The 144,179-nt window shown below is 45.4% G+C and overlaps 4 protein-coding genes across 8 annotated transcripts in view; 2 read left to right on the top strand and 2 right to left on the bottom strand.

Annotated features, from left to right (window-relative positions):
- Positions 1-7,651, top strand: part of LOC106601989 (monocarboxylate transporter 4) — an 8,769-nt gene extending 1,118 nt beyond the window's left edge. The window contains 6 exon segments of the mRNA XM_045715854.1: positions 180-323; positions 1,841-1,977; positions 2,535-2,792; positions 3,122-3,349; positions 3,811-3,991; positions 4,213-7,651. Coding sequence (XP_045571810.1) covers positions 180-323; positions 1,841-1,977; positions 2,535-2,792; positions 3,122-3,349; positions 3,811-3,991; positions 4,213-4,715 — 1,451 coding nt within the window. The 3' untranslated portion in view covers positions 4,716-7,651.
- An 8,066-nt stretch (positions 7,652-15,717) lies between these two features.
- Positions 15,718-101,835, bottom strand: LOC106596082 (casein kinase I). 2 transcript variants are annotated; one of them, XM_045715859.1, is made up of 10 exons: positions 101,337-101,835; positions 70,376-70,486; positions 52,749-52,897; positions 46,464-46,692; positions 45,095-45,265; positions 44,593-44,741; positions 43,982-44,159; positions 32,674-32,783; positions 27,674-27,753; positions 15,718-16,026 (listed from the first exon to the last, which is right to left on the bottom strand). In XM_045715859.1, exons 1-9 carry the CDS (start codon positions 101,410-101,412, stop codon positions 27,718-27,720), a joined length of 1,209 nt encoding a protein of 402 aa, XP_045571815.1. In that variant the 5' UTR covers positions 101,413-101,835; the 3' UTR covers positions 15,718-16,026; positions 27,674-27,717. The 2 variants fall into 2 exon arrangements, with proteins under 2 accessions (XP_045571815.1, XP_045571814.1); XM_045715858.1 differs by lacking the exon at positions 27,674-27,753 and having other exon boundaries at positions 101,337-101,834.
- Positions 101,836-121,572: 19,737 nt separating this feature from the next.
- Positions 121,573-144,179, top strand: part of engase (endo-beta-N-acetylglucosaminidase) — a 23,402-nt gene continuing 795 nt past the window's right edge. The window contains exons 1-15 of one of the 4 annotated variants that reach the window (XR_006769307.1): positions 121,573-121,811; positions 122,718-122,797; positions 129,031-129,232; positions 129,477-129,625; positions 131,448-131,602; positions 132,553-132,701; positions 132,921-133,092; positions 133,287-133,393; positions 133,788-133,899; positions 136,153-136,337; positions 136,623-136,765; positions 137,626-137,725; positions 138,095-138,206; positions 141,535-143,180; positions 143,252-144,179. The exon at positions 143,252-144,179 is cut by the window's right edge and continues 795 nt beyond it. Coding sequence is in view for 3 of the 4 variants with exons in the window: in XM_045715860.1 (XP_045571816.1) it covers positions 121,696-121,811; positions 122,718-122,797; positions 129,031-129,232; positions 129,477-129,625; positions 131,448-131,602; positions 132,553-132,701; positions 132,921-133,092; positions 133,287-133,393; positions 133,788-133,899; positions 136,153-136,337; positions 136,623-136,765; positions 137,626-137,725; positions 138,095-138,206; positions 141,535-141,918 (2,166 nt within the window). In the remaining variant the exon portion in view is untranslated. The other 3 variants (XM_045715860.1, XM_045715861.1, XM_045715862.1) reach the window with 3 other exon arrangements.
- Positions 143,065-144,179, bottom strand: part of LOC106602055 (retinoid-inducible serine carboxypeptidase-like) — a 19,603-nt gene continuing 18,488 nt past the window's right edge. The window contains 1 exon segment of the mRNA XM_014194503.2: positions 143,065-144,179. This exon segment is cut by the window's right edge and continues 956 nt beyond it. The gene's annotated coding sequence lies outside the window, so the exon portion shown is untranslated.

A 144,179-nucleotide genomic window follows, 5' to 3' on the forward strand; every position in this document is an offset into this window, starting at 1 on the left:
ACACACTGATACTGTCTAACACACACACACACACACACACTGATACTGTCTAACACACACACACACACTGATACTGTCTCACACACACACACACACACACACACACACACACACACACACAGATACTGTCTAACACACTGACACATAGATTCAATATGTGTGTGTTCCTCTCACTGCAGGTCCTCTGTGCAGTGTGTTGGTGAATCGTTACGGGTGTCGTCCGGTGATGATGGTGGGGGGACTTTTTGCCTCTCTGGGGATGATTCTGTCTTCCTTCTCCACCAGCATCATCCACATCTACCTGTCTACTGGAGTCATTACAGGTTGGTCCACATCTACCTCTCTACTGGAGTCATTACAGGTTGGTCCACATCTACCTGTCTACTGGAGTCATTACAGGTTGGTCCACATCTACCTCTCTACTGGAGTCATTACAGGTTGGTCCACATCTACCTCTCTACTGGAGGTTGGTCCACATCTACCTGTCTACTGGAGTCATTACAGGTTGGTCCACATCTACCTCTCTACTGGAGTCATTACAGGTTGGTCCACATCTACCTGTCTACTGGAGTCATTACAGGTTGGTCCACATCTACCTCTCTACTGGAGTCATTACAGGTTGGTCCACATCTACCTCTCTACTGGAGTCATTACAGGTTGGTCCACATCTACCTCTCTACTGGAGTCATTACAGGTTGGTCCACATCTACCTGTCTACTGGAGTCATTACAGGTTGGTCCACATCTACCTCTCTACTGGAGTCATTACAGGTTGGTCCACATCTACCTCTCTACTGGAGTCATTACAGGTTGGTCCACATCTACCTCTCTACTGGAGTCATTACAGGTTGGTCCACATCTACCTGTCTACTGGAGTCATTACAGGTTGGTCCACATCTACCTCTCTACTGGAGTCATTACAGGTTGGTCCACATCTACCTGTCTACTGGAGTCATTACAGGTTGGTCCACATCTACCTCTCTACTGGAGTCATTACAGGTTGGTCCACATCTACCGCTCTACTGGAGTCATTACAGGTTGGTCCACATCTACCTGTCTACTGGAGTCATTACAGGTTGGTCCACATCTACCTCTCTACTGGAGTCATTACAGGTTGGTCCACATCTACCTGTCTACTGGAGTCATTACAGGTTGGTCCACATCTACCTCTCTACTGGAGTCATTACAGGTTGGTCCACATCTACCTGTCTACTGGAGTCATTACAGGTTGGTCCACATCTACCTCTCTACTGGAGTCATTACAGGTTGGTCCACATCTACCTCTCTACTGGAGTCATTACAGGTTGGTCCACATCTACCTGTCTACTGGAGTCATTACAGGTTGGTCCACATCTACCTCTCTACTGCAGTCATTACAGGTTGGTCCACATCTACCTCTCTACTGGAGTCATTACAGGTTGGTCCACATCTACCTCTCTACTGGAGTCATTACAGGTTGGTCCACATCTACCTCTCTACTGGAGTCATTACAGGTTGGTCCACATCTACCTCTCTACTGGAGTCATTACAGGTTGGTCCACATCTACCTGTCTACTGGAGTCATTACAGGTTGGTCCACATCTACCTCTCTACTGGAGTCATTACAGGTTGGTCCACATCTACCTGTCTACTGGAGTCATTACAGGTTGGTCCACATCTACCTCTCTACTGGAGTCATTACAGGTTGGTCCACATCTACCTGTCTACTGGAGTCATTACAGGTTGGTCTACATCTACCTGTCTACTGGAGTCATTACAGGTTGGTCCACATCTACCTCTCTACTGGAGTCATTACAGGTTGGTCTACATTGACAGTCCTCTCCTGTCCCCCTGTCCTCCAGGTCTGGGCCTGGCGTTGAACTTCCAGCCATCTCTGATCATGCTGAATCGCTACTTCAGTGAGAAGAGGCCCCTGGCTAACGGCCTGGCTGCTGCTGGGAGCCCTGTGGCCCTCTGCTGCTTATCACCTCTGGGACAGGTATTACACTACACCCCTAACGTCTGACCCCTAGCCATAACCCTGCTGCTGGGAGCCCCATCACCCTCTAACGTCTGACCCCTAGCCATAACCCTGCTGCTGGGAGCCCCATCACCCTCTAACGTCTGACCCCTAGCCATAACCCTGCTGCTGGGAGCCCCATCACCCTCTAACGTCTGACCCCTACCCATAACCCTGCTGCTGGGAGCCCCATCACCCTCTAACGTCTGACCCCTAGCCATAACCCTGCTGCTGGGAGCCCCATCACCCTCTAACGTCTGACCCCTAGCCATAACCCTGCTGCTGGGAGCCCCATCACCCTCTACCGTCTGACCCCTAGCCATAACCCTGCTGCTGGGAGCCCCATCACCCTCTAACGTCTGACCCCTAGCCATAACCCTGCTGCTGGGAGCCCCATCACCCTCTAACGTCTGACCCCTAGCCATAACCTTGCTGCTGGGAGCCCCATCACCCTTTGCTGCCTCTCCCCTCTACATTACACCTATAACCTTTGACCCTAACCCTGACCTTAATTCTAACCCTGCTGTCTCTTCCAGCTGTTGCAGTACCAGTACGGTTGGAGAGGAGGCTTCCTCATCCTGGGGGGTCTACTGCTCAACTGCTGCGCTTGCGCAGCCCTCATGAGGCCCCTAGTGGCCCCTCCTAAAAGCACCCAGCTGGAACTGGAAGATGTAGAGAAGGAGGGAAAAGAGTTGGAGGTAGAGAAGACCCCGTCCAAACGCAAACCGCTCCTGGACTTCAGTGTGTTTAAGGATAGGGGTTTCCTGATCTACACCATAGCTGCGTCTATTATGGTGAGTCAGAACAGGAACAATACTGTGTTATGTCCCAAATGGCATCCTATTCCCTTTTATAGTGCACTACTCCTGACCAGAGCTCTATGCACCCTATTCCCTATATAGTGCACTACTTTTGACCTAAGAAGTCCTAAGAAAACTGAAATTACAATTCAATAATTGAAAAAAAGGGTCTTTATTTTAAATTACTTCTCAATAAACTGCAAAGTAGAAGCTATAGTTCTATTTTTTAAATTTATTTTTGTATTCATGTCACTTGACTGCAATTAAATTGTCTGCCTTCATTTCAAATTGACATTGTTAAAGTTCATCTGATCCTATCCTAGGTTCTGGGTCTGTTTGTGCCGCCGGTGTTCGTGGTGAGCTATGCCAAAGAGCTGGGCAACGAAGACACTAAGTCGGCCCTCCTCCTAACCATCCTAGGCTTCATAGATATCTTCGCCCGGCCCACCTGTGGCATCATCGCTGGGCTGAAGTGGGTCAGGCCCAGAGTTGTTTACCTGTTCAGCTTCGCCATGATCTTCAACGGATGCACTGACCTGGTGGGATCTCAGGTAGGGCTGGACATGGAATTACAGTAATGTGTTGGCTTGTTGAGGCTGGACATGGAATTACAGTAATGTGTTGGCTTGTTGAGGCTGTGTGTTGGCTTTTGAGGCTGGACATGGAATTACAGTAATGTGTTGGCTTGTTGAGGCTGGACATGGAATTACAGTAATGTGTTGGCTTGTTGAGGCTGGACATGGAATTACAGTAATGTGTTGGCTTGTTGAGGCTGGACATGGAATTACAGTAATGTGTTGGCTTGTTGAGGTTGATTTGGTTGTCATGTGTACATTTATGTTTGCTGTATTGACTAATGATACATACAGCATCTAAACTATACATATGTGTTGTTAACATCCCTGTTGTTACTGTATTTTGTATCCTGAGTATCAATACCGTTACTGTTGGTATCCTGTAAATACTGTAAAATGTTACTGTAAATACTATCTGGTTTCCATGTCCCCTGCAGGCGAAGGACTACCCGTCTCTGGTGGTGTTCTGTGTGTTCTTCGGGATCTCCTACGGCATGGTCGGGGCGCTACAGTTTGAGGTTCTCATGGCGATCGTTGGCACGGAGAAATTCTCCAGCGCTATAGGACTGGTGTTGCTCATGGAAGCTATTGCTGTGCTGGTGGGACCACCTGGAGCAGGTTAGTACACACAGGATTAACAGGTGGAGGTTGGGTTAGGGTTTGGTTAGGGTTTGGTTAGGGTTAAGGTTAGGTAAATATAATGTAGAATTTATCCAGTTCCCTCTCGTCTCTGATCTCTCTCCCCTCTCCCTTTCTCCACGTCTCTCTCTCCTTCCCTCGCTCCACCTGTTTCTCCTTAATCTCTCATCGCCCTCCTCCCTCTCTCCATCCCTCCTCAGGTCGACTGCTGGACGCCACTAAGAACTACATGTACGTGTTCCTGCTGGCAGGAATTGAGGTGGTTCTCGCTGCCGTGGTCCTAGCCACGTGTAACTTCCTGTTCATCAGGAAGAAGCCCGCGGAACCCGCCGCGGAACTGGAGAACGGAACGGTTTCTGCGGAAATGGAGCTTCTCAACAAGCCTGTTGCCGCTGAGGAAGAGGAGGAAGTAGAGAAGGGGGAGAAAGAGGTGAAGGAGATGGAGGAGGAGAAGGAGAAAGAGGAGGTGAAGGAGATGAAGGAGAAAGAGGAGAAGGAGAAAGAGGAGGTGAAGGAGATGGAGGAAGCGGTTGAGAAAGCGAAGGAGGACGAGGAGGACAGTGAGAAAAAGAAGGAGGAAGAGAAAGAGAAGGAGATCAGGCCTGAGAGTGTAATGGGGGTCTCAGAAGAAGTGGAGCGCTTCCTTAAAGAACCAGAAGAACAAAATGGCGCCGTGCTCTCCAGTTCTGAGACACGTCTGTAGGAGGAAGAGAACCTGGTACAGGACAAACTACAGACTTTACACTTAAACACTGACAAGGGCACTTTAAAGGGCACTAAGAAATGTACTCCACAGTGTACTTTGAAGGGCACTAAAACGTGTACTTAGAAGTGGGCCAAGAAAGTGCTTAGAGAAGCATACTGGGGAAGACAGAGCTAGTCCTAGCAGTATCCTCCTGTATGTAGTTGAGGTGTTGTGTTGTGTAGCTGTTCTCTGTGGGGCTGTGTGCCATATCAACAACAATAACACACACAATCATAAAGTGAAAGTGATAAATGTCAAGTGAATAACCGTGTTAATAGTGTTGTACACTGCCATGTGAATTGTGAAGCTACCAGTGTGTAGTGCTGCAGGGCGATATGGTATACACCATGTTGTTGTCTGTAATAATATGGAATAAATACCATCCTTCCTACCACTGTTACTCTGGAGCACAACATTAGAAGTGTTCCGGAACTTTAACCAAACCCAGTGTGGAACATTCCGCTGTCATTCAACATTCCGTTGAGTGGCAGAATGAGGAATGAATGGATACCTGGGTATTGTCAGATGCATATCATTTCACTCAGAGCTTTGACACAGACGTTTAAAGGTATCGTGATGTTGAACGGTTGAATTTCACTCTGTAACCTTTATTAGACTAGGACACACAGAGAGGGAGGCCAATGAGAACACCAGACTAGTATCCCATGTTACATTCCTAATGGCACCCAGAGAGAGATAGCCTGCTTCTGTTTGTTTCAGTGTCATAACATTAACTATGATGGCAGAAATAGGTCACACTGTTTCTAGAGTTCACAGTTTAATCTGTAGATGCAGCGTTTGAGTCCCAAATGGAACTCTTCTCCCTATATAGTGCACTGCATTTTACCAGGGCCCATAGGGCTCTGGTCAAAACTAGGGCACTATATAGGGAATAGGGTTCCATTTGGAACAGACATTATTAGGTCTGGCAGAACTAGCTGACAGAAACCAGTCCAGAGAAACCAATGACCTCCCATGCAGATCTAAAACACAGAACTTAAAAAATGTAATGATACTTTTATTATGTCAGTATTTGTTAAGGAAGGCTAATAGCCTCTCCATTTCATGATAAGTTGTATTTATGTACTTCCTTGTTCACTGCGTGTGTTCTGTTTTCTAAAGATAACTTGCAGTGAGACTCTGTGCTACATGTTAACTGATAAAGACCATGTTACGTAGCGGTGTGGCTATTATTTTACCTTAGTGCATCCCACACGGCACCATATTCCCTATATAGTGCACTATTGGCCCTGGGCAAAACTTTTTTAAATGTATTTAATCTTTATTTAACTAGGCTAGTCAGTTAAGAACAAATTCTTATTTACAATGATGGCCCAAACCCGGATGATGCTGGGCCAATTGTGCACCGCTTTATGGGACTCCCAATCACGGCCGGTTGTGATACAGCCTGGAACCGAACCAGGGTCTGTAGTGACGCCTCTTGCACTGTGATGCAGTGCCTTAGACCGCTGCGCCACTCAGGAGCCCCCGAAAGTAATAGGGACTAGGGTCCCACTAGGGTGCATAGTCACTTTAACTCTACCTACATGTACATATTACCTCAATTACCTCGACTAACCTGTGCCCCCGCACATTGACTCTGTACCGGTACCCCCTGTATACAGCCTCCACATTGACTCTGTACCGATACCCTCTGTATATAGCCTCGCTACTGTTATTTATTATTGCTCTTTAATTATTTGTTATTTTTCTATTTTCTTCAATTTTTTATTTATGAATTTTTTACTTCAGTTTATTTTAGTAAATACTTTCTTCACACTTATTTTTCTTAAAACTGTATTATTGGTTAAGGGCTTGTAAGTAAGCATTTCACTGTAAGATCTACTACACCTGTTGTGTTTGAAGTATGTGACAAATAAAATTTGATTTGATTTGGGATGCATCCCTTGTTTATCTGTTGGGAGCTATACAATGAAACTAAACACCTCAAAGAGTTGATGGATCTAACACCTCAACGAGTTGATGGATCTAACACCTCAACGAGTTGATGGAACTAAACACCTCAAAGAGTTGATGGACCTAAACACCTCAACGAGTTGATGGAACTAAACACCTCAACGAGTTGATGGAACTAAACACCTCAACGAGTTGATGGAACTAAAAACCTCAACGAGTTGATGGAACTAAACACCTCAACGAGTTGATGGAACTAAACACCTCAACGAGTTGATGGAGATAAACACCTCAACGAGTTGATGGAACTAAACACCTCAACGAGTTGATGGAACTAAACACCTCAACGAGTTGATGGAACTAAACACCTCAACGAGTTGATGGAACTAAACACCTCAACGAGTTGATGGAACTAAACACCTCAACGAGTTGATGGAACTAAACACCTCAACGAGTTGATGGACCTAAACACCTCAACGAGTTGGAACTGAAAATACCACATAAACAACAAGGCAGAATTTAAAGTCCAGGTTTATTGTTCTTGTCAGTGGCTCAGTATAGATGATATGTTTATAATCTTATTCAAGTTTAGATCCTGACTATTTAATTGGAGTCAGTTCTGATTATTTTGTTATTTGGCACTTCGGTCACGTCAGATAGTAGATGAGACATGAAGACTTACAGTACCTTAGAATATTTCCCAAACTCATTTTGGTTATCAGAGCACTTCCAAGCACGACTCTGTGGAACCATGTGTTATTTATGTCATACTTGTTCTGAGGATACACCTTGACTGTGTGGAACCATGTGTTATTTATGTCATACTTGTTCTGAGTATACACCTTGACTGTGTGGAACCATGTGTTATTTATGTCATACTTGTTCTGAGGATACACCTTGACTGTGTGGAACCATGTGTGTTTCTGTCATACTTGTTCTGAGTGATGAATAATGACTGAATAAACGGCCATGTTCTAGTTCTGGGGTTTTGTTGACGTCCCTCCTGTTGATGTTAAATAAGGAGAGAGCTGCTCTCGCTACCCTGCCTTCCCCCGTGTGTCCTCTTTTTAGCGTCTGCTGCTTCCATTGAACACGTCACCTCTTGCCTCCGGTTCTGTGGTAAAATCGTTACACAAACCACATGCACGTACACACACACAATCACAATGTTCCGTGCTGAGGTCATTTCCTGTGTATGTTGCTTGTTGACATGTTGATTCAGGTTGGGTTCAATTGTCAGTTGAGCAATTTCATTTCTGTTTAAACTTCCTAAAGAATGCAAACAGATTAGTCATTTTATTAATTGCACAACTACTGATAACACACTCCACAAATATGTCCCTTGTAAAATATTGTTCTCTAGTTTCAAACCGCTCTCACGACCTCAAAACAGACGTCTCTTAGGGAGTATTAGTGTTTCTATGCTGTGGTACTATGCAATGTATCACTAAGGTCTATAGTCCTAACCTCTATGATCTACGTGTGTATTGTGCTCAAAGTGTGTGTACTGTTTGTCAATGTCTTTGAAGACTAACAATATACTTCCTGTATTAAATGCATTGATGTACTTACACAGGCCTCTATGAGCCTGTATTATATGTGAACTTCTGGGTGAACCTGGGGTTTACTCATCAGGAACCAATCGGAAACAAACGGGTCGAAACAGGGAGGGACCTTCATGAACTTGTCCAATAAGAAAGTCTTGTTTTGACTAGCTTCATTCTGCACTGATCTGTAAGCGGTTGAGCTGTGGAAGTAAATTGTTCATAAGCATCAACCATAATTATTTCTACCACCTATCCTATAGTTTCAGATCTGTGTGTAGATGAAGCAGAGGAGGCGTCTTTAGACTATTGGGACGCAGCCATGTGGCCTTAATGCTTGCTATGACCTCACCTGGCCTCACCTGTGTGAAGATTATGTTTGCAAAATTCCAGGAACTTTCAATAAAATTCCCTGTTTTCCCAGAAATCCTGGTTGGAGGATTCTGAATTTCCAGCTTATTCCCTCTAGATAAAAAAAAATCCTCCAACCCAGATTTCGGGAAATCCAAGGAATTTATTGAACATTTTGCAACCCTAGTTAAGATGGCGTACTGTATGGCTGTCGTCGTGCGAGCTCGAACCAAACTTTGCTATTCTGTGATTCTTTTGGCATTTCTCTTTAAAACAAATAGTATCTACTATCATGTCTTATGATCGACAATAACTTCTGAACATCATATCAACAGTTACTAACCTCAATTCTGGCTTCAACCAGAGACTCATCTACCCTGTTTAATTCCCACCCAATTGTCAAGCTACCCCAGAGGAAACGCCAGCATTACAGAGCCAGGAGAGGGGGGGTCCTGGCGAGATTAAGGCGAAGGGAAAACCGGTCATCTCTTCATTCTATTGTTTTGACCAGTCACTTGGTAATAATAAAATGCATGACCTCCAATCACGGATTTGCTATCAACGGGACTCTCATAACTGCTATGTTTTCTGCTTTTCTCAAAAATGACTTTTGGACAAGATCCCCCACATGGCTATCCAACTTGATAGATTTCTCCATTCACCAAGCAGACAGGACATCGGATTCAGGAAAATCGATAGGGGGAGGAGTATGCCTCTTCATCAACAGCAAATGGTGTGTTGACTCTAGCGCAGTGGAAATCTCTACCCGAAGTTCATCCGTGTTGGAATACCTGATGGTTAAATGCCGACCCTTCCACCATTTGAGTAACAGCCAGCAAGATGAACACAGAGGAGCGAGAAAGAGAGACGAATGATGTGGTGCGCATACTGGACCTGCACATACAGTATGTGCCGTAGTACGCACTTTCCGGGGACCACTTTTGGCTCGTGAGCGCTACTTTCAGAACTACTGGCTAAAAAGTATACAAAAGTACTGGGGAATCTCTAAGACAGGTAATGCCCAACTTCAATCAACATGTCTCCTTCACCACTAGAGTGGATACAGTCCTAGACCACTGTCACTCTAACCACAAGCAAGCATACAAGGCCCTCCCTTGTCCCCCCTTCGGCAAATCAGATCATGACTCTATACTACTGCTTCCTGTCTACAAGCAGAAGCTCAAACAGGAAGTACCCGTGACGTGTCCCGTTGAGAAATTGTCCTTCGTATCGGAGGCAATGGGTTATCACTACTTTTTGGTATTCATTTAAGGTTAGGCAAAAGGTTAGCAGTGTGGTTAAGCAGTTAGGTTAGGTTTAAAATCACTTTTTAAGAAGATAAATTGTAGAAATAGGCGGGGTTTATGACTTTGTGGCTGTGGTAACTAGTGACTAACGAGACTATGTTACAAGACTGCTTCGCTAGCGCTGACTGGACTGGCCTCAGTCACCGGCTTCATTAGGAAATGCATCGCCGACGTTGTCCCCACAGTGAAGGTTCGCTGCGTCCCACAATCAAAAGCCCAGGATTAACACAGAGGTTGGTGCTAACTAAAGGACAGGGCTACTACACAGAGCTATCGCAGCCAACCCAGAGGCTACGGCTGAGTCCCGCTACGACCTCAGAGCCATCCAACAAGCTGGACTCATATTACACAGGCTCCGCATGTGGCAGGGCTCTCAGTCCATTACAGATTCTAAAAGGAAGACCCAGCTGTGGTCTGCCCAACGATGCCCCTCTACCAGATCAACTCAATGAATTTTATGCTTCACGCTACGACCAAAAATAACAGAGCCATGCATGAGGGCCCCCGCTGACACGGGACTCGGCGATCTCGCTCTCTGATGCCGACATGATTAATATAGACTTGTTTAACTGTCCTGTTACAGCAGTGGGTAGATGGGAAAGGGGCATGTTGTCCCACAGCGCCACTTAGTGGGGGACTACAGTGGTACAGATTGTCCATACTATGTTCACGCCAACTTCTGTTCAGCTTGAAGTCTACACTAGCTTCTAACAACGCTACAAAACAGAGTCCAACAACGCTACAAAACAGAGTCCAACAACGCTACAAAACAGAGTCCAACAACGCTACAAAACAGAGTCCAACAACGCTACAAAACAGAGTCCAACAACGCTACAAAACAGAGTCCAACAACGCTACAAAACAGAGTCCAACAACGCTACAAAACAGAGTCCAACAACGCTACAAAAGAGTCTAACAACGCTACAAAACAGAGTCCAACAACGCTACAAAACAGAGTCCAACAACGCTACAAAACAGAGTCCAACAACGCTACAAAACAGAGTCTAACAACGCTACAAAACAGAGTCCAACAACGCTACAAAACAGAGTCTAACAACGCTACAAAACAGAGTCTAACAACGCTACAAAACAGAGTCTAACAACGCTACAAAACAGAGTCCAACAACGCTACAAAACAGAGTCCAACAACGCTACAAAACAGAGTCTAACAACGCTACAAAACAGAGTCCAACAACGCTACAAAACAGAGTCCAACAACGCTACAAAACAGAGTCCAACAACGCTACAAAACAGAGTCCAACAACGCTACAAAACAGAGTCCAACAACGCTACAAAACAGAGTCCAACAACGCTACAAAACAGAGTCTAACAACGCTACAAAACAGAGTCCAACAACGCTACAAAACAGAGTCCAACAACGCTACAAAACAGAGTCCAACAACGCTACAAAACAGAGTCTAACAACGCTACAAAACAGAGTCCAACAACGCTACAAAAAGAGTCTAACAACGCTACAAAACAGAGTCCAACAACGCTACAAAAAAGAGGTCTAACAACGCTACAAAACAGAGTCTAACAACGCTACAAAACAGAGTCCAACAACGCTACAAAACAGAGTCTAACAACGCTACAAAACAGAGTCCAACAACGCTACAAAACAGAGTCCAACAACGCTACAAAACAGAGTCCAACAACGCTACAAAACAGAGTCCAACAACGCTACAAAACAGAGTCCAACAACGCTACAAAACAGAGTCTAACAACGCTACAAAACAGAGTCTAACAACGCTACAAAACAGAGTCTAACAACGCTACAAAACAGAGTCTAACAACGCTACAAAACAGAGTCTAACAACGCTACAAAACAGAGTCTAACAACGCTACAAAACAGAGTCTGACTGCTGAAGCCACATGCTCATCAATGAAAACTGTAGTGACACAAGTGTACAAGGACTTATTCATTTATTTACACAATTTTAAAATACACAAATACAGTGGCATTACAAATGATGAGCAAAACTGACGACAAGACTTCCCATGACTCAGTGAGTGATGCATTGTGGGAACCAACGCAAGGTTCCGGAGTCCGTCCCCACGTAGAAATGCAAACACAAAACAAGAAGGAAATAAAAAAAGACATGACATACCCAGATAGAAACAAGAGATCCCACATAAAGAACTGTACTTAACACAAGTGTACCTTTATCGTCATTACCCACAATCCCACACTGAAGAGAATGAGGTGGGAGTTTCTTTTTTTGAGACCATCAGCCGGTCGGTTTGAGGGTTTAAAACTAACTTACCCAAAACTACAATGGAGTAACGCATTCAACCCCCCCCCCCCCCATACACTACCTTCATCATCATACTACACACACAGTGGCTAATACAGAGCTGGAGGTAGAACCTAACCCTAACCACAGATCTAGGATCAGGTTATACAACTAACTCCTAACCTTAACCATTAGGAGGAAAACAATACATCTGATCCTGGAACTGCTACCAGCTCCTAATGCAGACATGATATTTCACCGTGAGTACTAGGTACATCCTATATACATGACAACAGAAGACAGACCCACCACTAAACTAGTCTGGTCCCAGATCTGGTTGTACTCCCTTGCCAACTCCTTGTCACTCATTATAATGCATTGAGGGATAAAGTTGACAAGACAGCACAAACTGATCTAGGAACAGGCTACCACTAAACCCCCTTTAACCCAGACTACAGAAAAGGCCTACAGCACCCTGAGGCGGTACTACACTGAATGATATGACCAGTGGGTTGGCCCTCTTCCTGAACTAACCAATAGGACAACCAGAAGAGAGAGAACCGTAGCATTGGTCGATAGTCTACTGTACATCCACCAAACCCGACTTTGCCCTCTGGCACCAAACCAGACTTTGCCCTCTGGCACCAAACCCGACTTTGCCCTCTGGCACCAAACCAGACTTTGCCCTCTGGCACCAAACCAGACTTTGCCCTCTGGCACCAAACCAGACTTTGCCCTCTGGCACCAAACCAGACTTTGCCCTCTGGCACCAAACCAGACTTTGCCCTCTGGCACCAAACCAGACTTTGCCCTCTGGCACCAAACCAGACTTTGCCCTCTGGCACCAAACCAGACTTTGCCCTCTGGCACCAAACCAGACTTTGCCCTCTGGCACCAAACCAGACTTTGCCCTCTGGCACCAAACCAGACTTTGCCCTCTGGCACCAAACCAGACTTTGCCCTCTGGCACCAAACCAGACTTTGCCCTCTGGCAATTATCAGATCACTTTTTCTTAGAAACGTAGTTTCACTACATTAAAAACATTTTCAAATATTGATTGATAAAAAATAAAAAGAAGTTAGAGATTGTGGTGGATTGAAAGCATAGGTTGAAATAGGTGTTTTAAAGCAGACCCCCCCAACACACATTTAACTGACCAACATGTTCAACAACAAACAAAAATAACTGCTACATGAAAGTGGTTCACAGCTGTCAGCCCCAGAACAGCAACAGCAGAAGGGGAGGCTGAAGAGAGACGAGGTGATGGAGAAACAGACTGACTAGCAGAGAAGACCCCCCCCATCCCATCACCCCCCCATCCCATCCCAATGGACAAACAACCAGTCCTTATTTAAAACTGTCACACACACAGTCAGCTTAAGAACAGTAGAGAGTTTGCTTTCTCACAGTCCCCTTTAAAAACAACAGAGAAGGCCACGTCTCAAACAGTACCCTATTCAGCCCACAAGCATTTAGCTACACACACATCGGCTAAACACGTGTATGTGACCAATACAATGGGATTTGAACCACCCTCGGCCAGAGCCCATAGGGAGTAGGGTGGTGTTTGGGACGCGTCTTCCCTCTGGAAATTGTTACGTTTCTACAAACCCACTGTCCAGTTGGAGAATAGTACTCTCTTTCTAGGCATTGCATTGTGGGGATTAAGAGAGTCTTTGAGGACACAAAATGGAACCCAGGCCATCTCCTGCTGCACAAACATACCTCTCATATGACCTTCAGAATAGCAATTAGGGGTCATTCATTCAATATTACCTCCATCATCTCTCTTTAAAACGGAAAACACACACCACTTTTCACTTAGACACAATTTATGATTGGCATGAGTCAGTTGATTGACATGATTCAGCTGATATTCGCAACCGTATAAAAACAGCAACACACCAGTCAGTGTAGTCAGAACAGAACACACCAGTCAGTGTAGTCAGAACAGAACACACCAGTCAGTGTAGTCAGGACAGAACACACCAGTCAGTGTAGTCAGGACAGAACACACCAGTCAGTGTAGTCAGGACAGAACACTGCCAGTACAAACAACTTTTAATCAACTTCACCTAAACACAAACAGAGGAAAAGTCAACTAGTAAATCAAGTAAAAGACAACAGGGAGGGAAAGAGAAAGAAGCTGATGGCTTTATCAGTACAGCAGCAGCTCTGGAGGATACCTGGCTGGGAGGAGCATCTGCTTCAGCTGATGGACTGATGGAGGAGGAGAGAGGGAGATAAGTGATGGAGGAGAGGAGAGAAGTGATGGAGGAGGAGAGGAGAGAAGTGATGGAGGAGGAGAGGAGACAAGTGATGGAGGAGAGGAGACAAGTGATGGAGGAGGTGAGGAGAGAAGTGATGGAGGAGGAGAGGAGAGAAGTGATGGAGGAGGTGAGGAGAGAAGTGATGGAGAAGGAGAGGGAGAGAAGTGATGGAGGAGGAGAGAAGTGATGGAGGAGGAGAGAAGTGATGGAGGAGGAGAGAAGTGATGGAGGAGGAGAGAAGTGATGGAGGAGGAGAGAAGTGATGGAGGAGGAGAGAAGTGATGGAGGAGGAGAGAAGTGATGGAGGAGGAGAGGAGAGAAGTGATGGAGGAGGAGAGGAGACAAGTGATGGAGGAGAGGAGACAAGTGATGGAGGAGAGGAGACAAGTGATGGAGGAGGAGAGGAGAGAAGTGATGGAGGAGGTGAGGAGAGAAGTGATGGAGAAGGAGAGGAGAGAAGTGATGGAGGAGGTGAGGAGAGAAGTGATGGAGGAGGAGAGGAGAGAAGTGATGGAGGAGGTGAGGAGAGAAGTGATGGAGGAGGTGAGGAGAGAAGTGATGGAGAAGGAGAGGAGAGAAGTGATGGAGGAGGAGAGGAGAGAAGTGATGGAGGAGGAGAGGAGAGAAGTGATGGAGGAGAGGAGAGAAGTGATGAGGAGGAGAGGAGCGAAGTGATGGAGTAGGTGAGGAGCGAAGTGATGGAGGAGGAGAGGAGCGAAGTGATGGAGGAGGAGAGGAGCGATGGAGGATGAGAGAAGTGATGGAGGAGGAGGCCATGTAAGGGGTGTTAAGCAGGTCTGTGTGCCCCATGTCAGTGTCCTTGCTGGGGTTCACGACAGCAGAGGGGTGGGGGGGCAGTGACTGTTCTGGGTGTGCCAGGGGCAACAAAATCCCTCCTTCCTCTCTCTCTCGTTTCTCCTCCTCCTCCTCCATCACGTCTCATCTCCTCCGTGTCCAAAGCCAGACGTCCTCTGACAGAAAGTGATCAAGAGCACGGCTGAACGCTCTCCGAGTCGTGTGTGTGTGTGTGTGTGTGTGTGTGTGTGTGTGTGTGTGTGTGTGTGTGTGTGTGTGTGGTCCACCATGTTACAACAGCATGAGCTTGTTACTTAGCAGAGATCAGTTGATGTCAAAGAGGCAGAGCATCAGTCTGTGTTTTGATTGGCTGGTTGGATGGATGGAGTTAATAGTGGATGTAGAGGTCCTTGTCCTGCCTTTTGATTGGTTGATTCTGTAAGAGTCCTCCAGGTATTGAAGTGTGTGTTGGTGTGTGTGTTGGGAGGTGGTATGGTTAGGGTCGTCATGGTTTAACCCTCCAGGTATTGAAGTGTGTGTGTTGGGAGGTGGTATGGTCAGGGTCCTGCATGGTTTAACCCTCCAGGTATTGAAGTGTGTGTGTTGGGAGGTGGTATGGTTAGGGTCGTCATGGTTTAACCCTCCAGGTATTGAAGTGTGTGTGTTGGGAGGTGGTATGGTTAGGGTCATCATGGTTTAACCCTCCAGGTATTGAAGTGTGTGTGTTGGGAGGTGGTATGGTCAGGGTCGTCATGGTTTAACCCTCCAGGGTGATGGTGGTGGTGATGGGGGACAGAGGGACTCATCGAGGGGCTGCTGACTGGAGGCCACTGGGGGTGACACGAGAGAGAGCCTGGAGAGGAGAGAGAGAGAGAGAGAGAGAGAAAGGGGGGACAGAGAGGGCAGAGAGAGAGAGAAGGGGGGACAGAGAGGGCAGAGAGAGAGAGAGAAGGGGGGACAGAGAGGGCAGAGAGAGAGTAGTTAGTACAGTAGCCATAGATATAACAGTGATATTACACATTAGAAAAGGGAACTTGGAGTGATTTAAGAGGTTGAACACAACACAAGGAGGGAAGGAGGGAAGGAGGGAGGGAAGGAGGGACAGCCCTCATATTACAGTCTGTAGTCTACAAACATCCAGGTTATAGAGCCAGACAGACAGACAGCACCAACAGGGATCAATAACATCCACATTACCAGACAGCACCACTCATTGTCTCACCACTGTGCTGGTTAACTACTCAAATGATGAGGACATTCATATTTTATAGACTGGAATATTAATGAGATGGAGCTCATTATTTGGCAAGGTGTAACATTCCAGAATGTTCAGATAGAATGTTCAGATAGAAATTCTCTGTAGTCTGATATGAGCGCCAGCCTGTTTGTACTATAATGGCAACTCCTTGTCACACCTTGTAATGGTGGCTTGACAATAGAGCAACGGAGTTGACAAGAGCACAAACTGATCTGGGACCAGGCTATAGAAGGAGACGACAGACCTGGGACCAGGCTATAGGAGACAACAGATCTGGGACCAGGCTATAGAAGAAGACAGCAGATCTGGGACCAGGCTATAGAAGGAGACGACAGATCTGGGACCAGGCTATAGAAGGAGACAACAGATCTGGGACCAGGCTATAGAAGGAGACAACAGATCTGGGACCAGGCTATAGAAGGAGACAACAGATCTGGGAGCAGGCTATAGAAGGAGACAACAGATCTGGGAGCAGGCTATAGAAGAAGACAGCAGATCTGGGACCAGGCTATAGAAGGAGACGACAGATCTGGGACCAGGCTATAGAAGGAGACAACAGATCTGGGACCAGGCTATAGAAGGAGACAACAGACCTGGGACCAAGCTATAGAAGGAGACAACAGATCTGGGACCAGGCTATAGAAGGAGACGACAGATCTGGGACCAGGCTATAGAAGGAGACAACAGATCTAGGACCAGGCTAGGTTTTCAGTAATGTAGAACAGTGATCCATGTCAGTTCTATACGTCACGTTTCCAACAGAATAAGCTACTTTTCACTACACTAATCAAATGTTATTGGTCACATACACATGTTTAGCAGATGTTAATGCAGGTGTAGTGAAATGGTGCAGTAATATCTAACAAATAATATCTAATAATTTCACAACAATTCACACAAATCTAAGTAAAGGAATGGAATTATAAAGAATATATAAATATTTGGACGAGCAATGTCAAAGCGGCATAAACTAAGATACAGTAGAATAAAATACAGTATGTACATATGAGATGGGTAAAGCAGTATGTAAACATTATTAGAGTGAATAGTGTTCCATTATTAGAGTGGCCAGTGATTCCATGTCTATGTATATGGGGCAGCAGCCTCTAATGTGCAGGGTTACATAACCAGGTGGAAGCTGGCTAGTGATGGCTATTTCACAGTCTGATGACCTTGAGATAAAAATGCCCTACAGCAGCTTCTAACAAATAATTTAACCAAATTCTTATTTACAATGACTGCTTACACTGGCCAAATCCAGACGACGCTGGGCCAATTGTGCGCCGCCCTATGGGACTCCCAATCACAGCCAGTTACGATAAAGCCTGGAATCGAACCAGAGTGTCTGTAGTGAGGCCTCAAGCACTGAGAAGCAGTGCCTTAGACCTCTGCGCCACTCGGGAGACCACTAGGACAGACGTGAGTCTATCTCCTAAGCAGCAATAACATCTGTTAAATATGTGTACAGTCGTGGCCAAAAGTTTTGAGAATGACACAAATATTAATTTCCACAAAGTTTGCTGCTTCAGTGTCTTTAGATATTTTTGTCAGATGTTACTATGGAATACTGAAGTATAATTACAAGCATTTCATAAGTGTCAAAGGCTTTTATTGACAATTACATGAAGTTGATGCAAAGAGTCAATATTTGCAGTGTTGACCCTTCTTTTTCAAGACCTCTGCAATCCGCCCTGGCATGCTGTCAATTAACTTCTGGGCCACATCCTGACTGATGGCAGCCCATTCTTGCATAATCAATGCTTGGAGCTTGTCAGAATTTGTGGGTTTCTGTTTGTCCACCCGCCTCTTGAGGATTGACCACAAATTCTCAATGGGATTAAGGTCTGGGGAGTTTCCTGGCCATGGACCCAAAATATCGATGTCTTGTTTCCCGAGCCACTTAGTTATCACTTTTGCCTTATGGCAAGGTGCTCCATCATGCTGGAAAAAGGCATTGTTCGTCACCAAACTGTTCCTGGATGGTTGGGAGAAGTTGCTCTCGGAGGATGTGTTGGTACCATTCTTTATTCATGGGTGTGTTCTTAGGCAAAATTGTGAGTGAGCCCACTCCCTTGGCTGAGAAGCAACCCCACACATGAATGGTCTCAGGATGCTTTACTGTTGGCATGACACAGGACTGATGGTAGCGCTCACCTTGTCTTCTCCGGACAAGCTTTTTTCCGGATGTCCCAAACAATCGGAAAGGGGATTCATCAGAGAAAATGACTTTACCCCAGTCCTCAGCAATCCAATCCCTGTACCTTTTGCAGAATATCAGTCTGTCCCTGATGTTCTTCCTGGAGAGAAGTGGCTTCTTTGCTGCCCTTCTTGACACCAGGCCATCCTCCAAAAGTCTTCGCCTCACTGTGCGTGCAGATGCACTCACACCTGCCTGCTGCCATTCCTGAGCAAGCTCTGTACTGGTGGTGCTCCGATCCCGCAACTGAATCAACTTTAGGAGACTGTCCTGGCTCTTGCTGGACTTTCTTGGGCACCCTGAAGCCTTCTTCACAACAATTGAACCGCTCTCCTTGAAGTTATTGATGATCCGATAAATGGTTGATTTAGGTGCAATCTTACTGGCAGCAATATCCTTGCCTGTGAAGCCCTTTTTGTGCAAAGCAATGATGACGGCACGTGTTTCCTTGCAGGTAACCATGGTTGACAGAGGAAGAACAATGATTCCAAGCACCACCCTCCTTTTGAAGCTTCCAGTCTGTTATTCGAACTCAATCAGCATGACAGAGTGATCACCAGCCTTGTCCTCGTCAACACTCACACCTGTGTTAACGAGATAATCACTGACATGATGTCAGCTGGTCCTTTTGTGGCAGGGCTGAAATGCAATGGAAATGTTTTTGGGGGATTCAGTTCCTTTGCATGGCAAAGAGGGACTTTGAAATTAATTGCACTTCATCTCATCACTCTTCATAACATTCTGGAGTATATGCAAATTGCCATCATACAAACTGAGGCAGCAGACTTTGTGAAAATTAATATTTGTGTCATTCTCAAAACTTTTGGCCACGACTGTATGTGACCAATAACATTTGTTAAATACGTGTCCAATAACATCTGCTAAATGTGTGTATGGACCAATAACATCTGCTAAATGTGTGTATGGACCAATAACATCTGCTAAATGTGTGTATGGACCAATAACATCTGCTAAATGTGTGTATGGACCAATAACATCTGCTAAATGTGTGTATGGACCAATAACATCTGCTAAATGTGTGTATGGACCAATAACATCTGCTAAATGTGTGTATGAACCAATAACATCTGCCAAATGTGTGTATGGACCAATAACATCTGCCAAATGTGTGTATGGACCAATAACATCTGCCAAATGTGTGTATGAACCAATAACATCTGCCAAATGTGTGTATGGACCAATAACATCTGTTAAATGTGTGTATGGACCAATAACATCTGCTAAATGTGTGTATGAGTCCAATAACATCTGCTAAATATGTGTATGAGTCCAATAACATCTGCTAAATGTGTGTATGAACCAATAACATCTGCTAAATGTGTGTATGAACCAATAACATCTGCTAAATGTGTGTATGGACCAATAACATCTGCTAAATGTGTGTATGAGTCCAATAACATCTGTTAAATGTGTGTATGGACCAATAACATCTGCTAAATATGTGTATGAGTCCAATAACATCTGCTAAATATGTGTATGGACCAATAACATCTGCTAAATATGTGTCCAATATCATCTGCTAAATATGTCTATGAGTCCAATAACATCTGCTAAATATGTCTATGAGTCCAATAACATCTGCTAAATGTGGGACCAATAACATCTGCTAAATGTGTGTATGGACCAATAACATCTGCTAAATGTGTGTATGGACCAATAACATCTGCTAAATGTGTGTATGGACCAATAACATCTGCTAAATGTGTGTCCAATAACATCTGCTAAATATGTGTCCAATAACATCTGCTAAATATGTGTCCAATAACATATGCTAAATATGTGGCCAATAACATCTGCTAAATATGTGTCCAATAACATCTGCTAAATATGTGTCCAATAACATCTGCTAAATATGTGTCCAATAACATCTGCTAAATATGTGTCCAATAACATCTGCTAAATATGTTGAGTCCAATAACATCTGCTAAATGTGTGTCCAATAACATCTGCTAAATGTGTGACCAATAACATCTGCTAAAAGTGTGACCAATAACATCTGCTAAATGTGTGTATGAGTCCAATAACATGTGATTTGATAAGCAACAGGATTGTGGAGAGGACTGGGGCTGGGCTGTAATGTGGCCTCCCTCCACTAGAGGGCGAGAAGGGGCCATGAGTGAGAGACGGAACAAAAGAACAGAACAGACACTTCTGTCACGTACATCATGGTCTTTCTAGAAGCTGATTGAAGGATGTATTAATGTGACTAGAGGACAGTGATTATGCCTCTAGACAGGAAGAGAGTCGAACTGAACATCCAGTGGGGTGGCAGGGTAGCCTAGTGGTTCGAGCATTGGGCCAATAACCGAAAGGTTGCTAGATCGAATCCCCGAGCTGACAAAGTAAAGATCTGTCGTTCTGCCCCTGAACAAGGCAGTTAACCCGCTGTTCCTAGGCCATCATTGAAAATAAGAATTTGTTCTTAAATGACTTGCCTAGTTAAATAAAGGTTAAATCATTATATATATATATATATATATATATATATATATATATATATATATATATATATATATATATATATATATATATATATATATTTAAATAACAGTTTATATATTAACAGTCTAATAGTAATATAACAGTATATATATTAACAGTCTAATAGTAATATAACAATATACACTGCTCCAAAAAATAAAGGGAACACTTAGCCTGTTAGGGCTAGGGGGCAGTATTGACACGGCTGGATAAAAAACATACCCGATTTAATCTGGTTACCACTCCTACCCAGTAACTAGAATATGCATATACTTATTACATATGGATAGAAAACACCCTAAAGTTTCTAAAACTGTTTGAATGGTGTCTGTGAGTATAACAGAACTCAAATGGCAGGTCAAAACCTGAGAGATTCCTTTACAGGAAGTGGCCTGTCTGACCATTTCTTGAACTTCTTTTCCATCTCTATCTTTTACTAAGGATCTCTGCTCTAACGTGACACTTCCTACGTCGTCCATAGGCGCTCAGAGCCCGGGAAAAAACAGAATGTCGTCATCCCAGCCCCAGGCTGAAACACATTATCGCCTTTCTCAAGTGGCCGATCAAGGGACTCTGGGCTTAGGCGCGTGACCTGACCGCCCCCGCCTTTGTGATTTTTTCCTCTGTTTGCCGAAAAGGAGATTCCCTGTCGGAATATTATCGCTTTTCTACGAGAAAAATGGCGTAAAAATTTATTTTAAACAGCGGTTGACATGCTTCGAAATACGGTAATGGAATATTTAGAATTTTTTTGTCACGAATTGCGCCATGCGCGCGACCCTTCTTTACCATTTCGGATAGTGTCTGGAACACAACGAACAAAACGCCGCTATTCGGATATAACGATGGATTATTTTGGACCAAACCAACATTTGTTATTGAAGTAGCAGTCCTGGGAGTGCATTCTGACGAAGACAACAAAAGGTAATCAAACTTTTATAATAGTAAATATGATTATGGTGAGTGCTAAACTTGCCGGGTGTCTAAATAGCGAGCCCGTGATGCCTGGGCTATGTACTTAGAATATTGCAAAATGTGCTTTCACCAAAAAGCTATTTTAAAATCGGACATATCGAGTGCATAGAGGAGGTCTGTATCTATAATTCTTAAAATAATTGTTATGCTTTTTGTGAACGTTTATCGTGAGTAATTTAGTAAAATGTTAGCGAATTCCCGGAAGTTTGCGGGGGTATGCTAGTTCTGAACGTCACATGCTAATGTAAAAAGCTGTTTTTTGATATAAATATGAACTTGATTGAACAAAACATGCATGTATTGTATAACATAATGTCCTAGGGTTGTCATCTGATGAAGATCATCAAAGGTGAGTGCTGCATTTAGCTGTCTTCTGGGTTTTGGTGACATTATATGCTAGCTTGAAAAATGGGTGTCTGATTATTTCTGGCTTGGTACTCTGCTGACATAATCTAATGTTTTGCTTTCGTTGTAAAGCCTTTTTGAAATCGGACAGTGTGGTTAGATTAACGAGAGTCTTGTCTTTAAATAGCTGTAAAATAGTCATATGTTTGAGAAATTGAAGTAATAGGATTTTTAAGGTTTTGAAAATCGCGCCACAGGCTTCAAGTGGCTGTTACGTAGGTGGGACGAATTCGTCCCGCCTAGCCCATAGAGGTTAAACAACACAATGTAACTCCAAGTCAATCACACTTCTGTGAAATCAAAAACTGTCCACTTAGGCAGCAACACTGATTGACAATAAATGTCACATGCTGTTGTGCAAATGGAATAGACAACAGGTGGAAATTATAGGCAATTAGCAAGACACCCCCAATAAAGGAGTGGTTCTGCAGGTGGGGACCACAGACCACTTCTCAGTTCCTATGCTTCCTGGCTGATGTTTTGGTCACTTTTGAATGCTGGCGGTGCTTTCACTCTAGTGGTAGCATGAGACGGAGTCTACAACCCACACAAGTGGCTCAGATAGTGCAGCTCATCCAGGATGGCACATCAATGCGAGCTGTGGCAAGAAGGTTTGCTGTGTCTGTCAGCGTAGTGTCCAGAGCATGGAGGCGCTACCAGGAGACAGGCCTGTACATCTGGAGACGTGGAGGAGGCCGTAGGAGGGCAACAACCCAGCAGCAGGACCGCTACCTCCGCCTTTGTGCAAGGAGGAGAAGGAGGAACACTGCCAGAGCCCTGCAAAATGACCTCCAGCAGCCCACAAATGTGCATGTGTCTGCTCAAACGGTCAGAAACAGACTCCATGAGGGTGGTATGAGGGCCCGACGTCCATAGGTGGGGGTTGTGCTTACAGCCCAACACCGTGCAGGACGTTTGGCATTTGCCAGAGAACACCAAGATTGGCAAATTTGCCACTGGCGCCCTGTGCTCTTCACAGATGAAAGCAGGTTCACACTGAGCACGTGACAGAGTCTGGAGATGCCGTGGAGAACGTTCTGCTGCCTGCAACATCCTCCAGCATGACCGGTTTGGCGGTGGGTCAGTCATGGTGTGGGGTGGCATTTCTTTGGGGGGCCGCACAGCCCTCCATGTGCTCGCCAGAGGTAGCCTGACTGCCATTAGGTACCGAGATGAGATCCTCAGACCCCTTGTGAGACCATATGCTGGTGCGGTTGGCCCTGGGTTCCTCCTAATGCAAGACAATGCTAGACCTCATGTGGCTGGAGTGTGTCAGCAGTTCCTGCAAGAGGAAGGCATTGATGCTATGGACTGGCCCGCCCGTTCCCCAGACCTGAATCCAATTGAGCACATCATGTCTCGCTCCATCCACCAATGCCACATTGCACCACAGACTGTCCAGGAGTTGGCGGATGCTTTAGTCCAGGTCTGGGAGGAGATCCCTCAGGAGACCATCCGCCACCTCATCAGGAGCATGTCCAGGCGTTGTAGGGAAGTCATACAGGCACGTGGAGGCCACACACACTACTGAGCCTCATTTTGACTTGTTTTAAGGACATTAAATCAAAGTTGGATCAGCTTGTAGTGTGGTTTTCCACTTTAATTTTGAGTGTGACTCCAAATCCAGACCTCCATGGGTTGATAAATTGGATTTCCATTGATTATTTTTGTGTGATTTTGTTGTCAGCACATTCAACTATGTAAAGAAAAAAGTATTTAATAAGATTATTTCTTTCATTCAGATCTAGGATGTGTTGTTTAAGTGTTCCCTTTATTTTTTTGAGCAGTATATATATATATATATATATATAATAGTATATATATATAGTATATATATTAACAGTCTAATAGTAATATAACAGTATATATATTAACAGTCTAATAGTAATATAACAGTATATATATTAACAGTCTAATAGTAATAATAGTATAATAGTGTAACAGGTGAATGCCAGCCAATGCTTAGGGTGTTCGCTCTATTCAGTCCATTCAATAAGGAGGGTAGGTTGCAGCCAGGACACTGGAGTATTACAATATTACAACAATATATATAGTATTACAACAATACTTTCTCTATTTCCTCAACTGAAACACACACGTTTAGTTTGAGAACATCAAACTGAAACGAGAGTTTGGATGAGGGTGTTTGGATGCAGCAGGTGGATTATAGTTAATGAATTATTTCTGTATAAATGCAGTGAGGCATCTGGCAGGTGCTGTTACATCCAGAAACCCAAACCATCTCAGAGAATTTACAGAAAACGTCAAAGTGGAAGAAAAATTCTAACTTGTATTTTCTTTTTATTACCGGTAAATGGAAAACAACACACATATGTTGATTAGATAAGTATTCAACCTCCTGAGTCAATACATGTTACAATCACCTTTGGCAGTGACCTGGGAGCAGGCTATAGAGACAGTTGGGAGTCTTTCTGGGTAAGTCTCTAAGAGTTTCGCACAACTGGATTGTGCAAATATTGTACAATCCAGTTGTGCACATTATTCTTTCTAAAATTATTCAAGCTCTGTCAAGTTGGTTGTTGTTCATTGCTAGAGAGCTAATTTCAAGTCTTTCCATAGATTCTCAAGCTAATTTAAGTCAAAACTACTAGGCCACCCAGGAACATTCAATATCATCTTGATAAGGCAACTCCAGTGTATATTTGGCCTTGTGTTTTAGGTTATTGTCCTGCTGAAAGGTGAATTCATCTCCCAGTGTCTGGTGGAAAGCCGACTGATCCAGGTTTTCCTCTAGGATTTCGCCGGTGCTTAGCTCTATTCCATTTCTTTTTATCCTTAACTTCCTAGTCCTTGCCGATGACGAGGATACCCATAACATGATGCAGCCACCACTATGCTTGAAAATATGAAGAGCGGTACTCAGAGATGTGTTGGACTGGATTTGCCCCAAACATAAGGCTTTGTATTCAGGATAAAACATGTAGTGTGTATAAATCAGTGATAAAATCTCAAATGTAATCCATTTTAAATTCAGGATGTAATAAAATATGAATCAAGTCAAGGGGTCCTTCTGAAGGCACTGTGTATGGACCATGGGAAGAATATTGTCCACCTAGTATATGAGATGTGTCTCAATCTGTCCACTACAGAGGGTGAATGGAAGAGCTTAAACCAAACACTACCTAACAGAGGGTATTGTTTGGGTCAGTTAAGGTCTACCTTAAAACTTATGTTATATAGCCCATATCCTACAGTCTTGTAAGGTCATGAGGTGAACCAGACCTAGTTAAGGAGGGCTGTGTTCAAGTACAGGGGTTATGAACTATTTTACAAGGGCATGGGGGTTCAGAGACGGTTAGAATCCTTGTTCTAGAGAACTGGAATTCCTATTAATTGGGGAATGCAGAATGTGGAACTGAATCTGTGGATAGAACTCCACCTCTCCTTTATTACATCACCAATAGTTCCAGAATGGAATGTTTCTGACCCTCCAGAACCGGAGTTTCCAGAGTGGAGCTAGCCTTATGGGGTGTATCTACTATAGCATACTCTGGATCTCTGAGTGTAAAATACCCTTTCACCTGTCTGATTCTCTCAGATTCAGTTCAGATGAAGGAGAGGAGACATGGGGATCAAGCCACTTTAGACCTGAGTCATACTATATATAGGCTTGGCTATAGACTATTGAGATGTGACCTGTTTCTATAGGGGGGTTGGGGTGAGGTTGGGAGCTGACAGTCTAAAGAAGGTATGGTAACAGTGTGGCTATCAAGACGTAGCCTAACCCATAGATATTTCTATGGGGGGTGAAATAGTCTTTAGACTATCAAGACGTAGCCTAACCCATAGATATTTCTATGGGGGGGTGAAATAGTCTTTAGACTATCAAGACGTAGCCTAACCCATAGATATTTCTATGGGGGGTGAAATAGTCTTTAGACTATCAAGACGTAGCCTAACCCATAGATATTTCTATGGGGGGTGAAATAGTCTTTAGACTATCAAGACGTAGCCTAACCCATAGATATTTCTATGGGGGGTGAAATAGTCTTTAGACTATCAAGACGTAGCCTAACCCATAGATATTTCTATGGGGGGTGAAATAGTCTTTAGACTATCAAGACGTAGCCTAACCCATAGATATTTCTATGGGGGGTGAAATAGTCTTTAGACTATCAAGACGTAGCCTAACCCATAGATATTTCTATGGGGGGTGAAATAGTCTTTAGACTATCAAGACGTAGCCTAACCCATAGATATTTCTATGGGGGGTGAAATAGTCTAGACTATCAAGACGTAGCCTAACCCATAGATATTTCTATGGGGGGTGAAATAGTCTAGACTATCAAGACGTAGCCTAACCCATAGATATTTCTATGGGGGTGAAATAGTCTTTAGACTATCAAGACGTAGCCTAACCCATAGATATTTCTATGGGGGGTGAAATAGTCTTTAGACTATCAAGACGTAGCCTAACCCATAGATATTTCTATGGGGGGTGAAATAGTCTAGACTATCAAGACGTAGCCTAACCCATAGATATTTCTATGGGGGGTGAAATAGTCTTTAGACTATCAAGACGTAGCCTAAAGGCGTTAGCATGCTTCCGTTCATCTGGAGCATAGCTGAACTCGGCTAGGTGAACCGGACGAGTGTGCTCGCATACTCGTCCGGTTACTTCCCGACCACTACCCCTATAGGCCCTGGTCAAAAGTTTGCTTGAAAAACGAGAAAAAAGCGGCAATAGTACTGTTTGTCCATCTTGAGACGCTGTAGCCAGAATTAATTTGACATAACTCCAGAAATCTGTCATAAATTGAAGTTTTTGCCAAGGAGTTCTTGGTCACGTAACTTCACATCTAAGTTCCGTGGAGTATTTCTCAATGAAAGAATGTGCGTGAAAAAAAACAAGTACTCTCTCATTGAATGACAACAAACACTTCATTGAAGAATCCCTAGTGTTGACCAGAAGCCCGCGGACACCTTGAGCCTATAGATACCTCTAAAGGGAGGGGGATTAGTGGGAGGTTGAAGGGACACCTACACCCACACTATTACCTAACATGACTGTATCCCAAAATGGCACCCTTTCCCCTATATTATAGTGCACTACTTCTCGACCACTAACCCTATAGGCCCTGGTCAAAAGTAGTGCACGACATAGTGAATAGGGTGCCATTAGGGATACCAGTGGTGACTCACCGGGTGCAGCCAGCCAGCCGTTCACACCAGGACGTGACGAGCTGCTACTTTCTCAGATGATGATCGAAGGAAATGCTATTCTGAGTTGGTGAGAGGAGGGGGGGCGGTGAGGGGGAGACAACCGAGTGTGAGGTAAAACAACACTACAACTGGCTAATAGCACATTACTAGAGGTGTCTTCCAAATGGGGTCCTATTCCACATACAGTGCACTCAAAGTATTCAGACACCTTCCCCTTTTTACACATTTTGTTACGTTACAGTCTTATTCTAAAATGGATTAAATGAAATGTTTTGCTCAATCAATCTACCCCATAATGACAAAGACAAAGCAAGTTTTTAGAAACAAAACAAAAAACAGAAATACCTTATTTACATAAGTACTCAGACTTGAAATTGAGCTCAGGTGCATCCTGTTTCCATTGATCATCCTTGAGATGCTTCTACAACTTCAATTGATTGGACATGATTTGGAAAGGCACACACCTGTCTATATAAGGTCCTACAGTTGACAGTGCACAGATCAACAAAGTACTGAGTAAAGGGTCTGAATACTTATGAAAATTGCGATGTCATTACGGGGTGTTGCGATGTCATTACGGGGTGTTGCGATGTCATTACGGGGTGTTGCGATGTCATTACGGGGTGTTGCGATGTCATTACGGGGTGTTGCGATGTCATTACGGGGTATTGTGTGTAGATTAATGAAGAAAAAAAACAATTTAATCCATTTCATAATAAGGCTGTAACGTAACAAAAGGTCTGAATACTGTCCTAAAGCACAGTATCGTACAATACTTTTAACCAGCGCACTAGTAGTGTATTATAGAGGGATTAGGGTTCCATTTGAGAAGCGACCAAAAAAAGATGCTATGAAGAAGCCAAGATGTGTGACTGTTAGGAGAACACAGAGGCTGAACAATGCTGTTGTGGTGGACCAACTTGTTAGGAGGGAAAACAGGACTAGAATTGTCTGACAACACATTACTAAAAGAGGCTATAAAGAAGCCAAGATGTGTGACTGTTAGGAGAACACAGAGGCTGAACAATGCTGTTGTGGTGGACCAACTTGTTAGGAGGGAAAACAGGACTAGAATTGTCTGACAACACATTACTAAAAGATGCTATAAAGAAGCCAAGATGTCTAAATGTTTCTAAAATGTGAAGAGAAGTGTAGTAGGGTATTTTATCAGTATTAGATGGAGGTTGAAAAGTGCTGGAGTGGTTTCTGCACCAAACTTATATAGAGAGACTTTATGTTTATCTCCATTCAATACACTATATACACACACAAAAGTATGTGGACACCCCTTCAAATTAGTGGATTAGTCTATTTCAGCCACACCCGTTGCTGACAGGTGTATAAAATCGAGCACACAGCCATGCAATCTCCATAGACAAACATTGACAGTAGAATAGCCTTACTGAAGAGCTCAGTGATTTAACATGGCACCGTCATAGGATGCCACCTTTCCAACAAGTTAGTTCATTGAATTTCTGCCCTGCTAGAGCTGTCCCGGTCAACTGAAAGTGCTATTATTGTGGTGGTAGACCACACAAGCTAACAGAACGGGACCGCTGAGTGCTGAAACGCACAAAAATCATCTGTCCTCAGTTGCAACACTCACTACCGAGTTCCAAACTGCCCCTGGAAGCAACGTCAGCACAATAACAGTTCGTCGGGAGCTTCATGAAATGTGTTTCCATGGAAGAGCAGCCGCACACAAGCCTAAGATCACCGTGCACAGTGCCAATCGTCAGCTGGAGTGGTGTAAAGTTTGCAGCCATTGGACTCTGGGGCAGTGGAAACACGTTCTCTGGAGTGATGAATCACGATTCACCATTTGGCAGTTCGACGGATGAATCTGGGTTTGGCGGATACCAGGAGAACGCTACCTGCCCCAATGCATAACGCCAACTGTAAAGTTTGGTGGAGGAGGAATAATGGTCTGGGGCTGTTTTTCATGGTTCGGGCTTGGCCCCTTAGTTACAGTGAAGGGAAATCTTAACACTACAGCATACAATTACACTCTACAGTCATGGCCAAAAGTTTTGAGAATGACACAAATATTCATTTTCACAAAGTCTGCTGCCTCAGTGTCTTTAGATATTTTTGTCAGATGTTACTATGGAATACTGAAGTATAATTACAAGCATTTCATAAGTGTCAAAGGCTTTTATTGACAATTACATGAAGTTGATGCAAAGAGTCAATATTTGCAGTGTTGACCCTTCTTTTTCAAGACCTCTGCAATCCGCCCTGGCATGCTGTCAATTAACTTCTGGGCCACATCCTGACTGATGGCAGCCCATTCTTGCATAATCAATGCTTGGAGCTTGTCAGAATTTGTGGGTTTCTGTTTGTCCACCCGCCTCTTGAGGATTGACCACAAATTCTCAATGGGATTAAGGTCTGGGGAGTTTCCTGGCCATGGACCCAAAATATCGATGTCTTGTTTCCCGAGCCACTTAGTTATCACTTTTGCCTTATGGCAAGGTGCTCCATCATGCTGGAAAAAGGCATTGTTCGTCACCAAACTGTTCCTGGATGGTTGGGAGAAGTTGCTCTCGGAGGATGTGTTGGTACCATTCTTTATTCATGGGTGTGTTCTTAGGCAAAATTGTGAGTGAGCCCACTCCCTTGGCTGAGAAGCAACCCCACACATGAATGGTCTCAGGATGCTTTACTGTTGGCATGACACAGGACTGATGTTAGCGCTCACCTTGTCTTCCTCGGACAAGCTTTTTTCCGGATGTCCCAAACAATCGGAAAGGGGATTCATCAGAGAAAATGACTTTACCCCAGTCCTCAGCAATCCAATCCCTGTACCTTTTGCAGAATATCAGTCTGTCCCTGATGTTCTTCCTGGAGAGAAGTGGCTTCTTTGCTGCCCTTCTTGACACCAGGCCATCCTCCAAAAGTCTTCGCCTCACTGTGCGTGCAGATGCACTCACACCTGCCTGCTGCCATTCCTGAGCAAGCTCTGTACTGGTGGTGCTCCGATCCCGCAACTGAATCAACTTTAGGAGACTGTCCTGGCTCTTGCTGGACTTTCTTGGGCACCCTGAAGCCTTCTTCACAACAATTGAACCGCTCTCCTTGAAGTTATTGATGATCCGATAAATGGTTGATTTAGGTGCAATCTTACTGGCAGCAATATCCTTGCCTGTGAAGCCCTTTTTGTGCAAAGCAATGATGACGGCACGTGTTTCCTTGCAGGTAACCATGGTTGACAGAGGAAGAACAATGATTCCAAGCACCACCCTCCTTTTGAAGCTTCCAGTCTGTTATTCGAACTCAATCAGCATGACAGAGTGATCACCAGCCTTGTCCTCGTCAACACTCACACCTGTGTTAACGAGATAATCACTGACATGATGTCAGCTGGTCCTTTTGTGGCAGGGCTGAAATGCAGTGGAAATGTTGTTTGGGGATTCGGGTTCATTTGCATGGCAAATAGGGACTTCGCAATTAATTGCAATTCATCTGATCACTCTTCATAACATTCTGGAGTATATGCAAATTGCCATCATACAAACTGAGGCAGCAGACTTTGTGAAAATTAATATTAGTGTCATTCTCAAAACTTTTGGCCACAACTGTAGACGATTCTGTGCTTCCAGCTTTGTGGGAACAGTTTTGGGAAGGCTCTTTCCTGTTTCAGCATGACAATGTCCCCCTGCACAAAGCGAGGTCCATACAGAAATGGTTTCTCGAGATCGGTGTGGAAGAACTTAACTGGCCTGCACAAAGCCCTGACTTCAACTCCATTGAACACCTTTGTGATTTATTGGAACGCTGACTGCGAGTCAGGCCTTATCACCCAACATCATTCATGCTCATGGCTGAATGGAAGCAAGTCCACGCAGCAATGCTCCAACATCTAGTGGAAAGCCTTCCCAGAAGAGTGGAGGCTGTTATAGCAGCAAAGAGGGGACCAACTCCATATTAATGCCCATGATTTTGGAATGAGATGTTTGACGAGCAGGTGTCCACATACTTTTGGTCATGTAGTGTGTGATTATGAATCTTGGACACCATTTCGTTGAAAAATAAAAACAATGAATTATTAGTTACTGTGGTTACCTGTCCTAGACCTTCATAAACCCCATAATATTAACATGACACAGCATGACCCCTCTCACCCTGTTCATGCCAGCAGACAGTCAGCTTAGCCATATGGTATACCAGTCACACACCTATCATGCCAGCGACTGTTCGTCATGAGGGTCTGTATAAACTAAACTAGCTAGATGTTCACAGATTCTTTGATTGGAGCGGTGCCTTGTTTAGACCAAACGTTATGAACAAGCACAGAATATAGAGCCAAATTCCCCTTTTTTTCTCTAGCCATTCCACTGCTTATTCACAGAGTTTCAGAGCCGGTCTCTGAGCCACACCCAGAACTTTAGTTTACTGCAATTCTACACATTATGCCGTGTCCTTATGCTATCTGAGTGACTGAAATATAAGGAACTAAATTGTTTTAATTTTTGATTCTCCCTGAATGTCTAGTTTTTATATTGGTGATTGTTAGTTCTCAAAGATGATCTCATGTTAAATATATATCAGTCTGTTATCTTTTCTACATACTTTATATCTGGTTTTTGTCCTTTCAGTAACATTTTTTTACATGTATTTTATTCTTCAATGGTGGCCCGCCACTGCTAAATGAATATAGGGGAAACACTGACACCCTGCAACATTAAAGCCATGTTTTATCATGTTTTTATCATGTTTTTATCATGCCAGTGAAAAGGTTTCACATTCCTGAGTGACTGTTTGTGGACGACCTGCGGTGTTGATCGTTAAAGTGTCATCAGTGAGTCCAAAAGGAATGAAGAACTTCAAACAATTAAAACAAGGCCAGAAACATGACGACGTTTTCAGACCTGTGAGAAGTGTGTGAGTCTCACCTGTGAGGTGGAAATACGGGGTGTTGTGTATTGTGTGTGTGTGTGTGTGTGTGTGTGTGTCTAACCTGTGGGTTGTGTCATTACCTGTGAGGTGGACATGCGTGAGTCCTGTCGTCCAGTCAGGTCTGAGGAGGAGATGTTGACAGGAGCTCCACGGTGAAGACGCATGCTGACCTTCCTCTCTCGCTCCATACCTGGAATAGAGGACAGATACCTAGGGTTAGAGAGACCTCCATACCTGGAATAGAGGACAGATACCTGGGGTTAGAGAGACCTCCATACCTGGGATAGAGGACAGATACCTGGGGTTAGAGAGAGAACGAACCTGGGGTAGAGAGACCTCCATACCTGGGATAGAGGACAGATACCTGGGGTTAGAGAGAGAGACCTCCATACCTGGGATAGAGGACAGATACCTGGGGTTAGAGAGAGAGACCTCCATACCTGGGATAGAGGACAGATACCTGGGGTTAGAGAGACCTCCATACCTGGGATAGAGGACAGATACCTGGGGTTAGAGAGAGAGAGACCTCCATACCTGGGATAGAGGACAGATACCTGGGATAGAGGACAGATACCTGGGGTTAGAGAGACATCCATACCTGGGATAGAGGACAGATACCTGGGGTTAGAGAGAGAGAGACCTCCATACCTGGGATAGAGGACAGATACCTGGGGTTAGAGAGACCTCCATACCTGGGATAGAGGACAGATACCTGGGGTTAGAGAGAGAGACCTCCATACCTGGGATAGAGGACAGATACCTGGGGTTAGAGAGAGAGAGACCTCCATACCTGGGATAGAGGACAGATACCTGGGGTTAGAGAGAGAGAGACCTCCATACCTGGGATAGAGGACAGATACCTGGGATAGAGGACAGATACCTGGGGTTAGAGAGACCTCCATACCTGGGATAGAGGACAGATACCTGGGGTTAGAGAGAGAGAGACCTCCATACCTGGGATAGAGGACAGATACCTGGGGTTAGAGAGAGAGACCTCCATACCTGGGATAGAGGACAGATACCTGGGGTTAGAGAGAGAGACCTCCATACCTGGGATAGAGGACAGATACCTGGGATAGAGGACAGATACCTGGGGTTAGAGAGAGAGACTTCCATACCTGGGATAGAGGACAGATACCTGGGATAGAGGACAGATACCTGGGGTTGAGAGAGAGACCTCCATACCTGGGATAGAGGACAGATACCTGGGGTTAGAGAGAGAGACATCCATACCTGGGATAGAGGACAGATACCTGGGGTTAGAGAGAGAGAGACCTCCATACCTGGGATAGAGGACAGATACCTGGGATAGAGGACAGATACCTGGGGTTAGAGAGACCTCCATACCTGGGATAGAGGACAGATACCTGGGGTTAGAGAGAGAGACCTCCATACCTGGGATAGAGGACAGATACCTGGGGTTAGAGAGACCTCCATACCTGGGATAGAGGACAGATACCTGGGGTTAGAGAGAGAGACCTCCATACCTGGGATAGAGGACAGATACCTGGGATAGAGAGAGAGACTTCCATACCTGGGATAGAGGACAGATACCTGGGGTTAGAGAGAGAGACTTCCATACCTGGGATAGAGGACAGATACCTGGGATAGAGGACAGATACCTGGGGTTAGAGAGAGACCTCCATACCTGGGATAGAGGACAGATACCTGGGGTTAGAGAGAGAGACCTCCATACCTGGGATAGAGGACAGATACCTGGGGTTAGAGAGACCTCCATACCTGGGATAGAGGACAGATACCTGGGGTTAGTGAGAGAGACCTCCATACCTGGGATAGAGGACAGATACCTGGGGTTGAGAGAGAGACCTCCATACCTGGGATAGAGGACAGATACCTGGGGTTAGAGAGACCTCCATACCTGGGATAGAGGACAGATACCTGGGGTTAGAGAGAGAGAGACCTCCATACCTGGGATAGAGGACAGATACCTGGGATAGAGGACAGATACCTGGGGTTAGAGAGACATCCATACCTGGGATAGAGGACAGTGCATACCTGGGATAGAGGACAGATACCTGGGGTTAGAGAGAGAGACCTCCATACCTGGGATAGAGGACAGATACCTGGGGTTAGAGAGAGAGACCTCCATACCTGGGATAGAGGACAGATACCTGGGGTTAGAGAGAGAGAGACCTCCATACCTGGGATAGAGGACAGATACCTGGGGTTAGAGAGAGAGACCTCCATACCTGGGATAGAGGACAGATACCTGGGATAGAGGACAGATACCTGGGGTTAGAGAGAGAGACCTCCATACCTGGGATAGAGGACAGATACCTGGGGTTAGAGAGAGAGACCTCCATACCTGGGATAGAGGACAGAAGGGGGGCCATACCTGGGATAGAGGACAGATACCTGGGGTTAGAGAGAGAGACCTCCATACCTGGGATAGAGGACAGATACCTGGGATAGAGGACAGATACCTGGGGTTAGAGAGAGAGACTTCCATACCTGGGATAGAGGACAGATACCTGGGATAGAGGACAGATACCTGGGGTTAGAGAGAGAGACCTCCATACCTGGGATAGAGGACAGATACCTGGGGTTAGAGAGAGACATCCATACCTGGGATAGAGGACAGATACCTGGGGTTAGAGAGAGAGACCTCCATACCTGGGATAGAGGACAGATACCTGGGGTTAGAGAGAGAGACCTCCATACCTGGGATAGAGGACAGATACCTGGGGTTAGAGAGAGAGAGACCTCCATACCTGGGATAGAGGACAGATACCTGGGATAGAGGACAGATACCTGGGGTTAGAGAGAGACCTCCATACCTGGGATAGAGGACAGATACCTGGGATAGAGGACAGATACCTGGGGTTAGAGAGAGAGACCTCCATACCTGGGATAGAGGACAGATACCTGGGGTTAGAGAGAGAGACCTCCATACCTGGGATAGAGGACAGATACCTGGGGTTAGAGAGAGAGACCTCCATACCTGGGATAGAGGACAGATACCTGGGGTTAGAGAGAGAGAGACCTCCATACCTGGGATAGAGGACAGATACCTGGGGTTAGAGAGAGAGAGACCTCCATACCTGGGATAGAGGACAGATACCTGGGGTTAGAGAGAGAGACCTCCACACCTGGGATAGAGGACAGATACCTGGGGTTAGAGAGAGAGACCTCCACACCTGGGATAGAGGACAGATACCTGGGGTTAGGAGAGAGAGACCTCCATACCTGGGATAGAGGACAGATACCTGGGATAGAGGACAGATACCTGGATAGAGAGAGACCTCCATACCTGGGATAGAGGACAGATACCTGGGGTTAGAGAGAGAGATACCTGGGGTTAGAGAGAGAGACTTCCATACCTGGGATAGAGGACAGATACCTGGGATAGAGGACAGATACCTGGGGTTAGAGAGAGAGACCTCCATACCTGGGATAGAGGACAGATACCTGGGATAGAGGACAGATACCTGGGATAGAGAGAGACCTCCGGAGATACCTGGGATAGAGGACAGATACCTGGGGTTAGAGAGAGAGACCTCCATACCTGGGATAGAGGACAGATACCTGGGGTTAGAGAGAGACCTCCATACCTGGGATAGAGGACAGATACCTGGGGGGGGATAGAGGACAGATACCTGGGGTTAGAGAGAGAGACCTCCATACCTGGGATAGAGGACAGATACCTGGGGTTAGAGAGAGAGACCTCCATACCTGGGATAGAGGACAGATACCTGGGGTTAGAGAGAGAGACCTCCATACCAGGGATAGAGGACAGATACCTGGGGTTAGAGAGAGAGACCTCCATACCTGGGATAGAGGACAGATACCTGGGGTTAGAGAGAGAGACCTCCATACCTGGGATAGAGGACAGATACCTGGGGTTAGAGAGAGAGACCTCCATACCTGGGATAGAGGACAGATACCTGGGATAGAGGACAGATACCTGGGATAGAGGACAGATACCTGGGGTTAGAGAGAGAGACTTCCATACCTGGGATAGAGGACAGATACCTGGGATAGAGGACAGATACCTGGGGTTAGAGCGAGAGACCTCCATACCTGGGATAGAGGACAGATACCTGGGGTTAGAGAGAGAGACCTCCATACCTGGGATAGAGGACAGATACCTGGGGTTAGAGAGAGAGACCTCCATACCTGGGATAGAGGACAGATACATGGGGTTAGAGAGAGAGACCTCCATACCTGGGATAGAGGACAGATACCTGGGATAGAGGACAGATACCTGGGGTTAGAGAGAGACCTCCATACCTGGGATAGAGGACAGATACCTGGGATAGAGGACAGATACCTGGGATAGAGGACAGATACCTGGGGTTAGAGAGAGAGACCTCCATACCTGGGATAGAGGACAGATACCTGGGGATAGAGAGAGAGATCATACCTGGGATAGAGGACAGATACCTGGGGTTAGAGAGAGAGACCTCCATACCTGGGATAGAGGACAGATACCTGGGGTTAGAGAGAGACCTCCACGGGAAGAGGACCATACCTGGGGATAGAGAGACAGCCATACCTGGGATAGAGGACAGATACCTGGGGTTAAGAGAGAGAGACCTCCATACCTGGGATAGAGGACAGATACCTGGGGTTAGAGAGAGAGACTCCATACCTGGGATAGAGGACAGATACCTGGGGTTAGAGAGAGAGAGACCTCCATACCTGGGATAGAGGACAGATACCTGGGGTTAGAGAGAGAGACCTCCATACCTGGGATAGAGGACAGATACCTGGGGTTGAGAGAGAGACCTCCATACCTGGGATAGAGGACAGATACCTGGGGTTAGAGAGAGAGACCTCCATACCTGGGATAGAGGACAGATACCTGGGGTTAGAGAGAGAGACCTCCATACCTGGGATAGAGGACAGATACCTGGGTTAGAGGAGAGAGACCTCCATACCTGGGATAGAGGACAGATACCTGGGGTTAGAGAGAGAGACCTCCATACCTGGGATAGAGGACAGATACCTGGGGTTAGAGAGAGAGACCTCCATACCTGGGATAGAGGACAGATACCTGGGGTTAGAGAGAGAGAGACCTCCATACCTGGGATAGAGGACAGATACCTGGGGTTAGAGAGAGAGACCTCCATACCTGGGATAGAGGACAGATACCTGGGATAGAGGACAGATACCTGGGGTTAGAGAGAGAGACCTCCATACCTGGGATAGAGGACAGATACCTGGGGTTAGAGAGAGAGACCTCCATACCTGGGATAGAGGACAGATACCTGGGGTTAGAGAGAGAGAGACCTCCATACCTGGGATAGAGGACAGATACCTGGGATAGAGGACAGATACCTGGGGTTAGAGAGAGAGACCTCCATACCTGGGATAGAGGACAGATACCTGGGGTTAGAGAGAGAGACCTCCATACCTGGGATAGAGGACAGATACCTGGGGTTAAGAGAGACCTCCATACCTGGGATAGAGGACAGATACCTGGGGTTAGAGAGAGAGACCTCCATACCTGGGATAGAGGACAGATACCTGGGAGTTAGAGAGAGAGACTTCCATACCTGGGATAGAGGACAGATACCTGGGATAGAGGACAGATACCTGGGGTTAGAGAGAGAGACTTCCATACCTGGGATAGAGGACAGATACCTGGGATAGAGGACAGATACCTGGGGTTAGAGAGACCTCCATACCTGGAATAGAGGACAGATACCTGGGGTTAGAGAGAGAGACCTCCATACCTGGGATAGAGGACAGATACCTGGGGTTAGAGAGACCTCCATACCTGGGATAGAGGACAGATACCTGGGGTTAGTGAGAGAGACCTCCATACCTGGAATAGAGGACAGATACCTGGGGTTAGAGAGAGAGACCTCCATACCTGGGATAGAGGACAGATACCTGGGGTTAGAGAGACCTCCATACCTGGGATAGAGGACAGATACCTGGGGTTAGAGAGAGAGAGACCTCCATACCTGGGATAGAGGACAGATACCTGGGATAGAGGACAGATACCTGGGGTTAGAGAGACATCCATACCTGGGATAGAGGACAGATACCTGGGGTTAGAGAGAGAGAGACCTCCATACCTGGGATAGAGGACAGATACCTGGGGTTAAGAGAGACCTCCATACCTGGGATAGAGGACAGATACCTGGGGTTAGAGAGAGAGACCTCCATACCTGGGATAGAGGACAGATACCTGGGGTTAGAGAGAGAGAGACCTCCATACCTGGGATAGAGGACAGATACCTGGGGTTAGAGAGAGAGAGACCTCCATACCTGGGATAGAGGACAGATACCTGGGATAGAGGACAGATACCTGGGGTTAGAGAGAGACCTCCATACCTGGGATAGAGGACAGATACCTGGGGTTAAGAGAGAGAGACCTCCATACCTGGGATAGAGGACAGATACCTGGGGTTAGAGAGAGAGACCTCCATACCTGGGATAGAGGACAGATACCTGGGGTTAGAGAGAGAGACCTCCATACCTGGGATAGAGGACAGATACCTGGGATAGAGGACAGATACCTGGGGTTAGAGAGAGAGACTTCCATACCTGGGATAGAGGACAGATACCTGGGATAGAGGACAGATACCTGGGGTTAGAGAGAGAGACCTCCATACCTGGGATAGAGGACAGATACCTGGGGTTAGAGAGAGAGACATCCATACCTGGGATAGAGGACAGATACCTGGGGTTAGAGAGAGAGAGACCTCCATACCTGGGATAGAGGACAGATACCTGGGATAGAGGACAGATACCTGGGGTTAGAGAGACCTCCATACCTGGGATAGAGGACAGATACCTGGGGTTAGAGAGAGAGACCTCCATACCTGGGATAGAGGACAGATACCTGGGGTTAGAGAGACCTCCATACCTGGGATAGAGGACAGATACCTGGGGTTAGAGAGAGAGACCTCCATACCTGGGATAGAGGACAGATACCTGGGATAGAGGACAGATACCTGGGATAGAGAGAGAGACTTCCATACCTGGGATAGAGGACAGATACCTGGGATAGAGGACAGATACCTGGGGTTAGAGAGAGAGACTTCCATACCTGGGATAGAGGACAGATACCTGGGATAGAGGACAGATACCTGGGGTTAGAGAGAGAGACCTCCATACCTGGGATAGAGGACAGATACCTGGGGTTAGAGAGAGAGAGACCTCCATACCTGGGATAGAGGACAGATACCTGGGGTTAGAGAGAGAGAGACCTCCATACCTGGGATAGAGGACAGATACCTGGGGTTAGAGAGAGAGAGACCTCCATACCTGGGATAGAGGACAGATACCTGGGGTTAGAGAGAGAGACCTCCACACCTGGGATAGAGGACAGATACCTGGGGTTAGAGAGAGAGACCTCCACACCTGGGATAGAGGACAGATACCTGGGGTTAGAGAGAGAGACCTCCATACCTGGGATAGAGGACAGATACCTGGGATAGAGAGAGAGACTTCCATACCTGGGATAGAGGACAGATACCTGGGGTTAGAGAGAGAGACCTCCATACCTGGGATAGAGGACAGATACCTGGGATAGAGGACAGATACCTGGGGTTAGAGAGAGAGACCTCCATACCTGGGATAGAGGACAGATACCTGGGATAGAGGACAGATACCTGGGATAGAGAGAGAGACTTCCATACCTGGGATAGAGGACAGATACCTGGGATAGAGGACAGATACCTGGGGTTAGAGAGAGAGACCTCCATACCTGGGATAGAGGACAGATACCTGGGGTTAGAGAGACCTCCATACCTGGGATAGAGGACAGATACCTGGGGTTAGAGAGAGAGACCTCCATACCAGGGATAGAGGACAGATACCTGGGGTTAGAGAGAGAGACCTCCATACCTGGGATAGAGGACAGATACCTGGGGTTAGAGAGAGAGACCTCCATACCTGGGATAGAGGACAGATACCTGGGGTTAGAGAGAGAGACCTCCATACCAGGGATAGAGGACAGATACCTGGGGTTAGAGAGAGAGACCTCCATACCTGGGATAGAGGACAGATACCTGGGGTTAGAGAGAGAGACCTCCATACCTGGGATAGAGGACAGATACCTGGGGTTAGAGAGAGAGACCTCCATACCTGGGATAGAGGACAGATACCTGGGATAGAGGACAGATACCTGGGATAGAGGACAGATACCTGGGGTTAGAGAGAGAGACTTCCATACCTGGGATAGAGGACAGATACCTGGGATAGAGGACAGATACCTGGGGTTAGAGCGAGAGACCTCCATACCTGGGATAGAGGACAGATACCTGGGGTTAGAGAGAGAGACCTCCATACCTGGGATAGAGGACAGATACCTGGGGTTAGAGAGAGAGACCTCCATACCTGGGATAGAGGACAGATACATGGGGTTAGAGAGAGAGAGACCTCCATACCTGGGATAGAGGACAGATACCTGGGATAGAGGACAGATACCTGGGGTTAGAGAGAGAGACCTCCATACCTGGGATAGAGGACAGATACCTGGGATAGAGGACAGATACCTGGGATAGAGGACAGATACCTGGGGTTAGAGAGAGAGACCTCCATACCTGGGATAGAGGACAGATACCTGGGATAGAGGACAGATACCTGGGATAGAGGACAGATACCTGGGGTTAGAGAGAGAGACCTCCATACCTGGGATAGAGGACAGATACCTGGGGTTAGAGAGAGAGACCTCCATACCTGGGATAGAGGACAGATACCTGGGGTTAGAGAGACCTCTATACCTGGGATAGAGGACAGATACCTGGGGTTAGAGAGAGAGAGACCTCCATACCTGGGATAGAGGACAGATACCTGGGGTTAGAGAGAGAGACCTCCATACCTGGGATAGAGGACAGATACCTGGGGTTAGAGAGAGAGACCTCCATACCTGGGATAGAGGACAGATACCTGGGGTTAGAGAGAGACCTCCATACCTGGGATAGAGGACAGATACCTGGGGTTAGAGAGAGACCTCTATACCTGGGATAGAGGACAGATACCTGGGGTTAGAGAGAGAGACCTCCATACCTGGGATAGAGGACAGATACCTGGGGTTAGAGAGACCTCCATACCTGGGATAGAGGACAGATACCTGGGGTTAGAGAGAGAGACCTCCATACCTGGGATAGAGGACAGATACCTGGGGTTAGAGAGAGAGACCTCCATACCTGGGATAGAGGACAGATACCTGGGATAGAGGACAGATACCTGGGGTTAGAGAGAGAGACCTCCATACCTGGGATAGAGGACAGATACCTGGGGTTAGAGAGAGAGAGACCTCCATACCTGGGATAGAGGACAGATACCTGGGGTTAGAGAGAGAGACCTCCATACCTGGGATAGAGGACAGATACCTGGGGTTAGAGAGAGAGACCTCCATACCTGGGATAGAGGACAGATACCTGGGATAGAGGACAGATACCTGGGGTTAGAGAGAGAGACCTCCATACCTGGGATAGAGGACAGATACCTGGGATAGAGGACAGATACCTGGGGTTAGAGAGAGAGACCTCCATACCTGGGATAGAGGACAGATACCTGGGGTTAGAGAGAGAGACATCCATACCTGGGATAGAGGACAGATACCTGGGGTTAGAGAGAGAGACCTCCATACCTGGGATAGAGGACAGATACCTGGGATAGAGGACAGATACCTGGGGTTAGAGAGACCTCCATACCTGGGATAGAGGACAGATACCTGGGGTTAGAGAGAGAGACCTCCATACCTGGGATAGAGGACAGATACCTGGGGTTAGAGAGACCTCCATACCTGGGATAGAGGACAGATACCTGGGGTTAGAGAGAGAGACCTCCATACCTGGGATAGAGGACAGATACCTGGGATAGAGGACAGATACCTGGGGTTAGAGAGAGAGACTTCCATACCTGGGATAGAGGACAGATACCTGGGATAGAGGACAGATACCTGGGGTTAGAGAGAGAGACTTCCATACCTGGGATAGAGGACAGATACCTGGTATAGAGGACAGATACCTGGGGTTAGAGAGAGAGACCTCCATACCTGGGATAGAGGACAGATACCTGGGGTTAGAGAGAGAGAGACCTCCATACCTGGGATAGAGGACAGATACCTGGGATAGAGGACAGATACCTGGGGTTAGAGAGAGAGACTTCCATACCTGGGATAGAGGACAGATACCTGGGGTTAGAGAGAGAGACCTCCATACCTGGGATAGAGGACAGATACCTGGGGTTAGAGAGAGAGAGACCTCCATACCTGGGATAGAGGACAGATACCTGGGATAGAGGACAGATACCTGGGGTTAGAGAGAGAGACCTCCATACCTGGGATAGAGGACAGATACCTGGGGTTAGAGAGAGAGACCTCCATACCTGGGATAGAGGACATATACCTGGGGTTAGAGAGACCTCTATACCTGGGATAGAGGACAGATACCTGGGGTTAGAGAGAGAGACCTCCATTCCTGGGATAGAGGACATATACCTGGGGTTAGAGAGACCTCTATACCTGGGATAGAGGACAGATACCTGGGGTTAGAGAGACCTCCATACCTGGGATAGAGGACAGATACCTGGGGTTAGAGAGAGAGAGACCTCCATACCTGGGATAGAGGACAGATACCTGGGGTTAGAGAGAGAGAGACCTCCATACCTGGGATAGAGGACAGATACCTGGGATAGAGGACAGATACCTGGGGTTAGTGAGAGAGACCTCCATACCTGGGATAGAGGACAGATACCTGGGGTTAGAGAGAGAGACCTCCATACCTGGGATAGAGGACAGATACCTGGGGTTAGAGAGAGAGACATCCATACCTGGGATAGAGGACAGATACCTGGGGTTAGAGAGAGAGAGACCTCCATACCTGGGATAGAGGACAGATACCTGGGATAGAGGACAGATACCTGGGGTTAGAGAGACCTCCATACCTGGGATAGAGGACAGATACCTGGGGTTAGAGAGAGAGACCTCCATACCTGGGATAGAGGACAGATACCTGGGGTTAGAGAGACCTCCATACCTGGGATAGAGGACAGATACCTGGGGTTAGAGAGAGAGACTATACCTAAGAAGCTCCATACCTGGGATAGAGGACAGATACCTGCGATAGAGGACAGATACCTGGGATAGAGAGAGAGACTTCCATACCTGGGATAGAGGACAGATACCTGGGATAGAGGACAGATACCTGGGGTTAGAGAGAGAGACTTCCATACCTGGGATAGAGGACAGATACCTGGGATAGAGGACAGATACCTGGGGTTAGAGAGAGAGACCTCCATACCTGGGATAGAGGACAGATACCTGGGATAGAGGACAGATACCTGGGGTTAGAGAGAGAGACCTCCATACCTGGGATAGAGGACAGATACCTGGGGTTAGAGAGAGAGACCTCCATACCTGGCGATCAACCTTTATTTAACCAATTCAGTGTTTTCACTAACCTGTGTGTGAGGTGGGTGTAAGGGGTGCGGGTGCGGCTGCGTCCTGTGCTCCTCTGGGTCGTCCGGAGGCGGAGGGGATCCCTCTGGCCCCTGCAGGGGCCCTGGCCTGTCCCTGTCTCAGTCTGTCCTCACCGGCTCTCCTCTCCCTCTCTGCATCCTCCGCTGCCCTGTTGGCGCCCTGTACACACAGAGACATACAACACCATGGAGACAACAGTTACACTGTCCCACCTCCCAACCCTTCACTATCACAACAACAACACTATGGGATCTTATTGACCAGGAATTTGCTTAATCAGCATTCAAAATGGCTGCCGTTGCCAGGGACACCACTGCTATTCGTAGACCAACAAAATGGCCACCTTGGACATTCCATTACTATGTCTCAATTACCTCTCCTTCCTCCTAAAGTGTGCACTGGTTCACATCACTGACTTACAGTGGAAACTCCCACTAGCCCATGTCTCCACCAATCCCAACAGTTTTCAGATTTGTTGGAAGTAGTGAACGAGTGTACGCTTCAGGAGAAAGGAGATATTGTGATGAAAAGATTCCAGTCCGGGTCAATGTAATGAAGGGGATGAATCAGACGTAGCAGAGATGTTCCTCACAAACTTGAGCATGTTCCAGTCGAAGACGTAGTCGTAGGAGAAGCCCTGTCTGTGGAACAGGTTCCTGAACAGCTGTCTGAGGTAAGAGTAGTCTGGCTTGTCATCGAACCGCAGAGAACGGCAGAAGTTCAGGTACGTGGCAAACTCAGCTGAGAGGAGAAAGGAGAGGATGGGTCAAGATACATATTATACAACTGGATTTCTAAAGAGCTGTATGTTGAATAAAATGCCTGAATGTGAATCCTCTAGTCTCCAAGACAACAAGACATACACTACAAACAGATCGTCTGAATCTGATCAGCTTTCTTCCTGGTTAGGTCACATGCTCAGGAAAAACTCCTAACCCTATCCATCACACTATGGACCACAGAAGAGCTATCCACTTTCAAAGACTGGGAGTGGAAATTCTATATGAACAAGGATCTACTATGCAAAAACGACCTGTTTTGACTTGAGAAACCCCTTCAACTTCCAGCCACAGACAGGTCTTTCAACTACTCACATGGGTATCCTTTACAGAGGACCTCGATGGGGGTAGACATCTTCTTCTCACTGATGCGTTCGTACTTCTGTCTCTTAGTGGCAGCCTTCAGGCCCTGCCAGGGCAGACTGCCCAGGTTGAAGTACATCAGGACATAGCCAAGAGACTCCAGGTCATCACGACGAGACTGCTCTGTAGAGAGAGAAGAGAGGGAGAGAGGGTCAGAGTGTTTGTGTTGTGTACCTGTTCCCTGGTGTGTGTAACTAGTGTATGTGTTTCTTTAAATATATTGCCAAAAGTATGTGGACATGTCGAACATCTCATTCCAAAATCATGGGTATTCATATGGAGTTGGTCCCCCTTTGCTGCTATAACAGCCTCCACTCTTCTGGGAAGGCTTTCTACTAGATGTTGGAACATTGCTGAGGGGACTTGCTTCTATTCAGCTACAAGGGCATGAGTGATGTTGGGTGATTAGGCCTGACTCGCAGTCAGCGTTCCAATTCAGGTGTTCGATGGGGTTGAGGTCAGGGCTCTGTGCAGGTCAGTCAAGTTCTTCCACACCAATCTACAAACCATTTCTGTATGGACCTCGCTTTGTGCACGGGGGGCATTGTCATGCTGAAACAGGAAAGGGCCCTTCCCCAAACTGTTCTCACAAAGCTGGAAGGACAGAATTGTCTAGAATGTAATTGTATGCTGTAGAGTTAAGATCTCCCTTCACTGTAACTAAGGGGCCCGAACCATGAAAAACAGCCCCAGACCATTATTCCTCCTCCACCAAACTTTACAGTTGGCACTATGCATTGGGGCAGGTAGCGTTCTCCTGGCATCCAAAAAACCCAGATTCATCCGTCGGATTGCCAGATGGTGCAGCATGATTCATCACTCCAGAGTACATCTTCAGCTGACGCTTGGCATTGCGCATGGTGATCTTAGGTTTGTGTGCGGCTGCTCGGCCATGGAAACTCATTTCACAAAGCTCCCGACGAACAGTTCTTGTGCTGACGTTGCTTCCAGAGGTAGTTTGGAACTTGGAAGTGTTCTGTTCTGTGAGCTTGTGTGGCCTACCTTCACGGTTGAGCCGTTGTTGCTCCTAGATGTTTCCACTTCACAATAACAGAACTTACAGTTGACCGGGACAGCTGTAGCAGGGCAGAAGTTTGACGAACTGACTAGTTGGAAAGGTGGCATCCTATGACGGTGCCACGTTAAATCACTGAGCTCTTCAGTAAGGCCATTCTACTGCCAATGTTTGTCTATGGAGATTGCATGGCTGTGTGCTCGATTTTATACACCTGTCAGCAACGGGTGTGGCTGAAAGTCGCCGAATCCACTAATTTGAAGGGGTGTCCACATACTTTTGTATATATAGTGTATATATTCCTACCGATTCCCAGGTGTGTGTTGATGGATGCGTAGCGTGCTGTGCCGGTCAGATTCTTGTTCTCGCGGTAGGGGATGTGCTGGTGTGTGCGGGCGTCACGGTACTTCTTGGCCAGGCCAAAGTCAATGATGTACACCAGGTTACCCTTCTTGCCCAGGCCCATCAGGAAGTTGTCTGGCTTCACGTCTCTGTGGATGAAGTTCTTAGAGTGGATGTACTCTATACGGCTGATCTGGAGAGGAGAGAGCTCGATCAATAACAGCTAGTCTGATCTGGAGAGGAGAGAGCTCGATCAATAACAGCTAGTCTGATCTGGAGAGGAGAGAGCTCGATCAATAACAGCTAGTCTGATCTGGAGAGGAGAGAGCTCGATTAATAACAGCTAGTCTGATCTGGAGAGGAGAGAGCTCGATCAATAACAGCTAGTCTGATCTGGAGAGGAGAGAGCTCGATCAATAACAGCTAGTCTGATCTGGAGAGGAGAGAGCTCGATCAATAACAGCTAGTCTGATCTGGAGAGGAGAGAGCTCGATCAATAACAGCTAGTCTGATCTGGAGAGGAGAGAGCTCGATCAATAACAGCTAGTCTGATCTGGAGAGGAGAGAGCTCGATCAATAACAGCTAGGCTGATCTGGAGAGGAGAGAGCTCGATCAATAACAGCTAGTCTGATCTGGAGAGGAGAGAGCTCGATCAATAACAGCTAGTCTGATCTGGACAGGAGAGAGCTGGCGTTAGCATAATCAATAATGCGCACAGAACGTGAATATACATGATGGCTGTCAATAGTAAAATGTAAACTGGAGGACACCTGGTAGTATAAACACCTGGTAGTATAAACACCTGGTAGTATAAACACCTGGAGGACACCTGGTAGTATAAACACCTGGTAGTATAAACACCTGAGGACACCTGGTAGTATAAACACCTGGTAGTATAAACACCTGGAGGACACCTGGTAGTATAAACACCTGGTAGTATAAACACCTGGAGGACACCTGGTAGTATAAACACCTGGAGGACACCTGGTAGTATAAACACCTGGTAGTATAAACACCTGGAGGACACCTGGTAGTATAAACAACTGGAGGACACCTGGTAGTATAAACACCTGGTAGTATAAACACCTGGTAATATAAACACCTGGTAGTATAAACAACTGGAGGACACCTGGTAGTATAAACACCTGGAGGACACCTGGTAGTATAAACACCTGGTAGTATAAACACCTGGTAGTATAAACACCTGGAGGACACCTGGTAGTATAAACACCTGGTAGTATAAACAACTGGAGGACGCCTGGTAGTATAAACACCTGGTAGTATAAACACCTGGAGGACACCTGGTAGTATAAACACCTGGAGGACACCTGGTAGTATAAACACCTGGAGGACACCTGGTAGTATAAACACCTGGTAGTATAAACACCTGGAGGACACCTGGTAGTATAAACAACTGGAGGACACCTGGTAGTATAAACACCTGGTAGTATAAACACCTGGTAGTATAAACACCTGGTAGTATAAACAACTGGAGGACACCTGGTAGTATAAACACCTGGAGGACACCTGGTAGTATAAACACCTGGTAGTATAAACACCTGGAGGACACCTGGTAGTATAAACACCTGGTAGTATAAACAACTGGAGGACGCCTGGTAGTATAAACACCTGGAGGACACCTGGTATTTTTAACAACTGGAGGACACCTGGTAGTATAAACACCTGGAGGACAGCTGGTAGTATAAACACCTGGAGGACACCTGGTATTTTTAACACCTGGAGGACACCTGGTAGTATAAACACCTGGTAGTATAAACAACTGGAGGACACCTGGTAGTATAAACACCTGGAGGACACCTGGTATTTTTAACACCTGGAGGACAGCTGGTAGTATAAACACCTGGAGGACACCTGGTATTTTTAACAACTGGAGGACACCTGGTATTTTTAACACCTGGAGGACACCTGGTAGTATAAACACCTGGTAGTATAAACAACTGGAGGACAGCTGGTAGTATAAACACCTGGAGGACACCTGGTATTTTTAACAACTGGAGGACACCTGGTATTTTTAACAACTGGAGGACACCTGGTAGTATAAACACCTGGTAGTATAAACAACTGGAGGACACCTGGTAGTATAAACACCTGGAGGACACCTGGTATTTTTAACACCTGGAGGACAGCTGGTAGTATAAACACCTGGAGGACACCTGGTATTTTTAACAACTGGAGGACACCTGGTATTTTTAACACCTGGAGGACACCTGGTAGTATAAACACCTGGTAGTATAAACAACTGGAGGACAGCTGGTAGTATAAACACCTGGAGGACACCTGGTATTTTTAACAACTGGAGGACAGCTGGTAGTATAAACACCTGGAGGACACCTGGTATTTTTAACACCTGGAGGACACCTGGTAGTATAAACACCTGGAGGACACCTGGTAGTATAAACACCTGGTAGTATAAACACCTGGAGGACACCTGGTAGTATAAACAACTGGAGGACACCTGGTAGTATAAACACCTGGTAGTATAAACACCTGGTAATATAAACACCTGGTAGTATAAACAACTGGAGGACACCTGGTAGTATAAACACCTGGAGGACACCTGGTAGTATAAACACCTGGTAGTATAAACACCTGGTAGTATAAACACCTGGAGGACACCTGGTAGTATAAACACCTGGTAGTATAAACAACTGGAGGACGCCTGGTAGTATAAACACCTGGTAGTATAAACACCTGGAGGACACCTGGTAGTATAAACACCTGGTAGTATAAACACCTGGAGGACACCTGGTAGTATAAACACCTGGAGGACACCTGGTAGTATAAACACCTGGTAGTATAAACACCTGGAGGACACCTGGTAGTATAAACAACTGGAGGACACCTGGTAGTATAAACAACTGGAGGACACCTGGTAGTATAAACACCTGGTAGTATAAACACCTGGTAGTATAAACACCTGGTAGTATAAACAACTGGAGGACACCTGGTAGTATAAACACCTGGAGGACACCTGGTAGTATAAACACCTGGTAGTATAAACACCTGGAGGACACCTGGTAGTATAAACACCTGGTAGTATAAACAACTGGAGGACGCCTGGTAGTATAAACACCTGGAGGACACCTGGTAGTATAAACACCTGGTATTTTTAACAACTGGAGGACACCTGGTAGTATAAACACCTGGAGGACAGCTGGTAGTATAAACACCTGGAGGACACCTGGTAGTATAAACACCTGGTATTTTTAACAACTGGAGGACACCTGGTAGTATAAACACCTGGAGGACAGCTGGTAGTATAAACACCTGGAGGACACCTGGTATTTTTAACAACTGGAGGACACCTGGTATTTTTAACAACTGGAGGACACCTGGTAGTATAAACACCTGGTAGTATAAACAACTGGAGGACAGCTGGTAGTATAAACACCTGGAGGACAGCTGGTAGTATAAACACCTGGAGGACAGCTGGTAGTATAAACACCTGGTAGTATAAACAACTGGAGGACACCTGGTAGTATAAACACCTGGAGGACACCTGGTATTTTTAACACCTGGAGGACAGCTGGTAGTATAAACACCTGGAGGACACCTGGTATTTTTAACAACTGGAGGACACCTGGTATTTTTAACACCTGGAGGACACCTGGTAGTATAAACACCTGGTAGTATAAACAACTGGAGGACAGCTGGTAGTATAAACACCTGGAGGACACCTGGTATTTTTAACAACTGGAGGACAGCTGGTAGTATAAACACCTGGAGGACACCTGGTATTTTTAACACCTGGAGGACACCTGGTATTTTTAACAACTGGAGGACACCTGGTATTTTTAACACCTGGAGGACACCTGGTATTTTTAACACCTGGAGGACACCTGGTATTTTTAACAACTGGAGGACACCTGGTATTTTTAACACCTGGAGGACACCTGGTAGTATAAACACCTGGTAGTATAAACACCTGGAGGACAGCTGGTAGTATAAACACCTGGTAGTATAAACACCTGGAGGACACCTGGTAGTATAAACACCTGGTAGTATAAACACCTGGAGGACAGCTGGTAGTATAAACACCTGGAGGACACCTGGTATTTTTAACACCTGGAGGACACCTGGTAGTATAAACACCTGGAGTATAGACAGCTGGTAGTATAAACACTGCAGCACTACTGTTGCAAGAAATGAAGTAGAAGCGATTGCTAATCGGGAAGTGATCTTTCCTTTTCAAGATGATTGGATAAGTATCTAGATCCAGGGCAGGGGTTTCTCGATACCCATCACAGCATTAGAAACGGGTAGAAATGACAACAGACCTATATATTCACATTACATTTGTATGTAGATTGTTCAGGTTCACCATCGGCAATAGTTTTGGTAGTTTTGCTTGAAACAAGGAGATATGTCATAGGACAGCGACCTCACTGCCACGGTTGAAGCAGGAGAAGAAGAGAAGCTCTCTGAGACAAAACTTCCAAACGGTCTAAACCATTCCATTATGAGACGGGGGTGAAATTCAAAGTTGTGCTATATAGATCTCCCCCTCTAATTGATAGTGTGGTGGTAGATGCCCAGTTTCCCTTATTGGAAGCATCCTACATCCACCATAAGACATACAGGATGTAGTTTGACTAAGCTACAGATATTACTGGACTTGTTCAGCATGCTAAATGACCTGTAGATAAACGACTGTCAACATGGATCCACCCATTTAGACACTGAAGAACAGGAAGCATCAGTTGTCACAAAAGATGAGAGGTATTTTTCAGAAGGTAGAAAGAACGTAATAATATGAGCCAAAAATGTGACTGAACCATCGATTCGGAACGTTTTGAATCGCTTCTCTGATCGATGCATGCTTAAACATTTGAATCGATGGGTATCGGTGAATCGTTACTTCCCTAATTGCTAACTAACTGTCAACAATTTTAGCTGACTAACTGTGACACCACTGTACTATCAATGTAGACTAAACAGCTTCTGATCCAGACCCATCTGACTGGTTCAACAGTGGGATCTATGTGTTGTTTGTACTGACAGGTGGAACTGATACACTACATGTCAATGTTTTAAATGGATGTCAATTGTAAAGTCATTTGTCTGTAATGTGTTTTTGGTTGTGTCTGACCCCAGTAGGACTAGCTGTCTCCGTTGGCGTCGGCTAACGAGACCCTACTAAATCAAAAACAGGATGGGGGAAAAGCTAACAAGGAGAAGGAGGAAGACCCATATTCAGCAATACAAACCTGACACACACTGACACACAATGCAAATAGAATCGTGAAGCCAACATGGAGGTGCTTCTACATCAGCCTGAGAGGCTGCATGGTCACAGTGGGACAAGGCTTCCTGACATTCACAATGGAGGCAGAGTTAAGAGATGGCCAGTGTCATTCAGAATGGGGGTGGTGGCCAGTGTCATTCAGGATGGGGGTGGTGGCCAGTGTCATTCAGGATGGGGGTGGTGGCCAGTGTCATTCAGGGTGGGGGTGGTGGCCAGTGTCATTCAGGGTGGGGGTGGTGGCCAGTGTCATTCAGGGTGGGGGTGGTGGCCAGTGTCATTCAGGGTGGGGGTGGTGGCCAGTGTCATTCAGGATGGGGGTGGTGGCCAGTGCCATTCAGGATGGGGGTGGTGGCCAGTGTCATTCAGGATGGGGGTGGTGGCCAGTGCCATTCAGGATGGGGGTGGTGGCCAGTGTCATTCAGGGTGGGGGTGGTGGCCAGTGCCATTCAGGATGGGGGTGGTGGCCAGTGTCATTCAGGGTGGGGGTGGTGGCCAGTGTCATTCAGGATGGGGGTGGTGGCCAGTGTCATTCAGGGTGGGGGTGGTGGCCAGTGTCATTCAGGATGGGGGTGGTGGCCAGTGTCATTCAGGATGGGGGTGGTGGCCAGTGCCATTCAGGGTGGGGGTGGTGGCCAGTGTCATTCAGGATGGGGGTGGTGGCCAGTGCCATTCAGGGTGGGGGTGGTGGCCAGTGTCATTCAGGATGGGGGTGGTGGCCAGTGTCATTCAGGATGGGGGTGGTGGCCAGTGTCATTCAGGATGGGGGTGGTGGCCAGTGTCATTCAGGATGGGGGTGGTGGCCAGTGTCATTCAGGATGGGGGTGGTGGCCAGTGTCATTCAGGATGGGGGTGGTGGCCAGTAACATTCAGGATGGGGGTGGTGGCCAGTGTCATTCAGGATGGGGGTGGCCCCTGAAGGTGGTCCCGTACCCCCAGGTTGGCACGCGCCCTGCCCCGGTGCACACACACGCCAGTCTCTTACCATCTGGTCAGCCAGCAGCAGGACAGTCTTCAGGGAGAACTTGCGGGAGCAGAAGTTGAACAGGTCTTCCAGACTGGGGCCTAACAGCTCCATCACCATCACGTTGTAGTCACCCTCCGCCCCACACCACTTTATCGTTGGGATACCCACTGTAGGGGAGACAGACAGGAGAGAGACAGAGAGAGACAGAGACCGAGAGGAGAGAGACAGAGAGAGACAGGAGAGACAGACAGGAGAGACAGAGAGAGAGAAGAGCGAGACAGAGAGAGACAGACAGGAGAGACAGAAAGGAGAGACAGACAGGAGAGACGAGAGGGATGTTAGTCATGTTAAAGTAACCATGTGTTTAATCATATACCCATTGATACCCACTGTAGGGGGAAATAATTAAATTAACATTTAGGAGAGAAATTCTTATTCTTATTATTCATGTATTATAATGTCTCTAGAAAGTTTGACATTACAGCAAATGACTTGTAACATATTGAGTAGCATTTATTAGATCTGTGAGCACCAAGAGGGAGGAGTTAGGAGCTGAAACCAGGAACTAGCCCCTAACTATATCCTATCACAGCACCAAGAGGGAGGAGTTAGGAGCTGAAACCAGGAACTAGCCCCAACTATATCCTATCATTGCACCAAGAGGGAGGAGTTAGGAGCTGAAACCAGGAACTAGCCCCTAACTATATCCTATCACAGCACTGGTATTGGGGACAGAATGATACCACTATGACAGTAGAACATAGCTATCACAGCTTAGAGATGGTTGACAACATACTATAGCTGGTGAAGAATGTAACACATACAAAAGCTCAAGGTGACCTCTACACAGATCTGAGGAGAGGAGGACGACAGAGGGAGGTGGTGGAGGGGAGGCCATTTGATTCAGTTCAGGCTGAGATTAGATGTAATAAAAATAAAAGAATCACAAGGTCAGATCATATTAACCTAGTGTCTATCTACCTGACTGTCATCAGAGAGGGAGGTCAGATCATATTAACCTAGTGTCTATCTACCTGACTGTCATCAGAGAGGGAGGTCAGATCATATTAACCTAGTGTCTATCTACCTGAGTGTCATCAGAGAGGGAGGTCAGATCATATTAACCTAGTGTCTATGTACCTGACTGTCATCAGAGAGGGAGGTCAGATCATATTAACCTAGTGTCTATCTACCTGACTGTCATCAGAGAGGGAGGTCAGATCATATTAACCTAGTGTCTATCTACCTGACTGTCATCAGAGAGGGAGGTCAGATCATATTAACCTAGTGTCTATCTACCTGACTGTCATCAGAGAGGGAGGTCAGATCATATTAACCTAGTGTCTATCTACCTGACTGTCATCAGAGAGGGAGGTCAGATCATATTAACCTAGTGTCTATCTACCTGACTGTCATCAGAGAGGGAGGTCAGATCATATTAACCTAGTGTCTATCTACCTGACTGTCATCAGAGAGGGAGGTCAGATCATATTAACCTAGTGTCTATCTACCTGACTGTCATCAGAGAGGGAGGTCAGATCATATTAACCTAGTGTCTATGTACCTGACTGTCATCAGAGAGGGAGGTCAGATCATATTAACCTAGTGTCTATGTACCTGACTGTCATCAGAGAGGGAGGTCAGATCATATTAACCTAGTGTCTATGTACCTGACTGTCATCAGAGAGGGAGGTCAGATCATATTAACCTAGTGTCTATGTACCTGACTGTCATCAGAGAGGGAGGTCAGATCATATTAACCTAGTGTCTGTCTACCTGACTGTCATCAGAGAGGGAGGTCAGATCATATTAACCTAGTGTCTATCTACCTGACTGTCATCAGAGAGGGAGGTCAGATCATATTAACCTAGTGTCTATGTACCTGACTGTCATCAGAGAGGGAGGTCAGATCATATTAACCTAGTGTCTATCTACCTGACTGTCATCAGAGAGGGAGGTCAGATCATATTAACCTAGTGTCTGTCTACCTGACTGTCATCAGAGAGGGAGGAGGGCGTGGAGATAGCGATGGGAGAGAAAGAGCGAGCGCTACGAGGGAGCCATAAACCTTCCACCAGGCCGACATGCCACCTTGAGGGTCAGAAGAGCGTGTTTGAATCGATACAGGGCGTCTCTACAGGAGACCAGATACCCAATTACATCCCCACCACAGACCTGTGTCTACCCAGAGAGGAGAGGAGAGAGGGGAGGATGGGAGAGGACAGGACAGGCTGGCTTCTCTCAGACAGACTACTAGACATCATGGATGGATTATAAAGAATACTACCATATGATTTGCAGCAGAACTCCAGTATTTTCCTTCATATCTTGTTCTCCAACTTCTTTTAAATTAGGGAGCCAATTTGTCCTCAGCACTTTTATTTCCATGATTGAATAGAACTAGTTCTCATGGCCGTCTCATCTCTCTGCAGCAGACATATGGTGAGAAATATGTTGGGAACATCCAATTGCAACAAAATCAGTTTCAAATCGCAATTCACATATACTGAACATAAATATGAACGCAACATATTCAAAGATTTTACTGAGTTACAGTTCATAAGGTAATCAGTCGATTTAAATATATTTATTAGGCCCTAATCTATGGATATCACATGACTGGGAATACAGATATCTGTCCAACGGATGCATATCTTTAAGAATAAAAAAAAAAAAGTAGGGGTGTGGATCAGAACACCAGTCAGTATCTGGTGGGACCATTTGCCTCATGCAGTGCAACATCTCCTTCACATAGTTGATCAGGCTGTTGATTGTGGCCTGTGGAATGTTGTCCCACTCCTCTTCAATGCCTGTGGAAAGTTGCTGGATATTGGCGAGAACTGGAACACGTTGTCATACATGTCGATCCAGAGCATCCCAAACATGCTCAATGGGTGACATGTCCGGTGAGTATGCAGGCCATGGAAGAACTGGGACATTTACAGCTTCCAGGAATTGTGTACAGATCCTTGTGACATGGGGCCGTGGATTATCATGCTGAAACATGAGGTGGTGGTGGTGGATGAATGGGGCCGTGGATTATCATGCTGAAACATGAGGTGGTGGTGGTGGATGAATGGGGCCGTGGATTATCATGCTGAAACATGAGGTGGTGGTGGTGGATGAATGGGGCCGTGGATTATCATGCTGAAACATGAGGTGGTGGTGGTGGATGAATGGGGCCGTGGATTATCATGCTGAAACATGAGGTGGTGGTGGTGGATGAATGGGGCCGTGGATTATCATGCTGAAACATGAGGTGGTGGTGGTGGATGAATGGGGCCGTGGATTATCATGCTGAAACATGAGGTGGTGGTGGTGGATGAATGGGGCCGTGCATTATCATGCTGAAACATGAGGTGGTGGTGGTGGATGAATGGGGCCGTGGATTATCATGCTGAAACATGAGGTGGTGGTGGTGGATGAACAACGACAATGTCACGGTATCTCTGTGCATTCAAATTGCCATCAATAAAATTCAATTGTGTTCATTGTCTGTAGCTTATACCTGCCCATACCATAACCCCACCATGGGGCACTCTCTGTTCACAACGTTGACATCAGCAAACCGCTCGCCCACATGATGCCATAACAGGGTTGTGCGGTTGAGAGACCGTACTGTCAAATTCTCTCAAACAACGTTGGAGGCGGCTTATGGTGGAGAAATTAACATTACATTTCCTGGCAACAGCTCTGATGGACATTCCTGCAGTCAGCATGCAGAAATGTCCACCAGTCTGTGGAATTGTGTTGTGTGACAAAACTGCACATTTTAGAATGGCCATTTATTGTCCCCAACACAAGGTGCACCTGTGTAATGATCATGTGGTTTAATCAGCTTCTTGATATGCCACACCTGGCAGGTGGATGGATTATCTTGGCAAAGGAGAAATGCTCACTAACAGGGATGTAAACTAATCTGTGCACAGAATGAGAGAAATAAGCTTTTTGTGCGTATGGAATATGTCATGATAATATCGTATCGTGAGGTACCTGGCAATTCCCTGCTCTACTGTAGGACCTACTATAATGTGTATACTTTATAAGTAAAACTCAGAGCATTCTCTTTGCAACACACACACACACACGTGTTAGTTAGGGTGAGTTTTGGGTCACAGCCAGCCCCTCAGTCCAGACAGCTGGTATAGTAGTAGTGGTAGCTGCCGACAGTTCCTGAACATTAGCCCGCCCGCCTTTAGACTGGCCCGCCCGCCTTTAGACTGGCCCGCCCGCCTTTAGACTGGCCCGCCCGCCTTTAGACTGGCCCGCCCGCCTTTAGACTGGCCCGCCCGCCTTTAGACTGGCCTGCCTGCCCTAATACAGTAGAGAGAATAGAGTAGTAGACTGGTGATCAGCATTTTACACTTTACCCAGCTCAGCTACAGACAGACACTAGTTCACAGAGACAGACATAGGCGCGCGCACACACACACACACACACACACACACACACACACACACACACACACACACACACACACACGAGAGGCCAAGTATATTCTCCATGCTCCAGCAATCTCCCTGTGTCGCAACACACACACACAGTCTGGTGCGTTCGTCTCTTAGTCTTAAACCCAAAGTGTGGCGAGACGTGCTTTTAGCATCTGTCATAGTCAGCACGTCTTCCAGAGTGTGTTATGAAAGCTGGAGGAGACATATATGGGCTAGCCAGGCAGAGTGTGTGTGTGTGTTAGCCAGGCTAACATCAGCACATAGACCATCTCCAGTGAGCAGTACACCACACCAGGAAGCTGTTCTTAGCAGCAGCCTGTATATAGGCTACAGTTGAGAACACTAGATAAGGGGCTCTCCAACTTGTTGGGGCCAGGGGCCCCTTCATAACTCCAGTGAGACAGAAATAGCATACAAGGAGTTGATGACTTCAGCAGTGCAGGGCCGGACAAACAAAGTGTCGGGCCCTGAGAAGGAACATTTTAAAAAAGGCCCACCTCTTTGCATCGGAGATAACATTTGGCAGTTTTCAAGCTAAGTCTCGGTAAAGAGCTGAGGGATGGGCCTGGAGAAATATAACCACTCAGATTAGACAGAGCTATGGATGCAAGGACTGACCATCCATGATATCAACATTATAGTTTTAACCGTGTTTTGAAGCTATACAGTGTTTGTTTACATTTAGTTTGTTTCCAAACATTGTAGTAAAACCAGGTTATATATTGGGTTCTGAGGAGGTAGGACAGTTGAACTAAGCTCATGAAGCACTTATAAGTTATATTCTTCAAGAATCAGTGGGTACATCAGGGTTTGCCATACCAAAAATGGATGTAGCAACTAAGGATTCTAGCGTTAAATTAGTTATTTTACGTAAATAAAAAAATCTATACTGCTCAAAAAAATAAAGGGAACACTTAAACAACACATCCTAGATCTGAATGAAAGAAATAATCTTATTAAATACTTTTTTCCTTACAGTTGAATGTGCTGACAACAAAATCACACAAAAATAATCAATGGAAATCCAATTTATCAACCCATGGAGGTCTGGATTTGGAGTCACACTCAAAATTAAAGTGGAAAACCACACTACAGTCTGATCCAACTTTGATGTAATGTCCTTAAAACAAGTCAAAATGAGGCTCAGTAGTGTGTGTGGCCTCCACGTGCCTGTATGACCTCCCTACAACGCCTGGGCATGCTCCTGATGAGGTGGTGGATGGTCTCCTGAGGGATCTCCTCCCAGACCTGGACTAAAGCATCCGCCAACTCCTGGACAGTCTGTGGTGCAACGTGGCGTTGGTGGATGGAGCGAGACATGATGTCCCAGATGTGCTCAATTGGATTCAGGTCTGGGGAACGGGCGGGCCAGTCCATAGCATCAATGCCTTCCTCTTGCAGGAACTGCTGACACACTCCAGCCACATGAGGTCTACCATTGTCTTGCATTAGGAGGAACCCAGGGCCAACCGCACCAGCATATGGTCTCACAAGGGGTCTGAGGATCTCATCTCGGTACCTGATGGCAGTCAGGCTACCTCTGGCGAGCACATGGAGGGCTGTGCGGCCCCCCAAAGAAATGCCACCCCACACCATGACTGACCCACCGCCAAACCAGTCATGCTGGAGGATGTTGCAGGCAGCAGAACTGACCGTTTGAGCAGATACATGCACATTTGTGGCCTGCTGGAGGTCATTTTGCAGGGCTCTGGCAGTGCTCTTCCTGCTCCTCCTTGCACAAAGGCGGAGGTAGCGGTCCTGCTGCTGGGTTGTTGCCCTCCTACGGCCTCCTCCACGTCTCCTGATGTACTGGCCTGTCTCCTGGTAGTGCCTCCATGCTCTGGACACTACGCTGACAGACACAGCAAACCTTCTTGCCACAGCTCGCATTGATGTGCCATCCTGGATGAGCTGCACTACCTGAGCCACTTGTGTGGGTTGTAGACTCCGTCTCATGCTACCACTAGAGTGAAAGCACCGCCAGCATTCAAAAGTGACCAAAACATCAGCCAGGAAGCATAGGAACTGAGAAGTGGTCTGTGGTCACCACCTGCAGAACCCCTCCTTTATTGGGGGTGTCTTGCTAATTGCCTATAATTTCCACCTGTTGTCTATTCCATTTGCACAACAGCATGTGGAATGTATTGTCAATCAGTGTTGCTCCCTAAGTGGACAGTTTGATTTCACAGAAGTGTGATTGACTTGGAGTTACATTGTGTTGTTTAAGTGTTCCCTTTATTTTTTGGAGCAGTATATTATAAATAGTGGAATATATATAATAGTGGAATAAAATAAGTATTGAGTTGAAAAATGGATAATTGGTGGAGTACTGTGGATACCAATATCCCTGTGAGCCTACCAGGCCCATGTTTCCCAGGGTTAAGAACAGAATACTGTGGATACTAATGTCCCTGTGAGCCTCCCAGGCCCATGTTTCCCAGGGTTAAGAACATAAAATTGTAAATGAATAATATTGCATTGTATTACACCCTCTAAATGTATTCACAGATCCATTGGCCAAAATGTGTTTAATCTGCTATTCATAGAAATAAGCATGATTTTTTATATTAATATTTGGAGATCCGCGGACCACCAAGAGATTTAATATTCAATTTATATATATATATATTTAACTGGGCAAGTCAGTTAAGAACAAATTCTTATTTACAATGACGGCCTAACCCTCCCCTAGCCCGGACGATGCTGGGCCAAATTGTGCGACGCCCAATGGGACTCCAGATCACAGCCGGTTGTGATACAGCCCGGGATCGAACCAGGGTCTGTAGTGACTCCTCTAGCACTGAGATGCAGGGTCTTAGACCACTGCGCCACTCGGGAGCCCCCATACTGATACAGCAACATATATTTAGAAGCAGCTCAATCTCAGACTACATAGACCAGACTTCTGGATATATTAAGCAGCAGAATATACAGTGTCCATCTAAGGACCTGTAGGGTCACTCAGCACTAAATAGCCTGTCTGTATCCCATATGGCACCCTATTCCCTATATAGTGCACTCATTTTGATTAGACCACTATGGGCCCTGGTCAAAAGTATTGCACTATAAAGGGAATAGAGTGCCATAGAGCTCTGGTCAAAATTAGTGCACTATAAAGGGAAATAGGGTGCCATATGGGACAGAACTCGAGTCTAAAATAGCTTCCTCCCATCTGGTTCTGTTCCAGGACCTGGGATGTATTCATTAGGGTAAAACCTACCAAAACATATTGCAACAACAATGTTGTGTTTCTTATTGGACAAGTTCAGGTAGTCCCTCCCTGTTTCAGTCCATTTCCTACCGTAGAGCAATATGATAAAGCAAAAAAATTTTTACAAAAATTATATATATATATATATATATATAAAATACTGATTATCCAATATTGATAGAGTAACATGGTGTGTATTGACCCAGTGGTCAGTAGGGTAATGGGGACTATGGTGTGTATTGACCCAGTGGTCAGTAGGATAATGGGGACTATGGTGTGTATTGACCCAGTGGTCAGTAGGATAATGGGGACTATGGTGTGTATTGACCCAGTGGTCAGTAGGATAATGGGGACTATGGTGTGTACTGACCCAGTGGTCAGTAGGATAATGGGGACTATGGTGTGTATTGACCCAGTGGTCAGTAGGATAATGGGGACTATGGTGTGTATTGACCCAGTGGTCAGTAGGATAATGGGGACTATGGTGTGTATTGACCCAGTGGTCAGTAGGATAATGGGGACTATGGTGTGTATTGACCCAGTGGTCAGTAGGGTAATGGGGACTATGGTGTGTATTGACCCAGTGGTCAGTAGGATAATGGGGACTATGGTGTGTATTGACCCAGTGGTCAGTAGGATAATGGGGACTATGGTGTGTATTGACCCAGTGGTCAGTAGGGTAATGGGGACTATGGTGTGTATTGACCCAGTGGTCAGTAGGATAATGGGGACTATGATGTGTATTGGCCCAGTGGTCAGTAGGATAATGGGGACTATGGTGTGTATTGACCCAGTGGTCAGTAGGGTAATGGGGACTATGGGGATAATAATGAGGGTCGTGCAGCACTGCGTCATCTCTTTTTGATCATATAATACAACATGGCTGTGCTTTGTTCTTCCTGCTACACCGGAGGCTCATTTTACCACGCACACACACTGTATGAATATTCATGAGCTGGAGGATGGAGGGATGGTGCCCCAGAGAAGAGGAATGCAGCGAGCGACTCTGCCCCTCCCCCACACCTCCCTCCTTCCCCTTCCGTCGATTCCACCCTCTCATCCCCAGGCACACACACCATCTGGCCAGAGAGAGGGAGGGAGAGAGCGAGAATGAGAGAGAGCAGATAAAAGGAGAGATGAGAGATGGAACTAAAGAGGAAAGGGGTCAAAAAAGAGAACGGCAAAAGAGAAGAGAGATGACAGAGAGAAAGGATAGAGGGGAGATGACAGAGAGAAAGGATAGAGGGGAGATGACAGAGAGAAAGGATAGAGGGGAGATGACAGAGAGAAAGGATAGAGGGGAGATGACAGAGAGAAAGGATAGAGGGGAGATGACAGAGAGAAAGGATAGAGGGGAGATGACAGAGAGAAAGGATAGAGGGGAGATGACAGAGAGAAAGGATAGAGGGGAGATGACAGAGAGAAAGGATAGAGGGGAGATGACAGAGAGAAAGGATAGGGGGAGATGACAGAGAGAAAGGATAGGGGGGAGATGACAGAGAGAAAGGATAGGGGGGAGATGACAGAGAGAAAGGATAGAGGGGAGATGACAGAGAGAAAGGATAGAGGGGAGATGACAGAGAGAAAGGATAGAGGGGAGATGACAGAGAGAAAGGATAGAGGGGAGATGACAGAAAGAAAGGATAGAGGGGAGATGACAGAGAGAAAGGATAGAGGGGAGATGACAGAGAGAAAGGATAGAGGGGAGATGACAGAAAGAAAGGATAGAGGGGAGATGACAGAGAGAAAGGATAGAGGGGAGATGACAGAGAGAAAGGATAGAGGGGAGATGACAGAGAGAAAGGATAGAGGGGAGATGACAGAGAGAAAGGATAGGGGGAGATGACAGAGAGAAAGGATAGAGGGGAGATGACAGAGAGAAAGGATAGAGGGGAGATGACAGAAAGAAAGGATAGAGGGGAGATGACAGAGAGAAAGGATAGAGGGGAGATGACAGAGAGAAAGGATAGAGGGGAGATGACAGAAAGAAAGGATAGGGGGAGATGACAGAGAGAAAGGATAGAGGGGAGATGACAGAGAGAAAGGATAGAGGGGAGATGACAGAAAGGATAGAGGGAAGATGACAGAAAGGATAGAGGAGAGATGACAGAGAGAAAGGATAGAGGAGAGATGACAGAGAGAAAGGATAGAGGGGAGATGACAGAGAGAAAGGATAGAGGGGAGATGACAGAGAGAAAGGATAGAGGGGAGATGACAGAAAGAAAGGATAGGGGGAGATGACAGAGAGAAAGGATAGAGGGGAGATGACAGAGAGAAAGGATAGGGGGGAGATGACAGAGAAAGGATAGAGGGGAGATGACAGAGAGAAAGGATAGAGGGGAGATGACAGAAAGAAAGGATAGGGGGAGATGACAGAGAGAAAGGATAGGGGGAGATGACAGAGAGAAAGGATAGGGGGAGATGACAGAAAGAAAGGATAGGGGAGATGACAGAGAGAAAGGATAGAGGGGAGATGACAGAGAGAAAGGATAGAGGGGAGATGACAGAGAGAAAGGATAGAGGGGAGATGACAGAAAGAAAGGATAGGGGGAGATGACAGAGAGAAAGGATAGAGGGGAGATGACAGAGAGAAAGGATAGGGGGGAGATGACAGAGAGAAAGGATAGGGGGGAGATGACAGAGAGAAAGGATAGAGGGGAGATGACAGAGAGAAAGGATAGAGGGGAGATGACAGAGAGAAAGGATAGAGGGGAGATGACAGAGAGAAAGGATAGAGGGGAGATGACAGAGAGAAAGGATAGGGGGGAGATGACAGAGAGAAAGGATAGAGGGGAGATGACAGAGAGAAAGGATAGGGGGGAGATGACAGAGAGAAAGGATAGAGGGAAGATGACAGAAAGGATAGAGGGAAGATGACAGAAAGGATAGAGGAGAGATGACAGAGAGAAAGGATAGAGGAGAGATGACAGAGAGAAAGGATAGAGGAGAGATGACAGAGAGAAAGGATAGAGGAGAGATGACAGAAAGGATAGAACCAATGATGGAGAGGTGAGGGGATTGGTGGAGGAGAGGGAAGCAGTGAAAAAAGAAGGATATAGGGCACGAACGAATGAGACCCACAGGGCTCCAGGAACCCAGGTTATCGCTCTATCCTGTCCCAATGTCAGAGCACCCTGCTGGGGCAACACTCCAGGGGAGAGGGGCTGGAGGGCTGTGGTGGGGATAAGCCTGTTACTGGGTGTGCAGGCTGTTACACACACACAAAAGCTTGCACTTGCATACGTACGCACACACCGCATGGGGGAAACACACCTTTAAACAACATACACCCTGGAGGGGGGAAACACACCATTAAACAACACACACCCTGGGGCGGGAAACACCATTAAACAACACACCCTGGGGCGGGAAACACACCATTAAACAACACACCCTGGGGCGGGAAACACACCATTAAACAACACACACCCTGGGGCGGGAAACACACCATTAAACAACACACCTTGGAGGGTGAAACACACCATTAAACAACACACCCTGGGGCGGGAAACACCATTAAACAACACACCCTGGAGTGGGGCGGGAAACACACCATTAAACAACACACCCTGGGGCGGGAAACACACCATTAAACAACACACACCCTGGGGCGGGAAACACACCATTAAACAACACACCTTGGAGGGGGAAACACACCATTAAACAACACACCCTGGGGCGGGAAACACACCATTAAACAACACACACCCTGGGGCGGGAAACACACCATTAAACAACACACCTTGGAGGGGGAAACACACCATTAAACAACACACCCTGGGGCGGGAAACACACCATTAAACAACACACACCCTGGGGCGGGAAACACACCATTAAACAACACACCCTGGGGCGGGAAACACACCATTAAACAACACACCCTGGGGCGGGAAACACACCATTAAACAACACACCCTGGAGGGTGAAACACACCATTAAACAACACACCTTGGAGGGTGAAACCCCACTTTAAACAATACACTGGTCAGTGGGACTAGGACACACATGCACAGAGGATCCGGACTGACTGAACGGCCAGGGTAGAGGTCACGGAGGATCCGGACTGACTGAACGGCCAGGGTAAAGGTCACAGAGGATCCGGACTGACTGAACGGCCAGGGTAAAGGTCACGGAGGATCCGGACTGACTGAACGGCCAGGGTAGAGGTCACGGAGGATCCGGACTGACTGAACGGCCAGGGTAAAGGTCACGGAGGATCCGGACTGACTGAACGGCCAGGGTAAAGGTCACGGAGGATCTGGACTGACTGAACGGCCAGGGTAGAGGTCACGGAGGATCTGGACTGACTGAACGGCCAGGGTAAAGGTCACGGAGGATCTGGACTGACTGAACGGCCAGGGTAAAGGTCACGGAGGATCCGGACTGACTGAACGGCCAGGGTAAAGGTCACGGAGGATCCGGACTGACTGAACGGCCAGGGTAAAGGTCACGGAGGATCCGGACTGACTGAACGGCCAGGGTAAAGGTCACGGAGGATCCGGACTGACTGAACGGCCAGGGTAAAGGTCACGGAGGATCCGGACTGACTGAACGGCCAGGGTAAAGGTCACGGAGGATCCGGACTGACTTGCCAGGGTAAAGGTCACAGAGGATCTGGACTGACAGTGGTGAGACTGAATGTAAATGTAGATAGGGTTAACCCCAGGGCTAACTGGCTCTGTCCTGTTACTCAGCTAATTACAATGAGAAGAAGGAAAACCCACACTCACTGGAATACTTCAGCAGATAAATGTATTTTAGCAGCAGCAGAGGTCAACAATACATTAAAACTGCAACAGTATTCCAGTAAGAGGTCAACAATACAAATCAAATTGTATTGGTCACATATTTAGCAGATGTTATTACGGGTGTAGCGAAATGCTTGTGGATACATTCAAACTACTACAGTATTCCAGTGAGTACAGGGTTACTACCTTTCTATTTTGAAGTCTTTCTGATAGCCCACTACAGGCTGTTTGATGGGAGCAAGCCGTTGACTTTTTCACCTCAGCTATTTACACCACACTCTCCATCTACACCAGGATCAATAGGTCAGGCCTGGACTAGAGCCATCTGGCAGACGGGGTCAGAGAACTGGAGTGAATGGAGGGGGGTGGGTAAGGGGATTGGATTATTATTTAAGTTAGGGGAGTGTTTGGGGTAAGGAGGGGTGGGAGGACTGTATATAAAAAGGATGTGTTGAGATGAGTGAATGTAGTTAGATAAGTAGCAGTACATTAAAGGATGGTGTGTTCTGGTATGGACCCAGCACAGTGCAGCACAATGCAGGGCAGTTACCAGTCTGATATAGGATAAGAATCGGTAGAGTGACCAAAACACCAGTTACAGGGATATACACTACATGACCAAAAGTGTCGAACATCTCATTCCAAAATTACGAGCATTAATATGGAGCTGGTCCCCCTTTATTGCTATAACAGCCTCCACTCATCTGGGAAGGCTTTCCACTAGATGTTGGAACATTGCTGCAGGGACATGCTTCCATTCAGCCACAAGAGCATTAGTGAGGTCGGGCACTGATGTTGGACGATTAGGCCTGGCTCGCAGTCGGTGTTCCAATTCATTCCAAAGGTGTTGATTGGGTTGAGGTCAGGGCTCTGTCAAGTTCTTCCACACCGATCTCAGCAAACCATTTCTTTATGGACCTTGCTTTGTGCCCGGAGGCATTGTCATGCTGAAACAGGAAAGGGCCTTCCCCAAACTGTTGCCACAAAGTTGGAAGCACAGAATCGTCTAGAATGTCATTATATGCCGGATTGTTAAGATTTCCCTTCACTGGAACTCAGGGACCTAGTCCGAACCATGAAAACAGCCCCCAGTCCAATGCAGGTAGCTTTTCCTGGCATCCTCCAAACCCAGATTCGCCCGTCGGACTGCCAGATGGTGAAGCGTGATTCATCACCCCAAAGAAAGCATTTCCACTGCCGCAGAGTCCAATGTCGGCGAGCTTCAAACCACTCAAGCCGACACTTGACATTGCACATGGTGATCTTAGGCTTGTATGTGGCTGCTCGGCCATGGAAACTCAATTCATGAAGCTCCCAACGAACAGTTCTTGTGCTGACGTTGCTTCCAGAGGAAGTTTAGAACTCAGCAGTGAGTGTTGCAACCGAGGACTGACGATTCTTAAGAGCTCCGCGCTTCAGAACTCTGCGGTCCTGTTCTGTGAGCTTGTGTGGCCTACCACTTTGCGGCTGAGCCGTTGATGCTCCTAGACGTTTCCACTTCACAATAACAGCACTTACAGTTAACCAGGGCAGCTGTAGCAGGGCAGAAATTTGACAAACTGACTTGTTGGAAAGGTGGCATCGTATGACGGTGCCACGTTGAAAGTCACTGAGCTGTTCAGTACAGGCCATTGTGTGCTCGATTTTCTATACCTGTCAACATGTGTGCCTGAAATAGCCAAATCCACTCATTTGAAGGGGTGTCCATTAGAGGTCGACCGATTAATCGGAATGGCCGATTAATTCGGGCCGATTTCAAGTTTTCATAACAATCGAAAATCGGTATTTTTGGACGCCGATTTGGCCGATTTTTTAAATATTTTTTTTAGACCTTTATTTAACTAGGCAAGTCAGTTAAGAACACATTCTCATTTTCAATGACGGCCTAGGAACGGTGGGTTAACTGCCTTGTTCAGGGGCAGAACGACAGATTTTTACCTTGTCAGCTCAGGGATTCAATCTTACAACCTTACGGTTAACTAGTCCAATGCTCTAACCACCTGCTTTACATTGCACTCCACGAGGAGCCTGCCTGTTACGCGAATGCAGTAAGAAGCCAAGGTAAGTTGCTAGCTAGCATTAAACTTATCTTATAAAAAACAATCAATCATAATCACTAGTTAACTACACATGGTTGATGATATTACTAGTTTATCTAGCCTGTCCTGCGTTGCATATAATCGCTTAGGTACACAACCATAAACATCAATGCCTTTCTTAAAATCAATACACAAGTATATATTTTTAAACCTGCATATTTAGTTAATATTGCCTGCTAACATGAATTTCTTTTAACTAGGGAAAATGTGTCACTTCTCTTGCAAACAGAGTTGGGGTATATGCAGCAGTTTGGGCCGCCTGGCTCGTTGCGAACTGTGAAGACTATTTCTTCCTAACAAAGACAGCTGACTTCACCAAACGGGGGATGATTTAACAAAAGCGCATTTGCGAAAAAAGCACAATCGTTGCACGACTGTACCTAACCATAAACATCAATGCCTTTCTTAAAATCAATACACAGAAGTATATTTTTTTAAACCTGCATATTTAGCTAAAAGAAATCCAGGTTAGCAGGCAATATTAACCAGGTGAAATTGTGTCATTTCTCTTGCATTCATTGCATGCAGAGTCAGGGTATATGCAACAGTTTGGGCTGCCTGGCTCGTTGCGAACTAATTTGCCTGAATTTTACGTAATTAGGACATAACATTGAAGGTTGTGCAATGTAACAGGAATATTTAGACTTAGGGATGCCACCCGTTAGATAAAATACGGAACGGTTCCGTATTTCAGTGAAAAAAATAAACATTTTGTTTTCGAGATGATAGGTCATTAATATGGTCGAATACGAGCCTTAGTTTCTGGATTTCTGTGTGTTTATTATATTATAATTAAGTCTATGATTTGATAGAGCAGTCTGACTGAGCGGTGGTAGGCACCAACACGCTCGTAAGCATTCATTCAAACAGCACTTTCGTGCGTTTTGCCAGCAGCTCTTCGTAATGCATTGCGCTGTTTATGACTTCAAGCCTATCAACTCCCAAGATTAGGCTAGTGTAACCCATGTGAAATGGCTAGCTAGTTAGCCGGGTGCACGCTAATAGGGTTTCAAACGTCACTCGCTCTGAGACTTGGAGTAGTTGTTTCCCTTGCTCTGCATGGGTAACGCTGCTTCGAGGGTGGCTGTTGTCGATGTGCTCCTGGTTCGAGCCCAGGTAGGAGCGAGGAGAGGGACAGAAGCTATACTGTTACACTGGCAATACTAAAGTACCTATAAGAACATCCAATAGTCAAAGGTATATGAAATACAAATCGTATAGAGAGAAATAGTCCTATAATTCCTATAACTACAACCTAAAACTTCTTACCAGGGAATATTGAAGACTCATGTTAAAAGGAACCACCAGCTTTCATATGTTCCCATGTTCTGAGCAAGGAACTTAAACGTTAGCTTTCTTACATGGCACATATTGCACTTTTACTTTCTTCTCCAACACTTAGTTTTTGCATTATTTAAACCAAATTGAACATGTTTCATTATTTATTTAAGGCTACATTTATTTTATTGATGTATTATATTAAGTTAAAGTAAGGGTTCATTCAGTATTGTTGTAATTGTCATTATTACAAAAAAGAAAAAAAAATGTATTTTTTTAAATGTAATTAAAAAAGAAATAAAAATCGGTCGATTAATTGGTATCGGCTTTTTTTGGTCCCCAAATAATCGGTATCGGTGTCGAAAAATCATAATCGGTCAACCTCTAGTGTCCACCTACTTTGAGTAGATAAGAGCTGGTAGGATGACCACTAGGCCAGTTACAGGAGTGATCTAGATGAGAGCTGGTAGGATGACCACTAGGCCAGTTACAGGAGTGATCTAGATGAGAGCTGGTAGGATGACCACTAGGCCAGTTACAGGAGTGATCTAGATGAGAGCTGGTAGGATGACCACTAGGCCAGTTACAGGAGTGATCTAGATGAGAGCTGGTAGGATGACCACTAGGCCAGTTACAGGAGTGATCTAGATGAGAGCTGGTAGGATGACCACTAGGCCAGTTACAGGAGTGATCTAGATGAGAGCTGGTAGGATGACCACTAGGCCAGTTACAGGAGTGATCTAGATGAGAGCTGGTAGGATGACCACTAGGCCAGTTACAGGAGTGATCTAGATGAGAGCTGGTAGGATGACCACTAGGCCAGTTACAGGAGTGATCTAGATGAGAGCTGGTAGGATGACCACTAGGCCAGTTACAGGAGTGATCTAGATGAGAGCTGGTAGGATGACCACTAGGCCAGTTACAGGAGTGATCTAGATGAGAGCTGGTAGGATGACCACTAGGCCAGTTACAGGAGTGATCTAGATGAGAGCTGGTAGGATGACCACTAGGCCAGTTACAGGAGTGATCTAGATGAGAGCTGGTAGGATGACCACTAGGCCAGTTACAGGAGTGATCTAGATGAGAGCTGGTAGGATGACCACTAGGCCAGTTACAGGAGTGATCTAGATGAGAGCTGGTAGGATGACCACTAGGCCAGTTACAGGAGTGATCTAGATGAGAGCTGGTAGGATGACCACTAGGCCAGTTACAGGAGTGATCTAGATGAGAGCTGGTAGGATGACCACTAGGCCAGTTACAGGAGTGATCTAGATGAGAGCTGGTAGGATGACCACTAGGCCAGTTACAGGAGTGATCTAGATGAGAGCTGGTAGGATGACCACTAGGCCAGTTACAGGAGTGATCTAGATGAGAGCTGGTAGGATGACCACTAGGCCAGTTACAGGAGTGATCTAGATGAGAGCTGGTAGGATGACCACTAGGCCAGTTACAGGAGTGATCTAGATGAGAGCTGGTAGGATGACCACTAGGCCAGTTACAGGAGTGATCTAGATGAGAGCTGGTAGGATGACCACTAGGCCAGTTACAGGAGTGATCTAGATGAGAGCTGGTAGGATGACCACTAGGCCAGTTACAGGAGTGATCTAGATGAGAGCTGGTAGGATGACCACTAGGCCAGTTACAGTGATCTAGATAAGAGCTGGTAGGATGACCACTAGGCCAGTTACAGGAGTGATCTAGATGAGAGCTGGTAGGATGACCACTAGGCCAGTTACAGGAGTGATCTAGATGAGAGCTGGTAGGATGACCACTAGGCCAGTTACAGGAGTGATCTAGATGAGAGCTGGTAGGATGACCACTAGGCCAGTGGGACAGATGGATGGTGTAGTGTCGTACCTCCTCCCTGCATCATCTTGTAGATCTTGCTCTCGATGTGGAGCTGCGGGTGTTTGGTCTTCACACATTCTAGCTTGATGGCCACCTCCTCTCCTACTGAGATATCAGTACCTAGAGAGAAATACAAACAGATTAGAGATTAACACAGAACTGGTCAACTTTTCATTGACTATCTTAAGAAACATTGCAGGATTCCTTAAGAAACTGGATTCGTTACCGAACAAGTCTTAAACTACAACTCCACCGCACATCACGAAACGGAAATATTCACAGACCAGATGTTGTAGCCAAATTACACGCACAGGATCATAGGGCTCATAGGCTCACTCATACATCCACACCACAGGGTCATAGGGCTCACTCATACATCCACACCACAGGATCATAGGGCTCACTCATACATCCACACCACAGGATCATAGGCTCACTCATACATCCACACCACAGGATCATAGGGCTCACTCATACATCCACACCACAGGATCATAGGGCTCACTCATACATCCACACCACAGGATCATAGGGCTCACTCATACATCCACACCACAGGACTCACTAGGGCTCACTCATACATCCACACCACAGGATCATAGGGCTCACTCATACATCCACACCACAGGATCATAGGGCTCACTCATACATCCACAGGATCATAGGGCTGGGCGAAAAGGGCCAAAACTCAGCTTGATTTTCTCAAACTTATGGGCAGATAGATAGATAGATAGATAGATAGATAGATAGATAGATAGATAGATAGATAGATAGATAGATAGATAGATAGATAGATAGATAGATAGATAGATAGATAGATAGATAGATAGATAGATAGATAGATAGATAGATAGATAGATAGATAGATAGATAGATAGATAGATAGATAGATAGATAGATAAGATAGATAGATAGATAGATAGATAGATAGATAGATAGATAGATAGATAGATAGATAGATAGATAGATAGATAGATAGATAGATAGATAGATAGATAGATAGATAGATAGATAGATAGATAGATAGATAGATAGATAGATAGATAGATAGATAGATAGATAGATAGATAGATAGATAGATAGATAGATAGATAGATAGATAGATAGATAGATAGATGATAGATAGATAGATAGATAGATAGATAGATAGATAGATAGATAGATAGATAGATAGATAGATAGATAGATAGATAGATAGATAGATAGATAGATAGATAGATAGATAGATAGATAGATAGATAGATAGATAGATAGATAGATAGATAGATAGATAGATAGATAGATAGATAGATAGATAGATAGATAGATAGATAGATAGATAGATAGATAGATAGATAGATAGATAGATAGATAGATAGATAGATAGATAGATAGATAGATAGATAGATAGATAGATAGATAGATAGATAGATAGATAGATAGATAGATAGATAGATAGATAGATAGATAGATAGATAGATAGATAGATAGATAGATAGATAGATAGATAGATAGATAGATAGATAGATAGATAGATAGATAGATAGATAGATAGATAGATAGATAGATAGATAGATAGATAGATAGATAGATAGATAGATAGATAGATAGATAGATAGATAGATAGATAGATAGATAGATAGATAGATAGATAGATAGATAGATAGATAGATAGATAGATAGATAGATAGATAGAGTATCAGTCAAAAGTTTGGACACACCAACACATTCAAGGGTTTATGAGAGAATGCCAAGAGTGTGCAAAGCTGTCATCAAGGCAAAGGGTGGCTACTTTGAAGAATCTAAAATATATTTTGATTTGTTTAACACCTTTTTGGTTACTACATGATTCCATATGTTATTTAATAGTTTTGATGTCTTCACTCTTATTGTACAACGTAGAAAATAGTACAAATAAAGAAACCCTTGAATAAGTAGGTGTCCAAACTTTTGACTGGTACTGTATATCTCTGTTTTTTAAATGTTCTCTAAATAAGCTGTTGTACAATTAAAGGTCAAATACACTGCATTTAAAACGGTCAGCAATAATCTAATGAATTCAGGGATTGTGAAATGATACCTTGACTGAATCTATGTCTTCCACAACCATAAGATATGAACAGGTTAGTATTTTAGTAGATGTTCGTATTCAGAGCAACTTACAGGAGTAATTAGGGTTAAGGGCGCTCAAGGGCATAAACATTTTTTTTTACCTAGCCGGCTCCGGGATTCGAATCAGTGACCTTTCGGTTAAAGGACCAAAGCTCATAACCGCTAGGTTAAATAGTTCTAACTGCATTTTGTTGTTGTTGCAATAATCACAGATCTGGCTTTCATAAAAATGTCCAAATGTAACCAGAACCAAGCATAATGCACAGTCACTAATAATGTAGCAGGCATTATAGAACATTAACACAGGTCTCAAACAATCTGTCAAGCACAAGCCCACGTGCTAGTAAGTAGACAGTTAAATACTTCTATTTTAGGTTTAGCCAACTTGGATCTATCTGCTAGCTAACAAGGTAGAAGAGATTGTGATGAACACACCCTTCTGTACATCTCCAGCTGTTTGAACAGCATGTTAGCCTGTCCACTTTATTCACATGTTGGAATCAAGTGGCCTACCTGATTTATCAGAATGAGAACAAGTTGACAATTCCTTACATAAACTGTGTTATATGCTTATTGCACATTTATAAAAACAGACAGCTAGTATAACAGTCTGGCTAAGATGCTGCTAGTGGTACCCAAATGCAGCATGCGACAAACTGAGAATTCATTTTCCAGAATCAATGTTCATTGATACTCCTGTTTCAGTAGTTACTGCTCTGCTCTCAATCTGAGGAGTTGAGACAAACAGGGTTTCATTAGAAAGGATATCTTCAATATTACAGTAAAATAATGTCTCCATGTGTTGTGGTGTCCATATGACCCATTCTGTTGGACCAAACCTAAAATGAAAATAGTGAGGTGAAACTGCTTGTCAGAGAGGAAGAAGTGATCTCTCATCTTTGTTGTTGTGAGTGGTGGTGGGGGGGGGGGGGGCTTGGTGGCAGGGGGATGGGCTTGGTGAGTGTGTAAATGGGAAGGTGCATACAGCACAGAAGGAGCCAATGAGACAAGACCAAAAAGATAACATGGGAACAATCGGACATAATAAAACATGATCTTTACAAACTGAAGGAAGGAAGGAAGGAGATCTTTACAAACTGAAGGAAGGAAGGAAGGAGATCTTTACAAACTGAAGGAAGGAAGGAGATCTTTACAAACTGGAGGAAGGAAGGAAGGAGATCTTTAAACTGAAGGAAGGAAATTGTCACCTAGAGTGACATCTGATCAGTGAATCTTACAAGCGAGCAGGATATCTTGCTGAGTCGGAGGGAGAGAGGGAATGAGAGAGAGAGAGAGATTTGGATCTATCTGCTAGCTAACAAGGTAGAAGAGATTGTGATGAACACACCCTTCTGTCCATCTCCAGCTGTTTGAACAGCATGTTAGCCTGTCCACTTTATTCACATGTTGGAATCAAGTGGCCTACCTGATTTATCAGAATGAGAACAAGTTGACAATTCCTTGTATAATTGTTTTTATAAAACACAGACTAAACAGCTAGTATAACTGTCTTTATTTGACTAAAATGCTGCTGGCGATATGTGATACTGTAATGCACGTGAGACAAATTGGGCATTCATTTTCCAGAATCAATGTTCATTGATACTCCTGTTGCAGTAGCGTCTGCTCTGCTCTCAATCTGAGGAGTTGAGACATAAACAGGGTATGGTTTGAAAGGTTAACTTCTCTATTACAGTAAAATAATGTCTCAATGTGGTGTCCACCGCTTGTCAGAGAGGAAGGAGTGATCTCTCATTATTTGTTGTTGTGAGTGACAGGGGGAGGGGCTTGGTAGCAGGGGCTTGGGGTGTGTATGTAAACTATAGAGGAAGAGGAGAAGCAAGAGGTTTCACTCGCCATAATCTGTCAAAAAATAAGCCCAATGCGTTTCTATGCACTTATTTTGGACCTAAGCTTGTCGCCTGCCTTTCGGACAACGACTCCCATTGTTAGGGTGGAGACATGAGCATCTCGTCACATTATCCAGATCTCTGGTGTAAATGGGAAGGGGCACAGCAGAGAAGGAGCGAACGAGACATGTGAACAAGCGTATATAAACACTCATAAAAAACAAAAATGTTTGATTCTGCAATACAGGTAGTGGGAATATCACGCAAAAACAGTCATTTGAATTAATTTGATATATCGCCCAGCCCGACAGCATCATCACATTATAATCCACTTCATTAGAAAACAAATGCCTCAATCAGCTTTACTCATCAGTAAATGTATGAGCAGCCCAAGCCATCCCAGTGTCAATCAAACACGGCCCTACAGAGACACATCCTGTCTGTGATTAAACCATCAGTTCCTGCTGAAAACACATCCTGTCTGTGATTAAACCATCACTTCCTGCTGAAAACACATCCTGTCTGTGATTAAACCATCTCAGTTCCTGCTGAAAACACATCCTGTCTGTGATTAAACCATCTCAGTTCCTGCTGAAAACACATCCTGTCTGTGATTAAACCATCACTTCCTGCTGAAAACACATCCTGTCTGTGATTAAACCATCAGTTCCTGCTGAAAACACATCCTGTCTGTGATTAAACCATCACTTCCTGCTGAAAACACATCCTGTCTGTGATTAAACCATCAGTTCCTGCTGAAAACACATCCTGTCTGTGATTAAACCATCAGTTCCTGCTGAAAACACATCCTGTCTGTGATTAAACCATCAGTTCCTGCTGAAAACACATCCTGTCTGTGATTAAACCATCTCAGTTCCTGCTGAAAACACATCCTGTCTGTGATTAAACCATCACTTCCTGCTGAAAACACATCCTGTCTGTGATTAAACCATCAGTTCCTGCTGAAAACACATCCTGTCTGTGATTAAACCATCACTTCCTGCTGAAAACACATCCTGTCTGTGATTAAACCATCTCAGTTCCTGCTGAAAACACATCCTGTCTGTGATTAAACCATCTCAGTTCCTGCTGAAAACACATCCTGTCTGTGATTAAACCATCACTTCCTGCTGAAAACACATCCTGTCTGTGATTAAACCATCACTTCCTGCTGAAAACACATCCTGTCTGTGATTAAACCATCACTTCCTGCTGAAAACACATCCTGTCTGTGATTAAACCATCAGTTCCTGCTGAAAACACATTCTGTCCGTGATTGGCTGTCTGAGTCATGAGCACCAACTCTACCACCTACTCTCTTTTACAGTCTCTCCATCCCTCCCTTTCGCTGTCTTTCTTTCTCCCCCCTTTCCCTAGTCTCTCTATAACTCTGTGCCTCCCCCTCCCCCCATCTTCTGGCATGGCTGTAGGAGAGTGGGATCCCTCAGTATTCATCGTCACCAACTTGTTACGACAGCATTCCCTAAATAACCAACGGTGCAATACAATAACACTGCTTCTCAGCACTCATCCTTCCTACTGTTCATGGACAGATTGGTGACAACACCATCTGCCATCCTTCCTACTGTTCATGGACAGATTGGTGACAACACCATCTGCCATCCTTCCTACTGTTCATGGACAGATGGGTGACAACACCATCTGTCATCCTTCCTACTGTTCATGGACAGATTGGTGACAACCCCATCTGTCATCCTTCCTACTGTTCATGGACAGATGGGTGACAACACCATCTCTCATCCTTCCTACTGTTCATGGACAGATTGGTGACAACCCCATCTGTCATCCTTCCTACTGTTCATGGACAGATGGGTGACAACACCATCTCTCATCCTTCCTACTGTTCATGGACAGATTGGTGACAACCCCATCTGTCATCCTTCCTACTGTTCATGGACAGATGGGTGACAACACCATCTCTCAAGCATCCAACAAAAATCTCTGTTCTCGACCCATTCATCAACAACATCCGTGGGTCTGGTTCAATAAGCACCAAACTAAAGATAAAGGTCAGAAATGGAGAGTTACTATCTAAGCAGCTATACAGTGGTGTGTCCTAATGAACATGACCCTGGTGTAACCCCCACCCCAAGATCCATATAAGGATGGGGGAGGGAGGGGGTATTTAAATCCCCCTGGAGGTCCCTTCCACCTCCCCCTGGTCCAATCCCACTCGAGGTCCCCTCCCCCTGGTCCAATCCCACTCGAGGTCCAATCCCACTCGAGGTCCCCTCCTCAACCCTGGTCCAATCCCACTCGAGGTCCCCTCCTCAACCCTGGTCCAATCCCACTCGAGGTCCCCTCCTCAACCCTGGTCCAATCCCACTCGAGGTCCCCTCCTCAACCCTGGTCCAATCCCACTCGAGGTCCCCTCCTCAACCCTGGTCCAATCCCACTCGAGGTCCCCTCCTCAACCCTGGTCCAATCCCACTCGAGGTCCCCTCCTCAACCCTGGTCCAATCCCACTCGAGGTCCCCTCCTCAACCCTGGTCAAATCCCACTCGAGGTCCCTTCCTCAACCCTGGTCCAATCCCACTCGAGGTCCCATCCTACTCGAGGTCCCCTCCTCAACCCTGGTCCAATCCCACTCGAGGTCCCCTCCTCAACCCTGGTCCAATCCCACTCGAGGTCCCCTCCTCAACCCTGGTCCAATCCCACTCGAGGTCCCCTCCTCAACCCTGGTCCAATCCCACTCGAGGTCCCTTCCTCAACCCTGGTCCAATCCCACTCGAGGTCCCATCCCACTCGAGGTCCCACCCCTGGTCCAATCCCACTCGAGGTCCCACCCCTGGTCCAATCCCACTCGAGGTCCCTTCCTCAACCCTGGTCCAATCCCACTCGAGGTCCCCTCCTCAACCCTGGTCCAATCCCACTCGAGGTCCCCTCCTCAACCCTGGTCCAATCCCACTCGAGGTCCCGTTCCTCAACCCTGGTCTAATCCCGCTGGAGGACATGCATGAATACTGTGGTTGGCCAAGACTCACTTGTGTCAATAATTCAGATGATTTTCCTGATTCAATTATAAACAGAGGGCTTCACTTCTCCCATCATATTACAGGGGGCTGTTTCTTCATACTAAACAGAAGTTGAATGAACTGGAAAAGAGTGTCTTCTAATTGACTCAAATATTGATGTAAAAGTGCATCAGCATTATAGGGAAATCAAACCTTTCTAATTCTCTGAACACAAGTGCAGAGAGAGGCCCAGCTCCAAAACAAGCTGTGTTATCTCAGGGACAGGTCAGGATCCTCCTGGTACGGCCTGTGTAACGTTATGGACAGGTCAGGCCTGTGTAATGTTATGGACAGGTCAGGCCTGTGTAATGTTATGGACAGGTCAGGCCTGTGTAATGTTATGGACAGGTCAGGCCTGTGTAATGTTATGGACAGGTCAGGCCTGTGTAATGTTATGGACAGGTCAGGCCTGTGTGATGTTATGGACAGGTCAGCATCCTCCCGGTACGGCCTGTGCAATGTTATGGACAGGTCAGGCCTGTGTAATGTTATGGACAGGTCAGCATCCTCCTGGTACGGCCTGTGCAATGTTATGGACAGGATCCTCCCGGTACGGCCTGTGTAATGTTATGGACAGGTCAGCATCCTCCCGGTACGGCCTGTGTAATGTTATGGACAGGTCAGCATCCTCCCGGTACGGCCTGTGTAATGTTATGGACAGGATCCTCCCGGTACGGCCTGTGTAATGTTATGGACAGGTCAGCATCCTCCCGGTACGGCCTGTGTAATGTTATGGACAGGTCAGGATCCTCCCGGTACGGCCTGTGTAACGTTATGGACAGGTCAGCATCCTCCTGGTACGGCCTGTGTAATGTTATGGACAGGTCAGCATCCTCCCGGTACGGCCTGTGTAACGTTATGGACAGGTCAGGATCCTCCTGGTACGGCCTGTGTAATGTTATGGACAGGTCAGGCCTGTGTAACGTTATGGACAGGTCAGCATCCTCCTGGTACGGCCTGTGTAACGTTATGGACAGGTCAGGATCCTCCTGGTACGGCCTGTGTAATGTTATGGACAGGATCCTCCCGGTACGGCCTGTGTAATGTTATGGACAGGTCAGGATCCTCCCGGTACGGCCTGTGTAACGTTATGGACAGGTCAGGATCCTCCCGGTACGGCCTGTGTAATGTTATGGACAGGTCAGCATCCTCCTGGTACGGCCTGTGTAAATGGGACTAGTTCCTCTGTTAGAGGTGTAACAAACTCTATACATGTTATGTAACTAACCAAAACTTTCACTTTCCTCCCTTCACCTCGCTAATGCATTTACAGCTGTGTGTGTGTGTCGTGTGTGTGCCCCACAGAGAGATGTGTAGTGTGTCTAAATGGCGTTGTATAGAGCCAGAGTCACTAGCTCGCTGCCCATCATCGATTCCTATGTGTGTGTAACCCTTAAATCACTCCCCATCCAGTAAATAAACATGATTGATTAGCAAGACTGCTAGTATCGACATGATGGGTTAATGGTCAATGTGGGTTAGTTAGTAACCCTCCTAGTATAGACATGACGGGTTAATGGTCAATGTGGGTTAGTTAGTAACCCTGCTAGTATCGACATGATGGGTTAATGGTCAATGTGGGTTAGTTAGTAACCCTGCTAGTATCGACATGACGGGTTAATGGTCAATGTGGGTTAGTTAGTAACCCTGCTAGTATCGACATGACGGGTTAATGGTCAATGTGGGTTAGTTAGTAACCCTGCTAGTATCGACATGACGGGTTAATGGTCAATGTGGGTTAGTTAGTAACCCTGCTAGTATCGACATGACGGGTTAATGGTCAATGTGGGTTAGTTAGTAACCCTGCTAGTATCGACATGACGGGTTAATCACTGGAGTCACTGGCTTACTGGTGTTCTTCCATGCCGTCCATGGGAGGGGTGCGTCACTTGAGTGGGTTGAGTCACTGACGTGGTCTTCCTGTCTGGGTTGGCGCCCCCCTTTGGGTTGTGCCATGGCGGAGATCGTTGTGGGCTATACTCGGCCTTGTCTTAGGACGGTAAGTTGGTGGTTGGAGACATCCCTCTAGTGGTGTGGGGGCTGTGCTTTGGCAAAGTGGGTGGGGTTATATCCTGCCTGTTTGGCCCTGTCCGGGGTATCATCGGATGGGGCCACAGTGTCTTCTGATCCCTCCTGTCTCAGCCTCCAGTATTTATGCTGCAGTAGTTTATGTGTCAGGGGCTAGGGACAGTCTGTTACATCTGGAGTATTTCTCTTGTCTTATCCGGTGTCCTGTGTGAATTTAAATATGCTCTCTCTAATTCTCTCTTTCTCTATTTCGGAGGACCTGAGCCCTAGGACCATGCCTCAGGACTACCTGGCATGATGACTCCTTGCTGTCCCCAGTCCACCTGGCCGTGCTGCTGCTCCAGTTCCAACTGTTCTGCCTGCGACTATGGAACCCTGACCTGTTCACCGGACGTGCTACCTGTCCCCGACCTGCTGTTTTCAACTCTCTAGAGACAGCAGGAGCGGTAGAGATACTCTCAAAGATCGGCTATGAAAAAGCCAACTGACACTTACTCTTGAGTTGCTGACTTGTTGCACCCTCGACAACTACTATGATTATTATTATTTGACCATGCTGGTCATTTATGAACATTTTAACATCTTGACCATGTTCTGTTATAATATCCACCCGGCACAGCCAGAAGAGGACTGGCCACCCCTCATAGCCTGGTTCCTCTCTAGGTTTCTTCCTAGGTTTTGGCCTTTCTAGGGAGTTTTTCCTAGCCACCGTGCTTCTTTCACATGCATTACTTGCTGTTTGGGGTTTTAGGCTGGGTTTCTGTACAGCACTTTGAGATATCAGCTGATGTACGAAGGGCTATATAAAAAAATGTGATTTGATTTGTGTGGAGGCTGTGCTTTGGCAAAGTGGGTGGGGTTATATCCTGCCTGTTTGGCCCTGTCCGGGGGTTTCATCGGATGGGGCCACAGTGTCTCCTGACCCCTCCTGTCTCAGTTAGTAGCCCTGCTAGTATCGACATGACGGGTTAATGGTCAATGTGGGTTAGTTAGCAACCCTGCTAGTATAGACATGATGGGTTAATGGTCAATGTGGGTTAGTTAGTAACCCTCCTAGTATAGACATGACGGGTTAATGGTCAATGTGGGTTAGTTAGTAACCCTGCTAGTATCGACATGATGGGTTAATGGTCAATGTGGGTTAGTTAGTAACCCTGCTAGTATCGACATGATGGGTTAATGGTCAATGTGGGTTAGTTAGTAACCCTGCTAGTATCGACATGACGGGTTAATGGTCAATGTGGGTTAGTTAGTAACCCTGCTAGTATCGACATGACGGGTTAATGGTCAATGTGGGTTAGTTAGTAACCCTGCTAGTATCGACATGACGGGTTAATGGTCAATGTGGGTTAGTTAGTAACCCTGCTAGTATCGACATGACGGGTTAATGGTCAATGTGGGTTAGTTAGTAACCCTGCTAGTATCGACATGACGGGTTAATCACTGGAGTCACTGGCTTACTGGTGTTCTTCCATGCCGTCCATGGGAGGGGTGCGTCACTTGAGTGGGTTGAGTCACTGACGTGGTCTTCCTGTCTGGGTTGGCGCCCCCCCCCCTTTGGGTTGTGCCATGGCGGAGATCGTTGTGGGCTATACTCGGCCTTGTCTTAGGACGGTAAGTTGGTGGTTGGAGACATCCCTCTAGTGGTGTGGGGGCTGTGCTTTGGCAAAGTGGGTGGGGTTATATCCTGCCTGTTTGGCCCTGTCCGGGGGTATCATCGGATGGGGCCACAGTGTCTTCTGATCCCTCCTGTCTCAGCCTCCAGTATTTATGCTGCAGTAGTTTATGTGTCAGGGGGCTAGGGACAGTCTGTTACATCTGGAGTATTTCTCTTGTCTTATCCGGTGTCCTGTGTGAATTTAAATATGCTCTCTCTAATTCTCTCTTTCTCTATTTCGGAGGACCTGAGCCCTAGGACCATGCCTCAGGACTACCTGGCATGATGACTCCTTGCTGTCCCCAGTCCACCTGGCCGTGCTGCTGCTCCAGTTCCAACTGTTCTGCCTGCGACTATGGAACCCTGACCTGTTCACCGGACGTGCTACCTGTCCCCGACCTGCTGTTTTCAACTCTCTAGAGACAGCAGGAGCGGTAGAGATACTCTCAAAGATCGGCTATGAAAAAGCCAACTGACACTTACTCTTGAGTTGCTGACTTGTTGCACCCTCGACAACTACTATGATTATTATTATTTGACCATGCTGGTCATTTATGAACATTTTAACATCTTGACCATGTTCTGTTATAATATCCACCCGGCACAGCCAGAAGAGGACTGGCCACCCCTCATAGCCTGGTTCCTCTCTAGGTTTCTTCCTAGGTTTTGGCCTTTCTAGGGAGTTTTTCCTAGCCACCGTGCTTCTTTCACATGCATTACTTGCTGTTTGGGGTTTTAGGCTGGGTTTCTGTACAGCACTTTGAGATATCAGCTGATGTACGAAGGGCTATATAAAAAAATGTGATTTGATTTGTGTGGAGGCTGTGCTTTGGCAAAGTGGGTGGGGTTATATCCTGCCTGTTTGGCCCTGTCCGGGGGTTTCATCGGATGGGGCCACAGTGTCTCCTGACCCCTCCTGTCTCAGTTAGTAACCCTGCTAGTATCGACATGACGGGTTAATGGTCAATGTGGGTTAGTTAGCAACCCTGCTAGTATAGACATGACGGGTTAATGGTCAATGTGGGTTAGTTAGTAACCCTGCTAGTATAGACATGACGGGTTAATGGTCAATGTGGGTTAGTTAGTAACCCTCCTAGTATAGACATGACGGGTTAATGGTCAATGTGGGTTAGTTAGTAACCCTGATAGTATAGACATGACGGGTTAATGGTCAATGTGGGTTAGTTAGTAACCCTCCTAGTATAGACATGAAGGGTTAATGGTCAATGTGGGTTAGTTAGTAACCCTGATAGTATAGACATGAAGGGTTAATGGTCAATGTGGGTTAGTTAGTAACCCTGATAGTATAGACATGAAGGGTTAATGGTCAATGTGGGTTAGTTAGTAACCCTGCTAGTATAGACATGACGGGTTAATGGTCAATGTGGGTTAGTTAGCAACCCTGCTAGTATAGACATGATGGGTTAATGGTCAATGTGGGTTAGTTAGCAACCCTGCTAGTATAGACATGACGGGTTAATGGTCAATGTGGGTTAGTTAGTAACCCTGCTAGTATAGACATGACGGGTTAATGGTCAATGTGGGTTAGTTAGTAACCCTCCTAGTATAGACATGACGGGTTAATGGTCAATGTGGGTTAGTTAGTAACCCTGATAGTATAGACATGACGGGTTAATGGTCAATGTGGGTTAGTTAGTAACCCTCCTAGTATAGACATGAAGGGTTAATGGTCAATGTGGGTTAGTTGGTAACCCTGCTAGTATAGACATGAAGGGTTAATGGTCAATGTGGGTTAGTTAGTAACCCTGATAGTATAGACATGAAGGGTTAATGGTCAATGTGGGTTAGTTAGTAACCCTGCTAGTATAGACATGACGGGTTAATGGTCAATGTGGGTTAGTTAGTAACCCTGATAGTATAGTTGTCAATGTGATCCCTCAGTCTTTTTGACACATTCAGTTACGAGAAAATATTGAAGCAAAATGCAGTTAAATCTGTAGACCTCACCAACGGGAGGAACGAGTGATTCCCATTCCAGGCAGACATATTTAGAATTGTTTGTATTGAAGGAACCAGTGATTCCCATTCCAGACTGCCCTATTTAGAATTGTTTGTATTGAAGGAACCAGTGATTCCCATTCCAGACTGCCCTATTTAGAATTGTTTGTATTGAAGGAACCAGTGATTCCCATTCCAGGCAGACATATTTAGAATTGTTTGTATTGAAGGAACCAGTGATTCCCATTCCAGACCGCCATCGTTTGGAGGACAGTGATTCGCATTCCAGGCTGCCCTATTTAGAATTGTTTGTATTGAAGGAACCAGTGATTCCCATTCCAGACTGCCCTATTTAGAATCGTTTGTATTGAAGGAACCAGTGATTCCCATTCCAGGCTGCCCTATTTAGAATTGTTTGTATTGAAGGAACCAGAGATTCCCATTCCAGGCTGCCCTATTTAGAATCGTTTGTATTGAAGGAACCAGAGATTCCCATTCCAGATAGACATACATTTGAATCGTTTGCATTGAGGGGCCTGAATAGACTGATTGAAACATGTACAACTCAACAATGACAAACTATTCCCACTACATAACATAGACCTACTAAAATGTACCCTACATTAACCACTACCCCCTTCATAACACACACACAGTGGGAGGGCTGCAGGGGTTTATGGGTATCCATCATGGTGTCTCAACGCTCCATTGGACATACCACCTGCCCATTTCCATCTAAATGGAGCTTCTCTATTGTTCAGGGGAGGGACAGGACACGGACACGACACAGAAACGACAGACAGGACACAGACACACCACTGAATAGCTTGTCACATTCTGCTGCACTCAGGCTATGCTCTCACACACACACACACACGCTCTGAAGCTACGCACATGCACAAAACTATAAACACATACAACACTGCCTTCAGCATCGCTATTAAAAAGGAAAGGACTCTCTCTCAGTTCACAGCATATTAGCATAATGGTTGTGACGGTGGAAGTCTAGACGTTCAGATCTCCCCTATTCACATCAGGCGAGGCTAGCTAGGTTCACGCTCTGGCTGCAGAGCAACAGGCCTCTCTCCCTCGCCTCAGAAACACGCCTGCTCTTTTCAGATCCAGAGCATTCAGTCTATGTAGTGTGTATATATGAACAGGCCAACTAGCAAGTTTAGGTTGGGAAACACAGAAAGGTGCAACAGCATATAACACCAATCACACAAACATGTTGTTCTGCTTCAAGGCTCCAACTCATCAACAACAAAAGACCTGGTCTCTCTCTCTCTCTCTCTATAAACACAATGCCTGAAAATAAACTACACAGATTTCACTCTGTCTACACAAACAGGCCTGCCCTGTGGCCAACCACGCTTGTGAAACACAGAAACATGCAACAACAGAACAAGAACACCTCTCCTTTAGCTCCAACTCATAAAGAAGAAAGGCTAAGAGGTTAGACACTCTCTCGCTATAAACACAAAACAGTCAGGGTGTGGGTTATCTTGGCTAGGGATTCTGTAGGCATGAAGAGGACGTGAGAAACCGTTTTAGGGGAGCCAGTCAGGGTGTGGGTTATCTTGGCTAGGGATTCTGTAGGCATGAAGAGGACGTGAGAAACCGTTTTAGGGGAGCCAGTCAGGGTGTGGGTTATCTTGGCTAGGGATTCTGTAGGCATGAAGAGGACGTGAGAAACCGTTTTAGGGGAGCCAGTCAGGGTGTGGGTTATCTTGGCTAGGGATTCTGTAGGCATGAAGAGGACGTGAGAAACCGTTTTAGGGGAGCCAGTCAGGGTGTGGGTTATCTTGGCTAGGGATTCTGTAGGCATGAAGAGGACGTGAGAAACCGTTTTAGGGGAGCCAGTCAGGGTGTGGGTTATCTTGGCTAGGGATTCTGTAGGCATGAAGAGGACGTGAGAAACCGTTTTAGGGGAGCCAGTCAGGGTGTGGGTTATCTTGGCTAGGGATTCTGTAGGCATGAAGAGGACGTGAGAAACCGTTTTAGGGGAGCCAGTCAGGGTGTGGGTTATCTTGGCTAGGGATTCTGTAGGCATGAAGAGGACGTGAGAAACCGTTTTAGGGGAGCCAGTCAGGGTGTGGGTTATCTTGGCTAGGGATTCTGTAGGCATGAAGAGGACGTGAGAAACCGTTTTAGGGGAGCCAGTCAGGGTGTGGGTTATCTTGGCTAGGGATTCTGTAGGCATGAAGAGGACGTGAGAAACCGTTTTAGGGGAGCCAGTCAGGGTGTGGGTTATCTTGGCTAGGGATTCTGTAGGCATGAAGAGGACGTGAGAAACCGTTTTAGGGGAGCCAGTCAGGGTGTGGGTTATCTTGGCTAGGGATTCTGTAGGCATGAAGAGGACGTGAGAAACCGTTTTAGGGGAGCCAGTCAGGGTGTGGGTTATCTTGGCTAGGGATTCTGTAGGCATGAAGAGGACGTGAGAAACCGTTTTAGGGGAGCCAGTCAGGGTGTGGGTTATCTTGGCTAGGGATTCTGTAGGCATGAAGAGGACGTGAGAAACCGTTTTAGGGAGCCAGTCAGGGTGTGGGTTATCTTGGCTAGGGATTCTGTAGGCATGAAGAGGACGTGAGAAACCGTTTTAGGGGAGCCAGTCAGGGTGTGGGTTATCTTGGCTAGGGATTCTGTAGGCATGAAGAGGACGTGAGAAACCGTTTTAGGGGAGCCAGTCAGGGTGTGGGTTATCTTGGCTAGGGATTCTGTAGGCATGAAGAGGACGTGAGAAACCGTTTTAGGGGAGCCAGTCAGGGTGTGGGTTATCTTGGCTAGGGATTCTGTAGGCATGAAGAGGACGTGAGAAACCGTTTTAGGGGAGCCAGTCAGGGTGTGGGTTATCTTGGCTAGGGATTCTGTAGGCATGAAGAGGACGTGAGAAACCGTTTTAGGGGAGCCAGTCAGGGTGTGGGTTATCTTGGCTAGGGATTCTATAGGCATGAAGAGGACGTGAGAAACCGTTTTAGGGGAGCCAGTCAGGGTGTGGGTTATCTTGGCTAGGGATTCTGTAGGCATGAAGAGGACGTGAGAAACCGTTTTAGGGGAGCCAGTCAGGGTGTGGGTTATCTTGGCTAGGGATTCTGTAGGCATGAAGAGGACGTGAGAAACCGTTTTAGGGGAGCCAGTCAGGGTGTGGGTTATCTTGGCTAGGGATTCTGTAGGCATGAAGAGGACGTGAGAAACCGTTTTAGGGGAGCCAGTCAGGGTGTGGGTTATCTTGGCTAGGGATTCTGTAGGCATGAAGAGGACGTGAGAAACCGTTTTAGGGGAGCCAGTCAGGGTGTGGGTTATCTTGGCTAGGGATTCTGTAGGCATGAAGAGGACGTGAGACACCGTTTTAGGGGAGCCAGTCAGGGTGTGGGTTATCTTGGCTAGGGATTCTGTAGGCATGAAGAGGACGTGAGAAACCGTTTTAGGGGAGCCAGTCAGGGTGTGGGTTATCTTGGCTAGGGATTCTGTAGGCATGAAGAGGAGGTGAGAAACCGTTTTAGGGGAGCCAGTCAGGGTGTGGGTTATCTTGGCTAGGGATTCTGTAGGCATGAAGAGGACGTGAGAAACCTTTTTAGGGGAGCCAGTCAGGGTGTGGGTTATCTTGGCTAGGGATTCTGTAGGCATGAAGAGGAGGTGAGAAACCGTTTTAGGGGAGCCAGTCAGGGTGTGGGTTATCTTGGCTAGGGATTCTGTAGGCATGAAGAGGAGGTGAGAAACCGTTTTAGGGGACCCAGTCAGGGTGTGGGTTATCTTAACAGGAATGTGATACATCTTGACACATTGAGCAGGGAAGGCTCTACTCCTACCCATACTGCAGGAGTGTGTGTGTAGACATGCTCAGACATCCCCTTAAGGAATCAAACCAGGAACTAGTTACAACCTGACCTATTGAAGCAATAAGGCCCGAGGAGGTGTGGTATGTGGCCAATATACCACGGCTGTTCTCAGGCTCGACGCGGCAATATACCACAACCCCCCCGAGGTGCTTTATAGCTATTATAAACTGGTTACCAACCGAATTAACAGTACAAATAAATGGGTTCCTGCTGTGGTGGTGGTGGTGTGTAATATAATGGGTTCCTGCTGTGGTGGTGGTGGTGTAATATAATGGGTTCCTGCTGTGGTGGTGGTGGTGTGTAATATAATGGGTTCCTGCTGTGGTGGTGGTGGTGGTGTGAAATATAATGGGTTCCTGCTGGGTGGTGGTGTGTAATATAATGGGTTCCTGCTGTGGTGGTGGTGGTGTGCAATATAATGGGTTCCTGCTGTGGTGGTGGTGGTGTGTAATATAATGGGTTCCTGCTGTGGTGGTGGTGGTGTGTAATATAATGGGTTCCTGCTGTGGTGGTGGTGTGTAATATAATGGGTTCCTGCTGTGGTGGTGGTGTGTAATATAATGGGTTCCTGCTGTGGTGGTGGTGTGTAATATAATGGGTTCCTGCTGTGGTGGTGGTGTGTAATATAATGGGTTCCTGCTGTGGTGGTGGTGTGTAATATAATGGGTTCCTGCTGTGGTGGTGGTGTGTAATATAATGGGTTCCTGCTGTGGTGGTGGTGTGTAATATAATGGGTTCCTGCTGTGGTGGTGGTGTGTAATATAATGGGTTCCTGCTGTGGTGGTGGTGTGTAATATAATGGGTTCCTGCTGTGGTGGTGGTGTGTAATATAATGGGTTCCTGCTGTGGTGGTGGTGTGTAATATAATGGGTTCCTGCTGTGGTGGTGGTGTAATATAATGGGTTCCTGCTGTGGTGGTGGTGGTGGTGTAATATAATGGGTTCCTGCTGTGGTGGTGGTGGTGTGTAATATAATGGGTTCCTGCTGTGGTGGTGGTGTGTAATATAATGGGTTCCTGCTGTGGTGGTGGTGGTGTGTAATATAATGGGTTCCTGCTGTGGTGGTGTGTAATATAATGGGTTCCTGCTGTGGTGGTGGTGTGTAATATAATGGGTTCCTGCTGTGGTGGTGTGTAATATAATGGGTTCCTGCTGTGGTGGTGTGTAATATAATGGGTTCCTGCTGTGGTGGTGGTGGTGTGTAATATAATGGGTTCCTGCTGTGGTGGTGGTGGTGTGTAATATAATGGGTTCCTGCTGTGGTGGTGGTGTGTAATATAATGGGTTCCTGCTGTGGTGGTGGTGTGTAATATAATGGGTTCCTGCTGTGGTGGTGGTGTGTAATATAATGGGTTCCTGCTGTGGTGGTGGTGTGTAATATAATGGGTTCCTGCTGTGGTGGTGTGTAATATAATGGGTTCCTGCTGTGGTGGTGTGTAATATAATGGGTTCCTGCTGTGGTGGTGTGTAATATAATGGGTTCCTGCTGTGGTGGTGTGTAATATAATGGGTTCCTGCTGTGGTGGTGGTGTGTAATATAATGGGTTCCTGCTGTGGTGGTGTGTAATATAATGGGTTCCTGCTGGTGGTGGTGTGTAATATAATGGGTTCCTGCTGTGGTGGTGGTGTGTAATATAATGGGTTCCTGCTGTGGTGGTGTGTAATATAATGGGTTCCTGCTGGTGGTGGTGTGTAATATAATGGGTTCCTGCTGTGGTGGTGTGTAATATAATGGGTTCCTGCTGTGGTGGTGGTGGTGTGTAATATAATGGGTTCCTGCTGTGGTGGTGGTGGTGTGTAATATAATGGGTTCCTGCTGTGGTGGTGGTGGTGTGTAATATAATGGGTTCCTGCTGTGGTGGTGGTGTGTAATATAATGGGTTCCTGCTGTGGTGGTGGTGTGTAATATAATGGGTTCCTGCTGTGGTGGTGGTGTGTAATATAATGGGTTCCTGCTGTGGTGGTGGTGTGTAATATAATGGGTTCCTGCTGTGGTGGTGGTGTGTAATATAATGGGTTCCTGCTGTGGTGGTGGTGTGTAATATAATGGGTTCCTGCTGTGGTGGTGGTGTGTAATATAATGGGTTCCTGCTGTGGTGGTGGTGTGTAATATAATGGGTTCCTGCTGTGGTGGTGGTGTGTAATATAATGGGTTCCTGCTGTGGTGGTGGTGTGTAATATAATGGGTTCCTGCTGTGGTGGTGGTGTGTAATATAATGGGTTCCTGCTGTGGTGGTGGTGTGTAATATAATGGGTTCCTGCTGTGGTGGGGTGGTGGTGTGTAATATAATGGGTTCCTGCTGTGGTGGTGGTGTGTAATATAATGGGTTCCTGCTGTGGTGGTGGTGTGTAATATAATGGGTTCCTGCTGTGGTGGTGGTGTGTAATATAATGGGTTCCTGCTGGTGGTGGTGGTGTGTAATATAATGGGTTCCTGCTGTGGTGGTGGTGGTGTGTAATATAATGGGTTCCTGCTGTGGTGGTGGTGGTGTAATATAATGGGTTTCTGCTGTGGTGGTGTGTAATATAATGGGTTCCTCCTGTGGTGCTGTGTAATATAATGGGTTCCTGCTGGTGGTGGTGGTGGTGTAATATAATGGGTTCCTGCTGTGGTGGTGGTGGTGTAATATAATGGGTTCCTGCTGTGGTGGTGGTGTGTAATATAATGGGTTCCTGCTGTGGTGGTGGTGGTGTGTAATATAATGGGTTCCTGCTGTGGTGGTGGTGGTGGTGGTGTAATATAATGGGTTCCTGCTGTGGTGGTGGTGGTGTGTAATATAATGGGTTCCTGCTGTGGTGGTGGTGGTGTGTAATATAATGGGTTCCTGCTGTGGTGGTGGTGGTGGTGTGTAATATAATGGGTTCCTGCTGTGGTGGTGGTGGTGGTGTAATATAATGGGTTCCTGCTGTGGTGGTGGTGGTGTGTAATATAATGGGTTCCTGCTGTGGTGGTGGTGGTGTGAAATATAATGGGTTCCTGCTTGTGGTGGTGGTGGTGTGTAATATAATGGGTTCCTGCTGTGGTGGTGGTGGTGGTGTAATATAATGGGTTCCTGCTGTGGTGGTGGTGGTGTGTAATATAATGGGTTCCTGCTGTGGTGGTGGTGGTGTGTAATATAATGGGTTCCTGCTGTGGTGGTGGTGGTGGTGTGTAATATAATGGGTTCCTGCTGTGGTGGTGGTGGTGTAATATAATGGGTTTCTGCTGTGGTGGTGGTGTAATATGATGGAGAGGAGGGAAGAGGAGAGCTGGAAAGAGAGGACAGAGAGGGGAGAGGACAGAGGAGGAGATGGAGTGTGTTGAGGGTAACTGAAGCTGGTATGACAGTTTGTTTCACTGTGTGAAATGGACAGGAGGGTTACACCAATTAACTGGCTAACAAAACCCCTCTTGTTTCTCAACACTGAGTTGCTTATTTCAAGAAGTGTAGAAAGTAGAGCTTTCTTCAGCCAGCCAGATCCACAGTCTCTCTACTCCTCTCTCCCTTCCTCCCTTTCCTCTCTCTTCATAGCCTGGAGGCAGCTGGCCCTTATTTATCCCCCAACCCCCCGAGACTCTTCCCTTTCCCCGCTCATCTCTCACTGTTCTGGGCCTCAGTCGGGGTGAAGGGGGGGGGCAGAGGGGCTGGATAGACTATGTGCCATCATGTCATCCATGTGTAGAGGAACACAGAGATCCACAGGGCTGGTGGTAATCAGAGCCTATAGCATGTCATCCAGGGGTAGAGGAACAGAGAGATCCACAGGGCTGGTGGTAATCAGAGCCTATAGCATGTCATCCAGGGGTAGAGGAACACAGAGATCCACAGGGCTGGTGGTAATCAGAGCCTATAGCATGTCATCCAGAGGTAGAGGAACACAGAGATCCACAGGGCTGGTGGTAATCAGAGCCTATAGCATGTCATCCAGGGGTAGAGGAACACAGAGATCCACAGGGCTGGTGGTAATCAGAGCCTATAGCATGTCATCCAGGGGTAGAGGAACACAGAGATCCACAGGGCTGGTGGTAATCAGAGCCTATAGCATGTCATCCAGGGGTAGAGGAACACGGAGATCCACAGGGCTGGTGGTAATCAGAGCCTATAGCATGTCATCCAGGGGTAGAGGAACAGAGATCCACAGGGCTGGTGGTAATCAGAGCCTATAGCATGTCATCCAGGGGTAGAGGAACACAGAGATCCACAGGGCTGGTGGTAATCAGAGCCTATAGCATGTCATCCAGGGGTAGAGGAACACAGAGATCCACAGGGCTGGTGGTAAACAGAGCCTATAGCATGTCATCCAGGGGTAGAGGAACACAAGATCCACAGGGCTGGTGGTAATCAGAGCCTATAGCATGTCATCCAGGGGTAGAGGAACACAGATCCACAGGGCTGGTGGTAATCAGAGCCTATAGCATGTCATCCAGGGGTAGAGGAACACAGAGATCCACAGGGCTGGTGGTAATCAGAGCCTATAGCATGTCATCCAGGGGTAGAGGAACACAGAGATCCACAGGGCTGGTGGTAATCAGAGCCTATAGCATGTCATCCAGGGGTAGAGGAACACAGAGATCCACAGGGCTGGTGGTAATCAGAGCCTATAGCATGTCATCCAGGGGTAGAGGAACACAGAGATCCACAGGGCTGGTGGTAATCAGAGCCTATAGCATGTCATCCAGGGGTAGAGGAACACAGATCCAGTGGTAATCAGAGCCTATAGCATGTCATCCAGGGGTAGAGGAACAGAGATCCACAGGGCTGGTGGTAATCAGAGCCTATAGCATGTCATCCAGGGGTAGAGGAACACAGATCCACAGGGCTGGTGGTAATCAGAGCCTATAGCATGTCATGTCATGCTATCAGTGAGGAGAGGGAGGGGAACTCCAGTCAGGCTAGTAAAAACACCACGTGTCCAAACATTGAACACTTTCTACACAAACACACTAAAACTGCATCAATGTTTTGTAAATATTGGCCACTGCTCAAAGTAAAAAAAACTACTTAACTTCTATGGGCCACGTGGGACGCTAGCGTCTGTATGCACCAACACAGATCCCAGACCTGGTGTAAAACCTTGGAGCATAGCTATGTACCAACACAGATCCCAGACCTGGTGTAAAACCTTGGAGCATAGCTATGTACCAACACAGATCCCAGACCTGGTGTAAAACCTTGGAGCATAGCTATGTACCAACACAGATCCCAGACCTGGTGTAAAACCTTGGAGCATCGCTATGTACCAACACAGATCCCAGACCTGGTGTAAAACCTTGGAGACCAGAACTCGAGTGCAAAACACCCACCAGCCTCAATGCTTGCACACAAACACATTCCCAACTCTCAAAGTAGGGACACAACAGGTCAGCTTCCCCGGGTGTGAAGAGCTCGGACAACTTTATATAAGTCCTTTAAGTAGATGAACACACCGTTTAGTCACTGTGTAGATTTACAGACTAGGAGTTGGAGCGATGCCAGGTAATGTTGCAACAGCGTTGTAAAGATCTCTAACCAACACATTATATTAGTAGTGGAGAGACTGGGGGGAGAGAGAGATGGATGACTGTTAGAATTTCTGTCAGGAGTTTGTAAACACTGGTGTTCCAGCTGAGTTCTCTGCTCTCTATTGGTTGGTTGGTGTTCCAGCTGAGTTCTCTGCTCTCTATTGGTTGGTTGGTGTTCCAGCTGAGTTCTCTGCTCTCTATTGGTTGGTTGGTGTTCCAGCTGAGTTCTCTGCTCTCTATTGGTTGGTTGGTGTCCCAGCTGAGTTCTCTGCTCTCTATTGGTTGGTTGGTGTCCCAGCTGAGTTCTCTGCTCTCTATTGGTTGGTGTTCCAGCTGAGTTCTCTGCTCTCTATTGGTTGGATGGTGTTCCAGCTGAGTTCTCTGCTCTCTATTGGTTGGTTGGTGTTCCAGCTGAGTTCTCTGCTCTCTATTGGTTGGTTGGTGTTCAGCTGAGTTCTCTGCTCTCTATTGGTTGGTTGGTGTTCCAGCTGAGTTCTCTGCTCTCTATTGGTTGGTTGGTGTTCAGCTGAGTTCTCTGCTCTCTATTGGTTGGTTGGTGTCCCAGCTGAGTTCTCTGCTCTCTATTGGTTGGTTGGTTGGTTGGTGTCCCAGCTGAGTTCTCTGCTCTCTATTGGTTGGTTGGTGTCCCAGCTGAGTTCTCTGCTCTCTATTGGTTGGTTGGTGTCCCAGCTGAGTTCTCTGCTCTCTATTGGTTGGTTGGTTGGTGTCCCAGCTGAGTTCTCTGCTCTCTATGTTGGTTGGTTGGTGTCCCAGCTGAGTTCTCTGCTCTCTATTGGTTGGTTGGTGTCCCAGCTGAGTTCTCTGCTCTCTATTGGTTGGTTGGTTGGTGTCCCAGCTGAGTTCTCTGCTCTCTATTGGTTGGTTGGTTGGTGTTCCAGCTGAGTTCTCTGCTCTCTATTGGTTGGTTGGTTGGTGTTCCAGCTGAGTTCTCTGCTCTCTATTGGTTGGTTGGTTGGTGTTCCAGCTGAGTTCTCTGCTCTCTATTGGTTGGTTGGTGTCCCAGCTGAGTTCTCTGCTCTCTATTGTTGGTTGGTTGGTGTTCCAGCTGAGTTCTCTGCTCTCTATTGGTTGGTTGGTGTCCCAGCTGAGTTCTCTGCTCTCTATTGGTTGGTTGGTGTCCCAGCTGAGTTCTCTGCTCTCTATTGGTTGGTTGGTGTTCCAGCTGAGTTCTCTGCTCTCTATTGGTTGGTTGGTGTTCCAGCTGAGTTCTCTGCTCTCTATTGGTTGGTTGGTGTTCCAGCTGAGTTCTCTGCTCTCTATTGGTTGGTTGGTGTTCCAGCTGAGTTCTCTCCTCTCTATTGGTTGGTGTCCCAGCTGAGTTCTTTGCTCTCTATTGGTTGGTTGGTGTCCCAGCTGAGTTCTCTGCTCTCTATTGGTTGGTTGGTGTCCCAGCTGAGTTCTTTGCTCTCTATTGGTTGGTTGGTGTCCCAGCTGAGTTCTCTGCTCTCTATTGGTTGGTTGGTGTTCCAGCTGAGTTCTCTGCTCTCTATTGGTTGGTTGGTGTTCCAGCTGAGTTCTCTGCTCTCTATTGGTTGGTTGGTGTTCCAGCTGAGTTCTCTGCTCTATTGGTTGGTGTTCCAGCTGAGTTCTCTGCTCTCTATTGGTTGGTTGGTGTTCCAGCTGAGTTCTCTGCTCTCTATTGGTTGGTTGGTGTTCCAGCTGAGTTCTCTGCTCTCTATTGGTTGGTTGGTGTTCCAGCTGAGTTCTCTGCTCTCTATTGGTTGGTTGGTGTTCCAGCTGAGTTCTCTGCTCTCTATTGGTTGGTTGGTGTCCCAGCTGAGTTCTCTGCTCTCTATTGGTTGGTTGGTGTTCCAGCTGAGTTCTCTGCTCTCTATTGGTTGGTTGGTGTCCCAGCTGAGTTCTCTGCTCTCTATTGGTTGGTTGGTGTCCCAGCTGAGTTCTCTGCTCTCTATTGGCTGGTTGGTGTTCAGCTGAGTTGATTGGTTGCCACTAGCCAAAGCCAAACACATGCAGATAGACTGGGCTCTACAGCCAACACTAGGGCTGGGACAACATCCTGACACAGACAAATATTACATCGGCCATTTTCAAGTAAACCTGTCACAAAACCAACAGGTCCAAGTCTTACTCATGACTCAGACCACTTATTCTTGTTTCTCAGGAGAAGGGTGATATACATCGTTCTTAATAATACTTTTTACATAACCTAAAACAGATAAATAAAATAAAGGCATTGATCATCTAACTAGGCAAGTCAGTTAAGAACAAATTCTTATTTACAATGGACGGCCTACACCGGCCAAACCCGGACGACGCTGAGCCAATTGTGCGCCTCCCAATCACGGCCGGATGTGATGTAGCCTGGATTTGAACCAGGTACTGCAGTGATGCCTCTTGCAATGAGATGCAGTGTCTTAGACAGCTGCGCCACTCGGGGAGGCTATACCAAAAGGCCAGCCAGCCCATACCAAATAATACAAACTGCTTGTCAATAAGCAGCCTAGTTGGCCCTAATTCACTGGCTGCTTTTAGCCAGCCCTCATCTAATCCAGTTACAATCTGGTTCAGTGATACAGCTCCCACCTAGTGTAAGCCAATGGGATCATCACGGGGAACATGCGTTCTAGCTTGTCTTAATCCAGTTCCTGGACAGTGCTTGGGCTTCCCACAACACATACAGAGAGGACTCAAAATAATATCAAATGTATTTTTTGAGGGGGTTGACCAGTATAGTACATTTCTGCACAGCTGCAATGTTGGGTGCACCCTATTTCCTATATAGTGCACTACTTTTGACCAGAGCCATTAAAAGTAGTGCACTAAATAGGGAATAGGGTGTCCTTTGGGATGCAACCGTTGAGAACGTTTCACCCTGTTGAACTACATCCCAGTTCTCCAATCACAGGCCAAACACTGACCTCATCCTCACGTCTCGTTGCCCATGACAACACACACACACCGGGTCTTTACAGGACCAGGAACACAGAACAGAACACAGCACACTACCGAGACCCTTAAGAGATTCCAGCTGTGTTCAAAACCATGATTACCTCAACACACACACAGTCAGAGGCACTATCACACACACACAGTCAGAGACACACACACACACACACACACACACACGGGGGATAGAACATGATTACACCATTGTATGAAGTGAACCAGAGTGAGCAGCCTTCCATCCATCTACACATGAAAGCAAACAGCTACAGGGGTTGTAGGAGAGAAAACAAGCATTGAACAGGATACTTATTAGCTTAGTCCCAAATGGCACCCTTTCCCCTAAATAGTGCACTGCCTATGGCCATACAGGGGGCCATTTGGGACTCAGCCAATGGCGATGGAGCAGGTAGTTGTGTCTGAACAGGGCATTAAGAGCAGCTGGCTGTAAGAATAACTCTCTGGCTCCAAGGACATCTCTGTTCTGCCCTTCTCTGTGTCTGCAAATGGCACCCTATTCCCTATGTAGGCCCTGGTCAATAGTAGTGCACTACATAGGGAATAGGAGGCCCATTTGGGACGCACATGTTACATCATTACATCACACACATCTCACAACAGGGGCTTTGGTGGAGTGGTCTGTTACAACATGCCAGACACAAAGAGATGCACACAGTTCACACACACACACACACACAGTTCACACACACACACACACACACACACACACAGTTCACACACACAGTTCAAACACACACACACACACACACACACACAAAAAAACACACACACACACACACACACACACACACACACACACACACACACAGGGAAAAGGAACATTGTCTGAATTAGGTAAGGGCCAGGTCTTCCATTCTGACCCCAACTAAAGGGTCAACTAGTTAAGGAAGAGTAAAACTATTATTTGATTTCTTTCTTTCAAGTTGAGAATTGAGAACGTCAGAACTCGGGTGAAGGCTGAGGACGTCAGAACTCGGGTGAAGGCTGAGGACGTCAGAACTCGGGTGAAGGCTGAGGACGTCAGAACTCGGGTGAAGGCTGAGGACGTCAGAACTCGGGTGAAGGCTGAGGACGTCAGAACTCGGGTGAAGGCTGAGGACGTCAGAACTCGGGTGAAGGCTGAGGACGTCAGAACTCGGGTGAAGGCTGAGGACGTCAGAACTCGGGTGAAGGCTGAGGACGTCAGAACTCGGGTGAAGGCTGAGGACGTCAGAACTCGGGTGAAGGCTGAGGACGTCAGAACTCGGGTGAAGGCTGAGGACGACAGAACTCGGGTGAAAGCTGAGGACGTCAGAACTCGGGTGAAGGCTGAGAACGTCAGAACTCGGGTGAAGGCTGAGAACGTCAGAACTCGGGTGAAGGCTGAGAACGTCAGAACTCGGGTGAAGGCTGAGAACGTCAGAACTCGGGTGAAGGCTGAGAACGTCAGAACTCGGGTGAAGGCTGAGAACGTCAGAACTTGGGTGAAGGCTGAGAACGTCAGAACTCGGGTGAAGGCTGAGAACGTCAGAACTCGGGTGAAGGCTGAGAACGTCAGAACTCAGGTCAAGCGTTCTGAATCTAGTTGGAAGATTCCTGGAAGCTGATGATGGAATAAGGCAATTTTGGGGAAATTAAGTGAATTTTACAACTCTACACAAGAGGGAGTGAAATTCAGACTTCCACCAAGAAAACACATCTGTCAGCAACACATTGTAAGCAGCATCTAGGCCGACTTCTCCACACGTACAGCTGTTGCTGTGAGAGCAGCTAATCTACCAACAGGGCAGTACTGTACAAACATGCAATAAAGAGATCGCTCACGTCACCACAGGTTGTACATAACTTCTCTGTATGAGCTGCCAGCCTGCCTACGCCCTTATTAAAGACCAGGGGTGTTTCTCTAGTCTAGAGTGGCTTCCTCTCATCAATGTGAGACAGGCCAAGTCCCAAATTTAACTATGTTCCCTACATAGTGCACTACTTTTGAACAGGGCCCATAGAGCTGTGGTCAAAGGTAGTGGACAATATATGGAATAGTGTGAAATGTGGATTTGGGAAGCTACCTGTGTCAGGACACAGTCACTGACACCCACACACCAGTGTTATCAGTGTTCTGCGTCGCTCTGCAACAGCGCACATTAGGGCTGTATTATCTAACTAGGTAATGGTGGTAACCTACACAAGACACCAGCAGTCCTGACAGACACACTGGAGACGACAGTCAGAGTCTCCAGCAGAACAACACAACCTGGGTCTTGTTCAGTTGGCACCAAGGACGAAGCGTTAGAATATTAGGCGAAACTAGGAGGTTCTATCTGTAGCTGTCCAATAACAAATGCTTGCTTTGTGCCCTAACGAACACAACCCTAAACCTGAACACAGAGGACAGCCACTCTGAGACTGTTCTTTTTTTTTTACCCCTTTTTCTACCCAATTTCATGGTATCCAATCGGTAGTTACAGTCTTGTCCCATCGCTGCAACTCCCGTACGGACTCAGGAGAGGCGAAGGTCGAGATCCGTGCGTCCTCCGAAACACAACCCAACCAAGCCGCACTGCTTCTTGACACAATGCCCACTTAACCCAGAAGCACCAATGTGTCGGAGGAAACACTGTACACCTGGCGACCGTGTCAGCGTGCACTGCGTCCAGCCAGCCACAGGAGTCGCTAGTGCACGATGGGACAAGGACATCCCTGCCGGCCAAACCCTCCTCTAACCCGGACGACGCTGGGCCAATTGTGCACCGCCCCATGGGTCTCCCGGTCGCGGCCGGCTGCGACAGAGCCTGGACTCTAACCCAGGATCTCTAGTAGCACAGATAGCCCTGTGATGCAGTGTCTTAGACCACTGAGACAGAGCCTGGACTCTAACCCAGGATCTCTAGTGGCACAGATAGCACTGTGATGCAGTGTCTTAGACCACTGAGACAGAGCCTGGACTCTAACCCAGGATCTATAGTAGCACAGATAGCCCTGTGATGCAGTGTCTTAGACCACTGAGACAGAGCCTGGACTCTAACCCAGGATCTCTAGTAGCACAGATAGTACTGTGATGCAGTGTGTTAGACCACTGAGACAGAGCCTGGACTCTAACCCAGGATCTCTAGTAGCACAGATAGTACTGTGATGCAGTGTCTTAGACCACTGAGACAGAGCCTGGACTCTAACCCAGGATCTCTAGTAGCACAGATAGCCCTGTGATGCAGTGTCTTAGACCACTGAGACAGAGCCTGGACTCTAACCCAGGATCTCTAATGGCACAGATAGCACTGTGATGCAGTGTCTTAGACCACTGAGACAGAGCCTGGACTCTAACCCAGGATCTCTAGTAGCACAGATAGCACTGTGATGCAGTGTCTTAGACCACTGAGACAGAGCCTGGACTCTAACCCAGGATCTCTAGTAGCACAGATAGCACTGTGATGCAGTGTCTTAGACCACTGAGACAGAGCCTGGACTCTAACCCAGGATCTCTAGTAGCACAGATAGCACTGTGATGCAGTGTCTTAGACCACCGCACCACTCGAGAGGCCAGACACTGTTGTGTTCCAACTCCAACCTGAACACAGAGGGAAAGCATTAGTAGACAACTCAAACAGCAGCAAGTCGAGTTTGTCTCAAAGACAGTGGTGGTCTGTATATATTCACAGCCAGCCCAACACCCAAACCAGAGACAGAGGACCACACCAGACAAAGACCTCCAGCATACACTAGTCTAGGGCAACACCAGGACAATAGAGTCCCTGCTCCTCCAACACTGGTTCCAGGACAATAGAGTCCCTGCTCCTCCAACACTGGTTCCAGGACAATAGAGTCCCTGCTCCTCCAACACTGGTTCCAGGAAAATAGAGTCCCTGCTCCTCCAACACTGGTTCCAGGAAAATAGAGTCCCTGCTCCTCCAACACTGGTTCCAGGACAATAGAGTCCCTGCTCCTCCAACACTGGTTCCAGGACAATAGAGTCCCTGCTCCTCCAACACTGGTTCCAGGACAATAGAGTCCCTGCTCCTCCAACACTGGTTCCAGGACAATAGAGTCCCTGCTCCTCCAACACTGGTTCCAGGACAATAGAGTCCCTGCTCCGCCAACACTGGTTCCAGGACAATAGAGTCCCTGCTCCGCCAACACTGGTTCCAGGACAATAGAGCCCCTGCTCCTCCAACACTGGTTCCAGGACAATAGAGCCCCTGCTCCTCCAACACTGGTTCCAGGACAATAGAGCCCCTTCTCCTCCAACACTGGTTCCAGGACAATAGAGCCCCTTCTCCTCCAACACTGGTTCCAGGACAATAGAGTCCCTGCTCCTCCAACACTGGTTCCAGGACAATAGAGTCCCTGCTCCTCCAACACTGGTTCCAGGACAATAGAGTCCCTGCTCCTCCAACACTGGTTCCAGGACAATAGGGGGCAAGGTCGGCTGTCAATCATAACAAACTACAGACAGATTTCAAACCCCTTTCAGACCCCTAGCCGCCTACCCGGCTGGCTGACCCCTAGCCGCCTACCCGGCTGGCTGACCCCTAGCCGCCTACACGGCTGGCTGACCCCTAGCCGCCTACACGGCTGGCTGACCCCTAGCCGCCTACACGGCTGGCTGACCCCTAGCCGCCTACACGGCTGGCTGACCCCTAGCCGCCTACACGGCTGGCTGACCCCTAGCCGCCTACACGGCTGGCTGACCCCTAGCCGCCTACACGGCTGGCTGACCCCTAGCCTCCTACACGGCTGGCTGACCCCTAGCCTCCTACACATTAGTGCTTCATGTAGCCTGGGGCTGAAATAATTGGATAGGCCCTGAAGCCTGTCAGTGGGCAAGGTGTTGGAGTCATTAATATATAGCTAATTATCCAGTCCTTTCAGCGCAACAAGATGTGGCTAGGAGGCGTATTCAGTAGTGCACACCGTAGCAAAACACTTTGCAAAAGAAAATGTTTATTATTGAAGAATAATGTTGTCCTTTTTAATTTAGTTTGGCTTGTGGTGTTGTTAAAACCAGAGTAACAAGTGATCCAACTAGGTCTAGCCCAGTTGTTGTTTGCAAGTAAAACAAATATGACGTAAGTGAGGGTATGAGCCCTCATCACAACCTACCCTGATGGAAGCTGGACACACACAGACACACAGGCCTGCATCAGTTTCTGTGTCACAAACATGACCTTGCTGTATCTCACCCCCACTGAATCAGCTGAAGCTGAATGAAGGAAAATAATCAATGAAAAACAGACAAAATACCATCCATCATGTTATCTAGGTTAGGCCACAGACAGTTTGTAATGCCTAACAAGTTGATAAGACATGATCAAATAACATGCATGGACCCCTATCCACCCGGTTCTGAGGCCAGCTTGATCTCAGCTGAGAGCCTAAAGGGATGAGCAGCAGCACTTTCATCCATACACTACATACAAACCACCAGAACATGTCATAACATGTCCAATCTGACCACTAGTTGCTACTACAGTCAATAGGGATTGGAGTAGATAGCTAGTACAACAACACTCCAGTGAAAATAGTGTTCCACGCACTTCCATCGCGTTAACGTTATCAAGAGGGACTGATAACAACTGAAATGCATTACACAGTTATATTATAATAACGGTGGTGAACATGTACAATATGTCAAGTCAGCCATTGCATCTGGCAGATCGTGAGTTAACAGTCAAATTGGACATTTTGGAGACACTATATTCAGCTTTGGTACTTAGCTTATTGTTACAGACAGACCTATGTCTGTAGCTTGACAAAAGGTCGACAACATTGGACTCAAAACCTTTCCAGCTGGCTTAGCTAGTGTTTATGATCACCCAAGGAAGGTGGTTATATCACCAACAAGAACAATTAACGTGTGTAGTATCTCACAGATATACTCTGACAAATAAATCTGCGCATTGAAGTGATAGCTACATTCAAACGGGACAATTTGTTCTAACGTTAGCTAGAATCAGCTGGCTAAAACAAAAACTCAACAGCTGACGTTTGATCGAGTCTACCGTTGAAGAGTTAGCCTGCTAGCAAATGTCATGTAAGCTTGCTATAAAAAAAAAAGCTAAAATAACAGATGAGAAAATAAATACTATTAACTTTTTTATATTAGAAACTTACCCAAATAAATATCTCCAAACGATCCACTTCCAATTTTTCTGCCCAGTCTGTATCGGTTTCCCACTCTCAATTCCATGATTGAGAATTTATAGCTAGCTCAAAATCCACAAAAAATGTTTCAGGCAAAAGTCCAAGAAAGTTTCAGTCCAAATATTTTTTTAAAGACAAAATTATTTCCAGAAACGGTTTATTTTTCTCTCTTCTTTCTGCTTCCCGTAGTCTCTATCTATCCGGATATAGTAGCACTGTCCCTAGCTACAATCCAACAAACTATCTTTCACCTCTCGTTTTAAAACAATCCTAATGTCATAAAATCATAATACTGGGTTTGTTTTGAAGGTTAACGTGTGTAGTTTATGCTCTTGCTATTTTCGATATCATCCCGACTTGCTTTTCCGAAGATGAAGATGGATTTTGCAGACGTTGCCCTTGTATTTTGCTATGTTCTTTCACCACTGTCTCTGCGTCTGTCTTTTTCCATAATATACGACTTCTCGCCGTTCAGCAATCTGTCGTACGTCGGTGTCGTCACTTCCCTTAGCAACGGCTGGCCATGGCAAATATCTGGCATGGGGGAGGGGAGCTGGGGCTGGGAAGGGCTTGCCTTGACACAATAACAACAAAAACCAGGGTTGAATCAATTTCCTTTGTCCAGCATGACATGTATCTAACTGTCATGTTCACAGCGTGTTTGTTGCTTTTAATAACCTCTACAACAAGCTTTTATGTTGAGATGAAATTATTGCACAGTATATTGAGACACACATCAATCTACAGTTATTTTTATTTATTTAATTAATTTACATTCTGTAATAGTAGGTCTACATAAGAAATAAGATAAATATATAATTTAAAACATAAAATCTCAATCTCACCTCTTTGTAAACATTAAAAAGGACATATTGATCAATCAGGGAGTCTGGGTGTGTCTTTAGGCATGGCATGACAAGGAAACGGAGAGATGGCCTGTAAAACCAGGTGAAACCGGATTCCCTGTGCGTGTAATTCTAATGGAACCCTATCCTAGTCTAAATAGTGCACTACTTTAGGTCAAAAGTAATGTACTATATGGAATGTGGTGTCATTTGGGACGCACACTGTGTGTAACAACCAGCCTGTGTATCTGGTTAAAACAGGAAAGGCATAAAACACTACAGCATCACTTGAATAACAACATCCTGTCAGCCTGTTCCACACAGCAACACTTCCTGGTTCAAGAGAAGTTTTACAAAATAAGAAACACACAAAAAAAATTTACAAAGGAAAGACAAATTGGTCTCACACTCACTGTCATTTAGGCTACACGTCATTTAGGCTACACGCCATCCAAGATGGCGTAGCAGTCAGACGTCTTTGTCCGGTCGTGTCCCTTGTATATATCTTTTTACATCTTTTTCTTCGCATATCTTTTTAAAATATTTTCCTAAACCTCAACTTCTAAATACTCTCCTGCAACCCGCCTCACCCAATGTGGCGTGGATCTGGTTTTTTTCTAAAGTATTTCTGTTTACTTCGGATCTGGAATCGCTCAACTGAAGCTAGCCAGCTAACTACCAGCTATCAGTCAACAAACCATTGCTAGCGGTCATCAGCTAACCTTTAGCTCGGAAAGCTCTCGCCAGTTCGAACACTGTGACTCAAACCAGAGCATAACGGACCTATTATTATTTATTTTTTTTCCCCATATCCCCGGATTCCCACCACAAACTCTGAACATTTTCATCTGGATTTTCGCAACTAGCTAACCGCAACCTCGGGTGATTACTCCTGGCTAGCGTTTCCATCCCGGAGCAAGCACCAATTAGCCTGAAGCTAGCCCGGCCAGGGCTCTTGTGCTACCTCCGAAGCCCACTCCTGGGCTACAATATCCGGACCCCTTCTACTGCCGGTACAGGGCACGGAACCCCGCCGATCCTCTACGACTGGAATACCGACATAATCTGCCCGAGGATTCCAACAGGCCCCTCAGGCGCGACATCCACTGAAGGCCCATTCTGCTAACCGCGGCCTACTAGCTACTAGAGCTACTTGGAACCCTACTAATCCACGAATGGTCTATCGACGTCACCGCACGAAGAGGCAAAAACAGACATACCCCCATCGCGACATCCCCCAAAGGCTAACTTGCTAGCCCCGGTCTGTTAACTGCTAGCTTGTTTGCCCCGGTCTGGTAACTGCTAGCTTGCCTTCCCCGGTCTGCTAACTGCTAGCCCCGGTCTGCCAACTGCTTGCTTGCTAATCCGGTCTGCTAACTGCTAACTTGCCAGCCCCGGTCTGCTAACTGCTAGCTTGTTTAGCCCCGGCCTACTAACTGTTAGCTTGTTAGCATCAGCCTGCTAACTGTCTGAATCGCCGTGTCCCCAGTCAGCCCAACCACTCACTGGACCCATATGTGCACTTGGATACGCATGCCTCTCTCTAATATCAATATGCCTCGTCCATTACTGTCTGGTTAGTGATTACTGTCTAATTTCACTGTAGAGCCTCTATCCCTGCTCAATATGCCTTAACCAACCATGTTGTTCCACCTCCTACATATGCGATGACATCATATGGTTTAAACGTCTCTAGAGACAATATCTCTCTCATCATTACTCAATGCCTAGGTTTACCTCCAATGTACTCACATCCTACCTTACCTTTGTCTGTACACTATACCTTGAATCTATGCTATCGTGCCCAGAAACCTGCTCCTTTTACTCTCTGTTCCGAACGTGCTAGACGGCAAGTTCGTATAGCCTTAATCCAGGTCCTGCAGTGCCTAGCTCCACTCCCACTCTCCAGGTGCTCTCATTTGTTGACTTCTGTAACCGTAAAAGCCTTGGTTTCATGCATGTTAACATTAGAAGCCTACTCCCTAAGTTTGTTTTACTCACTGCTTTAGCACACTCTGCCAACCCGGATGTCTTAGCCGTGTCTAAATCCTGGCTTAGGAAAACCACCAAAAACCCTGAAATCTCCATCGCTAACTATAACATTTTCCGCCAAGATAGAACTGCCAAAGGGGGCGGTGTTGCAATCTACTGCAAAGATAGCCTGCAGAGTTCTGTATTACTATCCAAGTCTGTACCCAAACAATTCGAGCTTCTACTTCTAAAAATGCACCTTTCCAGAAACAAGTCTCTCACTGTTGCTGCTTGCTATAGACCTCCCTGTGCCCCCAGCTGTGCCCTCAATACCATATGTGAATTGATTGCCCCCATCTATCTTCTGAGCTCGTGCTACTAGGTGACCTAAACTGGGACATGCTTAATAACACCCCGGTAATCCTACAATCTAAGCTTGATGCCCTCAATCTCACACAAATTATCAATGAACCTACCAGGTACAACCCCAAATCCGTAAACACGGGCACCCTCATAGATGTCATTCTAACTAACTCGCTCTCCAAATACACCTCTGCTGTTTTCAATCAAGATCTCAGCGATCACTGCCTCATTGTCTGCATCCGTAATGGGCCTACGACCAAACGACCACCCCTCATCACTGTCAAACGCTCCCTAAAACACTTCAGCGAGCAGGTCTTTCTAATCGACCTGGCCGGGGTATCCTGGAATGACATTGACCTCATCCCGTCAGTAGATGATGCCAGGCTATTCTTTAAAAGTGCCTTCCTCACCGTCTTAAATAAGCATGCCCCAGTGTGTTATAATTTGTAGGATTCTAGAGACAGAGACAGTGTGTTATAATCTGTAGGATTCTAGAGACAGTGTGTTATAATCTGTAGGATTCTAGAGACAGTGTGTTATAATCTGTAGGATTCTAGAGACAGAGACAGTGTGTTATAATCTGTAGCATTCTAGAGACAGAGACAGTGTGTTATAATCTGTAGGATTCTAGAGACAGACAGTGTGTTATAATCTGTAGGATTCTAGGCACAGAGAGACAGACAGTGTGTTATAATCTGCAGGATTCTAGAGACAGAGACAGTGTGTTATAATCTGTAGGATTCTAGAGACAGTGTGTTATAATCTGTAGGATTCTAGAGACAGTGTGTTATAATCTGTAGGATTCTAGAGACAGAGACAGTGTGTTATAATCTGTAGGATTCTAGAGACAGTGTGTTATAATCTGTAGGATTCTAGAGACAGAGTGTTATAATCTGTAGGATTCTAGAGACAGAGACAGTGTGTTATAATCTGTAGGATTCTAGAGACAGTGTGTTATAATTTGTAGGATTCTAGAGACAGAGACAGTGTGTTATAATCTGTAGGATTCTAGAGACAGTGTGTTATAATCTGTAGGATTCTAGAGACAGTGTGTTATAATCTGTAGGATTCTAGAGACAGAGACAGTGTGTTATAATCTGTAGGATTCTAGAGACAGAGACAGTGTATTATAATCTGTAGGATTCTAGAGACAGAGACAGTGTGTTATAATCTGCAGGATTCTAGAGACAGATACAGTGTGTTGTAATCTGTAGGATTCTAGAGACAGAGACAGTGTGTTATAATCTGTAGGATTCTAGAGACAGAGAGACAGACAGTGTGTTATAATCTATAGGATTCTAGAGACAGAGACAGTGTGTTATAATCTGTAGGATTCTAGAGACAGAGAGACAGACAGTGTGTTATAATCTGTAGGATTCTAGAGACAGAGACAGTGTGTTATAATCTGCAGGATTCTAGAGACAGAGACAGTGTGTTATAATCTGTAGGATTCTAGAGACAGAGACAGTGTGTTATAATCTGCAGGATTCTAGAGACTGAGACAGTGTGTTATAATCTGCAGGATTCTAGAGACAGAGACAGTGTGTTATAATCTGTAGGATTCTAGAGACAGAGACAGAGACAGTGTGTTATAATCTGTAGGATTCTAGAGACAGAGAGACAGACAGTGTGTTATAATCTGCAGGATTCTAGAGACAGAGACAGTGTGTTATAATCTGTAGGATTGTAGAGACAGTGTGTTATAATATGTAGGACTCGAGAGACAGTGTGTTATAATCTGTAGGACTCGAGAGACAGTGTGTTATAATCTGTAGCATTCTAGAGACTGAGACAGTGTGTTATAATCTGCAGGATTCTAGAGACAGAGACAGTGTGTTATAATCTGCAGGATTCTAGAGACAGAGACAGTGTGTTATAATCTGCAGGATTCTAGGGACAGAGACAGTGTGTTATAATCTGTAGAATTCTAGAGACAGAGAGACAGACAGTGTGTTATAATCTGTAGGGTTCTAGAGACAGACAGTGTGTTATAATCTGCAGGATTCTAGAGACAGTGTGTTATAATCTGTAGGATTCTAGAGACAGAGACAGTGTGTTATAATCTGCAGGATTCTAGAGACAGTGTGTTATAATCTGTAGGATTCTAGAGACAGTGTGTTATAATCTGTAGGATTCTAGAGACAGAGACAGTGTGTTATAATCTGTAGGATTCTAGAGACAGAGACAGTGTGTTATAATCTGTAGCATTCTAGAGACTGAGACAGTGTGTTATAATCTGTAGGATTCTAGAGACAGAGACAGTGTGTTATAATCTGTAGGATTCTAGAGACAGTGTGTTATAATCTGTAGGATTCTAGAGACAGTGTGTTATAATCTGTAGGATTCTAGAGACAGAGACAGTGTGTTATAATCTGTAGGATTCTAGAGACAGTGTGTTATAATCTGTAGGATTCTAGAGACAGAGTGTTATAATCTGTAGGATTCTAGAGACAGAGACAGTGTGTTATAATCTGTAGGATTCTAGAGACAGTGTGAATTTTTTTTTAACTAGCAATAAATATACAGTGGGGGAAAAAAGTATTTGATCCCCTGCTGATTTTGTACGTTTGCCCACTTACAAAGAAATGATCAGTCTATCATTTTAATAGTAGGTTTATTTGAACAGTGAGAGACAGAATAACAACAGAAAAATCCAGAAAAACGCATGTCAATATTGTTATAAAATGATTTGCATTTTAATGAGGGAAATAAGTATTTGACCCCTCTGCACAACATGACTTAGTACTTGGTGGCAAAACCCTTGTTGGCAATCACAGAGGTCAGACGTTTCTTGTAGTTGGCCACCAGGTTTGCACACATCTCTGGAGGGATTTTGTCCCACTCCTCTTTGCAGATCTTCTCCAAGTCATTAAGGTTTCGAGGCTGACGTTTGGCAACTCGAACCTTCAGCTCACTCCACAGATTTTTTTATGGGATTAAGGTCTGGAGACTGGCTAGGCCACTCCAGGACCTTAATGTGCTTCTTCTTGAGCCACTCCTTTGTTGCCTTGGCCGTGTGTTTTGGGTCATTGTCATGCTGGAATACCCATCCACGACCCATTTTCAGTGCCCTGGCTGAGGGAGGGAGGTTTTCACCCAAGATTTGACGGTACATGGCCCCGTCCATCGTCCCTTTGATGCGGTGAAGTTGTCCTGTCCCCTTAGCAGAAAAACACCCCCAAAGCATAATGTTTCCACCTCCATGTTTGACGGTGGAGATGGTGTTCTTGGGGTCATAGGCAGCATTCCTCCTCCTCCAAACACGGCGAGTTGAGTTGATGTCAAAGAGCTCCATTTTGGTCTCATCTGACCACAACACTTTCACCAGTTGTCCTCTGAGTCATTCAGATGTTCATTGGCAAACTTCAGACGGGCATGTATATGTATTCTTGAGCAGGGGGACCTTGCGGGCGTTGCAGGATTTCAGTCCTTCACGGCGTAGTGTGTTACCAATTGTTTTCTTGGTGACTATGGTCCCAGCTGCCTTGAGATCATTGACAAGATCCTCCCGTGTAGTTCTGGGCTGATTCCTGACCGTTCTCATGATCATTGCAACTCCACGAGGTGAGATCTTGCATGGAGCCCCAGGCCGAGGGATATTGACAGTTCTTTTGTGTTTCTTCCATTTGTGAATAATCGCACCAAATGTTGTCACCTTCTCACCAAGCTGCTTGGCGATGGTCTTGTAGCCCATTCCAGCCTTGTGTAGGTCTACAATCTTGTCCCTGACATCCTTGGAGAGCTCTTTGGTCTTGGCCATGGTGGAGAGTTTGGAATCTGATTGATTGCTTCTGTGGACAGGTGTCTTTTTTACAGGTAACAAGCTGCGGTTAGGAGCACTCCCTTTAACCTGTTTAGGATAGGGAGCAGTATTTTCACGGCCGGATAAAAAAAACGTACCCGATTTAATCTGGTTATTACTCCTGCCCAGAAACTAGAATATGCATATAATTGTTCGATTTGGATAGAAAACACCCTAAAGTTTCTAAAACTGTTTGAATGGTGTCTGTGAGTATAACAGAACTCATATGGCAGGCCAAAACCTGAGAAGATTGCATACAGGAAGTGCCCTCTCTGACCATTTCTTGGCCTTCTATAGCCTCTTTATGTAAAATAGAGGATCTCTGCTGTAACGTGACATTTTCTAAGGCTCCCATAGGCTCTCAGAAGGCGCCAGAACGAGGAATGATGACTCTGCAGTCCCTGGCTGAAAAACAGTAGCGCATTTGGATAGTGGTCGATCTGAGAACAATGAAACGGGTGCGCGCGTGCATGTGAAGAGTCCATTTTACATTTTCAGTCTTTGAACGAAAACGACGTCTCCCGGTCAGAATATTATCGCTATTTTACGAGAAAAATCGCATAAAAATGGATTTTAAACAGCGTTTGACATGCTTCGAAGTACAGTAATGGAATATTTTGAATTTTTTTGTCACGATATGCGCCGGCGCGTCACCCTTCGGATAGTGTCTTGAACGCAAGAACAAAACGCCGCTATTTGGATATAACTATGGATTATTTGGAACCAAAACAACATTGGGTGTAAACTAGAAGTTTTGTGAACGTTTATCGTGAGTAATTTAGTAAATTCACCGGAAGTTTCGGTGGGTATGCTAGTTCTGAACGTCACATGCTAATGTAAAAAGCTAGTTTTTGATATAAATATGAACTTGATTTAACAAAACATGCATGTATTGTATAACATAATGTCCTAGGAGTGTCATCTGATGAAGATCATCAAAGGTTAGTGCTGCATTTAGCTGTGGTTTTGGTTTTTGTGACATTATATGTTAGCTTGAAAAATGGGTGTGTGATTATTTCTGTCTGGGTACTCTCCTGACATAATCTAATGTTTTGCTTTTGTTGTAAAGCCTTTTTGAAATCGGACAATGTGGTTAGATAAAGGAGAGTCTTGTCTTTAAAATGGTGTAAAATAGTCATATGTTTGAAAAATTGACGTTTTTGGATTTCTGAGGTGTTTGTAATTCGCGCCACGCCCTATCATTGGATATTGGAGCGGTGTTCCGCTAGCGGAACATCTAGATGTAAGAGGTTTTAAGAGTGTGCTCCTAATCTCAGCTTGTTACCTGTATAAAAGACACCTGGGAGCCAGAAATCTTTCTGATTGAGAGGGGGTCAAATACTTATTTCCCTCATTAAAATGCAAATCAATTTATAACATTTTTGACATGCGTTTTTCTGGATATTTTTGTTGTTATTCTGTCTCTCACTGTTCAAATAAACCTACCATTAAAATTATAGACTGATCCTTTCTTTGTCAGTGGGCAAACGTACAAAATCAGCAGGGGATCAAATACTTTTTCCCCCACTCCTTGGTTCACTCCAGACCTGTCTGCCCTTGACCAGCACAAAAAATATCCTGTGACGTTCTGCATTAGCATCGAATAGCCCCCGTGATATGCAACTTTTCAGGGAAGTTAAGAACAAATATACACAGGTAGTTAGAAAAGCTAAGGCTAGCTTTTTCAAACAGAAATTTGCATCCTGTAGTACTAACTCAAAAAAGTTCTGGGACACTGTAAAGTCCATGGAGAATAAGAGCACCTCCTCCCAGCTGCCCACTGCTCTGAGGCTAGGAAACACTGTTACCACCGATAAATCCACTATAATTGAGAATTTCAATAAGCATTTCTCTACGGCTGGCCATGCTTTCCACCTGGCTACCCCTACCCCGGTCAACTGCCCGGCACCCTCCACAGCAACCCGCCAATGCCCCCACCATTTCTCCTTCACCCAAATCCAGATAGCTGATGTTCTGAAAGAGGCTGCAAAATCTGGACCCATACAAATCAGCCGGGCTAGACAATCTGGACCCTCTCTTTCTAAAATTGTTGCAACACCTATTACTAGCCTGTTCAACCTCTCTTTCGTATCGTCTCAGATTCCCAAAGATTGGAAAGCTGCCGCGGTCATCCCCCTCTTCAAAGGGGGTGACACTCTAGACCCAAACTGCTACAGAGCTATATCTATCCTACCCTGTTTTTCTAAGTTCTTCGAAGCCAAGTTAACAAACAGATTACCGACCATTTCGAATCCCACCGTACCTTCTCCGCTATGCAATCTAGTTTCAGAGCTGGTCATGGGTGCACCTCAGCCACGCTCAAGGTCCTAAACGACATCATAACCGCCATCGATAAGAGACATTTCTGTGCAGCTGTATTCATCAACCTGGCCAAGGCTTTCGACTCTGTCAATCACCACATTCTTATTGGCAGACTCGACAGCCTTGGTTTCTCAAATGATTGCCTCGCCTGGTTTACCAACTACTTCTCTGATAGAGTTCAGTGTGTCAAATCGGAGGGCCTGTTGTCCGGACCTCTGGTAGTCTCTATGGGTGTACCACAGGGTTCAATTTTCGGGCCGACTCTCTTCTCTGTATACATCAATGATGTTGCTCTTGCTGCTGGTGATTCTCTGATCCACCTCTACGCAGACGACACCATTCTGTATACTTCTGGCCCCTCTTTGGACACTGTGTTAACTAACCTCCAGACGAGCTTCAATGCCATATAACTCTCCTTCCGTGGCCTCCAACTGCTCTTAAACGCAAGTAAAACTAAATGCATGCTCTTCAATCGATCACTACCCGCACCTGCTCGCCCGTCCAGCATCACTACTCTGGACGGCTCTGACTTAGAATACGTGGACAACTACAAATACCTGGGTGTCTGGTTAGACTGTAAACTCTCCTTCCAGACTCACATTAAGCATCTCCAATCCAAAATTAAGTCTAGAATCGGCTTCCTATATCGCAACAAAGCATCCTTCACTCATGCTGCCAAACATACCCTCGTAAAACTGACCATCCTACCAATCCTCGACTTCGGTGATGTCATCTATAAAATAGCCTCCAACACTCTACTCAACAAACTGGATGCAGTCTATCACAGTGCCATCCGTTTTGTCACTAAAGCCCCATACACTACCCACCATTGCGACCTGTACACTCTCGCTGGTTGGCCCTCGCTTCATACTCATCACCAAACCCACTGGCTACAGGTTATCTACAAGTCTCTGCTAGGAAAAGCCCCGCCTTATCTCAGCTCACTGGTCACCATAGCAGTACCCACTCGTAGCACGTGCTCCAGCAGGTATATCTCACTGGTCACCCTCAAAGCCAATTCCTCCTTTGGTCATCTTTCCTTCCAGTTCTCTGCTGCCAATGACTGGAACGAACTGCAAAAATCTCTGAAGCTGGAGACTCATATCTCCCTCACTAGCTTTAAGCACCAGCTGTCGGAGCAGCTCACAGATCACTGCACCTGTACATAGCCCATCTGTAAACAGCTTATCTACCTACCTACCTCATCCCCATACTGTATTTATTTATTTATCTTGCTCCTTTGCACCCCAGTATCTCTACTTGCACATTCATCTTCTGCACATCTACCATTCCAGTGTTTAATTGCTATATTGTAATTACTTCGCCACCATGGCCTATTTATTGCCTTAACTTACCTCATTTGCACTCACTGTATATAGACTTTTTGTTTTCTTTTGTTCTACTGTATTATTGACTGTATGTTTTGTTTACTCCATGTGTAACTCTGTGTTGTTGTATGTGTCGAACTGCTTTGCTTTATCTTGGCCAGGTCGCAGTTGCAAATGAGATCTTGTTCTCAACTAGCTTACCTGGTTAAATAAAGGTGAATAAAATAAAAATACATTTCTTTTTTTTTCATGTAGTTCTGTCCTTGAGCTGTTCTTGTCTATTAATGTTCTGTATTATGTTCTGTATTATGTCATGTTTCATGTTTTGTGTGGAGCCCAGGAAGAGTAGCTGCTGCTTTCGCAACAGCTAATGGGGATCCTAATGAAATACCAAATAGCATTCTCCAATTGTCTGAAAGTGATGACCCAGGTACACATAGATATCATATCTACCAGTCTACATACATGGTTGTTGTTGAAGACGGTCCCCCAAGTCATAGACTGTTCTCTCTGCTACAGCACAGCAAGCGGTACCGATGCACCAAGTCAGGAACCAACAGGACCCTGAACAGCTTCTATTCACAAATCATAAGACTGCTAAGTAGTTAGTTAAATAGTTAACTAATAGCTACCCAGACTATCTGGGTAGCTATTAGGGGCTCCCGAGTGGCACAGCGGTCTAAGGCACTGCATCTCAGTGCAAGAGGCGTCACTACATTCCCTGGTTCAAATCCAGGCTGTCTCACATCTGCCTGTGATTGGGGGTCCCATAGGGCGGTGCACAATTGGCCCAGGGTAGACAGTTGTTGTAAATAAGAATTTGTTCTTAACTGACTTGCCAAGTTAAATGTAAAAGAATCTGCATTGCCCCTTTTGACTCATCACATATGCTGCTGCTACTGTTTACTATCTATCCTGTTGTCTACTCACTTTATCCCTGCCTATATGTACATATCTACCTCTTGGTTATCATGACTCATTGTGTATTAATTCCTTTGTTATTAATTCTCTATTTGTCTCTCTGCATTGTTGGGAAGGACCCGTAAGGAAATATTTCACTGTTAGTCTACAGTTAGTCTAAGTTGTTTATTAAGCATTTGACAAATAACATTTTATTTGATTTTATATGCCCTCACCTGCCCTCATCTGCCCTCACCTGCCCTCATCTGCCATCATCTGCCCTCATCTGCCCTCATCTGCCCTCACCTGCCCTCATCTGCCCTCATCTGCCCTCATCTGCCCTCATCTGCCCTCACCTGCCCTCATCTGCCCTCATCTGCCCTCATCTGCCCTCACCTGCCCTCACCTGCCCTCATCTGCCCTCATCTGCCCTCACCTGCCCTCATCTGCCCTCACCTGCCCTCATCTGCCCTCATCTGCCCTCATCTGCCCTCATCTGCCCTCACCCCACCAATGGAAAAGTACAAACTATACTAAATATTTACACAGAAAGTTTCCTGCTGCTCCTAGTTGTTAGTAACATCTCTCAGCCCTCTCTGTCAATATCCTTCTCCACCCTGCTTTGCCTGCTCAGGAATACAACCAGCAAGTTAATAGTCTCATTTCACAGCCGCTCAGTTAGTAGCAGAGAACCACCCACCGCCACATGGGACCTCTCATAACACACATGATCAATGCCCTCTGTTAGTTCTGACATAACTGGGTGGAAACCAAGAGGCATAAACTCCACTTATCACTCCACTTATCCAATGATTGACTTATTACAATCATGGCTTCTAGGAAGGGCATCGAGAGGTGTCAAAAGGAATGAGGAAAGGAGGAGGGGGTATGGGAGTGGGCATAAACAACCCCACTTATCTCCCCTACTACTGTCCTATCATGACGTCTATGTTATTCAAGTAACAGTTCACAGTCATCCGTACTGTGATAAGACATGAATCTGTCAGTCCATCTGGTGTAGGAACTATCTGTCAGGACATGTTGTCATGACGTAGCCGTGACGTCGCCAGAGAAATGACTCAGCTCACCCCTCCAGGCTGCAACACTTTAAACACCAGGGCATGCTGGGTATATCAACCGTTCAATCAAACTCAAATGGCACCCTATTCTATATGTAGTACACTGGTTTTGACCAGAGCCCATAAGGGTAGTGTATAGGGTTTGGGACTAGGGTGCCATTTGGGACAGATGTCACTGAGGAGATTCAAATGTCTCAGTCAGTGAGCGAGCGAGGTTTCACACAACCAGCCAGGCATGAGGACTGGGCTGTTATGAGTCATCCTGCTGTTAGCAGTTGATGTTATTCTTTAATAACACAGACCCCAAACCAAATCAGGGGGAGGACAACAGGTTTAATCAAATAAGACAAATCATGCTTGGAAGTAGATGGTCATTCTCCCCTGTCCTCAGTGATGCTCTCCAGTGGTTCTCTCCAGTGGTTCTCTCCTGTGGTTCTCTCCCAGTGATTCTGGGAGAGAGGTTTGTCAACATAACCTGCGTCCATCCATCCATGTCAGATCAGAGATCGCTTCAAGGAAAGGATGTGTTATAAGTATTCAAACTGGTTGACTTGGCCTGTTATGTAAAACCTGAGTTAATAGGACATCTATATGTGGCACATTGTCTGTGAAACCCTTCAGATACCTACCACACCTTAGTTGATCTACCTACCACACCTTAGCTGATATACCTACCACACCTTAGCTGATCTACCTACCACACCTTAGCTGATATACCTACCACACCTTAGCTGATCTACCTACTACGTGTGACAGTGTGTGTTGCCTGCCTGTCGTCCTATTGAAGCCTGCCAGGGGACTTCAATAGCAACGACTTCCAGTTACATTACCCACGGCTGCCAGGGGACTTCAATATTAATGACTTCCAGTTACATTACCCACGGCTGCCAGGGGACTTCAATATGAATGACTTCCAGTTACATTACCCACGGCTGCCAGGGGACTTCAATATGAATGACTTCCAGTTACATTACCCACGGCTGCCAGGGGACTTCAATATGAATGACTTCCAGTGTCATTACCCACGGCTGTCAGGGGACTTCAATATGAATGACTTCCAGTTCCATTACCCACGGCTGTCAGGGGACTTCAATATGAATGACTTCCAGTTACATTACCCACGGCTGCCAGGGGACTTCAATATGAATGACTTCCAGTGTCATTACCCACGGCTGTCAGGGGACTTCAATATGAATGACTTCCAGTTACATTACCCACGGCTGCCAGGGGACTTCAATATGAATGACTTCCAGTGTCATTACCCACGGCTGTCAGGGGACTTCAATATGAATGACTTCCAGTGTCATTACCCACGGCTGTCAGGGGACTTCAATAGCAACGACTTCCAGTTCCATTACCCACGGCTGTCAGGGGACTTCAATAGCAACGACTTCCAGTGTCATTACCCACGGCTGCCAGGGGACTTCAATAGGAATGACTTCCAGTGTCATTACCCACGGCTGTCAGGGGACTTCAATATGAATGACTTCCAGTGTCATTACCCACGGCTGTCAGGGGACTTCAATAGGAATGACTTCCAGTTCCATTACCCACGGCTGTCAGGGGACTTCAATAGGAATGACTTCCAGTTCCATTACCCACGGCTGTCAGGGGACTTCAATAGGAATAACTTCCAGTGTCATTACCCACGGCTGCCAGGGGACTTCAATAGGAATGACTTCCAGTTCCATTACCCACGGCTGTCAGGGGACTTCAATAGGAATGACTTCCAGTTCCATTACCCACGGCTGTCAGGGGACTTCAATAGCAATAACTTCCAGTTCCATTACCCACAGCTGGCAGCATGTGATACTGTTTCATCTGTTCTTCCCGGCCCGGCTTTCCCTTCCCTCTAAGTGAATTTAGAGTGATCATCCGGATCCATTCTGCTCCAGCAGATATATGGTTGTGTCCCAAATGCCACCCTATTCCCTGTATAGTGCACTAAATTTGACCTGAGCCCAGAGGCCCCTATGGGCCCTGGTCATAAGTAGTGCACTATACAGGGAATAAGGTGCCATTTGGGACACGGTAGGATATAATCCCCAGAGAGTACAGCTGCTGTCTGTTTAATCTGGCTCTGCCAGCACACACAATGGGTTTAGAACAGCGCTTTGATATTACAACCATGATTCAATTAAAATTCCGTAATTAAAATGAAAATATGCACATTAATTGTGAACACACACACACACACACACACACACACACACACACACACACACACACACACACACACACACACACACACACACACACACACACACACACACACACAGGGAGCAGAAGGCTGGACACATTGTTTTAGAGGATTTTCTTATAGTCCATTCACAGTAGTGATGTCACAAATATTATCCCCACTTCATGATTATTTCCTGTATCCACAGACCAATCAGAGTTCATATAGAAGGTGGTTACATAGACCACATGTCTAAAGGATATATATTGTCTACTGCATTTAGAGAACAAAGAAATATGGATTAATTTAGTTGGGATTCATTGTAATAACGATTTAATCCAGAAGTCTGTTTTTTTTCTGAAGGAAGCAACACTAAAATAATCACCTTTGGACTAATTAATTTGGATTCTACTGGATGGCCTAAAGAGTAGTAAAGTAATGACTGTACTGAATGAATATGCTAAACTGGTCCCCAGTGTGTAGACTCATTTTCCTGCTCTGTGGATTCAGACCTCTCCTTTTGTCCTCTGCTCTCTGAGGTACACGTTTAGAAGAGGACATTTTTGTAAGGTAGTGTTCTGATTTGCACATTGAAACATGCTGCCTTCTTCAAGGCTTTACAAGCTGTTGAGGAACTAAGGCACATTGCAGTATATGACATAACGACATTGAACATATGTCATTCCTGCGCAAGGTCCTCTGTTCCTCTCTTTTTCCTCAAATCACACAATGTCCATTCAATTGACTTGTTAGTTGCAGAGGAGATCAGAGGGAGATACATTGTAACAACCTATCCAACTCACACTGTACAAGGAGAGAGAGTTTTGCCAAAAATAATCCTGCAACAACAGGATTTGAACGTTTACTTCAAAATGTTGCTTGAATGGTGGTTAGGCTATTAGCTGGCCAAAATGAGGCTACATGAAAAGTGCAATACTGTTAATATAATCGGTTTTATAACAGGTTTTCAGTGAATTTATGTCAATCATGAAGCTCATCTGCATGTCCTGCGGTGCAGGAAAAATTATCATCAACAAAAGAGTGATCAAATTAAGATCCTACATTTCTACCTGGCATGCAGTGTGTTTTGTTCTGCCAGTACTTCCAGGCGGTTTACAAGGGAGTGAGTATTGTTTTGGTACAGCGCGCTAATAGGCTTCCAGTGCGCATTGGATTCAACGTGACTGACAGAGAACTTTTATTACATAATGTCTCTGTGTCAAGCCAAGCTGAGTAGCCATGTGACAGTCTTGTATTGCGATAAAAGGCTATGGCCGTGAGATACCCGTGGAATTAGAATACTTACAGCAGTGGCCTCGGGCATTGGTTACTTTATAGCCAATCAGAATGTACGATCAGAGAGTATCAGTGCGTGTGGTGTAACCAAGGGGATCTAATTTCATGCTGATCCCCTTCTTGAGGACACACCATCCAGGGCCAGGAACAATGGCCAATATGCGCTTGCACACACACACACACACACACTACACAGACAAATGTCCAAGGCCCATCCGTATATGTAATGTCAACAGTACTGCAGTTGGAGTTGTTGAGCTTGTTGTTGACTTTTCCATTCACTCTCACACTCTAAAACAACCTGTTGGTTGATTAGTAGACATGACATTTATAAACCTCCACATTTTACAGTTAGTTTTGCATGAACAGGGTGTGTAAAGTAAGCACAACTAAGATGATCTAGGTTTTACAACTAAGGTAGTTACACAGTTCTCTCTCTCTCTCTCTCTCTCTCTCTCTCTCTCTCTCTCTCTCTCTCTCTCTCTCTCTCTCTCTCTCTCTCTCTCTCTCTCTCTCAAAAGTAGTGCACTATGTAGGGAATAGTGTGCCATTTTGGACACAAACTATTAAAATGCACAAGTTCAAAACCAAAAGATAAAGTCAGCCAACAGAGCCCCATGAGTTAAAAACTAAACACTAGACAGATTTATACCAAACCTTTGATGGGGGATTGAGAGGTCTGATTAAGTACATCTTCCATGATGCTTACACCCTACACCACAACCCGAGAACTCTGTTCTGCCACCTCTGGTCTCAAGGCCCCTACCACCCCTACAGGAGGGCAGGTTCCACTTCTCTGTCCTGGCACCCCAATGGTGGAATGAGCTTCCCCCTGAAGCTACGACAGCACAGTGCCTGCTGAAACCCTATCTCTTCAAAGAGTATCTTAAATAATCCCACAGCACCCGACTCGCAGTCTCTCCTTACCCCGACACCCACCCCCCCCAAACAAAAATATTTCAAAAGCCTTTCTTCCCCTCTTACTAGCTCTGGCCCTGCTGATAGCTACTTTACTGAGGAAAAATGTATTTACTATGACTGTGATATATAGTTATCTATCCTAGCTATCTGAAGATGAATGTACTGACTATGACTGTGATATGTAGTTATCTATCCTAGCTATCTGAAGATGAATGTACTGACTATGACTGTGATATGTAGTTATCTATCCTAGCTATCTGAAGATGAATGTACTGACTATGACTGTGATATATAGTTATCTATCCTAGCTATCTGAAGATGAATGTACTGACTATGACTGTGATATGTAGTTATCTCACCTAGCTATCTGAAGATGAATGTACTGACTATGACTGTGATATGTAGTTATCTATCCTAGCTATCTGAAGATGAATGTACTGACTATGACTGTGATATGTAGTTATCTATCCTAGCTATCTGAAGATGAATGTACTGACTATGACTGTGATATGTAGTTATCTATCCTAGCTATCTGAAGATGAATGTACTGACTATGACTGTGATATGTAGTTATCTATCCTAGCTATCTGAAGATGAATTTACTGACTATGACTGTGATATGTAGTTATCTATCCTAGCTATCTGAAGATGAATGTACTGACTATGACTGTGATATGTAGTTATCTATCCTAGCTATCTGAAGATAAATGTACTGACTATGACTGTGATATGTAGTTATCTATCCTAGCTATCTGAAGATGAATGTACTGACTATGACTGTGATATGTAGTTATCTATCGTAGCTATCGGAAGATAAATGTATTTACTATGACTGTGATATGTAGTTATCTATCCTAGCTATCTGAAGAGGAATGTACTGACTATGACTGTGATATGTAGTTATCTATCCTAGCTATCTGAAGATGAATGTACTGACTATGACTGTGATATGTAGTTATCTCACCTAGCTATCTGAAGATGAATGTACTGACTATGACTGTGATATGTAGTTATCTATCCTAGCTATCTGAAGATGAATGTATTTACTATGACTGTGATATGTAGTTATCTATCGTAGCTATCGGAAGATAAATGTATTTACTATGACTGTGATATGTAGTTATCTATCCTAGCTATCTGAAGAGGAATGTACTGACTATGACTGTGATATGTAGTTATCTATCCTAGCTATCTGAAGATGAATGTACTGACTATGACTGTGATATGTAGTTATCTCACCTAGCTATCCGAAGATGAATGTACTGACTATGACTGTGATATGTAGTTATCTATCCTAGCTATCTGAAGATGAATGTACTGACTATGACTGTGATATGTAGTTATCTCACCTAGCTATCTGAAGATGAATGTACTGACTATGACTGTGATATGTAGTTATCTATCCTAGCTATCTGAAGATGAATGTATTTACTATGACTGTGATATGTAGTTATCTATCCTAGCTATCTGAAGATGAATGTACTGACTATGACTGTGATATGTAGTTATCTATCCTAGCTATCTGAAGATGAATGTACTGACTATGACTGTGATATGTAGTTATCTATCCTAGCTATCTGAAGATGAATGTACTGACTATGACTGTGATATGTAGTTATCTATCCTAGCTATCTGAAGATGAATGTATTTACTATGACTGTGATATGTAGTTATCTATCCTAGCTATCTGAAGATGAATGTATTTACTATGACTGTGATATGTAGTTATCTATCCTAGCTATCTGAAGATGAATGTACTGACTATGACTGTGATATGTAGTTGTCTATCCTAGCTATCTGAAGATGAATGTACTGACTATGACTGTGATATGTAGTTATCTATCCTAGCTATCTGAAGATGAATGTACTGACTATGACTGTGATATGTAGTTATCTATCCTAGCTATCTGAAGATGAATACACTGACTATGACTGTGATATGTAGTTATCTATCCTAGCTATCTGAAGATGAATGTATTTACTATGACTGTGATATGTAGTTATCTATCCTAGCTATCTGAAGATGAATGTACTGACTATGACTGTGATATGTAGTTATCTCACCTAGCTATCTGAAGATGAATGTACTGACTGTAGTGGCTCTGGATATCACTCTTATTTCACTTAGACCTGTATTGTTGGACCTCAGAGCTTAAGATGGTCACTGTACCCTGTAATTACATGGTCAACCCTGTGCATGTGACTAGTAAACTCTAATCTAATCTAATTGAAGCATCTGGGGTGGCAGGTATCCTAGTGGTTAGAGCGTTGGACTAGTAACTGAAAGGTTGCCAGATTGAATCCCTGAGCTGACAAGGTAAACATTTGTTGTTCTGCCCCTGAACAAGGCAGTTAACTCACTGTTCCCCGGTAGGCCGTCATTGTAAATAAGAATTTATTCTTAACTGACTTCCGTAGTTAAACAAAGGATAAAATAAAAATCTGTCCTAAATTAAAGCCAACTAGTTAGTTCATTACTATTTTTTAAATAACTGTGACTAGTAGCCTACACTCCCCAGCTAGACTGATTAGGAACACCAAAGAGATCATCTTTAATTTCACAGGCAACCACTAGTGATGATGATGAGGGTTATTGTGAGGCCCACAATGTGCAGTCAACGTCCAGACGACGTTTGTGTGTCTTCTGGGTAGGTCACTCTATTGGCATGTCCAGCAATTATGATTTTTGGACACAATAATCCCACTATATATCTAATTATAGTGGACAAAAGATTATGAGCACCTGCTCTTTCTATGACATGAATGTTCCACCACCCGAAGGACATCCAGCCAACTTGACACAACTGTGGGAAGCATTGGAGTCAACATGGGCCAGCATCCCTGTGGAATGCTTTCAACACTTTGTAGAGTCCATGACCTGATGAATTGAGGTGTTCTGAGGGTAAACGGGGGTGCAACTGAATATTAGGAAGGTGTTCTTAATGGTTTTGTACGCTCAGTGTCTTCGTGACCTTTTGAATCACTGGCATGTTAGCATGACAAGGGGTTTTATATTGCCACCTAGTGGCCGGTATGAGGTCATAAATCCACCAGAGCCAGAAGCCCATGCCGGGTTTTCTGTCCAACAGCACGACTAACGACAGTCCCTGTCAAAAAACACATTCCACGTGATCGCCTTATCTCAGCTGTCATTCGTTGGCCGTAGCACACGCTTGAACGTCATCACAACTGCAGCCAATCGCAGTAAACAAGGAAATGTTTCTTTCGCGCTCTGTCCGGAACATGAGCAATGCAAAATTCTGCCATCGATACATGTTTATGTCTTCCATTCAGTCATAGACTTCTAACTCATATTTCTCACCATGGACGGTGCTTTGACTACTGAGCATAAGGAGGATGGGTCTTTGCGGAGGAGAAAGACAGAAGACGAAGGAGAGGATCAGATCGGGAGCAAGTTGTCAAAAACGGAAAGCACCGGGTAACTTTTTTCTGACAGCTGCCACTTCGTAGGTTGTGTAGGCCTCCCTCTGGGCTGCTCTGGGCTGCTGATAAGAGAGTTAACAGAGCACACAACCCACATTTTACAGCAGCTAAAATAAACATAATGATTTAATCAATCACATGCAATGATAAATAAAATGGTTTAAAGGAATACACTACTGAATTTCAAATCCATGCTTGGCTTCACACATGGTCTCTGTGTCTGTATGGTACTGTACTCTATGGTACTGTACTCTATGGTGCTGTACTCTATGGTACTGTACTCTATGGTACTGTACTCTGGTACTGTACATTTACATTTTAGTCATTTAGCAGACGCTCTTATCCAGAGCGACTTACAGTAGTGAATGCATACATTTCATACGTTTTTTGTTGTTGCACTGTACTCTATGGTACTGTACTCTATGGTACTATACTGTATGGTACTGTACTCTATGGTACTGTACTGTACTCTATGGTATTGTACTCTATGGTACTGTACTGTACTCTATGGTACTATACTCTATGGTACTGTACTGTATGGTACTGTACTGTATGGTACTGTACTGTACGGTACTGTACTGTACTCTATGGTACTGTACTCTATGGTACTGTGCTCTCTGGTACTGTACTATGATACTGTACTCTATGGTACTGTACTGTACTCTATGGTACTTTACTCTATGGTACTGTACTGTACTCTATGGTACTGTACTCTATGGTAGTGTACTCTATGGTACTGTACTCTATGGTACTGTACTGTACTCTATGGTACTGTACTCTATGGTACTGTACTGTACTCTATGGTACTGTACTCTATGGTACTGTACTGTACTCTATGGTACTGTACTCTATGGTACTGTACTGTACATTCTAAATGTATTTGTCATGTATATTTCACCAGTTTGGAGTCTTGCTTGGATGAGCCAGTTGAGTTGAGAAGTGTTCATGAAGTCATCAGGTATGGAGCCTCATCTCTGCCAGGTTGGTACAGAGTATAGACTGTATAACAGTACAGAGTATAGACTGTATAACAGTACAGAGTATAGACTGTATAACAGTATAGACTGTATAACAGTACAGAGTATAGACTGTATAACAGTACAGAGTATAGACTGTATAACAGTACAGAGTATAGACTGTATAAGAGTATAGACTGTATAACAGTACAGAGTATAGACTGTATAACAGTACAGAGTATAGACTGTATAACAGTACAGAGTATAGACTGTATAACAGTATAGACTGTATAACGGTATAGACTGTATAACAGTACAGAGTATAGACTGTATAACAGTACAGAGTATAGACTGTATAACAGGGCAGAGTATAGACTGTATAACAGGGCAGAGTATAGACTGTATAACAGTACAGAGTATAGACTGTATAACAGTACAGAGTATAGACTGTATAACAGTACAGAGTATAGACTGTATAACAGTATAGACTGTATAACAGTACAGAGTATAGACTGTATAACAGTACAGAGTATAGACTGTATAACAGTACAGAGTATAGACTGTATAACAGGACAGAGTATAGACTGTATAACAGTACAGAGTATAGACTGTATAACAGGACAGAGTATAGACTGTATAACAGTACAGAGTATAGACTGTATAACAGTACAGAGTATAGACTGTATAACAGTACAGACTGTATAACAGTACAGAGTATAGACTGTATAACAGTACAGAGTATAGACTGTATAACAGTACAGAGTATAGACTGTATAACAGTATAGACTGTATAACAGTACAGAGTATAGACTGTATAACAGTACAGAGTATAGACTGTATAACAGTACAGAGTATAGACTGTATAACAGTACAGAGTATAGACTGTATAACAGTACAGAGTATAGACTGTATAACAGGACAGAGTATAGACTGTATAACAGTACAGAGTATAGACTGTATAACAGTACAGTAGACGATAACAGTATAGACTGTATAACAGTATAGACTGTATAACGGTACAGAGTATAGACTGTATAACAGTACAGAGTATAGACTGTATAACAGGGCAGAGTATAGACTGTATAACAGGGCAGAGTATAGACTGTATAACAGGGCAGAGTATAGACTGTATAACAGGGCAGAGTATAGACTGTATAACAGTACAGAGTATAGACTGTATAACAGTACAGAGTATAGACTGTATAACAGTACAGAGTATAGACTGTATAACAGTACAGAGTATAGACTGTATAACAGTACAGAGTATAGACTGTATAACAGTACAGAGTATAGACTGTATAACAGTACAGAGTATAGACTGTATAACAGTACAGAGTATAGACTGTATAACAGTACAGAGTATAGACTGTATAACAGTACAGAGTATAGACTGTATAACAGGACAGAGTATAGACTGTATAACAGGACAGAGTATAGACTGTATAACAGTACAGAGTATAGACTGTATAACAGTACAGAGTATAGACTGTATAACAGTACAGAGTATAGACTGTATAACAGTACAGAGTATAGACTGTATAACAGGACAGCGTATAGACTGTATAACAGTACAGAGTATAGACTGTATAACAGTACAGAGTATAGACTGTATAACAGTACAGAGTATAGACTGTATAACAGTATAGACTGTATAACGGTATAGACTGTATAACAGTACAGAGTATAGACTGTATAACAGTACAGAGTATAGACTGTATAACAGGGCAGAGTATAGACTGTATAACAGGGCAGAGTATAGACTGTATAACAGTACAGAGTATAGACTGTATAACAGTACAGAGTATAGACTGTATAACAGTACAGAGTATAGACTGTATAACAGTATAGACTGTATAACAGTACAGAGTATAGACTGTATAACAGTACAGAGTATAGACTGTATAACAGTACAGAGTATAGACTGTATAACAGTACAGAGTATAGACTGTATAACAGGACAGAGTATAGACTGTATAACAGGACAGAGTATAGACTGTATAACAGGACAGAGTATAGACTGTATAACAGTACAGAGTATAGACTGTATAACAGTACAGAGTATAGACTGTATAACAGTACAGACTGTATAACAGTACAGAGTATAGACTGTATAACAGTACAGAGTATAGACTGTATAACAGTACAGAGTATAGACTGTATAACAGTATAGACTGTATAACAGTACAGAGTATAGACTGTATAACAGTACAGAGTATAGACTGTATAACAGTACAGAGTATAGACTGTATAACAGTACAGAGTATAGACTGTATAACAGTACAGAGTATAGACTGTATAACAGGACAGAGTATAGACTGTATAACAGTACAGAGTATAGACTGTATAACAGTACAGAGTATAGACTGTATAACAGTATAGACTGTATAACGGTATAGACTGTATAACAGTACAGAGTATAGACTGTATAACAGTACAGAGTATAGACTGTATAACAGGGCAGAGTATAGACTGTATAACAGGGCAGAGTATAGACTGTATAACAGGGCAGAGTATAGACTGTATAACAGGGCAGAGTATAGACTGTATAACAGTACAGAGTATAGACTGTATAACAGTACAGAGTATAGACTGTATAACAGTACAGAGTATAGACTGTATAACAGTACAGAGTATAGACTGTATAACAGTATAGACTGTATAACAGTACAGAGTATAGACTGTATAACAGTACAGAGTATAGACTGTATAACAGTACAGAGTATAGACTGTATAACAGTACAGAGTATAGACTGTATAACAGTACAGAGTATAGACTGTATAACAGTACAGAGTATAGACTGTATAACAGTACAGAGTATAGACTGTATAACAGGACAGAGTATAGACTGTATAACAGGACAGAGTATAGACTGTATAACAGGACAGAGTATAGACTGTATAACAGTACAGAGTATAGACTGTATAACAGTACAGAGTATAGACTGTATAACAGTACAGAGTATAGACTGTATAACAGTACAGAGTATAGACTGTATAACAGTATAGACTGTATAACAGTACAGAGTATAGACTGTATAACAGTACAGAGTATAGACTGTATAACAGTACAGAGTATAGACTGTATAACAGTATAGACTGTATAACAGTACAGAGTATAGACTGTATAACACTATAGACTGTATAACAGTACAGAGTATAGACTGTATAACAGTACAGAGTATAGACTGTATAACAGTACAGAGTATAGACTGTATAACAGTATAGACTGTATAACAGTACAGAGTATAGACTGTATAACAGTACAGAGTATAGACTGTATAACAGTACAGAGTATAGACTGTATAACAGTATAGACTGTATAACAGTACAGAGTATAGACTGTATAACAGTATAGACTGTATAACAGTACAGAGTATAGACTGTATAACAGTACAGAGTATAGACTGTATAACAGTACAGAGTATAGACTGTATAACAGTACAGAGTATAGAATGTATAACAGTACAGAGTATAGAATGTATAACAGTACAGAGTATAGACTGTATAACAGTACAGAGTATAGAATGTATAACAGTATAGACTGTATAACAGTACAGAGTATAGACTGTATAACAGTACAGAGTATAGACTGTATAACAGTATAGAGTATAGACTGTATAACAGGACAGAGTATAGACTGTATAACAGGACAGAGTTTATACTGTATAACAGTACAGAGTATAGAGTGTATAACAGGACAGAGTTTATACTGTATAACAGTACAGAGTATAGACTGTATAACAGTACAGAGTTTATACTGTATAACAGGACAGAGTATAGACTGTATAACAGTATAGACTGTATAACAGGACAGAGTATAGAATGTATAACAGGACAGAGTATAGACTGTATAACAGTACAGAGTATAGACTGTATAACAGGACAGAGTATAGACTGTATAACAGGACAGAGTATAGACTGTATAACAGGACAGAGTATAGACTGTATAACAGGACAGAGTATAGACTGTATAACAGGACAGAGTATAGACTGTATAACAGGACAGAGTTTATACTGTATAACAGTACAGAGTATAGACTGTATAACAGTACAGAGTATAGAGTGTATAACAGGACAGAGTATAGACTGTATAACAGGACAGACTATATACTGTATAACAGGACAGAGTATAGACTGTATAACAGGACAGAGTATAGACTGTATAACAGTACAGAGTATAGACTGTATAACAGGACAGAGTATAGACTGTATAACAGTACAGAGTATAGACTGTATAACAGTACAGACTATAGACTGTATAACAGTACAGAGTATAGACTGTATAACAGTATAGACTGTATAACAGTATAGACTGTATAACAGTATAGACTGTATAACAGGACAGAGTATAGACTGTATAACAGTACAGAGTATAGACTGTATAACAGTACAGAGTATAGACTGTATAACGGTATAGACTGTATAACAGTACAGAGTATAGACTGTATAACAGGACAGAGTATAGACTGTATAACAGTACAGAGTATAGACTGTATAACAGTACAGAGTATAGACTGTATAACAGTACAGAGTATAGACTGTATAACAGGACAGAGTATAGACTGTATAACAGGACAGAGTATAGACTGTATAACAGGACAGAGTATAGACTGTATAACAGTATAGAGTATAGACTGTATAACAGTATAGACTGTATAACAGTACAGAGTATAGACTGCATAACAGTATAGACTGTATAACAGTACAGAGTGTAGACTGTATAACAGTACAGAGTATAGACTGCATAACACTATAGACTGTATAACAGTACAGAGTATAGACTGTATAACAGGACAGAGTATAGACTGTATAACAGTATAGACTGTATAACAGTACAGAGTATAGACTGTATAACAGTACAGAGTATAGACTGCATAACAGTATAGACTGTATAACAGTACAGAGTATAGACTGTATAACAGTACAGAGTATAGACTGCATAACACTATAGACTGTATAATAGTACAGAGTATAGACTGTATAACAGTATAGACTGTATAACAGGACAGAGTATAGACTGTATAACAGTACAGAGTATAGACTGTATAACAGTACAGAGTATAGACTGTATAACAGTACAGAGTATAGACTGTATAACAGGACAGAGTATAGACTGTATAACAGGACAGAGTATAGACTGTATAACAGTATAGACTGTATAACAGGACAGAGTATAGACTGTATAACAGGACAGAGTATAGACTGTATAACAGTATAGAGTATAGACTGTATAACAGGACAGAGTATAGACTGTATAACAGTACAGAGTATAGACTGTATAACGGTATAGACTGTATAACAGGACAGAGTATAGACTGTATAACAGTACAGAGTATAGACTGTATAACAGTATAGACTGTATAACGGGACAGAGTATAGACTGTATAATAGACTGTATAACAGGACAGAGTATAGACTGTATAACAGTATAGACTGTATAACAGTACAGAGTATAGACTGTATAACAGTACAGAGTATAGACTGTATAACAGTACAGAGTATAGACTGTATAACAGTACAGAGTATAGACTGTATAACGGTATAGACTGTATAACAGGACAGAGTATAGACTGTATAACAGTATAGACTGTATAACAGGACAGAGTATAGACTGTATAACAGGACAGAGTATAGACTGTATAACAGTACAGAGTATAGACTGTATAACAGTACAGAGTATAGACTGTATAACAGTACAGAGTATAGACTGTATAACAGTACAGAGTATAGACTGTATAACAGTATAGACTGTATAACAGAGTATAGACTGTATAACAGTATAGACTGTATAACAGTACAGAGTATAGACTGTATAACAGTACAGAGTATAGACTGTATAACAGTATAGACTGTATAACAGTACAGAGTATAGACTGTATAATAGACTGTATAACAGTACAGAGTATAGACTGTATAACAGTATAGACTGTATAACAGAGTATAGACTGTATAACAGTATAGACTGTATAACAGTACAGAGTATAGACTGTATAACAGTACAGAGTATAGACTGTATAACAGTATAGACTGTATAACAGGACAGAGTATAGACTGTATAATAGACTGTATAACAGGACAGTGGAATGATGAAATAGCTGTAACACTCTGGTTATAGTGATTCTGGCCCTGTTCATTCAGCTCACCCACTTGTTTGGTCACCAGGCAGACCTGAAGACACATTAGTTAACCGTATTCAGTGAAAACTCAAATGTTACCCGAAGCACAAAGCACGGACCAATCTGTACCTTTCCCTTACAGCTAAGCATTATGACCCGGACACCACCGAGCCAATCAGCTCCGGCCTTCAGTCCCTGGAGGAGCTGTTGTCGTGGAAACGCAGCGAGGCCAACCCCTTCAACGTGGCGACGGTGCCCCTGGCCAATCGGGAGCCTTCTCTGGCCAGCACGCCGCACCGGACTCTGGTGAGTCACGACATGATGGGCGGATACCTGGATGACAGGTAGGTTGACCTCTCACCTCTGAACTCTCACCTGTGAACAATGAACTGCCACGTCTGTTATAGTCATAGCGTCAAAACAAGTAGACTTTGTTTGCACACTCATGACTCTTCTACGATAGGCTATTACTAAATTCTCACATAACATCGTACTCATTGTGTTGGAAGTCACTTTGGATTAAAAGTGTCTTGTTAAGTGGTATGACTAAATTCCCTCTCACCTTTGACCCCTGACCTCTCCCCCCAGGTTTCTGCAGGGAGCAGAGTCAGAGGCTCCCTATGTGTTCTACCACTGGCAGTACATCGACGTGTTTAACTACTTCAGCCACAACATGGTGACCATCCCCCCTGCCGTCTGGACTAACGCTGCTCACAGACACGGAGTCATCGTCCTGGGTGACACTCAAAGGGGCCACGTCCCAATAATCTCTCTTTCCTCCTGAAGTGTGTACTTGTTCACTACTCCCCACAAATGGGAAAACATTGGATTGATGTAGAGATGGAGTTTCTTATAACAGTCATTTCCTGTCAAATCCCTGAAGGAAAGTGAATAAGTGCACACTTTGGGAGGAAGCAGAGATTATTGGGAGATTATTATTCAAGAATACCCTTGTTATTTTAGTTTATTTTACAAATACCCTTTTCACACTACCGAGCCCAACCAAGCTGTAGGGCCTAAGTGGACCTGGTAATGTGTAGTGAACCATGCTGTAGGGTCTAAGTGGACCTGGTAATGTGTAGTGAACCATGCTGTAGGGTCTAAGTGGACCTGGTAATGTGTAGTGAACCATGCTGTAGGGTCTAAGTGGACCTGGTAATGTGTAGTGATCCATGCTGTAGGGTCTAAGTGGACCTGGTAATGTGTAGTGAACCATGCTGTAGGGTCTAAGTGGACCTGGTAATGTGTAGTGATCCATGCTGTAGGGTCTAAGTGGACCTGGTAATGTGTAGTGATCCATGCTGTAGGGTCTAAGTGGACCTGGTAATGTGTAGTGATCCATGCTGTAGGGTCTAAGTGGACCTGGTAATGTGTAGTGAACCATGCTGTAGGGTCTAAGTGGACCTGGTAATGTGTAGTGAACCATGCTGTAGGGTCTAAGTGGACCTGGTAATGTGTAGTGAACCATGCTGTAGGGTCTAAGTGGACCTGGTAATGTGTAGTGAACCATGCTGTAGGGTCTAAGTGGACCTGGTAATGTGTAGTGATCCATGCTGTAGGGTCTAAGTGGACCTGGTAATGTGTAGTGATCCATGCTGTAGGGTCTAAGTGGACCTGGTAATGTGTAGTGAACCATGCTGTAGAGTCTAAGTGGACCTGGTAATGTGTAGTGAACCATGCTGTAGGGTCTAAGTGGACCTGGTAATGTGTAGTGAACCATGCTGTAGGGTCTAAGTGGACCTGGTAATGTGTAGTGATCCATGCTGTAGGGTCTAAGTGGACCTGGTAATGTGTAGTGAACCATGCTGTAGGGTCTAAGTGGACCTGGTAATGTGTAGTGAACCATGCTGTAGGGTCTAAGTGGACCTGGTAATGTGTAGTGAACCATGCTGTAGGGTCTAAGTGGACCTGGTAATGTGTAGTGAACCATGCTGTAGGGTCTAAGTGGACCTGGTAATGTGTAGTGAACCATGCTGTAGGGTCTAAGTGGACCTGGTAATGTGTAGTGAACCATGCTGTAGGGTCTAAGTGGACCTGGTAATGTGTAGTGATCCATGCTGTAGGGTCTAAGTGGACCTGGTAATGTGTAGTGAACCATGCTGTAGGGTCTAAGTGGACCTGGTAATGTGTAGTGAACCATGCTGTAGGGTCTAAGTGGACCTGGTAATGTGTAGTGAACCATGCTGTAGGGTCTAAGTGGACCGGCCCAACAGTGTGAAAGTGGTACAGTATGTAGTACTGTATTGTCGGTTCTCTGCCTCCACTCAGAGGAACTGTTGTCTACACTCCTACTGGGGAGAGACGTTGCTCTACTTTCTCAGCCAGTTGAGAGGTTTAGTTTCACTTTTAAAACCTCGATTGTTTGTGACCTTCAGGCTTTAGTCTGTGGTTTTCACGTCTCACTGTGTACTGTGTGTGTGTGTGTGTGTGTGTGTGTGTGTGTGTGTGTGTGTGTGTGTGTGTGTGTGTGTGTGAGACAGTACTGAAAGTCACACTGCTGATTGGTCTGTTTGAGTTCCACAGTGACTGATCAACGGCTGTGATTGGCTTGTTCTCTAGGCACCTTCATCACTGAGTGGACGGACGGGGGGAAGATGTGCGAGGTCTTCCTGAAAGAGGAGGAGTCTTACAGGGCCGTAGCTGATAGGCTGGTTCAGATAGTCCACTGTTACGGCTTCGATGGTTGGCTGATCAACATCGAGAACCCTCTCGGTGTGAGTTTTCTAACTTTTAACAGTTTGTTATTCTATTCTAAACTCGTCTGTTGCTGTGCTATAGAGACGTTGGTTTTCATTATGTTGTGGGTGCGTTGAAAAATGGCACTATATTCCCCCTCTATTCCCTATAACTAGTGCACTATATTCCCCCTCTATTCCCTATAACTAGTGCACTATATTCCCCCTCTATTCCCTATAACTAGTGCACTATATTCCCCCTCTATTCCCTATAACTAGTGCACTATATTCCCCCTCTATTCCCTATAACTAGTGCACTATATTCCCCCTCTATTCCCTATAACTAGTGCACTATATTTCCCCTCTATTCCCTATAACTAGTGCACTATATTCCCCCTCTATTCCCTAACTAGTGCACTATATTCCCCCTCTATTCCCTAACTAGTGCACTTTATTCCCCCTCTATTCCCTATAAGTAGTGCACTATATTCCCCCTCTATTCCCTATAACTAGTGCACTATATTCCCCCTCTATTCCCTATAACTAGTGCACTATATTCCCACTCTATTTCCTATAAGTAGTGCCCTATATAGTGAATTCGGTGCATTGGGGACACAGCCAGTCTTTACACCTCTTCACCTGTAGACACTAGTTTACTTCTGAAAGGAGTGTACAGGTTAAAGCAATATGGTAGAAACAGCAATAATTAGCTCATGAGTTGTCTGCACGCTGTGCTGAACCCAGAACGTCAACAATGAAAAGTCCTTCAGACCTATAGTCTCCCTGTTATCTGCTGTTCTACAGTATACTGACGTCTATTACTGTGCTATGAACACATTGGCCTGCCACATACAATATGACAACAGTGCAGCCTTAATGGGTCCTGGTCTAAAGTAGTGGACTAGAGGACAGAGGGGGCCATTTGGGTAACACGTTGATGATTGATAACATGTATGTACTCTGCCCTCCGTCTCCTCCCGTGTAATTAGGAGACTGCTGTGAAGAACACTCCTCTGTTTCTACGTTATCTGACTGACCAGATGCATGAGAGAGTCCCTGGTAGTATGGTGTTGTGGTATGACTCTGTCCTGGAGAACGGACAGCTCAAATGGCAGAATGAACTCAACCCATCCAACAGGTAGGTGGACGGGGGAGAGGAGGTGAGGGAGGGGGGACAGGAAAGGAGAGGGGGGAGGGAGTGGAAAATGTGGATAGGGAAGATAAGGAGATCTTTTACACCTCTCTCTCCACTCCCCCTTCACCTCTCTCTCTCTCCACACCCCCCTTCACCTCTCTCTCTCTCCACTCCCCCTTCACCTCTCTCTCTCTCTCTCTCTCCACTCCCCCCTTCTCTCAGAGTGTTTTTCTCAGCGTGTGATGGTATCTTCACCAACTATAACTGGACAGAGCAGAGCCTGGAGAGAATGAAGGCCTACTCAGCTGCTCAGGGCCGGCTGGCGGACATCTTTGTTGGGGTGGACGTGTTCGCCAGGGGAGAGGTGGTGGGAGGGAAGCTGGAGACTAATAAGGTTAGAACTGGGAGGGGGAGGGTCGGGAGATGGTGGGAGGAGGGTAGGGTGTGTGTGTCAGTGCTTAGTCACAGGTACACGTGTGTGTGTCTTAAAGAAGTGGAGTTTATTATGGTGGTGTGTGTGATCATAAAAAAGTGGTGTGTGCTCGTAACAATATATAAACATCAGTCTCTCTCTCTCTCCCCCTTCAGGCTCTGGAGATGATTCGTAAACATGACTTCTCTACGGCCATCTTTGCTCCAGGCTGGGTGTACGAGTCCATCCCAGACAAGACTGACTTCAGGAAGGAACAGGACAGGTGAGATGAACTTCCACTGTGTAATGTAGTGCCGTGGTTGTTTAGGGGATTTTGTCTGATGCAGTGGGATGTTGTATCGAACGCCACACCGTAAGTGCCTCTGGGAAATATGAAGTTATGCTGTCTATCTAAGGACTGTAGATGAGTATGAGGCATGTAGCTAACATCTGGTGCTAACATCTGGTGCTAACATCTGGTGCTAACATCTGGTGCTAACATCTGGTGCCATGTTTGTTATACATGGCCCCTGGACCGTGTTGAATAAACTAATAAAATAGAAGATATAGTCTATCTTATAAAAGCGCTCACTCATACCACACGTAGCATTAGCCACAGTCGAAGTGACCCTCCTATGTCATATCCTACAATGTCACATCCTGTTTCCTGTGTGCAGGTTCTGGTCTCTCCTGTCTGACTTCCTGTATGTCCACCGGCCCTCGTCGCCCCTCCCATTCGTCTCCTCCTTCTGCCAGGGTGCTGGGACCAGCCTCTACTGGAGGGGACAGGTGAGTGAGTGAGACAGAGAGAACAGCCTCTCTAAACAGACAGCAGCACCTCTTATCAAATCCTCCTCTCCTCTTCCACCTGATCTACATCCCTAGTTCCCAGAACGTTTTCAACACTGACCCATCTTAAGCCTATACAACTTTCATGTTACCCTCCAAAATAGTCTCTTAGACCATGGACCAATAGCATTACCATGACCCACCAGGGGGTCCCAAGTCTACCCACCATGTGGGTAACAACTAGGGCAGGCACAATTACTGTGTAACTGACGGTTATGGATGAAGACCGTCATGAAAATAAAATAACTGTCATAACCGTTGAAGAAGCAGGACTGAAGATGGGACGACCGGGCATTCGTACGATTTGAGTCCGTTTCTACAAAAACATGGACTCTTTAACAAAGTGATGAAACTTTGTTGCCCCTTGCTGAAATCTGCAAGGTGTTGTTGCGAAAAATGAATAGAAATGGGCTTGGAACCTCTGACTTTGGCAATTTGACTGGTAAACTCATTGGTACACAACATTTCATGACTATTCATGAGTGTTGACGTAGAACCCGTCGGGTGATTGGTTGAGCCTTATTGGAGTGCGTGATGTCACACAGGTGCTCTACACAGCCATCTGGTTGGCTAGCTCGCGCCACAGGTATGAGCAGTTAGCACTGACCGAACGACTCGTCAAACACAGCTTCAGCTAATTAAACCCTCACCAGCTAGCTACCAATCTATTTTAATTTCACTGTCCGATCATTCAACAAAAAAATGAGCCCAATAATTGTTATTTTTACCTTTCCACAAACGGTCTGTATATGTTCCTTGATATGAGCAAGTTAGGTCATGCGTCCACAATTAGTTAGTGGCTACTGCCTGGTCAGTGATCTAGCTAGCTACATTGAAATAATTAGCTATCCTAAATGCGCTGGATAAACTAAGTTGAAAATATTTGTCTGAAAATAACCTAGTCGCCAGTTATTGTTGCTCGTGGTGGGATCATTTCTAGGTAGCCTGTGTTCCCATGAGCTCCCAAGTCTAAAGAGTTGTGTATTTTGGCATCCACGATAAGCTAACTAACTAGTTGGCTACTGCACGTCGAGTGTGAGCCAGAATGCTAGCTACATTTCAGTCAGTAGCTATCCTTCTAAATGCGGTGGTTGCTGGATAAACTAGTTATGAGAACATATTTGTCTGAAAACAAACAAGTAGCCAGTTGAATCATATCTAACCCGCTGGCTCCTGGCTGAAGCATATGTCCCCATGAGCTCCCGAGCCTAGTTAACGTCGCAAGTTAGCATTTCGCTAGCTAGCTAAGTTGTTTTATACGAAAACAGCTGATATGAATCAAACACTGAAGCTAGCTAGTGTAACCGATGTGAAATGGCTAGTTAGTTAGCAGCGGCGGTGCGTGCTAATAGCGTTTCAATCGGTGACGTCACTCGCTCTGAGACTTGTTGATGTGTGCAAGGGTCCCTGGTTCGAGCCCAGGTTGGGGCGAAGAGAGGGACGGAACCTACACTGTTACACTAGCAAGCCCTCTTCTGCGACAATGTTATTGGAGAGCAGGAATGTCATATTTGTATTTTAAATGTATGTGAACTGCCATTAAAGTTGGTGGTTACTACTGGTTTCAGATCCGATGTAAGAGAAATTGTCCGCCATGTTTCGGTAAGGCTCATAGTGATGTCACGCACTCAAGAAGGCTCAACCAATCACCTGCCGGTCGATAATATTCATAAAATTGCCCCCACCATGGCTGCCTGGGTATTGTGATGCAGTACTTTCCATGATTATGTCGAATTTTCATTCAAATGATGTTAACTGATGTGGCTCATGCAATGTAATGTATTTATCAGTTGAGTTGTATCAACAAATCACAGCACATATTCATGGGTATACTTCCTGCTTTGCTCCTATGGGTACACTCTCAATGGTTGCCATTCCACCCATTATGCCATCATTGACTTGAATGGGGACTCCTGTTCTATTCATTTTATTTCTATGGCAGCACATGCAGTTAGGAGAGGAGGAAGGGAGAAAATGTGTTCAGAGGTTATTACGGAGACTGCGGTCATTTGGCTGCCCAATTATCGGCATCCAAAATGCCATGACTGTCACACTACTAGTAACAACAAGGATCTGGGTCTTCTTTGGAATGCATTGTACTGCAATATGTATCACTGAATGGGTTTCTGTCCTATTTGTGTCCTGTAGTTACCCTCTGATCTGTCCTGTGTGTCTGTCTGCTGGGTTGTGTAGCGTGAGGTGGATCGTAGCTGGTTCAACCTGGATGCCCAGGAGCTGCAACCCCTATACTACAAAGAGACCCTTGAGGGGGAGGGCTGGCTGAGGACCCAGGGCTGCCCTGAAGATGCCTGGAGCGGGGGCAGCTCTCTGCTCGTAGAGGGCGTCCTACCCTCCATGCTGTCTAAAGTCTGCGCCAGGTAGGGGAGTGTGTTAATGAGAGCTAGTAGATTCCTCTTACAACTTTAAGGATTCAAATGCTATGGCCCCTCTCTCTCTTCCCCTCTCCCTCTTTTCCCCTCGCTCTCTCTCTTCCCCTCTCCCTCTTTTCCCTCGCTCCCTCTCTTCCCCTCTCCCTCTTTTCCCTCGCTCCCTCTCTTCCCCTCGCTCCCTCTCTTCCCCTCGCTCCCTCTCTTCCCCTCACTCCATCCCTCCCTCTCTCTCTCTTCTCCCTCTCTTTTCCCATCTCCTCTCTCCCCTCCCAGGATCTTTTCTCTCCAGGTGCCTCTATCCTCCAGGGTCTTTGTGTCTCTGATCTATAAGCCGTCTCCTGGGGTCACTGTCTCTCTGGAGTTAAAGACTGCTGATGCTACACTCTGCACACACAGAGGTGTCCAGGATATACCTAGTGAGTCATATCATACACAGTTCAGGATATACCTAGTGAGTCATATCACACACAGTTCAGGATATACCTAGTGAGTCATATCACACACAGTTCAGGATATACCCAGTGAGTCATATTACACACAGTTCAGGATATACCTAGTGAGTCATATCTCACACAGTTCAGGATATACCTAGTGAGTCAGTCATATCACACACAGTTCAGGATATACCTAGTGAGTCAGTCATATTACACACAGTTCAGGATATACCTAGTGAGTCATATCACACACAGTTCAGGATATACCTAGTGAGTCAGTCATATCACACACAGTTCAGGATATACCTAGTGAGTCATATCACACACAGTTCAGGATATACCTAGTCAGTCATATCACACACAGTTCAGGATATACCTAGTGAGTCAGTCATATCACACACAGTTCAGGATATACCTAGTCAGTCATATCACACACAGTTCAGGATATACCTAGTGAGTCAGTCATATTACACACAGTTCAGGATATACCTAGTGAGTCATATCACACACAGTTCAGGATATACCTAGTGAGTCAGTCATATCACACAGTTCAGGATATACCTAGTGAGTCAGTCATATCACACACAGTTCAGGATATACCTAGTGAGTCATATCACACACAGTTCAGGATATACCTAGTGAGTCATATCACACACAGTTCAGGATATACCTAGTGAGTCATATCACACACAGTTCAGGATATACCTAGTGAGTCATATCACACACAGTTCAGGATATACCTAGTGAGTCAGTCATATCACACACAGGAGTTGTAATGTGTTGTATTATTATTGATGTGTGTGTGTGTGTGTGTGTGTGTGTGTGTGTGTGTGTGTGTGTAGCCAGCAGTGTTGAGCCTGCTGCTTTAACAGAGGACCACCAGTTGGTGAGACAGTTCTCTCAGAGCTGTGGACAGTGGAACCCAGACGGATGGACTGTCAGGTAAGAAGACCTCTGTGTGTGTGTGCGTGGTCAAAAGAGTGTGTGTGTGTTCCCAATTGAAGCTGCAGGGCTGTGCTCTCAGGGATGTGTGTGTGTGATATAGGCTAGTAATACTGTTTGTAATAATGTGTGTGTGTGATATAGGTTAGTAATACTGTTTGTAATAACGTGTGTGTGTGATATAGGCTAGTAATACTGTTTGTAATAACGTGTGTGTGTGATATAGGCTAGTAATACTGTTTGTAATAACGTGTGTGTGTGTGTGTTAGGTGTTCCCAGTTGGAGCTGCAGGGCTGTACTCTGAGGGATGTGTGTGTGTGTGATATAGGCTAGTAATACTGTTTGTAATAACGTGTGTGTGTGTGTTAGGTGTTCCCAGTTGGAGCTGCAGGGCTGTACTCTGAGGGATGTGTGTGTGAGCGTGCAGCGTGATGGAGGAGATAAGGACACACCCTTTAAATGCCGGGTCGGAGAGATTATGGTGAGAGCGAGAGAGACCTTACCACAGAATTACCCGTCACCAGAATGATATCTGTCCCAGACTCTTAGGCCTGGGGCCTCATTTTATCAATATTGTTTAGAAACCGTTCTAAAATACGGAATTTAGAATGTTCGTACACATAGAAAAAAAGTGTGATTTATCGAACAATCCTATGAGTGTTATAGGCACACCGGTAGGATATAACCGTTGATAAATACCAATTGTTCTCTGCCTCAGTGCTCGTGCATGACCTTAGCAATTTGCATTTCAAAACACCTCTATGGTCAAAATCTTCCCTTTAAAGCCTGTGGGGAATACACAACGCCGTACCAGGAAGTACAACGACACAACCAGAGACTGAAACAGAGGTGCCTAGTGTCAGAGGTTGAGTACAACCACAATGTTTGATTGGACTCGCTCAGTTGTGGTTTGACCTGTAAAAATGACAACATAGCTACAAAGACAGGACCATTAGGACAATTCAAGTTGCTTTAGCAAATGACAAATATACTTCAAATGAGTAGCTAGGCAACACTCACCAGTAAAGCCATCCATCCTCAACAGCTCTCTCCTGTAGACGTAGTAGGCCGACACTGTTGTTCTGCAGAATGAACGAGTCGTTCTTTCCACCTGGCCACCACATTCAGCAGCTACACTGTTGTTCTGCAGAATGAACAAGTCGTTCTTTCCACCTGGCCACCACATTCAGCAGCTACACTGTTGTTCTGCAGAATGAACGAGTCGTTCTTTCCACCACATTCAGCAGCTACACTGTTGTTCTGCAGAATGAACGAGTCGTTCTTTCCACCTGGCCACCACATTCAGCAGCTACACTGTTGTTCTGCAGAATGAACAAGTCGTTCTTTCCACCTGGCCACCACATTCAGCAGCAACACTGTTGTTCTGCAGAATGAACGAGCCGTTCTTTCCACCACATTCAGCAGCTACACTGTTGTTCTGCAGAATGAACGAGTCGTTCTTTCCACCTGGCCACCACATTCAGCAGCAACACTGTTGTTCTGCAGAATGAACAAGTCGTTCGTTCCACCTGGCCACCACATTCAGCAGCAACACTGTTGTTCTGCAGAATGAACGAGCCGTTCTTTCCACCTGGCCACCACATTCAGCAACATTAAGAGAGGAAGCATTTCCTGTTCACATACAGTAGATGAACTCGTTTTGGGATGGTGCTTTTAATGGCGATGTGGGGGCTGTCTAGTTCTCTGTTGGTATTTGGGAAGCCTGATGGAAAAGAAACCCCTCTTGACTTCAACCTGTTTGTTTAGCTGATGATTGCATCTGAAACGTCGGCTCATCGAGGGCTGGGAGATGCCGATCGGCAAGTTCCCGGTGAAAGTGCTCGTTGCCAAACCCCCAAGGGTGGATAGCACTTGGATGTGCACCGGAATGGCATGTGTTTGCCTTTCTAAAGTAGCTCTTAAATCCTCAATAATCCTATAAGATTGGTTTTGGGAAACAAAATCTGATGAGCCAATCTGTACTTTCTGGAAAAAAAGTCCCACCGGTCTCTAAATATATAGTGTGTAAATCCTCAAACAGGGCAAGATCATCCATCTCTCATTGGATTTCCCATTATCTCTGTCTTTTTATAGTGTTTTAACAAATGTTTCACTTTCACACGTGCATCTAATTTAACAAATGACTGGACTTTTTATTTGGATTATTATCGTAACAAATGCACTGATGTGGTCAAATTTTATGATACAGCCTATCGAGATACACTACATGACCAAAAGTATATGGACACCTGCTAGTCGAACATCTCATAAAAAAATCACGGGCATTAATATGGAGTTGGTCCCCCCTTTGCTGCTATAACAGCCTCCACTCTTCTGGGAAGGCTTTCCACTAGATGTTGGAACATTGCTGCGGGGACTTGCTTCCATTCAGCCACAAGAGCATTAGTGAGGTCGGGCTCTGATGTTGGGCGATTAGGCCTGACTAACAGTTGGCGTTCCAATTCATCCTGAAGGTGTTCGATGGGGTTGAGGTCAGGGCTCTGTGCAGGCCAGTCAAGTTCTTCCACACCGATCTCGACAAACCATTTCTGTATGGACCTGGCTTTGTGCACGGGGGCATTGTCATGCTGAAACAGGAAAGGGCCTTCCAAACTGTTGCCACAAAGTTGAAAGCACAGAATCGTCTAGAGCGTTAAGATTTCCCTACACTGGAACCATGAAAAACAGCCCCAGACCTTTATTCCTCCTCCACCAAACTTTACAGTTGGCACTATGCATTGGGGCAGGTAGCGTTCTCCTGGCATCTGCCAAACCTAGATTCATCCGTCAGACTTTGATAAAAAAAAAAATTACCTTTATTTAACTAGGCAAGTCAGTTAAGAACAAATTCTTATTTTCAATGACGGCCTAGGAACAGTGGGTTAACTGCCTTGTTCAGGGGCAGAATGACAGATTTTGACCTTGTCAGCTCGGGGATTCGATCTTGCAACCTTTCGGTTACTAGTCCAACGCTCTAACCACTAGGCTACCTGCCGCCCCACGGTGAAGCGCGATTCATCACTCCAGAGTTCAATGGCGGCGAGCTTTACACCACTCCAGGTGACGCTTGCCTTTGCGCATGGTGATCTTAGGCTTGTGTGCGGCTGCTCGGTCATGGAAACCCATTTCATGAAGCTCCCGACAAAGTTCTTGTGCTGACGTGCTACAGGCAGTTTGGAACTCGGTAGTGAGTGTTGCAACCGAGGATAAGATTTTTACGTGCTATGCGCTTCGGCACTTGGCGGTCCCGTTCTGTGAGCATGTGTGGCCTACCACTTTAAGGCTGAGCCGTTGTCGCTCCTAGACATTTTCACTTCACAATAACAGCACTTACAGATGACCGGGACAGCTCTAGCAGGGCAGACTGACATGTTGGAAAGGTGGCATCCTATGACGGTGCCACGTTGAAAGTCACTGAGCTCTTCAGTAAGGCCATTCTACTGCCAATGTTTGACAATAGAGATTGCTTGGCTGTGTGCTACATTTTATACACCTGTCAGCAATGGGTGTGGCTGAAATAGCTGAATCTACTAATTTGAAGGGGTGTCCACATACTTTTGTATATGTAGTGTATATTTGACCAACAAATGCATATCTGTATTCCCAGTCATGTGAAATCCATAGATTAGGGCCTAATTCATTGATTTATTTCATCTCAGTAAAATCTTTGTTGCATTTATATTTTTGTTCAGTGTAAGTAATGTTGTAACTGTTTGTACATTTCAATCATTTATAAAAGTGACTGATTTGTTTCTTAGACGATGTCTGTCTTTATCTTTCCTTTGTCTCCCTCATCTCCCCCTCTCCAGATCCTGGATGCTGAGTCCCTCTCCGTTCCTCCCCTCCCAGTCCAGAGTGTGTGTATCTATGACGTGGTGTGGCTGAGGGGCGCCAGTAAACTTCATCTCAACGCCACCCTGCGCTGGCGCTACCCTGCCCAACTCGTACGCCACTTCCTGGTGTACTGGCGCCGGCTGAGAGGTCCAGACCCCCGGATCCCATCTGGGAAGCTGGCCCTGATTGGCCGAGCCTACTGCCCCTTGTTCCGGGTGACCGAGCTGACGGTTCCAGAACCTCCAGGTCTTCTAGAACTGGTGGTGGAACCCGTGTCTCGGGAGGGGTTCCGTGTTCCTGAGTCTCAATGGGGGAGGAGGAGTCTCAGTTATACTGAGGAGAGGACGGACCAATCATAAGACAGTAAAAGGGTAGCAACGTACTGGCTGTCCCAAATGGAACCCTATTCCCTATATAGTGCACTACATGGACCCATAGGGCTCTGGCCAATGTAGTGCACTATATAGGGAATAGGGTGCCATTTAGGATGTACTATTGGACTTGCTACTCCACTTCCTTTCCAGAACACGTCCTGTCCAGTCAGTGATAACCTGATTCAGTACGCTAGTTTGTAGTGATGTGATCCTCCTAGTCACCTATAGTTACCCATTTTTTCTAGTAAAGAAAGTATATTTTTTTAATAAATAAGCTTCCCAGAACAATTAGGGGAACTCCGCATTAGAGAAGCCTAGGCCAGAATTCAACATGAAGTGTGCTGTAGGTAATTCCCGATTGAGCCGACATCTGCAGCCCTTACTGTGAATGCAATCTGAGCAGATGCAGGGACATTGCCTTTAAAAAAGGTGCATTGTTGAGAGCTCTCTACAACGTGCCACAGATTGAATCCTCGGAGAGCAAGCAGGACTGGACAGGTGAGAGTAAGCCAGAACGTGGTGCAGTGTCTTCTGGGTGCAGAGCAAGGGAAGGATACTTCAAGCAGTACATAGAGATTCCCCCCAATACATATAGACTCCCCAATTGGGCAAAAGCCCTTCCTCTCGGCGACTCCTCCGTGACCCAGAAACCGATAAGTGGTCGAGGAGTGTGTCAATACGTTAATCGGAGAAGGAAGGAGTTCCACAGAGGATGCGGCAGGAAGTGACACACACCCTTTTGTTTTTTCTAAGGAGAAAAGCATGCACACTTTAAAACTACACGCTACGCTTCCTTTCATCTAGGTAAAACTACACGCTACGCTTCCTTTCATCTAGAAAACTGGCTACATTTATTTTGGGATTCTCTTGTAAAAAATAATATTCACCACATGCTAAATGAATTAAAGCAACAATAAAGATACTTTATAAAAATATATATAAAAAAAAAAAAAATCTGAATTTTGTTTGAGTCAAAACATTTGCACAACAGTGTTCCATGTTGGTTACTGAATGTCTGACAGTTCGGTTTGACAAAACAACATGAGGACATTTCTAAAATGTATGAAAGAATTAAGACTTAGTTTCATATTTTAGTCAACAAATCTCCAAAGCATTCAAACAGGCACACTATTTAGAAAAAAAAAGCTGTTTTTAATTATTATTGTTCTCACGCTCAAATGTACAAAGGAAATCAATCAGTTAGATCAGATGTTGAGTACCGGTCCGCATCCCCTGTAGTAGCTCTGGTCCAGGGTGTCTTCCAATAGTGAAGAGAGAAGCCGGAAAAAACACCCTGGACCAGAGCTACTGCTGCAAGAGACAAGGGGAGCTGAACACTGATATAATGCACAATCTGAAGTGGCACCCTATTCCCTATATAGTGCACCAGTATAGAAGCAGATTGTGGTGGATAATGGTACAGTATGGATGATGCTGGACTGAGCAGTCGGTTATATTTGGTGATTCTTCCTGATTGCCTTAAATCTGACGGAGAGCCATTCCAGCTGGCATCAGTGTGTGTGTGTGTGTGTGTGTGTGCGTACTAGAGCTGGGACGATAAACCCAAAATTACAGACACCGCCTTCCTCATACCAAATCATTTTGCATACATTTTGGGTTATTTTGCTACACAACGTTCCTGTGGATTGTTCTAGAACCATTATGTGGTCAACAGTAATAGCCTATGCATTATGTTGTTTCCTCCTATGAAAGTCTCTGCCTGTACCTCGGGGCTGGCGCCAGGATGAATCAGTTGGACTGGCATTTTATTTCCATAACGAGGCACTTATGTTTTTCTTCACGGGACCTCCTGTGTGTAAAGACATGTCATTTAATTAACTATCAAAATGTATTACCTTTTAATGTGGCATGAACACATCATGACTGGTTTTCATCTGATTGTCAAACAAATCACTTCATTAAGTAGGTTAGCCTTGATCTTAATGCTTGTGGGTCACTTGATATTCTATGAGATTATAATGTTGGTCAAAAGGGAAATAAAAGTATGAGGGGCGAACGAAACTCTACCGGTGTCCTAGCTAGCTACCAACCAGTGTTACTGCTGCCTACCGGTGTCCTAGCTAGCTACCAACCAGTGTTACTGCTGCCTACCGGTGTCCTAGCGAGCTACCAACCAGTGTTACTGCTGCCTACCGGTGTCCTAGCGAGCTAGCACAGTGTCCTTCGCTCCCGCCTGCCCTCGACGTCGTTAACAGAACTGCGAGAAAGCAGTGTCCGACAAGCGA

Source organism: Salmo salar, chromosome ssa03 (assembly GCF_905237065.1).
Source record: "Salmo salar chromosome ssa03, Ssal_v3.1, whole genome shotgun sequence".
NCBI classification, from domain to species: Eukaryota; Metazoa; Chordata; class Actinopteri; order Salmoniformes; family Salmonidae; genus Salmo; species Salmo salar.

Coding starts and splice junctions, on each gene's coding strand:
- LOC106596082 (XM_045715858.1), bottom strand. CDS start 101,412: ATGGAATTGAGAGTGGGAAACCGATACAGACTGGGCAGAAAAATTGGA. Junction 52,898..70,375: donor CAAGATGATGCAGGGAGGAG/GTACGACACTAC, acceptor TCTCCCCTACAG/TGGGTATCCCAACGATAAAG. Junction 16,027..32,673: donor CACGCATGTCCACCTCACAG/GTAATGACACAA, acceptor TCTCCTCTCCAG/GCTCTCTCTCGTGTCACCCC.